General features: G+C 39.3%; 2 protein-coding genes across 3 annotated transcripts in view; both read right to left on the bottom strand.

Moving 5' to 3' along the window:
* Nucleotides 1-4994: 4994 nt before the first annotated feature.
* Nucleotides 4995-82032, bottom strand: Rab28 (RAB28, member RAS oncogene family). Of its 2 annotated transcripts, XM_052198754.1 has the most exons (8): nucleotides 81774-82032; nucleotides 77478-77574; nucleotides 72264-72352; nucleotides 58924-59053; nucleotides 17141-17244; nucleotides 12997-13074; nucleotides 7011-7105; nucleotides 5804-5887 (listed from the first exon to the last, which is right to left on the bottom strand). In XM_052198754.1, exons 1-7 carry the CDS (start codon nucleotides 81846-81848, stop codon nucleotides 7016-7018), a joined length of 663 nt encoding a protein of 220 aa, XP_052054714.1. In that variant the 5' UTR covers nucleotides 81849-82032; the 3' UTR covers nucleotides 5804-5887; nucleotides 7011-7015. The 2 variants fall into 2 exon arrangements, with proteins under 2 accessions (XP_052054713.1, XP_052054714.1); XM_052198753.1 differs by lacking the exon at nucleotides 7011-7105 and having other exon boundaries at nucleotides 4995-5887.
* A 44065-nt stretch (nucleotides 82033-126097) lies between these two features.
* Nucleotides 126098-126640, bottom strand: part of Nkx3-2 (NK3 homeobox 2) — a 6178-nt gene continuing 5635 nt past the window's right edge. Inside the window, exon 2 of the mRNA XM_052199121.1 lies at nucleotides 126098-126640. This exon is cut by the window's right edge and continues 3285 nt beyond it. The gene's annotated coding sequence lies outside the window, so the exon portion shown is untranslated.

Genomic DNA, 126640 nt, shown 5'->3' with positions numbered 1-126640 from the left:
AAAAATTCAGGAGACAGCAGGTGTTGGAGAGGGTGTGGAGAAAGAGGAACACTCCTCCACTGCTGGTGGGGTTGCAAATTGGTACAACCACTCTGGAAATCAGTCTGGCGGTTCCTCCGAAAACTGGGCACCTCACTTCCAGAAGATCCTGCTATACCACTCCTGGGCATATACCCAGAAGACTCCCCACCATGTAATAAGGATACATGTTCTACTATGTTCATAGCAGCCCTATTTGTAATTGCCAGATGTTGGAAAGAACCCAGGTATCCCTCAACAGAAGAGTGGATGCAAAAAATGTGGTATATCTACACAATGGAGTACTATTCAGCCATTAGAAACAACGAATTCATGAAATTCTTAGGCAAATGGATGGAGCTAGAGAATATCATACTAAGTGAGGTAACCCAGACTCAAAAGGTGAATCATGGTATGCACTCACTAATAAGTGGATATTAACCTAGAAAACTGGAATACCCAAAACATAATCCACACATCAAATGAGGTACAAGAAGAAAGGAGGAGTGGCCCCTGGTTCTGGAAAGACTCAGTGAAACAGTATTCAGCAAAACCAGAACGGGGAAGTGGGAAGGGGTGGGTGGGAGGACAGGGGAAGAGAAGGGGGCTTACGGGACTTTCGGGGAGTGGGGGGGCTAGAAAAGGGGAAATCATTTGAAATGTAAATAAATTATATCGAATAAAAAAAATTAAAAAAAAAAAAAAAAAAAAAGAAATGCAAAGCCTCATGTCCTGCCTACCTGCTGACTCCAGACTACAGAGGTGCTCAGGCTGTGAATGCAGCCTAAGATTACACTAATTCTTGGTGGGAATTGTGCTTTTGGCCCTGTTTGCTATTTAAAATCTGTTTTTAGCCACACTTCTCCTTGAGGGATATTCTATCATAACAAAGTATTTTGTGATGGTTTGTATATGCTCATCTCAGGGAGTGGCACTATTAGAAGGTGTGGCCTTGTTGGAGGAAGTGTGTTACTGTGGAGTTAGGCTTAGAGATCTTTCTCCTAGATACCTGATCATGCCCAGTCTGTTCCTGGCTTCCTTTGGATAAAGGAAGGCTTCCACCTTCCTTCCTGGGTCAGCCAGCCCCAATTAAATGTTGTCTTTTAAAAACTTGCATTGGTCATGGTGTCTGTTCACAGCAGTAAACCCTAACTAAGACAGATTTCTTATTTTGTAAAGATCTAGTTTGATGTTTGTCTGGGAGACCAAGCAAAGACCTCTAGTACAGACAACCATTTGTTTATACAAGAAGAAAACTGTTTTAAAAGAAATATACATTAGAAAAACAGGATAAAGGAGAATTGACAAATTCTACAGCACAGCTCAAGACACAACTTGATTCAGAAAGACATTATGGCTGACCCTTCTCGGTCCACGTCTACATGGTAAGCTCCACTCCTGGTCTTGTGCAGGGTTTCCCTTTGTGATCTCAAGATGGCTGCCAATGTCCCTCAGAGCAACAGCCGTTTTCATCCTACTCCACTGGATAAAGAATCTTCAATTAATTTAGAAAGGTTTTTTTTTATGTCTATCATTTTATCTGTATAATTTTCCATGAAATAGTGAATTGTAACGTGTTTTTCTATATATTTCTTGAATTTTACCAGAAATATTTTCTATGTAAATCTTCAATTTTACCTGAAAAATGTTTATAATTCCACTTTCAATCAACTTAGAATTATTTTCATGCCTACCATTTTATCTATATAATTTCCCATGATAATCTCCAATTTTAACACATTTTCTATATATTTCTTCAATTTTATCAGAAATATTTTCCATGTAAATCTTCAACTTCATCAGAAAATGTTTATAATTCTTTCAATCAACATAGTAATACTTTTAAGCCTACTATTATTTCTATATAAAATTTTCCATGATAATCTTCAATTTTAACATGTTTTCTATATTTTTTTACAATTCTATCAGAACTATTTTCCATGAAAATCTTCAATTATATCATAGAATATTTCTACTTCCTTTTTCAATTAATTTTGCAATGTTTTTATGTCTACTACTTTAATCTTCAATTTTCCATGAACATTGTCAATTTTAATGTGTTGTTCTATATTCTCTATTTTATCAGAAATATTTTCTATGTAAATCTTCAATTTTATCATAAAATGTTTTTACTTCATTTTCAATAAAAGAACACGCTATTCAAAAACAAAGAATCTTCTGACAAGCTTGAATGTTTTGTTTATTTGGTTGGTTGGTTGGTTGGTTGGTTTGAGTTTTTCTTTTCTTTTTTGGTTTGTTTGTTTCATTTTTTTTCTTGTTCTATTTCAGACAGCTCAGCACACATGCCAGTGTTTCATGAGTCCTGATGGACTTATCCACTTACCTCTGAGCCAACCACTGATACGAATGGAGTCTATGTCCTATCAGGTTTAAGCTAATGAAAATCCTAAAACTATGAGTGGCTGGAAATGTGGGGGACTTTCATCAAGAATGGAAGAACTGTGGCTGCGGATGGACAGACAACTACCATAACAGACCTGCATTTCTCTTTCCTTGAACCTTGAAACTTTTTAAAATATCTAGCATTACAGCCCACATTAGCATAGATTTTCTATTTTAAGCATGTCAAACATTTAAACATTCTATTTTATCTTATCACACTATCACTGCTTCAGTGATCAATTTTAAAGGGCCCAGGCTTACCTTCTCCTGGAATAATAAAGCAGTCCCAGGAGTTCTTCAGGGTGCTCCAAAACTACCCCAGAGCCACATGTAACAGAGAGTGCACTTGAGAGGCAGCATCCAATGACCAGTTATGGGTATAAAATTTTTTGTTTTTCAAACGTTCAGTGAAGTAACCACAGTATGTTTGCAATATTATAGCATGTGCTTTCAAAAGATGATGTGTCTAAAACTAGATGGGAAAAACTTGTAATTTCTTAAATTAAAAACTGTAGACAGGAGAGGCAACCGTCAAGGTAAAATGAGCATGGATTCATTTGACATTATCATTTCAAAAATAAACCTTGAGGTATAGGAAAAGTGGGTAATGTAGAATTCAGAAATGGCTTCCCCTATGTTGCTCTGCATGCAACTTGTGCTTGCTTTATGTGTACTGAGATTCTCAACACCTGGTCACACTTAGGCCAATAGGGCTGAAGATGCAGGGGGTAAGGGGACGAATTTATCTTCATCTTAGTGGTCAAGACATATGCTGATCATCAATGCTCTATCACCAGTGTTAAGAAAGTAGATGGCACCTCTCGGGCCAATCATTACCTCTCCAGAACTACTCACACCCTGACCTGCTCAGTTCCTAGGAACTCAGTTGAGTGTCAGCCAATTGTGTAGCCAGCAAGCATCAGCTCAAAGCAATTCTGTTCTAAATCAGAAGCATTTTGCATAGCTCTTGACCTTGCCACTTACCAAGGATACTCACTCCCGGCTCCAGCTTCCTTCACAATGGGATGATTCTTCACTCATCAGTTGGTATAAAAGTACAACAGGGCATGTGACAAGTCCTGGAATCCTCCATGACTAAAGGTAAGCCGACAGGGGCCAGTATCGCGCCCCCGCCCCCAGCTCAGGTGCAGTCAGTTCAAACTTTAACAACACACAGCCACACAATTTCCGCTGCCACCACAGCCCCTTCTGATTGATGCCCCTGGATTCTCATAGTGCTCAGCTTCTAACTTGTGTGTACATGAAAAATTGGAAACACCTAAATTCCTCAAGTTTGCATATTCATATAAAAGCCATCACAAAAGAGACAAAGGGTGTGCTTTACCCCTTAATGGAAGGAAAAGTCAAAGCAAAAGTAGTTTATCCATGTCCTGCAATCAAGTGAAGCATTTAGAACAGCACAACCAACAAATATCTCTTCCCTAAGATCTTGCCCAGGAGAGTCCTGGAGGGCTCAGCTCTCACTTGTTCAGCTTCCTCTTCTCCTTAATGCCCTTGTGTCTGCAAACATTAGGCACATGCTGACAGGAATAGCATGTGAACAAGGATGAAAAAGCTTATCACTGAATAGCTTTGAAGGGTGCTAAATTGTTATAAATTTTAAAATAGTAATAACATGGAAAAACTAACCCCAAATCCTCTGAGTACAGTCACATTTTTTTAATGTTAAACCTTGTAGCTCCTTGAGGCAGAGACAGCTGCTCCACTACATCTAATTCCTATATCCCATCATCTTGAGCAAATACTTTTTCTTTCCTCAGTTCACTTTCCTTTGACATATAGGACATGAACTTTTCTAAAATCTCTAACAGTTTTAAACCTGGATATACATATTTCCACACATACATGTAGCAAGTCTCCAGAGACTGCTTACATCGAAGGACATGAGAGAAAAGATACCAGATGCTGTCCTTCACTGAGTGTTCTCATGACTTCTAAAACTAATAGAACGCACAGAGAAAAGCTGTGCCTTGTATTCTAGGACAGCAAGGGGGAGGGAAGCATCCTAGAGGTACTGATGCTCATGCCATGGCTCTGAGAATAGCTGCATGTATGTGTGGACTGAGGGATGTAAGGCAGGGGGTCATTTCTACTTCAATAACAAGTATGTGCTGAGCACTACTGGGCCTTTGCATAAAACACAGAACAATTATGACCAAGACAGAGCAGGAAGAAGATAATGTGGGAGAAGGAAGAGGAAAAGAAGGGGATCTGGGAGAGGAGAGGACAAGAGGAGAGGATTCCTGGCTGTGGGACCTGTTCAGCTGGGACTGAAGGTAGAGAATCGGCCAACAGATAGGAATGAATTCACAGTTTTATGTGCCCAGAACCAAGAGTGGCATGAGCTAGGCAGAAAATGGGCTGTGGCTGACAGAGGCCCAGAAATGGCAGGTTACAGGCTCAACTATAAGCAAACCTGCAGAATGCCTGGGAGCTCTTAAGAAACTGGCTGCACATTAGACTTCACAGGATTTCTAGCCATGTGTTCAAATCTACTTTGTTTTCTGTAACAAAAAGGAAGATGAATGAATGAATGAAAATCCCAGAAAACATAATTTAAATAAATTTATTTATGTGAGAAAAACATCTGAACATCAGGTACAGTGTGATCGATCCACAATGATCCAAGGATATCATGACTCATCTGGAAGCACTCTCATACAGTCTGTAGGAGAAATTCCATGTGGAAGATCAGCTGGACCATTTATCAAAATTCATAAAGCCATCTAAGCCAAATATGATAAAATATGCAATGACCATGATACAGTAATAAAAATACAATATCAAATATTCACTACTTGTGAGTTATAAACTACAATATAAACACATTGGGCTCCTTTTAAAAATGAAAAAATATTTCTATTACAGCCTCATTTGAAGCACTTTCAATTAGATACAGCTTTGTATATTTTACTCCTAATAGCCAGCAAAGGAACACCTTCTTGAGTAACTTTCACCATCAGTGCTCTGAAGAACACTTTCACATACACAAGTTCAGATAGATAATGATGATCAACGCTTAGAGCATCTTCATATCTGTTTAAATTTTTTTTTATATCTAGGAAACAAAGAAGTGAAGAGATAAAGAAGCAACATGGTTCTTCTGGAGCAAGGAGGCAGTCTCAATCCAGAGAATGGACTCTCCATTCAGATTTCAAAACATGTGGTCCCAAATGTGAATTCCTTCCAGTCCAGGGAGCCGCCCAATACTCTGAGGCAACTAAAGGATGAAGGAGCAGAGCGGGGGGAAGTGTGAGCTGACAACAGAGACAGTCTCTGATAAAACGTGTTCCTAGGCAGCTTGGACCCAATCCAGGGGACGAGCAGCCAGAACTATCAACACAGTGTGTGCTCACTGAACCGCACACATGGAGCTCCGAGGCGGGTTAACAGTTCTTGACATGGGCTCCTGGTTGTAGTTTACAATATCTGCCTTCACCACTCTCTGCCATAAAAGAAAAGAGTTATTATCAAGACATCAGAAAAGTCCCATGAGCATCAATTGTTTTCTGAGCTCTGGTGAATGTCTAATGACAAACATCACCGATGAAACTGGAGTTGGTATTAAAAATAATTGGCCAAAATTAATAGTCAAGTTTGAGATTTTCTTGTTTCCCTTCCCTTTTTTTAAGGAAGCTATTCAGTTATAAATTTTATTACTTATTGGAGTTATCATAAGTTTTATTAAAAACTCAAAAATCAATATGAAGATTTATATCCTGGTTATAATTTTAGTACAAGTTAAATCATTCATGCATATTTAGTTGATAGAAAAACATCACCATTTTTAAATTTTTCATTATGTTTTTAGTCTTTTCATGATCATTACACTTGGCCATAACTTTGTGAATTAGAAAAAGAGGTGTGTTTTAAAGGACTCACATAGAAAACAGAAAAGTCCTGAGAAACTCCACTGTTAAAAATGTTTCCAGTTTTCAAAACATTCCTCTCAAAACCCTTATTTCAAATAGTTCACTATGGGTTATGCATAATGGTTCTAGTAAAACATGACATAATGAGGCATTTAAAAGTCACTTCATACCCATGCCTATAAATCAACTTAAACCAAAGGACACCTTCACACTTTCTTCCATCTTATGCTCAGTCTAAAACAGTGAATTTAGCAAAATGTCTAATACTCAATCTCTAAGTAAAAATTGAAATGAAAACAAACCCTCTTTTGGTTTTAGCTTTTACTAAGTCCATGCACACAGACAGAGAGAGAAGGGCAATTCAAGCCTTTCTTTAAAGTAATTTAAAATAACCTTTCAATTACCATCTATTTCAGAGGGGGTAAGTAATTACTAATGAAATAACTGCTTCAATCCTCTGTACTACATGTGTAATAAACACCCATAAAGATAAACATAATTGAAAGTAACTGAAATGGTATTTTAATTTACTCTCAATTTCTTGTTTAATTTATAATTTTCCTGGTAAAAGACCAACTTTTAAAAGTTCTAAACCAAGACATGTCATTTTAATTAAAAATATTCCTTCATAAGGAAGAACAAGATCATACAACTAGCCCTCCCCTCCCCAAATGGCAATAATTCTCCCATAAGTACCTGCACTACTGTACTGAACAGACTCTACTCTGAGCAGAGCTGGGGTGTTGATTATCTTCTTCCGGGTACTTGACTATTTCTGCCCTGACAATACGCTGTCAATTCCGTACAACATAAACAAGATGAAGGAGAAAGAAAAAAAGAGAGAAAGAGAAAGACAAAATGAAAAGCATGTTTAATGACTGACAATAGAAGGAAACACCAAAGCAGAAAAAGAAAATTAACACATGAATTCAAGCATGTCACAAAAGAATCAGCAGAATGTTCACACACAAAAGAAAGGAAAAGTAAGAGAGACCCAGTACACATCTTCTTCATGATTCCTTCCAGCCACTGAAACAGATGACTTTAACTTCTCTGCATTGCAGACAACTATGGAGGTATATGTTCATTTTCTTTGACAAACATCACTGATGATCTACTATGTCAGTCACTCTGTGCTGGGCAAGCATGACTAAACCACCTGAAAGATTTATTCCTATGTTACTATAGAGCTACTGGCAAAGAACAGATCCAGTTGTCTGGATCTGTTAGGTATTTTACAAGTGACTAGGATGCTGTGGAGACGCATGGAGGATGCAAGCCTGTTGTTTCAGCAATCAGAGGTAGAGCATGCCCTTTAGAGTTTTCATAATTGTAATTTTTACTTCCCTAGGGCTTCGTCTGCTGATTACTTCCCATACTCCTAACCACAACCTCCATATTTCCAAATTTCATATAGAAATCACTCCAAATACAATTGTGAGTCATGTAAAAAGAATAATGAAATACAATATTAAGGCACAATAGCCTTTTGCTTTCAAGAATTTTGCTAAATAAACAAAAGCACAGTACTACACATTAGACGTTCTCTCCTTGGGGCTAGGACTCCGGGAAAACCATGTATAAGAAGTAACAAGCTTCTCGCATCTTTGGATCTGAAGTGAGAAGTACTCTCTGCATGCCTGCACAGACTTGATTTCAGAAGCACCCCTTTCCTAACAACATATATTCATGTACTAAAATGGAAACACCTCAAAATGAGTAACTGTCTGTGAAGATATTTCTTAATAAAGATTTGATAAACACAGAGAATGAATGAGCAGGACTCTGTAGTATATAAATGTGGAAAGTTAGTTGGGTTTTGCATAAGTTCTCTAGTGGGTAGTATTAATTCTGGACAAGATTCCTCACTTATCAGACACTTGGCATGTTCCATCAACAGAAGCACTGCTGACTGACAGATGAGATGGGAGCAAAGCACATCAATAAACAGTACACCATAATCTAACTCCTCAACATAACTGTGTCATGCCAAATTACAGGTTACAATGAAGAACAGGGATTTTCACCTCCATAATAATGGTGTGAAAAAATAATTTATTCATCAAACACAGCATTGTTTTAAGCACTATTTATAAACATAGCCAGGTTACTGATCTATGTGTAAAACACTGGGGTCAAAGTGCTAACTAATGTAAATGACCAGCTCTCATTACTCTTTTTGTCAAATTAACAAATAATCCACAAGACAAATTTTGCCTTGGAGTCTTGACTGCTGGACATGAAGCCATATGCCATGTTTTCAAACCTGAAATTGCCTAGTTAGATTGTATCTGAGGTCTCTATGTTTGTTTACTTGCTTGCTTGCTTGTTTGTTAATTGTGATTCAATCTCATTGTTTTTTTAACTGAGATCTGATCTCACTATGTAGCCCAAGCAGGTCTGAGACTTGCTATATAGAATAGGTTGGCCTCAAATGCACAGACATCAGAGAGTCTCCACCTCTGGTGTGCTGGAATTAAAAGTGTCCACCACCAAACCCAGAAGTTTATAAGTATTTGAAAACATATATTTAAATTTTAAAAATGAATAGGAAAAAAAGGATATTTGGGAGAATATGGTCAGCATTGTTTAGTGTGTAAGGGGGTTAAGGTGTGGCAAACATGAGAGGTGTCTTCCACAGGGAAGGTGAGCAGCACGTAGAATGGCTTCAGAAGAGCAATATTTGGAAAAGACAACTCTGAACTCCCTAAGCTTTCCTTAAGACTGTGGGTGTGTGCTATTTGTATAATTTAATCCTCAATAAAAATCTAGAGCACCCTACTATTTGCAGGGTCATATTTCAGATAATAAAGAATATACATTTTAGCATGCCTATACATCTCAGACATTACAGGGATTTTTGTTTTGAAGAAACTAATATATATCTAAATCAAACTACATAAATTCATGGTTTATTAACTAATGTGTCGACATAAATCTTGTATTGAGAGCCTAAGTGCACACGGCAAAGGTCTCAGACTGAAGAATGTATGCTTTCTTCACAGACTGCCTATAGTAGGAGTGAAGAACTGAATGCTAGGCGTGCTAGAAATGGCTCAGGGAAACTTAATTCCTCTCCCAAAGTTTTAACTACTTCTCTGAACAACCTGAGAAACTAGAAACAATAGCCCTAATTTTTACATTGTGAATTCTGCTCAGGGAAAGGGGAATGGTTGGTGAGGATGGAGAAGGAGAATAAACAATACAAATAAAACTAGAATCTAAAATCAAAAGCTGGACTGCTTTCTGAATGACTATTGAAGTGTGTGCCTGCTCTCTTGTGAAGCATAGTCCTCTTTGTGCTTAGGCTGCAGTGTGGTCTCTTGACATTATGATGTCCTCAAAAAGGTCTGCTGTATCAAAAAACCTTTCTCCCATTTTCTTGCAAAAATTTACAAAATGTGCTGATAACTCAGTTGATTTTATTAGACACCCAAATGGAAGCAATCTACATTAGAACTAAAATAGTGGAGTATAAATACTCAGTACATAGAAGAAAAACAGAAACCTCATTATAAATATTTATGATACAAACCAAATTACTACAGCATCAAGCTGCCTATGGCTGGTGATTCTGACACTTCTTCATAAAATAATATGAAGGCATACTTAAAGCCACCATGATAAAAATTTGTTAAATATGCAATCTGAATATATATGCATCATATGTATATATATGCATGTTCATAGACATATATGTATATATATGATATATTATGTTTATCTGTATATACATATATATGTTATATTGTAGTGTTGTGGTTGTGATTTTCATCTGGAGTTTCTGGAAGAATTTTTAAATGGTTTCCACTGACAAATATTGACTGTGAAACTGATTAATGAACTGAAAAAGGTACCAATTCACCTTTCTATAAGATGTAATAATGAAACTTCCATCAAACACAAAATTCTGACAAACACAAAGGAGGGAATTTAGTACCTTAAATTCACCTTCAGATGAAAGAATTAAAATATGACCTATTCGACAAATGGTGCTGGGGGAACTGGATAAGTAAAAGAATGAAACTATCCTTATCCTATACAAGATATCCTCTACAAAGTCAATTCAAAATGGATTAAAGCCTTAATGTGGATCTTTTAAAATGTATGTGAAAAACAGAGAAGACACTTTAAGATGCAGACAGAGGCAAGGACTTTCTGCAAAGGACTCAGGAAATGACAGCAAGAATATCAAACAGCTTATACATGGTAAGTGAAACGACAGTCCACAGAATGGGAGTGAAGCTTTTCCAGATAGCTATATATCTAGAAGGGGGCTTTTATCTACAACGTTCTAAATACATAAATATATATATATGTACATATGTACATACATACATACATACACACACACACACACACACACACATACATACATACATACATACATACATACATAAAACAAGAAACACCGAACAATCTTATCAGTAAATGGGTAAAAATTATCAGTAAAAAGTAAAATTAACATGAAAAAATGGTCAACATCTTGTCATCAAATGCAAATCAAAACTATATTAAGATTCTATCTCACTGGTTGGTAGTGGCACATGCCTTTAATCCCAGCACTCAGAAGACAGAGGTATGAAGATCTTTGTGAGTTCAAAGCAAGCCTGGTCTACAGAGTCAGTCCAGGACAGTCAAGGCTACACAAAGAAATCCTGACTTAGAAAGAAAAAACCAACAAAAAATAAACAAGAATAAAAGAAAAAAGATTCTATCATCTCACCACAGTCAATATATCTACCATTAAGAAAATAAAAGACAGCCGGGCAATGGTGGCGCACGCCTGTAATCCCAGCACTCTGGGAGGCAGAGGCAGGTGGATTTCTGAGTTTGAGGCCAGCCTGATCTACAGAGTGAGTTTCAGGACAGCCAGGGCTACACAGAAAAACCCTGTCTCAAAAAAAAAAAAAAAAAAAAAAAAAAAAAAAAAAAAAAAAAAAAAAAAAAAACCTAAATCCAGAAAACCAAAAAGAAAAAAAAAAAGAAAAAGAAAAAGAAAGAAAATAAAGAAATAAAGGACAGTAAGTGCTTGTAAGCATCAGCAGGGGGTGGGGGAACCCATGCACTGTTGGTTTAAATATAAGATATCAGTTATGCCAAACAGTGTGACAATCAGTGTAGGGAATCTTCATTAGAGAACTAAAAAAGACCTACCATAGCGAGCTTCTCTTTAGTTCCTAAGGCACCATATTATAAAGATCCCTGCACATGCATGTGCGGCTCTATTCACGACACTCATCCTATGGAATTACATATACAGAGGTGTATACAGAAGTACAAGTCATCAGTAACTACATGAAAACATTTTCAATACCTTAACCATCAGGAAAATGCAACAAAACTACACTGAAATTCCTTCCCATCCAAGTCAGAATGGCTATTGGTTAAAAAAAATAAAATCATTCTGGCAAGGATGTGAATGTACCTCTGTAAACTGCTGGTGGGAATGGATACTAGAGGAGCCACTATGAAAATCAATCTGTTAACTGAAACTGAACCTACTATATGACCCAGCTATATCACTCTTTACATGCAAAGGAATCTAAGTCAGGACACTACACAGATACCTGCACACCCATGTTTACAGAAGAACTCTTCACAACACGCAATGCTCAGGATCAGGCTAGGTATCAAGCAATGAGTGAACATATAAAGAGATGGGATGCATATATACTGTGTAGTTCAGTTCAGCCAAAGAAAAGAATGAGTATGCCTTTTTCAGGAAAGCAGATAGTATTGGAGATCAATGTGTTAAGAGAAATAAAACAGAATCACAAAGATAAATACTACTTTCTCATATGCATATTATTTATATATAAAATATCTTGCAATATATATGTACATATATATATATACATATATATGATACAAAGTAAAGAAGAAACTATAAAGAAAAGGGAGCTAGTTCTAACTGCTTTAACACATATTCAATAGCAATAAGAGTACATCATGAAACTAATTTATAAAATAATCAAGTAAATATTGAAAGATGTGAAAAGATAACAATTGTTTTCAGTTGCAAGGAAAGGTGGACAGAGTATTTAGGAAAAATATTAGTTTGTTGCTTCGAACCCTATTGCTCTTGCTCAAGATTTTCATTCTATAAAATATGTGACTTACTGAGTAACCACAATGACATTTTTAAGCTTTGAACTGCTGATATTTGATTATTTACTTATAAGATTGTCTAGAAATAGTGAAGGAGCACAGAAATCTTCAGACTAATATTATTAAAGTAACAAAATAATATAAAGAAATAATATGACTGCATGTCGTTTAAAAGAGAACAGATATCCCTACAGAAACAGGAAATAAGCAGGGCCATGATGCCACACTTCTGAGGCGAAGGGAGGGAAGCCACCAGAGGTGACACAGTCAGGCTCTCTAATGAAAAAACAAAAGAAAACACAGAACAGGATTTTCTGAACCATAACCCATTAACTAAGAACTGATAAAATTTTATTCATTTTTTTCCACCAAAAGGGACAAAATTGCAAGACTACCATTGTTTTGTAAAAATTCATTTTTTATCTTCTGCAATAAATACTCATTTATACATATAATCTATTTCCAAGGTTTTGGGTGACACATACATAGAACAAATGGGGAAGAACTAATGACTAAAATATTGTCACAAGAAATTCATTAATTTTTAAAATATAAATTTTAAGATAATCACCTGTGACTGTTCTATTTCTGCTTTGTTCAATTTGATTCCCAGGATTTCTGCTGCCACTTTCTGAAAACACAGGAAGACCTACATAACAAAAATAAGTTTAAATGATTTAAAACAGGCATGCTTCAGTTACCTCCAAATATACTGATCTTTCTAAAGAAGCATAAACAATGAGTGTTCCAGAAACGGCTCCATTTGTCAAATATGGCAACACATAAGATGAAATCATTTTTAAAGAATTAAACCATAATTTGAAAATCCAAGCAATTCTTTGAATTAGTCTAAACATGCATTTATTAACAAAAACATTTTTAAAGATTTTTAGTGATTTATTTTTATTTTATGTGTTTGAGTTTTCTATCTACATGTATTTATGTACAGCACATGTGTACCTGGTGTCTGTGGAGGTAAAAGAAGGTGTCAGATCCTCTAGAAATGGAGTCGACAGATGGTTGTAAGCCACCATGTGGATGTTGGGAACCATACTAAGGTCCCTCTGTAAGAGCCACAAGTGTTCTTAATAGCTGAGCCATCTCTCCAGCCCCATTTTAAAGGATTTAACACAACAATTACAGTGACAAATGTAAAGAACACACCAACACATCTAATAGCATAATAAACTCCCCCAATTCCTGAAGAAAATGAAAATAAGTTCATCTCTACTTTACAGCTCTGGTATTTGACTGACAGCTCTACGCTGGTCTCCTGAGCTGGCTTTAGTCTGTTCTAACAGGTCTTGCTTCCCAAACCATTAATACTTTTGGTTCTCTTATCAATGTCCAAAGTCTCCATTATTCCCTAAGTAAAACAACTCGGTACTATTTACTGGTATTTTATCTGTTCAGGGTAAAGGAATGATAGAGTCCATTACAGCTATACATTATGAACATTTCTATAAACATCCTTTAATATGCAGTTGGCTTTTGCCAGGTCCTCTATAATCTCTGGAACTTCAGCCCTAACCATTTCTGCTGTATAACTTGCTTTTGCTCTATAACTATCCTACCAGGTTTCTAGCCCAATTTACCTCAAGATCACTTACTAAATATAAGTCACAAGTTTCCTAGGTTAATTATTCCTAGGGGACTGGAGAGAGGGCTCAGAAGTTATGAGTGCTTCCTGCTCCTCCAGAGGACTCGAGAGTTACTTCCCAGCACCCACATGGTGGCTTACAACCACCTCTACCTGCAGTTCCAGAGGATCCCATGTCCTCTTCTAGCCTCCATGGGGTCCTGCACTCATCTGGGGCACAAAAAGAACTCACACAAGCAAGCACATATACATAAATAAAAACATCTAAATGTTAAACAATTATTATTAGCCATAAGCAAGGCCCTAACCCTAGCACCAAATGAAAGGAAAAAAAAAAAAACAACAAAAAAACAAACCTAAGTTGAACAAACCACTGGACAGCAGCCAGGCATGGTGATTCATGTCTTTAATAGCAGCACTTGGGAGGCAGAAAGAGGTGGATCTCTGAGTTCAAGTCCAGCCCGATCTACAGAGCAAATCCTAGGACAGCCAGAGCTACACAGAAAAACCCTGTCTTAAAAAACAAACAAACAAACAAACAAATGAACACAAAACTGGACAGAAACAAATAATTGCAAGAGTGGTAACAATCAGTTATTGTCTCTAATATGAATGTGGATATAGTATTGTTTAACCAATAAAAATAGGCGTGGTTAAGTTGAAAATGAATAGTTAGTAAAATATAGTAACTTTCAACCGAAACTCTCATGAAAGAAATTCAAAATTAGTAAGGTTTTTATTGTTGTGTTCTTATTTGTACTGCTTTACCACGGGGGCAAAGGTTTAAAAACAATTAAGTCCTTATTACAAGAACCAGTGGAATAGCAATCTTACAATACTAGGAAAAGAATAGGTTAATTTAGTCTTTCTAGTGAACATCTGGTAACATGTTTCAATCTCCAGGCAAAGAATCTTTCTAAAGGAAATGAAGTATTAAAAGTTACAAAAATTTCATAATAAAATTAAAATTTGAAATTTAGAAAAAAACCTACATGTCCAAAAACCAATAGTGCATAATTAAATACATTTTTGAATACTTAATAAATGACTAAGTTTATTTTATAACATTAAATGACATGGGAAAATTTTTATAGATAAAACGTTAAATAAAAGAAACAATATAAAACAAGTAGACCATGATCTTAGTGTCTAAGGAACATTTGTTTTGGTTAAAATGGTAGGCCTGAAATATCCTTACTTGGGCTCACAGACCTATCTCTATCACTCCGCATCGGTGTAGCATGAGCCCTGTGACAGGAGCTTTAGAAGATGCTCCTGGACAACAGAGACAGACAGACGCAAACACACCGCACAAAGTAAGCAGCACAGTGAGGCCAGCCTTCGGTGGAAGAACACAGGAGAGCCCTCTGAGGGTCTAAGTGGGCATCCCTAAAGGCCAGAGTTATGGGTGACTTGGGTATTTTATAATTCTTGTTAAATCAACTATAAAATTAACTAACCAAAATAAGCATTCTCATATGTTCTATGTATGCCTTCCCTCCAAAAGCATCGCTGTGTTCCTTCTTAAAAGTAGAAGTGCACTTCTTATGGCAGGGAGGGGACATCCTCCTGGAGACAGAGGGGAGGAGGGATGGGATGACAAACTGGTAGGAAAGACCAGGAGGGGGTTAATGACTGGACTGTAATAAAAGAAAAGTAATCTTAAAAAAAGAAAAGAAGTAAAAGTGTACTTCCTGGGGGGTAGAGGGACAGCCTCTTTGAGACAGGGGCAGGATGGGATGAGGAACTGTGGGAGGGCAGACAGGGAGAGAGGTAACAACTGGACTGTAAAAAAATAAATAAATAAATAAAAGTAATTTAAAAAGAAAAAGAAAAGGAATGAAGAAGTAGAAGTGTACTTCCCAGGGACATTAGAATGATAAAGCATCTTGCAACCCCACCAGCAGTGGAGGAGTGTTCCTCTTTCTCCACATCCTCGCCAGCACCTGTTTTCTCCTGACTTTTTGATCTTAGCCATTCTGACTGGTGTGAGGTGAAATCTCAGGGTTGTTTTGATTTACATTTCCCTGATGACTAAGGATGTTGAACATTTCTTTAGGTGCTTCTCCGCCATTCAATATTTCTCAGGTGAAAATTCTTTGTTTAGCTCTGTACTCCATTTTTAATAGGGTTATTTGGATCTCTGGACTCTAACTTCTTGAATTCCTTGTATATCTTGGATATAAGCTCTCTGTCGACTGTATCTTTTCCCAATTTGTTCATTGCCATTTTGTCCTTTTGGCAATGTCCTTTGCCTTACAGAAACTTTGTAGTTTAATGAGGTCCCATTTGTCAATTCTTGATCTTAGAGCATAAGCTATTGGTGTTCTGTTCAGGAACTTTTCCCCTGTGCCCATGTCCTCAAGTTCTTCCCCAGTTTCTTTTCTATTAGTTTCAGTGTGTCTGGGTTTATGTGGAGGTCCTTGAATCACTTGGATTTGAGCTTAGTACAACCACTCTGGAAATCAGTCTGGTGGTTCCTCAGAAAACTGGGCGTGATACTACTGAGGACCCTGCTATACCACTCCTGGGCATATACCCAGAGGATTCCCTAGCATGCAATAAGGATACATGCTCCACTATGTTCATAGCAGCCCTATTTATAATAGCCAGCAGCTGGAAAGAACCCAGATGACCCTCAGTGGAGGAATGGATACAGAAAATGTGTTATATTTATACAATGGAATACTACTCAGCAATTAAAAACAATGAATTCATGAAATTTTTAGGCAAATGGTTGGAACTGGAAAATATCATCCTAAGTGAGGTAACCCAATCACAAAAGAACATACATGGTATGCACTCACTGATAAGTGGATATTAACCCAGAAGCTCTGAATACCCAAGAAACAATTCACATATCAAATGATGCCCAAGAAGAAGGAAGGAGAGGTCCCTGGTCCTGGAAAGGCTCAGTGCAGCAGTGTAGAGGAGTACTAGGATAGGGAAGCAGGAAAGGGCTGATTGGGGAACAGGGGGTGGGCAGAGGGCTTATGGGATTTTTGGGGAGGGGGGATCCAGGAAAGGGGAAATCATTTGAAATGTAAATAAAGAATATATCAAATAAAAAAAAAGATAAAGCATCACTTATAATACGCTCCGCTGTTTTACTTACAGAGTCTCCTGTCTTGGCTGAAACAAAGTGGCTACTAAAACCATTTTCCTGGCAAAAGCGTAAGTGTTTATCAGGTTTTACTGTTCGCATATGCTCCAAGTCAACTAGAAAATGATAAAGAGAGAACAAAAATCAACATTAGAATCAAAAAATTATATTTAATATGTTTAAAACTTAACTTTACAATGTCATTTCCTACTCTGTAATATTGAGTAATTTTTTAACTTCTTTGTGCTTCAGTTTCCACATTTATAAACTGTAATAATGAATATACCTATTTAAACGTATCATTCTTTCAGAATTAGCCAGAATTAGATAGTGAACAAGGACTGACAAGCAAGTGCACAAAAGTATGTGTTACTTTACTACAGCATCGCCTACATAAATTCGCACCCCATGACAAGGTTCAAACCCCCCTGGCTCGACGTGCTACATTTAAGCACAGTTACTAACTGAAGACAGGACATAAAGACACAAGTATATTTGGCTGAAAATAGTTTAATTACTTCTAAGATAATTTAATAATTATAACAATTCTGAAATCTTTAATAGTATATAGTGGCATTAATTTTTTCACACTACAGTTTACTTTCACAAAGACACAGCTCCTTTCCAAAGTGTTAACAGGATAGAGTTCAAGGATAGTGAGCAAGCTATATTTCCTGGGCTTTAAAGCACAGGATAGAATTCATATCTAATACTAATAGCACACTATTTTTTTTTTTCAGATAAAATCCTTCACTGAATGGTTTCTTGTGCACAACACTATAACCCTCTAAAGGTTTGTTTAATGATATCAAGTTGTCACAGGACCAATATAGTCGCAGGACTTAAAAGTTAATTAAGCTCTTTGAGTCAACAGAGAAAACTTTTTTAAAAATGTAAACTGATTTCCTGAGGAAGAGACCTAGCCAACTTGTAAAACTTAGAAATCTGCATGTCTAGCAATTGTTTATCACCTGAAAATGCTTTCTCATTTCATAAAAGGCTTCACTGAAAATCATGCTGAGCTTTTAGTTTGACAGCTCAAGCTTCTCCTGGAGAGTTCTGAACCAACACAGGAACCTGGCACCCCACTGACACTGCTGACCTTGGAAAATAGGGAGATGATTTTCTGTTTTGCTTTGTTTTATTTTTTCCTGGCTGAATGAAAAAACATACACATACCTAGGGGCAACACTAAATGAATTCAGCAAGTTATGTTTATAACTTTATATGACTATATGTGCAACAAAGAGTAAGAAGTTGTGAATTTGTGGTAACAGGAAATGATGAGGGGAGATGGAGGAGAAAAATGTTGTAAATACAGTACTTATATGGAGAGGAATGAACCTCATTTTGCATTCTCTTTCACTCAGTCTGAGACTCCAGCCCAGGGAGTGGTGCCATCCACAGTTAGCATGTTAATCAGCCGGATGTAAATAATCCCCTGAAGGCATCTCCAGAGACTGGTTTCCCAGGTAATTCTAGATCCCATCAAGATAAAGCAAGACTAACCATCACATGAGATATTAGAACTAATTATGTAGTATGTTAGGTTTTCTTATTTAGACTAAAGTAAAGATAGTTTAAGCAGGCCAGCTTGGGTTTTTTATTTCAATGTTGAAATCAAGAAAACTGACATTCTGCGGAGAACTAAAGAAAAAAAAAATAAGGTATGTTATCAACACAGAGAATTATTTGTCTACTTTGACTAGGATGAAAACAATTCTGAAAAGAAAGCAGAACTATTTCATGAATCCCAGAAAACGGTTTGTGATTTTTTAATGATATTTATTGTCTTTGCAACTCAAATTGTTTAAGAGGCTGATCCTTGCTTTTTCTCAAGTCAAATTAAGAACTTAACCCAAGAACTACTAACAATAGTTTTACACATTATGATTTTTGGTAAGGTCTATTTACAGTGCAGTGCTATTCTGGAGTCTGCTTCACCAAGTAAGAATTAGCCCAGGAATCAGATAAGCCTTCATATAGATGCTGAGAGTGCCATCACATTTGCTAAACAAGAAGCCTTCCAAAGGCAATACAGAAAGCCTAGAGCAAACCTCACATGTACACCAAGACAATGTCTAGCAAATGGGTCAAGCCATCAGTGTAGAAAGAACCACCTCTTCAAGAAATGATACTGGGAAAACTAGATATCCACTTGCAAATGAATGACCATGGAAAGTTATATGTTAAAACTTAACTCAAAATGGATTATAATACCTAAATGTAAGGTTCAAATCCCAAACTGTTGAAGGAAAGAGCTTCAAGGCATTGAAATTAATATAAATTTCTCAGATACCTAATTCATACCCCTGGCCTGCAGTGGGCACCAGTACTATGAGCAAATGTGTGATGAATGGAGATGACAGAGAGAGTACAGGGTAGAAAGATGTGAAAGTGAAACTGAGCAGTTGAGGAACTGTGGAGAGGGGCTAAACCAGAGACGCAATGGCAGTGAGGAACAGGCAGATATGAGGAGCCTATACAACTGCCTCTGGCCATGGAGAGGTCCTGGCTCGGGCTACTGTCAAGAACCACAGGGCCTCTGCAGCCAGGGTCTGTGCTGATGTTTGGTGGCCATCTGGATGTCAGTAGTCTGGGCTGCTGCCTGACATCAAGTTGATGTTCCGGACCATACTGTCACTAGCAGCCAAACTGATCTAAGTCCTGCCCCAGACTGCCACTGTGGGACATGTCTGAGCCCATAGTCCTGTTGTGCTGGGATCTGTGTCAATGTCTGAAGCCCGAATTACCACCAAAGGCCATGTAGATGTCAGTGGGCTGGGCTGGGCTGCCACCTGAAACTATGTCGATGTCTGGGGTACATACTAATCTTGAGTGACCTGTGCTACCACTCAAGGCTATGGTGACATCCAGGCCCATGCTGCTGCATACTTGAGTGTGTGTGTGTATCGGGGGAGGGGGGTCCCTGCTTCTACAGTCCTATCACAGCCAGAGTCTGAGTTGATGTCCAAGGCGCCTGTATTACCACCAAAGTCCATGTAGATGTCACTAGTCTGGGCTGACACCTGAGGTCATGTTGATAGTGATATGAGTGTCTCTGTGTCTCTCTGTGTCTCTGTCTCTGTCTCTGTCTCTGTCTCTCTCTCTCTCTCTCTCTCACATACACACACACACACACACACACACACACACACACACACACACCCTATAGCAAGCAGATGAGCTGGTCGAGGACCTCACCTGGGTAGCACTGTAGAGCTGTCCCTGGTGGTGGGGCCTGGGTGAGCCAGCTCTAAGGATGTGAGAGCAGAAAAGCTGACTCTGTGCCTGAGCAGAGTGGGAGAGCTTGCCCCAGTGGTGCTGCACAAGAATGCAGGTGGGCTAACCAAGTCAGCTTCTACCCAGGCCCAGATCCAGGGTTCTGAGCTGACCCACTCCAATCATGTTGATAGTGACATGAGTGAAGGAGAGAAACCCACCCACCCCCCCCACCCCTCCCCCACACACACACACACCGTAGATGGGCTGGATACTCCATCTATGAAATGCTGGAGTGCATGAAGGGTCCAGTCCTACAGATCCAAACCTGTAGGACCAACATAACACAGGTCAACAACAGGATATCCTAGATGAGTTCCTATGAGGATCCAGTATTGATAGAATAGCAAAAATCAGAACTCTCAAACCAGACCAATGACGCATTGTAATGAACATTTGCAAGTAAAGCTGTTTGGGCCAAAAAGTGTACTATGAGACACATTATGACAGACAGCAGCAGCTTACGTGGAGAGATGGTTTTCTTGGGTTTTGTTTTTTATTTCTATTTTTTGGGTTTTGTTTTGGAGGGAAGTTGCAAGGGCAGAGGGCAGATATGAATGGACAGGAAGATGAGTGGGATTGGAATACATGATGTGAAGTTCACAAAGAATCAATAAAACATTTAAAAACTAGCAGTAAGTGTTGGTAAGAATTTTCAAACTGAGACATCTGTGTGCTAAGGCAGAAATATTGAATGGCACAAGTGTTGTAGAAAACAATATGGAAGATACTCAAAAAAATCCAAGCTCTAACTACCATATGATCTATCCATCTCATTTCTGAAATTGAAAGTAGGGTATTGAAAAAGAATGTTTGCATACCTGCACTCACAACAGCACCAGAGACATGAGACAAGAAATGGAAATGAACCCAAATGTCTGTTAATAGAGGTATAAACCAAAGTGCTTAAGTACAAAATGGTTATTCAGCCTTTAAGATGAAGAAATCCTGTCTTAGACTTCAACTTGTAGTTATTGGGCCAAATGAAACAAGCCAGTCATTAAAAGAACAATATTGTTTAATTCCAGTTACAGCAAATATTTAATATCCAAACAGATGATCATTATTGTTGAACTTTACTGAGCAAGAAAGAAGATGAGATCATATATAAGAAGTCTCATTTAAGGAACAACTGTTTCTAGGGCTGGAGAGATGGCTCAGAAGTTAGTTAAACTTGCTGCTCTCTTAGAGAATCTGAGTCTGGTTCCTAGCATCTATATTGCGGCTCATAATTGCCTGTAACTCTAGCTGCATGACTTCCTCAGGCACTGGCCCATACATGGAAATATAAAGAGAAACATGCACATAAATAAAAACACAAGTAAACCTTTCAAAGAAAATAAATAAATAATCCCAACTACTTAATTGTCTATTAGAACAAATGTAAAGGATATATGGGATGCATGTAGCCATAGTTCTTTCCTGGACAAGAAGTAAACATTGGTAGTAAAGAATACATTTTGCAAGGCATGGTGGTATAAGCTTTAATCCCAGCACTTGGGACACACAGGCAGGAAGAACTCTTAAGTTTGAGGTCAGCCTAGTCTACAAAGCAACTTCCAGGACAGCCAGGGCTCCATAGTAAAACCCTATTTCAAACCATCAAACCATCATCCCTGAAAACATATAAATAATTAACATCATACAGACTGAATATGTTGTGCTTATATAGTTAGGAACACACACACACACACACATGTCCTTGTGGGTGAGATATATCAGAAAACCTTTAAATGTTCCAGGTTAATTCAAAACTTTCACTGGTCACAAAGATATTAACTGTTTCTAAACTCAAAGTATTTAAAAGAAAATTATACATGATAAAAATGTTACACTCTTACAGATATTATAAATATTTCTTTCTGTTCCCATGCTGCATACACAAATGATTATATATCTTATATATATATATATATACATATATATATATATATAAATCATCTTTAAATATCAAAATAGAAGACAGTACATGTTTACATAGGTAGTCAAGCTTTGTCTTCCTCCTTCAAGTCACAAGAATCCTACATATTTATCGCCATAATTATTCAGATTAACTGAAGGCTATAAAAATCACACAAAATAACAAAAATATGTAAGGTATTTCAATTACTTATTTAAAAATGGGTAACACGTGACTGGAGAGGTGGATCTGTAACAGCAGTATACCACTCTTACAGAGAACCCAGATTCAGTTACCACACTCAGTTTATAATTGACTATAACTCTAGTTCCACAGGATCTGTTATTCATGGGCATCAGGCCTGCATAGGTACATGCACATACATGCAGACAAAACCCTCATACATACAATCAATCAATCAATCAATCAATAAATAAATCTTTTTAAATGAACAAATAAAGCATATCTTAAATTGAGGAACTCAATAATAAACCTACTTTGCCCCATCCTACACTAATGAGCATAAATAACAAGTAGGTAAACACGCTAAGGATACCACCAATAGGACAAATCAGCAGTTGAAGGTGTGGGAAAAGATCTCCAACAACCCTACATCTGACAGGAAACTAATATCCAAAATATATTTAAAAATTCAGGAAATTAGATATCAATAACCAAATAACACAATTTAAAAATGAGGTACAAAGCTAAACAGAGAATTCCCAAGCACTTAAATTTTTTGACATCCTTAGTTATCAGGGAAGTGCAAATAGAAATGATTCTGAGATTCCGTCTTATACCGATCAGAATAGCTAAAATCATAAACTCAAGTGACCACATATGCTGGCAAGGGTGTGGAGCAAGAGGAACACTCCTCCATTGCTTGTGGGAGTATAAACTTGCACAGCTACTTTGAAAATCAATTTGGTTTCTCAGAAAATTGGGAATAGTTTTACCCCGAGACCCAGCTATGCCATTCCTGAGTATATAGACAAAAGATGTTCCATTATACCCCAAGGACACTTGCTTAATTATGTTCATGGCAGCTTTATTTGTAATAGCCAGAAACTAGAAATAAGCTAGATGTTCCTCAACTGAATAATGGATAAAGAAAATATGGTATACCATACACATTGAAATTCAGCTATTAAAAACAAAAACATAATGAAACTTACAGGCAAATGAATAAAACTTGAGACTATAATCCTGAGTGAGGTAACCCAGACTCAGAAAGACATGATAAGAGCTCACTTATAAGTGGATATACTGGAATATGCAAAACATAATCCACACTTCAAATGAGGTACAAGAAGAACGGAGGAGTGGCCCCTAGTTCTGGAAAGATCCAGTGTAGCAGTATAAGACAAAACTAGAACAGGGAAGCGGGAAGGGGTGGGTGGGAGAACAGAGGGAGGGAAGGGGGCTTATGTGACTTTTGGGGAGTGGGGAACCAGAAAAGGGGAAATCATCATTTGAAATGTAAATAAAAAATATATTGAATAAAATTAAAAAAAATAAGTGGATATCAGCCATAAAGTGCAGGATAACTATGTTGCAATCCACAGACTCAAAGAGACTGGGTAATAAGAATGGTCTAAGGGAGTATAGAAGAATCTCATTCAGAAGGGGAAACAAAATAGTTATCTGAGATGGATGGAGAGAGAGAACTGGGTGAAAGAGGGGGTGAGGCGGGATACAGGGATGGAGATCAGGTGGGGGTGCTGGAAGTGAAAATGAAGATTGGTAGGAGGTAGCTGAGACTAGCTGAAGACCTGGTACAGGGGTAGTGATGGGGAATCTATAGGGGTGACCCTAGCTGAGATTCCTAGCAGCTGGGGATATGGAGACTAAAGTGGTCATTTCCTGTAACCAGCTTAGACTTTCAGTAAGGGAAGAGGGCAACAACACACCTACAAAAACTTCAACCCAAATTTTGTCCTGCCTACAAGATATATAGGGATAAAGATGGAGCAGAGATTGCGGGAAGGGCCAACCAATGACTGGCCCAACTTGAGACCCATCCTATGGGAGACAGACAACCACTGACACTACTAATGATATTCTGCTACACTTCAAGTCAGGATCCTAGCATAACTATCTCCTGAAAGGCTACATCCAGCATCAGATGGAAATAGATGCAGAAACTCACAGTGTAACATCAGACAGAGCTCGAGGAATCCTGTAGAAGAATGGGGACTAGAATTGAGAGAGCCAGAGGAATCAAGGACACCACAAGAATACCTACAGAGTCAACTAACCTGGGCCCATGAGGGCTCACACAGACTGAATCGCCAACTGAAAAACATACAGGGCCTAGACCTACTCCCCTACACATTTGTAGCAGATGTATTGATTGGTCTTCATGTGCCCCCACCAATAATTGAAACAGGGGTTGTCTCTGACTCCCTTGCCTCTCATTGGGTCCCCTTCCCCTACCTGGACATCCTGGTTGGATGAGGGTGGGACAGGATGTATTTAGTCGTACTGGGACTAGATGTGCCAGGATGGGGTGGAATATGGGGGGAGGGGGAGGCTTCCCCTTCCCCTTCTCCTCAGAGAAGGGAAAAGGGCCAACGGGGAGAGATCAGTAATGGCAGGACAGAGAGGTGGGGCAGGGAAGCGGGGAGCTGTGATCTTGATGTAAAGTGAATAAAAAATAAGTTATTGAAGAAAAGAAATAGGTGAACACTTTAAACATTCCTCTTCACGACTGTGAGAGAGAAAAGAATGATAAACTAGCTGACATGTAAATAAATGAGTCTTCTGAGCATGGTGGCGCACATCTCAGATCCCTGTAGCAGGGATACTCAGAGCGCTGTAGCAGGACGATCAGGAGTTTAAGGCCAGCCTGAGCTATATCGTTGGCTTCATATGGAGACCTTCTCTCAATACCTACCCAAGAAAACAAATAAAGATATTACAACAATTATCACAATCCAAAATGAAGAGGCAAAAGGTAACCAGATAGACAACATCATAATGAAGAGAAGAATGAGGTAAGCGATTGCAATATATGGCAGAGCCATGAAGTAGAAGGCGTTCCTCCTTGATCTGAGACCTAAAGGATTAAAATAATGTATTAAAATGTATAAAATAAGGCAAGTCAGGAGGCTGAAAGAGAAAGGTATTTCATTCACCTTATTCAGAATTTCCACAGCAACTGCTTATACAGTTACACTGTGGTCAAAGAAATAAATAGACAATAGATTTTTAATGTCTTGTATAAAATGTAACCAAAGCTGATGAGGTTAAACGATATTCAATTTTAAAGCTTGAAACAGTTCATAGCGAACCTTATCTTTATGCTGGCCTTAAATTCAGCAGCTCACTGACTTCCCATGTACTTCTTTTCCAACATCCAATCATAATATACTCTACAATTAATGACTTTTTTCATTCAAATCAGTAACTATGCTATATAAAACAGTGAAGGCACTCTATGATGCTTATTAGTTACGCTATTAATGTCCAGTGCCTGTCAAAGAAAACAGCATTCAAAATATCAACTATTTTTGCTCTGACTCATACCACATATAACAGCAGCAACAATATTCTCTGTGAAATGATTATAAAGGCTGCCACAACTGAACATAAATAAGTAAAAGCAAAATATAAATATAGCACTTGTGTAGATTTTCACAGTAATTTTTGGGTTATCAAGGAAACATCTACAGTGTTGATCTGGTTATACTCAATTAAAACAAACTACTTGTCACATTAACTACCTCCAGGAAGTTACTCCAAACACAAAATAAACTGTTTATGCCCCTACTCAGATAGATAACATGACAGATTGTTATTAGTTGAAGACAGATGAGATACATTAATTTGATTGTGAGCATGTGTTTAATTTTACCCTGCCATCTACACGCTCTAATGCTGTCTTTCTATGATGCCATAGTAAATCATGCCATTTTCGAAAAATTGCTAATGCAAGAAAATAAAAAAGTGATCAGAACTCGACTTTAACTTTACAATTTCTTAAATTAACCTTTTTACCAGAGTAACTACCTTCATTATTACTGAGTTCCATGCACGCATATAAAAGAACACTGTGCCTTCAAAGAAGCTACTTTAGTTTTTAAAGTCAGTTTAAAGATGTGAAGGCAATTTAACGTTTTTCTATACATTTTTTTTTTAATGAGCTGTCTAGTCTTTCAAATTTCTATTGGCCTGTTTATCCACTAGAGGAAGCACATCTTACAATGATTACACTGTCCATATCTGTTGCAAACATTCTCCTCAGGTTAGGATCTTCCTTTCAGATCTTGCATAGTACTTTTGAAAAACAAAAATTTAGATTTTTGGCTAGAGAGATAGCTCAGTGTTTAAGAGCACCAACTGCCGGCCACCACCCAGATACCCCAGAACTCCCAGGGACTAAGCCATCAACCAAAGGGCACACATGGTTCCAGCCAAAAGAGTGGCAGAGGAATGCCTTGTCAGGCATCAGTGGGAGGTGAGGTCCTTGGTCCTGTGGAGGCTCAATAGAGGCCCCAACAAAGGAAAATTGAGGCAGGGAGAGGTAGGAGTGGGTCGGACGGAGGAGCATATACTTGGAGGCAGGGAGTGGGAGGAGGAGTTTTGGGGAAGGGGGAAATCAGGAAAGGTTTTAGCATTTGAAATGTAAATGAAGAGCATATTCAATTAAAAAAATGGGATACAGAGCTAAACAAAGAATTAAAAAAAAAAAAAAAAAAAGAGCATTGGCTGCTGTTCCAGATGTCCTAAGCTCAATTCCCAGCAACCACAGAGTGGCTCATAACCATCTGTAATGGGATCTAGTGTGTCTGATACAGCTATAGGTACTCATATACATAAAATAAATAATCTATAAAATATTTAGATTTCATAAGATTCAATATTCTTGAGATAATGAGGTTGTTAGTACTTCTGTGACGCTTATTGAGTTCTTGTTATATGCAGCTGAAAACAAAACAAGTAAACAGAACAATTCCCAAATATAGTAGCAACTTCAAAAGTATTGATTGAGTTGGAGAAAAAAAAGTTTTAGGGTTTTAAAATAAGGACAAAAGATTCCGTGGGAACCTGTAGTCCACCACAAGCAGGGAAGCAGACAGGCTAACTGCAGCTCTTCACTTACCCCTATCTTCCTCCAAATCTAATCCCCCAGGATTACTCCCAGCTCTAAAATAGTGCACTTCTGCAGCCTCCCTCTTCCTCGCCACTCTGGTGCAGTGGATCACAGATATTCCCCCCCAAACTGCTTACCCCACACTCATTATATTATCCAAGTCCTCAATTTCAACAGGCATTTCCCAGAAACCTGAAGGCCAGTTCAGGCAGGGAAAGAGGTAGTAGGCCAACTGTAGATCTTCATAGCCCCTCCACTCCTCCAAATCTAGCCCCAGGCTCATCTCCATCTCTTGACAAACCACCAGTTGCAGCCTCCCTTCAACTCCCCTGACTCACTCCCAGCAGCAGAACACTTCCTATGGTCTCTCTTTGCATTCTGACCCCTATTACCAAAGGAATACATATAATATCTTCTTCTTCTTTTTTTTTTTTTTTTTTTTTTTTTTTACTTTTTAAAAATGGGGATGTGTAGGGGAGCAAGGCAAAACAAATGAGAAGATCTGGGGAGAAACAGCATGGAAAGTGAATGGAAATGGGCATCAGGAGAGGGCCACAGGGAACCATCTCTAGGACATGCCAGAGACCTGGGATGGGGGAGACTCCAGTGAGCCTAGGGGGGTGACTCTAGCTGAGACTCCTAAGAGTGAGGGGATATGGAAACTGAAGTGGCCACTTCCTGTAGCCAGACAGGACACCCAGAGGAAGGATAAGGATTCTAACCAACCCACAACAAAATCATTGACCCAAAATTTGTCCTGCCTACAAGAAATGCAGGGACAAGGATATAGCAGAGTCTGAGGGAATGGCCAACCAATGACTGGCCCAACTGGAGACCCATCCTATGGGCAAGAACCAATCCCTGACACTATTAATGATACTGTTATGATTGCAGACAGGAACCTAGCATACCTGTTCTCTGAGAGGCTCCACAAATGCAGAGACGCACAGCCAAACATTAGATGGAGCTCTGGGAATCTGTGGAAGTGTTAAGGGAAAGACTGAGGTATCCAGAGGGCACAGACTCCACAGGAAGAACAGACTCAACTAATCTGGAGCCTTGAACGCTCCCAAAGACCGAACTACCAACCAAAGAGCATACATGGGCTAGACCTAGCCCCCGCCCCACACACATACACATATGTAGTAGATGTGCAGCGTGGTTTTCATACTGGTCCCCCAACAACTGCAGCTGGGGCTGTCCCTCAGTATGTTACCTGTCTGTGGATCCTCTTCATCTAAATGGACTACCTTGTCTGGCCTCAGTGGAAGAAGATGTGCCTAGTTCTACAGCAATTTGATGTGCCAGGGTGGGTTGGTACCCAAGGGGGTATTCCCCCCCACCCCACCTGAGAGATAAAGAAAAGTAAGGGGAAGGGGCTATGTGAAGGGGGAACTGGGAAGTGAGGAGAATTGAAAACAGCATGTACAGTGAATAAATAAATGTGAAATATTTATTTGCTTTACATACTGATTGTAGCCCCCCTTCCCCCAGTCCTACCCTCAAACCCACTCCCCCCACTCCTCCTGCTTCTTTCCTCAAAGAAGGAATGATGCTCACATGGGTATTAACCTGCACATTAACATGGCACATCAAGTCATAGCAGAACTAAGTGAATCCTCTCCCATTGAGGCCAGACAAGGTAGCCCAGGTAGAGGAAAGGGATTCCAAAGCAAGCAGCAGAGTCTTAAACAACCACTGCTTCAATCTATACGACCCACATGATGACCAAGCTGTACATCTGCTACATATGTAGAGGGTGCCTAGATCCAGCCTATTTGGTTGGTGGTCCAGTCTCTGGAAGCCCCCATGAGGGCAGGTTAGTTTACTTTGTAGGTCTTGTGGTGTCCTTGATCCCTCCAGCTCCCTCAGTACTTCTCCCAACTTTCTGCATCTCTAGTCAAGCTCCATCTATTACTTGGCTGTGATCCATTACATCTACCTCCATCAACTGCTTGATGAAGTCTTCCCAGAAGACAGCCATGCTAGGCTCCCATCTGCATACAGAGCAGAGTATCATTAATAGTAACTCAGGTTGGCTCTCTCCCATGATGTAGGTCTCAAGTTGTGCTTATCGTTGGTTGGCCATTCCCTTAGTAATGTAGGCAGGACAAATCTTAGGTGAAAGTTTTTTTTTTTGGTGAAAGCTTACAAACTCATGGAAACTGAACAATTGACTACTGAATGAAATATGGGTCAAGGCAGAAATTAATTCTAGAATTGAATGAAAATGAATACATAACATACCCAAACATTAGGACACAATGAAGATGGCTCTAAGAAGGAAGTTCATAGCACTAAGGCCTACATTAAAAAAATGAAGAGATCTCATATTAGTAACTTAATAGCACATCTAAAAGCTCTAGAACAAAAGGAAGAAATCATACGTAGAGCAGATGACAAAAACAATCAAACTTAGGGCTAAAATCAATAAAACAGAAATTAAATATATGTGTGTGTTTGTGTTTATGAATGTAATTGTGTGTGCAATATATGTGTGTATATATATATATATATATATATATATATATATATATATATATATATATATATAAGCAAAGAGGTTTTTGAGAAAATAATTAAGGCTAACAAACCTTTATCTAAATTAATTAAAAGGTAGAAAGGGAATATACAAAATAACAAAACTAGGAATGAAAAGTAGAACATAACAACAGACACTGGGGAAATCCAGAGAATTACACATGTTTTTGAATACCTGTACTCCACCAAATTGTAAAATCTAAAAGAAACTGAGAATTTTTGCTATATATTACTTCCCTATAGACCCTAGTAAAATAGAAGCAGTGATTTAAATGCTCTTCTCCAAAATAAGCTCAGTCAGATAGTTTAAACACAGAATTCTACCTGACTTTCAAAGAGTTAATATAAAAAAAGTGAAAAACAGTGTTTAAAATAATATTGATATTTTCATTTTATAGGAATACTATCTTTATATTTAAAAATTCATAGAGTTTCATATAAAAATAAATCTCATACATGTGATAAGAAAAATCAGAATGCAATTTACATAAAATTTTGAAATAATTGTGATCAATAGTAGATGGGTGATAAAGGCAAAAAAAGGAAAATAGCCGGGCGTGGTGGCGCACGCCTGTAATCCCAGCACTTGGAAGGCAGAGGCAGGTGGATTTCTGAATTCGAGGCTAGCCTAATCTACAGAGTGCATTCCAGGACAGCCAGGGCTACACAGAGAAACCCTGTCTCGGTGGGGGGGGGGGGGGGAAGGAAAATATACTAAGCAATGGATAAAACTACTATAAGAGTAGCAATGAGTGAGCAAGAAAGGTGCCTGATCAATACTGGTGTCTTAGTCAGGGTTTCTATTCCTGCACAAACATCGTGACCAAGAGGCAAGTTGGGGAGGAAAGGGTTTATTGGGCTTACACTTCCACGTTGCAGTTCATCACTAAAGGAAGTCAGGACTGGAACTCAAGCAGGTCAGGAAGCAGGAGCTGATGCAGAGGCCATGGAGGGATGTTTCTTACTGGCTTGTTTTCCCCTGGCTTGCTCAGCCTGCTCTCTTATAGAACCCAAGAGCACCAGCCCAAAGGTGGAACCACCCACAAGGGGCCCTCACCACTTGATCACTAATTGAGAAAATGCCCCACAGCTGGATCTCATGGAGGCACTTCCCCAACTGAAACTCCTTTCTCTGTGATAACTCCAGCCTGTGTCAAGTTGACACAGGAAACTAGCCAGTACAACTGGCAAAGAGCAACTCTCTAGCCTTGTAATAATTCCTTAAACTATATACACAGACGCTACAAAGATGGCTTAGTTATTAAGAGTAATTATTGCTCCTGCAGAGGACCCAAGTTTAGTTCCCAGAACCCATGTAGGGTTGCTCACATTGCCTGTAACTCCAATTTCAGGACATTCCATTACTCTGGCTTCCATGTGAACTAAAATGCACATGTCCCTACACACACACACACACACACACACACATACATACATACATACATACATACATATATATATATATATATATATATGCTTAAAAATAAATTATAATATATACATTCATGCACTTAAATCATGCTACAGGGATTCTGAGAGGATAACAATGACTCCTAAATATAAATATTAAATATATGTAGTGATCAGACAGAGACACCAACAGCAATCAATATAAAGAGAGTATAGAGGAGAGTATGTAAGAATTCCTACTACTTATTCAAATCATGTAGCATCATTAATCAGATTATTTAAATCCATTTTGGTCATGGATAGCACATAAAATCTTCTATAGTGGCAGCTGAAATAGAATAATGGATATAAATGGATGCATAGCATTTTCTAGTAACTCTGTATCTGTGGCTGGCTACTTTTGTTGCTTTCTTTAACATTTGTGCCTGAAGAGGTTTCTATGTACCTTGGAATGGGAGTCACAGACTGTTGTAAGCTGTCATATGGATGCTGAGAAACTCATGTCCTCTTTAAGACCAATAAATGCAGGCTGGAGAGATGGCTTAGTGATTAAGAACACTGATTGCTCTTCCAGAGGTCCTGAGTTCAATTCTCAGCAACCACATGGTGGCTTATAACTAAACATCTGTAGTGAGATCTTATGTCCTCTTCTTGTGTCTCTGAAGTCAGCTACAGTGTACTCATATACATAAAATAATTTTTTAAAAAAAGCAATATTTTGGTTGTAAGCTTAGCTTTTAAAGGCTGAGTCATCAGAGACCTGGGAGGTGAAAGACTCACAGGACTAAAAGAGAGGAACCTTAGATGAAATACAGTTGGGAGAGGGAATTTATAGAGCCTACCTCCACAGGAAGACAGGGCTTCAAGTGAGGGAGAGCAGGGCCATTCCACAGTCATAACTCTGACTCATAATTGTTCCTGTCTGAAAGAATTACAGGGAGGGAAGTGGAGAGGAGCCTGAGGAAAAGAAGGTCCAGTGACAGGCTCAAAGTAGGGAGGCCTCCATGCAAGGGGAGGCCCCAAGGCCTGACACTATTACTGAGGCTATGGAGCACTCACAAAAAGGGACCTAGCATGACTATACTCCAGACAACCCAACAAGCAGCTGAGTCAGATGCAGTATTTGCACCCAACCAATGGACAGAAGCAGCTAACCCCTACTGTTGAATTACGGAAGGCTGAAGGAAGCTGAGGGCAACCCTGTTGGAGGACCAGCAGTCTCAATTTATCTGGACAGCCGGGATCTCTCTAACACTGGACAGCATACACCAGCTGATATGAGGCATACATACGGTAGAGGACTGCTGGGTCTGTGTTCAGTCAGAGATGGTGCACCTAACACTCAAGAGACTGGAGGCCCCAGGGAGTTAGCGGTCAGTTGGGGTGGGGGGTAGGGACATCCACATGGAGACAGGAGGAGAGGAGGAGATATAGGATGTGGAACAGTCAGAGGGTGGATGTGGGTTAGAGGGATGGAGAATAAAATATAGAGTGTATAAAAATAATTAAAAAAATACTTTTTAAAAAAGAGCAACAACTGCTCTTAACCACTAAGCCATTGCTCCAGCCACATATATGATTTAAAAAAAAAAAAAAAAAAACCTGAAGGATTCCGGGATTATTAGGCCTGAATAGCAACTACTTTTATTTGCTTAGCCATCTGGCTAGCCCCTGTGGTCTTGTTTTTATAGTTTTTGTCAATGTAATATGTTTCTGTAGATAATAATAGTAGTAGTAGTAGTAGTAGTAGTAGTAGTAGTAGTAGTAGTAGTATTTATATGAGATTCCAGAAATTTGTTTCTCCGTTTTCAACGTAAGGCCTATACACATTTTCTTATGGTTTTACAAGGACTAAAATCTTCACAATGGTAGTGAAGAATTAAAGTCAATAAATACCCTTGCCTGGTATGTAATCTTAGTAGGAAGCATTCATTCTTTCACCACTGACTATGGTACTAAACTATAGGTTTTACTAGATGCTAATTAAGTTGAATTTCTTTGCCATTCCTAGTGTGTTGACAGATTTTTATAAAAATCAAAAGTGGGTGTTTAATTTTATCAAAAGGATTTTGAGCATCTATTGAACTCATCCTATGACTTTTCTACATTAGCCTGAGTGCACTTATTATTTTATGTCATATATGAAACAAGACTTTCATTTCCAGGATACAAAGATAAAGCCCACTTGGTTACAATGTAGTTCCCTCTTTAAATACTACTGGATCCAATTTATTAATGTTGTATTTAAAGAACTGTGTCTATGAGCATGAGGGCTACTGGATACAGTCTATCTGATTTAAATATCAGATTATCAGGTCAATGCTATAAAAGTGAGTTTAGGACAATGTTCTACTATCTTTGACTATCTAAAAAGAGTTTGCATATAGTTGCTAAAATTTTTCCTAATACATCTGGTACAACTGGCCAGAAAAAGCCATCCAGAACTATAGTTTTCCTTGGGAAAAGATTTCAAATTATAAAACATTTTCATTAATATGGCAGATATTACCATTCATAATCTACTTCAGTGGATTCCAGTAGTCTATAACTGTAGTAGAATCTGTCATTTCACCTCAACTGTTGAACAACGAATGTAAGCCTTTCATACTAGTCCTTTATACAACTCCTAATATCTGAAGATAATGGCTGAAGATATGACTTCCATCGTTTATTACTGATACCCGTAGCTCTAATCTTCTTTAAATTCAGGCCACCATGGTTGTTGCAGTAAAAGTTTTATGACTCTAAGCCTCTTTGCCTCTTTTTTCTTGTTCTCTCCTTCTCTCTCTCTCTCCTCTCTCTCTCTCTCTCTCTCTCTCTCTCTCTCTCTCTCTCTCTCTCTCTCTCTCGCTCTCTCTCTCTCTCTCTCCTCCCCTCTCTCTCCCTCCCTCCCTCCCTCACCCTCTCTTTCTCTCCTGCCCCCCTCTCTCTCCTTTCTTTCTTTCTTCCTTCCTTGTCTTTCTTTTTCTTTTCTTAAAGATTTATTTATTTCATGTATCTGAGTACACCGTCGCTCTCTTCAGACACACCAGAAAAAGCCATCAGAGTTCATTACAGTGGTTGTAAGCCACCATGTGGCTATCAGAAATTGAACTCAGGACCTCTGAAAGAGCAATCAGTGCTCTTATCTGCTGAGCCATCTCTCCAGCCCCAATTCTTTTTTCTTTTTTTTTTCTTTTTTGAACTTCTGCTCTTAACTTTCACTTTTCTCTGCCTTATGCTTTTACTTTTTCTTTTATTAAAGTAAAAAAATCATTCATCTGCAAAGCCTTTATTTCCTTAAACAAAAGACTTAATAATGTTAATACTTCTTTTAATATTGCTTTAGCTGCAGACACCAAACCTTGGTACAATGTTTTCATTTTTTGGTTAATCAAAGTATTTTTATCTATTTATTTACCTATTATATTTACCTATTCCTCAATAGCCTGTTTTGAAGTGAACTACTCAATTTCTGAATGCTTTGGTGCACTACATATATTTTTCTACTGATTCATACTTTAATTACATTACTGTCACAGAACAAATTCAGCATTTTCCACATTTGAGTCTTTTACTATATATCCTCCTTTTTTTTTTTTGGAAATAAGAATCATTCTAGCCAGCTTATATAAAATATGAATAATCATTAACATGATTTGTAAAGTGCCAAAAAAGAGATTTCATTGTTAATTCTTTATAGGTGAGAACATTTCCTATAATGATAAATACCTTGTGTGAATTTGAAAGCAGCATCTATAAAGTTGTGATGTACAAAGTTCTTTTCCTTCATTCATTGTTTATTAGTTTGTCTTTTGTTTTGAAGACAGGGTCAGTCTTGTTCTGTAGCCCAGACTGAACTCAACCTCTAATCCTTTTGCCTCAGTCTCTCTCAAGTATAGAGAATATAGGGATGAGTAATCACATCCAGTTTAGAATGTACTATAAAAAACCGGGCCCAGATGACTGGTGTTATTCAGGCCATCACCATGTCTGCTGACTGTCATTTCTGACAGTCTATGCAAAGATGGCGGTGATCAAATACAATGGTGGATTTGTTTTGTTCTACCTGTTCTATCAGCTTTAATTTGTAATTCTCAGGTTTTTGAGGGGTTTTAGCCCTAAGTACTTGGATTAAAGGCATTTACTACCATTGCTCAGTTTATTTTTATGTTTATAAAAGTAATTATTTTACCTGCATGTATCTGTGCTCCACATGCATACCTGCTAAGGTCAGAAGGTGGTATTAGATATCCTGGAACTGGAGTTACCTGCAGCATCTGTAACCCAAATATGTGGTTGCTAGGAACTGAACCTGCCTCCTCTCTGCCACAGAGTACCCTATGCTCTTAACTACTGAACTATCTCTCCATCCTTCATTCCTTACTTTTTAAAACCTATTTATATCTGCATTAATGTTTAAGTGGGTTCTTATAGACAATATAAAGTTGAGACTACTTTCTATCTGGTATCAATCTCTCCAAAATTTTATAATTACATTTAGGCCAGGTCTCTGCAGACATTTTCCTGTAAAGGGCCAGATTATAAATAATTTAGGTTTTGTGGATCGTATAGTCTTTGGAGTAACTATTCTATTCTTTTAGTGAAAAAGCAATCTTATGAGCAGACTAAGTGTGGATTTCTTCCAATATCACTCTTTATGAGTATTAACATTTGATATTTTTTATCATTCAGGTACCATAATTTGTATCCTACTAAGTTTTTTCTAAATACTTTAACATGTAAAAATATTCCTAGTGGATTATAAAAAAAATTAATAAACCAAAATGAGTCACAGGTCATAGTTTATTGACTTTTGGTTTACACTACTGCTGAAAATACCTTTAATGGCTTTCAATAGTTCTCATAATAAAATACAAATTCTTCCTGCCTTAAACCTCATATTCTAGCTGTGACACAATGTTATATGTTCCTCTTATAATCCAGCTGGTTTCCACAGTTCAGCAGGTTTAATCATCCTGTACTTCTTCGCTGTGTGTATGACGTACATCACACTAATTCTGGTTTACTGTCTCTCCTATCATTATGCTATGTGTGAGGCACTCATGAATAAATAAATAAGTGAAGGAGTAATTTTTAAAAAAAACAAGAGAAAACAATGTGTGGAGATGTCTACATATACAACAACTAAATTTTAGTACACAATTATGTTTCTAAATAATTAAAATGTTTTTTAATCAAGTCAATTTTAAATTCTAATAAAGCTGAGCTCTGATACAAATGTCCTTAGGTTGAATGGTAATATGTGGTTCCATGAATAAATAAAACAAATGTCAAAAACATGACTCTTCTAAAGAAAACAATGCATTTATTTATGGAAAAGGCAAAAGGTAATTTCAAACAAGAACAATTATTTTGAAAAAGAAAAATTAATTCCTGAATAAACCTAAGAGTAAGTACAAAAATTAATTTTTACTAATTCATAAAGCAAATAGAATATTGTTCAGTGATTTCAGTGCTTAAAAAGAAGAAATCCTGAAGAAACAGGCAACTCAATTTCAATCCATAAATATACTCTCCTCTGCAAAACCTTCAGTTCATAGTCCCAGTATATTAGCATATCAAATTATAACTCTGGTTATAAATGGCATTGTGGGGAAGAAGTTTGTATAAAGACAGAAGCAAAATTATACTAACCATCTTTGATGTTGTTCAGTTTTAAATCAAAAAGGTTTTTTTAGAAAATAAAATGGGCAGAGGCCAGAGAGACAGTTCAGCATGCAAGAGCATGTGTTTCATGTGGTCCCTCAACAACTGGGGTGGGGGCTGTCTCCTACTCAGACTCTGTCGCCTGTCTTTGCATCCCTTAGCTAGGCTGTCCTGTCTCGCCTCAGTGGGAGAGGAGGCATTTAGTCCTGATGGGACATGATGTGTCATTGTGGGATGTACTTTGGGTGGAGGGAGACAGAAGATAGAGGGGGTGCAATTGAGATGTAAAGTGAATAGATAGATAAATAGATAAGTAAACACATAAATAAAATACTTATGAATAAATTCAACAAACAACTGGAAAGAAAAAGAGCATGTGTTGTTTTTATGGAGGTCCCAGGTTCAATGCCCATTACCATGGTGACTCATAATTGTCCAGAACTTCAGTTCCAGAAAATGTAGTACCTTCTTTTGACCTCCACAATCACCACGGATGTACATGATACATATACACACATGAAAGCAAAACACTCATGCATATAAAATAAAATAAATATAAACCATTTTAAGAAAATAAAATGTACAATTTTACTTAATATGTTTTAACAATTACAACTTCTTTTTGCTCAGTCACCTGCCACATTATTACATTTTTCTTAAAACCAAGTAGCCTCTTTATGTTTTGGATAATACCAAATTATAGATCATTTTAAGCATGTATTTGAGTCATTACCAAGAATTTTATAAACTCCCCATTGAAGTGTTCATTTTTAAAAGTTAGTGTTTTGCATAGAACTTACTTGACTGGGAATAGCAATTTGAACTCTTGTTGAAAAGAAAAGATTGTTTGCTAAAAAGATTTTAAATGTTCTTACTCAGAAGACACACAGAGGCAAAATCTCAGTTCAAGAATATCTGACTTAACATCAGCAGTCTTTCTCTTACTGAGATGTCTTCTAGGAAATTACATACTCTGAGAAATAGATTCAAATATAGCACACGATGTTCCTCGCTCTGCATGAAACCCCAGTGGTCTAGCTCATAAATGCAATATGCTCTCTAAAGCTGAAATAATAAACATGTGGGTTTGCACCAAAAAGAAGCTAAAGAAAGCTGTCAGCTTATTTTGAATAGACAGGAAGTTAAAGAAACTTCTGAAAACCACAGTTCTTTTAGTCAGTAGCTTTCTTAATGTGTAATCCTGTTCTGAAATTGTCTTATAATAGACATCCTTTACTGGGTAGCACAAAAAAAAAATACTCAGAACAGCTGACAAGCTTCTATTAAGTCAGAAATTCAATCAGTACTTATGGACAGCACTTAGAAATTTCATAGTGAAGGCTGTATTTATGGGGAGGCAATTAAAGGGGAAATACTCAATTGTGATTCACATTTTTCCTAATTAGTACCTATCTGAGGAAGATTACACTATGGGAATTTACAAGAAGTAAGTATGATAGCTTTTCAGGTACCAATAGTAATGAGAATTTTTCACTAAATAGACAATTTTTTCACTTCCACACTTTCCAGAAGTCTAATACTCACTGAAGCTCATTTTTCTTTTATAACACATTGTAAATATTTTAATTAAGAAGTAATCATAAACACAAAGATAAGTAAATTATAGGAAATCCAATCAACAAAAATCTTGGGTAGCTCTTCAAAACAATTTCTTAATTCTCCATGATAATATGCTGGACAGAGGTGGTACACACCCTGAAGGTTGAGGCAGGTGGATTTGTGAGACCAAGGCCAACCTGATCTACAGATTGAGTTCTAGGAAACTATCTTTTAAAGAAATAGCAAAAAAAAGAAAATTCTACATGATAATATGGGATAAAAACATTGAATGAAAACAATAACACCAGGGAAAACAGATTAAAAACAAGTTAGTTCTATGCAAAAAAAATATGAGGGATTTTTTTTCTTTATTGATATTTGCAGTCACAAAAGCCTCTGTCCCAAAAAAGCCATCAATGAGGAGACAGGTCCCTCCTTCCCACCTCACCCGTAGCAGTAAATGTCCCACAGGAACCGTACAGAATGGGGGCTCCTGTCAAAATGGCAGCACCACATCTCAGACTGCAGCCCCCACATGAGCTGTCTACAGTGGCAGACTGCCTCATCTGCCCTCAGGAGCTGTCAACAGTGGCAATACCTTTCCTACCTCAGAATACAGCCAGAGTGAGGAACTGTCCACGGTGGCCACACTTCTTTCCTGCCTCAGCCTACAGCATTAGTGAACCACCACTGCAGGAGCTGACCCACAGAAGCTGTTCACAGTGGCAGCAGTTCCTCTCCAGCTCCTCTCTCAAGCTCTCCAGAAGTCCCACAGAGATGACACCTTAGCAAAAGCTAGCTACAACAGGGAATGACTCCCCAGCATAATCCATGGGCCCAATGCGGGAAATGGCAGTGATAAAAAAAAGGCCATCAAAACCCAGGGATCCCTGAGCAGGAAATCCACCAATTTCTAAACAGGAAAACATACCAGTCCTAAGCGCCCCACTCCCACTCCTTACCCCACCACACCCGACCCCACTCCCACCCCTACCCTAACCCCGCCTCAAGCTCAGGGCTTGGAATTTCACCAATCCTCACTCTGGAAATCTCTGCCTGAGAAGCTCCACCCTCTCAGAAATCCTATCTAAGCACTGCCCCTTAGTCCAAGTCCCTGCTGTCTGCTCCCAGTAGCAAAGGACAGCCATCCCTGGATTCATCCCTCTACACCCTGGATCCTCCAATAAATCTCTTTCATGATGTTGCTGTCTGGTGTGACTCTCTCATTGGAAGAAGCCAAGAAGGAAAGAAGCAATGAAGAGAAGAGATAAAAGAGAAGAAGTGGAGCTGAAGCTCCTGAGCTGCTGAGCTCAGCTGGGAAGACCCTTTCCTGGGAGCCACAATGCCCCTGCTGAGGAGGCTTCCTCTCAGAGCTGTGTGCCTCCTGAGCTCCCTTATTTCAAGATGCCCTTCCGCTAAGTTACTTTCTCCCCTCAGAGCTGTGTCTTCCTAGTCCCAGGACACCCTTCCATCCAAGTAGAAATACTTCCAATATCTATATGTTTTAGACTTTATAAGCATGTGTGGACTGTTTTCTACTTTAAAAGCTACATACAGTCCTCAGAGCCAACCTTAAACCTCCTGCGTTTTTTGCTTCATGGGGTGGCCCCAGGGCTCCCTTAGTTCTCCCCAAATGTACCTCTCAGCCATTCCATTTCTACCTCCATTCCATTGTGTCTCACACTCAACCCTCAGAATGCTCTCTATTAGGACCTTACAATGGCCACAACTTGGCTAGAATCCAGGCTAGGCAACAGAAATCAAAGAACAGAACAACCACCCAACAAAGGCAGGACCAGATACCAGAAAATACCATGTCTATATGATATCACCAGATGCCTAGATCAAAGTGGAAAAACCAAGTAGGCAGCCAAGAAAATATGTCTCCTGCATGAGCCAGCAACCTTATTATCATAAACCCACAAAAAGCACAAGGACTTCAAAACAGCAATTATGAATGACTGTAGTGGCTATTCCTAGTTGTCAAATTGACTATATCTGGAATATCTACAATCCAGAACTTGAAGGTTCACCTGTGACCCTAATCTGGAGGCTGGAGATACAAGTTTCTGATCTGGATCTCAGCACGGAGATCTTGAGGCATAGTCACTATGAATCCCAGAAGACAGGGAGATCTCTGAGTTCAAGGTCATCTGGGGCAAATCAAGTCCCTGATCTGGGCAGGGTGGCACACACCTTTAATCTGGGCCACACCTTCTGCTGGTGACCTACATAAGGAGATTGGAAGAAGGAAGATTTGCTCCCTCTTCTTTGCCTGGTTGCCTTGTAGGACTGAGCAACTGCTAGTTCCTTGGACTTTCATTCATAGCTATTGCTGACCATTATTGAGGAGCTGGAATACAGACTGCAAATTCTCTTACTATATATAGAGACTACCCATAAGTTCTGTGGCTCTAGAGAACCTGACTAATACACAAGTTGGTACTGGGAGTGATTTTAGAGGGGCAGAAGTATAAGGATGACTCTTTCAAGAATCTGGAGTTAGTTTAATATCTCACCAGCACCTTCAACTACTAAAACCTCTCCAGATACTCTCTCTCCTGGGAGCTCAGAGAATATTGAAGACACATGGTTCAAACTATATTTCAAACTTAAAGAAGCTAATGCCTTTGATTATCTTGATGAATTAGGTGATTCAATGTATAAAACTCTCTACAAGCTAGGGAAAAAATGGAAAATGATTTTGCTGGCTTGTTGCTCTTAGTATCTCTGGAAAAAACAATGTAGGAAAAGGAGTTGTATGATAAAATTCAATGGCTCCAAATGCAAGCAAACAATCTAAAAGTTGCTAAGTGTGTCTGTCCTTGAAGAGAATCTTCTCTCCAGCAGCCACAGAGCTCAATTTGCAGAAAATCAAACTGAAGCCCTCATTATCAGGTTGGCTGAATTATAGTGAAAGTTCAAGTTTCAGCCTCAGAGGGTGTCAGCAGTTAAAGTAAGGGCATTAATTGGCAACAAATGGGATCCTATAACTTGGGATAGAGATGTGTGGGAGGACCCTGGTGAAGCTGCAAATTTTGAGTCCAGATTCTCAAGGGTTTGCCCCACCTGAGGAAGTAGTACCTTCAGCCCCACCCCTTGAAATAATGCCTTCTCCACATGAAGAAATTAATCCCTCAGAGTCTGATAAACCAGCAGTGACTTTTGCTGAAGAAAATGCCAGACAAAACAATATTGATGTTTCTCAAGGCCAACCAATAGTTTCTTCTGGACCTATAACCATACTCAAGGCAAAACAGGCCCCTAGAGGTAAGGTGGAAAGTGTAGTCCATGAGGAAATGCTATACACTACTAAGGAGCTTAATGAGTTTACTAATTCATTCAAGCAAAAGTCTGGGGAATATGTGTGGGATTGAATTTTAAGGGTGTGGTATAATGGTGGAAGAAACATAAAACTAGATCAGGATGAATTTATTGACATGGGCCCTCTGAGTGTCTATTCCAGGTTTAATATGGAAGCTTGCACAGTTGAAAAGGTATCAGAACTTTGTTTGAATGGTTGGCTGAAGTCTTTATCAAAAGATAGCCTACTGAAAAAAAGTTGGAGATGCCTGATATTGCTTGGCTTAGTGTTGACAAAGGAATTTTAAGGCTCAGGGAAATTGCAATGCTAGAGTGGATATGCTGAGTAAAACCTAACCCTCCACAACGGGAAGGCACAGAAGATATGCCCTTCATCAGTCCTCTGGTGAGAGGGGCACCAGCACATTTCAGGAGTTTTGTTCTTGCCCTTTTCCTTGTGTCAGACCTTAAGGTTGGAGATGCTGCTGCCCAATTAGATGGATTAAATTCAATGGGTTTAATTGGACCCCAAGGTAACATGGGCCAGGTGACAGCATTGAATCGGCAGAGACAAAGTGATCTTAGTTATTACAATGGACAGCATAGACAAAACAATGTTTATAATGACATACCCCATAATGGTCAGCACAGGAGGGGTGAAATTTATAATGGCATGACTCGTTTGGACCTTTGTTACTGACAGTCATGATGTTTCCAGGCATGAAAGATAGAAAGCATACTGCATATTTGTTTGATCTGTATAAGCAGAAAAATCCTCAAACAAATGAAAGAAAGGCTACATTGGATTGTGGCAAAAGGCAATCTCGGCCAGTGAATCAATTTCCAGACTTGAGCCAGTTTGCAGACCCAGAATCCCTTGAATGAAGGTGTGGCCAGGTTCCCCTGAGGAAGGATCTTGATAAGACACTTAAAAGTTTTGCTGTTAGCCTTTTTCCGGTTCTTCCCCAGAGGGACCTACAGCCTTTTACAAGGGTAACTGTACACTGGGGGGAAAGAAATAATCAGACTTTCTGGGGTCTACTGGATAATGGTTCTGAATTGATGCTGATCCCAGAAGATCCCAAGAAACATTGTGGCCCTCCAGCTAAAGTAGGGGTTTAAGGAGGGCAGGAGATTAATGGAGTTTTGACTGATGTCCAACTTACAGTAGGTCCCCGAACACATCCTGTGGTCATTTCTCCAGTTAGAGAATGTATAATTTGGATAGATATACTTAGAAATTGACAGAATTCTTACATTGGTTCCCTGACCTGTGGAGTGAGAACTATTATGGTGGGGAAGGCTAAATGGAAGCCTTTAGAACTGCCTCTGCCAAAGAAAATAGTGAATCAAAAACAGTATCGTATTCCTGGAGGAACTGCAGAAATTACTGCCACTGTCAAGGACTTGAAAGATGCAGGGGTGGTGGTTCCCACCACATCTCCCTTTTTGGCCAGTGGAGAATAGTTGTCCGCAGATGGTAGAGCTTTGCTCCAAAATCCTGAAGGTCTCTTCTGTAATTCACCTACAGGGGCCTGCCAAAGGCTCCAAACAGCATCTCTGTCTGCCACTGACACCTCACGTACCATGGGATCTGCTAGATCATATGGTCCAAGTGTTAGAGCGGCCTGCACAGCAGCCAGGACCTGTTGAAGAGCCTTTTCCTGTTCCAAGCCCCCCCCCGCCCCCGACCCCCACAAGCTAGCAGCTTTCTGAGTTACTTGGTAAATGGGCCTGAGTAACGCACCCAAGTGAGGATGTGCTGTCTCCAGAATCCAAATAGACCTACTAAACATTGTGCTTCTTTCTTGGTGGTGGGAAGGGCCTGGTGCAATAATTTATCTGTCACTTTAGAAGGAATCTCTCTCCATGCCCCCACACCACTGGACTCCTACAGATTTCACTGATGTAGATGGCCCTTGAATTTTGGTTAGATTTATTTCCCATCCTCTGATATCTATATATGTTACCAATGAGTCCAAAGTAGTTGCTACTTCCTGCTCACTTGGTCCAGTCAGCATAATGTCATCAATATAGTGCACCAATGTAATATTCTCCCTTTGAAAAACAGCTCTTGGCCTGCTATTGGGCCTCAGTGGAAACTGAACATTTGACAACAGGGCACCAAGTTACCATGTGACCTAAACTGCCCGTCATGAGCTGGGTGCTATCAGACCCTCCAAGTCATAAAGTAGGAGGTGCACAGCAGCAGTCTATTATCAAATGGGAAATGGTATATACGTGATCAGGCCAGAGCAGGTCCTGAAGGTACAAGCAAGTTACATAAAGAAGTTGCTCAGATGCCTATGGTTTCTACTCCTGTTACAATGTCATCTGCTGCCAAGCATGTGCCTATAGCCTCATGGGGTGTTTCCTATGACTGGCTGACTGAAGGAGAAAAGAGGGGTTTACTGATGGCTCTGCATAGTATGCAGGCACCACCCAGAAGTGCATAGCTGCAGCATTACAATCCCTTTCTGGGAAGACCCTGAAAGATACAGGTAAAGGAAAATCTTCACAGAAGAAAGGCAGAACTTCAGGTAGTACACATGTTATTATAGTTTGTTTGGAAGAAGAAATTGGAAAATTGGTGAGAAAGACATCTGAGGAAGAAGAATGTGGATAGATCTCTCCAAATGGGCAAAGGATGTGAAGATATTTGTATCCCATGTAAATGCTCACCAAAAGGTGACTTCAGCTGAGGGGTTCAATAATCAAGTGGATAGGATGACCCATTTTGTAGACAGTCAGCCTTTTTCCCCAGCCATCCCTGTCATTGCCCAATGGGCACATGAACAAAGTGGCCATGGTGGCCGAGATGGAGGTTATGCTTGGGCTCAGCAACACAGATTTCCACTCACCAAGGTTGACCTGGCTACAGCTGCTGCTGAATGACATATCTGCCAACAGCAGAAACCAACACTGAGCCCCAGATGTGGCACCATTGCTTGAGGTGACCAGGCAGCAAGCTGGTGGCAGGTTGACTACATTGAACCTCTTCCGCTGTAGAAAGAACAATGTCTTGTTCTTAATGGAGTAAATACTTATTCCGGTTTTGGATTTGCCTTTCCCGCACGTAATGCTTCTGCCAAAACCATCATCCATGGACTCACAGAATGCCTTATCCATCACCATGGTATTCCACACAGTATTGCTTCTGACCAAGGAACTCATTTCACAGCCAGAGAAGTGCAGCAGTGGGTCCACGATCATGGAATCCACTGGTCTTACCATGTTCCCTACCATCCTGAAGCAGCTGGTCTGATAGAAAGATGGAATGGCCTTTGAAGACACAGTTACAGTGCCAATTAGGTGGCAGCATCATGGAGGGCTGAGGCAGAGTTCCTCAAAGGCAGTATATGCTTTGAATCAGCATCAGATATATGGTACAGCTTCTCCTATAGCCAGGATCCACGAGTCAAGGAATCAAGGGGTGGAAAAGGGAATAGTTCTACTCACTATCACTCCTAGTGACCCTCTAGGAAAATTTTTGCTTCCTGTCCCCACAACTCTAGGTTCTGCTGGCCTAGGTTTGGTTCCAGAGGGGGAAATGCTCTCTCCTTCCAGGAGACACAACAAAAGCTCAGACTTCCGCCTGGTCATTTGCGGCCTTGATGCCCTTAAACCAACAGGATACAAAAAGAGTAACAGTGTTAGGAAGGGTGACAGATCCAAATTACTATGAGGAAATTGGATTGCCTCTCCACAATGGAAGCAAGCATTATGTCTGCAGTGCAAGAGATCCCTTGGAGCATCTCTTAGTGCTACCATGTCCTGTGATTAAAGTCAATGGGAAACTACAACAGCCTAATCCAAGCAGGATGACAAAAGATGCAGACCTATCAGGAATAAAGGTATGCACTCCTCCAGGAAAAGAGCCAAGACATGCTGAGGTGCTTGCAGAGGGTAAAGGAAATACAGAATGGGTAGCAGAGGAAGGTAGTTATAAATACCAGCTAAGGCCATGTAACCAGTTGCAGAAACAAGGATTATAAAGTAATATGAATGCTTCTGTTTTATTTTGTTAAGAACATATTTGTCTTTCTTCCAATTTCTTTAACATCAATTGGTATTTAAGTTGAGATACTAAAAGAATGTTCCCAAGGGACATTGCTCCATTGTAAACTTACAAATGAGCTTGCAATTGTATGAGGAATAGTTACATCATGTTAGGTGTGTTTATGACCTTGTTACTGTTCCATGTGAACATGAGATATTATTTGTGTAAACCACTTTTATTTTATTTTATTTTATTTCATTTTATTTTATTTGGATTTAAAGTTTAAAGATGAAAAGAAAAAGAAGGAGACGTTATGGGATCAATATAGTCAAAACATATGATACACTTGAAGGAAACTCCCTTCATGAAATGCAGCACTATGTACAATGAGTATACATAAAAAATAATAAACATATACCTATTTAAATGCATAAATCCCACCTGAAAAAATCATTTTGGGGTATTGTTAAAGATAAGAAAATTAGAACCAAATCTTGAGTATAAAGTCAGAAATCTTTAAGACATGCTCTTTGTATTAAAAATGGGCCTAAGTGCTAGGTGTGCACACAGCTAATTTCAGCACTGAGAAGAAATGACTTTGATGTCAATTTGACTTTGCATTGAGAGACAGTCTCATTGAGTTGGGGATAACCCTATTCTCAACAATGAAAATATCCACATGAGATTGCAAAGCATTCTTACTCCCAACTGAAGACTGTTGGCTTCCTAGAACTGTCATATCACAGTAACACAAACTACTGTCTCAAACAACAGAAACTCTGTCATAGTCCCCAAAAGTCAAGGAGATGACAGAATCAAGCTTCCTTCAAGGACTTCAAGAAAGAGTCCTTCCTTGCTCTTTTCCAAAGCACTAACTAGCCAACAGAATAAATAAAAACAAAATATAGTAATATTTATGTATGAAATGTCATGAAGCCCATTTATCACTCACTAAAATCATTAATTAAAAAGAATAATAAAACTAAGAATGATGATATATGGTTATAATTCCTATACTTGAGAGGTGATGGAGATCAAAGGTTTAGAAGTGCTTCTCAGCCTGTGGCTTAAGTCTCCTTTGGAGTTGCATATCAGATATCCCGCATATCAGATATTTACATTATGATTTATAATAATAGCAAAATTACCATTATGAAGTAACAACAAAACAATTTTATGGTTGGGGGTCACCACAACATGAGTAACTATATTAAAGGATTGCAATATCAGGAAAGTTTTAAAAAAAACCTAGCTCTGAGCTCTACTATTCTCTTAAGCCTTAAGTTTTTCCCTTAACTTTTTCAGATTTTTCTTCTTCCCAGTAATACAATACAACTAAATTAAATGTTGTCTTCTTTTGTAGATTGAAAATCTTTCTGGGAAAGTATTTCACTAACATTAAAAGACTTACTTTCACAAGACTTTAAGTTTCCTAAGTGCAGGTTTCATGACCTGCTGTATTGAATAGCCAAGTTATCAACCCTGAAATTATATGCTTACAATCACATTATAGAGACTGAGCAAGTTATATTTATATATTTAGGAATATCCATTAAACATAAAATATATTTTTAATTTAACAATAAAGGACATGGATTTGAGGGACCATATATGGGAAGGACTGGAGAGAAGAAAGGGAAGGGAGAAATAATATAATTATAAGTACTTAAAAGAATTTAAATTGTATTCAGAAGTAGTGCTTCATGCATTGGCTTTACTAAATAATTACACAAATCTTCCTACTTCTTTTCTATGATGCTTAATTTAAAGGTGTTTTAAATTATGTATATTTTAGAACATGTTCTTAACACACATATAGCATCAAAAAAGCTGAACACATTTTAGAACATCAGCTCATGTAGCATACTTAATTCCTTAATTATTAAACAAAATGAGACTACAATTAGTTACATTTTTCCATTGTCAATAACATAGTTTTATTATTAACAGTAGACTATCATTCTCTACTCTTCTCTAAATAATAATGAGAATATATGTTCATAGTAGCAGTTTGTGACATTGCTATAAATCAGTATGCTACAGTGATAATTAAAGAAAAGTTTATTTCACTATAATGATGCTTCCAGGCATCCCTCAAGTCAGGAGGTTACTTGCAGTTAATGATCTGTAACGTACCACACAAGAAGTCCTAAAAAGACTTATTATCCATTGCATGTGGAACAATATTTGCTTTATGGATGACTAAATGAATGAAGACATTCAATGTAACTGTAAAGGTAAAATCAAAAGAAAACTTACAAGTAACATGTTTCCTTTAAGTAAAAGGACTGTGACCATTTTCCATTAATACTTAACCTTTCACTGGAGACCATACTACATCAAATACTCAGACCCACAAAGCCCAAGAGCTGTTCTAGGTTAATGCTAACTGTTCTCAATCAAGGAGCAGTCACTTTACAGAAATGCGAGATCATCTGCCTTTCTTGTTAGAATCAGAGACACATCTCAAAGCATAACAGCACAAAATAGACATGAACTATGCATAACTGTGGAGACCATTTTTAACCAGGCTATACACTCACACTCACACTCACTCACACACACACACACACACACACACATACACACACATACACACACATCATAAATATGCCTAAAGAGTATTTGTTCTACACACAAAACTTGCTAAACTCAAATGCATGATCTGTCATAACTGCCTGACTTTGTAGGTACTTACATCTTTACCATTTATAATTTTATTCCATTTACTAGAGTCAGCTTTTGTCCACCATATGTCCACTGTGCAGTAACTATTCCCTTAGGTACAATTAAAGACTTTCCATTTGTTGTAAGAAGAACTAAGAATGAAGGACACAGCCAGAAATAACATTTATAACTCAACCAAACACAGAAGCACATTCAGGCTCAAGTAGTGGTTTGTGCAGCATCTTTTTTTTCATTAGACACATGTCTGAATAGCAAAATAAACTTGAGATAAAAATCCATAGCAAAAGTACAACATCTCTCACAATTCAGAGTTGTATCATCTCTACAACTTAATTTTTTAAAATTAAAAAAATCCTCTATAATGGAAAAGGCTTTAATTTCCAAATATTAATTATAGCCAACATTTTAATCATTACATTTTTCAAAGATATTCAACAACTATCAGCTTGGGTTTTTTTAATCCTTAAATTATAACTATATATACACTGCCTAGATGAATAATGCAGGTGGAGTGTTTATCTAGCATGCATCAGATTTTGAGGTCAAGCCTTAGCATTGCTCAGAAAGACAAGAAAAAGAAGAAACATATAAATTTAGCAGAATTGCCTGTTACTGCCTATAAATGTGTCCTTTATTTCCCAAAAAGAAGACCTGGACTAACAGAATGGATACAAACACAGGCTCCATGCTGACGCTGCATCCAAGAAACAGACCTTAACATTAACGATAAATAGTACATCAAAGTAAACAGAGAAAAATAATCTAAGCAATGAACCTAAGAAGCAAGCTGGTGTTTGAGATCTTAATATATAACAAAATAAACTTCAAACTAAAACAATTGAAAGAGTTAAAGATACCATATACTCATCCAAAAAAAAAAAAAAACACCAAAAATATCATTTCAACTCTTAATATCTATGTCCCAAGTACAAGGGCACCCAGATTTGTAAAAGAAATACTAGTACAGCTTAAATCAGATATTGACTCTCACAAACACATTGTGAGAGACTTTAATATCCAACTCTCACCAATGGACAAGTCAATCAGACAAAAAGTAAACAGAGAAAACTAAACTGGAGCTAACAGCTATTATAAACCAAATGGACCTAATAGATAATTACAGAATATTTCACCTACCCCAACTCAAAAGAATATACCTTCTTCTCAGTACCTCATGAAACTTTCTCCAAAATTAATTATTTACTCAGACACAAAACAAGTCTCACTACTGAATGAATAATGGGTCAAGACAGAAAAAGACTTTTTTAGAATTGAGTAAAAATAAATAGACAAAAGAAAAAAATATAACTTATGGGACACAATAAAGATGGTTCTAAGAGGCAAGTTCACAATAAATGCCTATATAGAAAATTTGGAAATATGAAATCTCGTATTAGTAACAGGAAATATGAAATCTCATATTAGTAACTTAACAGCACACCTGAAGATTCTGGAACAAATAGTAGAAATTGCAAAGGACTAGATGGCAAGAAATAATCAAACTCTGGGCTGCAATCAATAAAATAGGAGGAAATTGCAAGCAATGAAACAAAGACACCACTCCACCTAGTGATCCATCCCATATTCAGTTACAAAACTCAAATGCCCACAAGTACTTGCTGACATCTGTTTTTAGTATTTCTTTATCCTTCTCTCACATATTACATCAGAACCAGTTTCACCTCCCTCTACTCCTCCCAGTCCCTCCTTTTCCTACCTCCCCTCTCCACCAGATCCACCCTCCTATGTTTCCCTTCAGAAAACAGCAGTGATCTCAGGGATATTTACTGAACACAGCATACTAATCTAATATTTAATAATTTCTTCTAAAATTCAAATCAGTGGCATATAAGAAACAGAAAGAGAATAGGTGCTGACTGCAGTTAAGAGCCCTTGCTGCTCTTCCAGAAGACAGTTCAGCCTAACACCCACATCAGACAGCTCACAACTGCCTTTAGTTCAGCCCCCAGGGGATCCAAAGGGCTCTTGGGCTTCCATGGGCCCATAAAGGCATAGACCATTTTTTCAAATGATTACACAATTCCCCAAAACAAAGAAAATAAAACTAACACATATAATTTCTTCAGTTAGGTAATTTGTCACACAGTCAAAATGATTTGAAGCAAGGTATCTAAAACCACTACAAAATAACAAAACATCATCACTGAAGTAGGTATCAGGTCAAAAAGAAATTTTGGTTATGGCTATAAAGCAGTAGTCATTTGATATTCTCACACCAATCTGAAGGCATGTTTACACACTAAATTTGGAAAGACAACTAATCCAAGTAAATTGAAATGAGGCCAACACTCCCTGAAGTGTTGTATACATGTAAAGACCTGGGACAGAGAGCTGTTTCTCATCTAGACTCATGTACTTTCTTCCAGTAGCTTCTACTGAGCAAATAATCATAACTGTGCTTTAAAACTACACATGTAAAGAAAAACAGCAATGAGAGTAGAAGCAGCGGGTCTACCTAAACAACACCTGGGTCTGGTGTTCTGGAATTGTTATATTTAAAATATAAAAAATTAAAAAGATGCAAAGTAATAACAAATGAGCAAAGAGGCTGAAGGCTTCAGTTTATAAGTATAAACAATGAATTTCACAAATCCTTAAAAGAGTTATTTATGCTTTATAAATTACAGCTCTCTGAAATAAATGTCCTTGCTATAATACTGTAGCTGCTAAATTTTATAGGAGTTGATATGAATCATTAAGGGTAAGAATCAAATGCTATTTAATAGTCTCACCTATTTACTGTCCAGATAAAAGAATTTCAAAGCCTCAAAGAATTTACAGTGTAAGTAAACATGTTTCTATAATTCTACACAGCCATTTCTCACAGTTTATTAACAACAAGAAAAGGCTTTTAAAAGTCTTGCGATAATTTTATGGAGAGCATGACTACAATTTTCAACTTCAAATGCACTTATTTTTCTAATTCATGTCCATTGAGTACAGAGAACAACTTATAGGGTATGTTAAAATGTAACCTTTCAACTTCCCAGTGTAAAACATCACTTCCTGGGCAGATAGTACTCCAGGAATAATCAATCACTGTTAGGAAGAATATACACTCAACATTGTTAAATAGTCCTGATGCACTCTTCTCTATGCCCTCATCTGTCATGAAGATTGTTTAAAATTCTGAGTTATTAGTCTTTATTTGGGAAAGGATCTGGTTAATATCTTTAAGAGCAGAAATCATTCATCCATCCACTCTACGCTGGTGCATGGTAATTCCTGCCCCCAATACATGTTCCTGATAACCACCCTACCACCACTAACCGAGAAGCTATAAATCAGGTTCAGGGCAGCTCCCATGTAACCCCTGTTAACTCTGTTTACAATCTGTCCACCTCAGAATGTGAGCTAGCTGGGGAAGAAGCAAGCTGATGGATCAGATGGTAAGAAAACGTAACAGATTAAAGAGAGAAAATGACAAATTAAGATGGTACATAATTATAAAGCATGGACTGAGTTTTAAATCAATCTTTAAAAAGTTAACATTATTATAATCTTCCCTAAAGCACTGAAGAGAAATTAAAACTATATTTCAATACAAACAAAAATTAAAATCTTAGAAATTAAACCAAAGTACATGTTTCTAACAAAAAAAATCAAATTAGGAAACAGTAAACATTCTAAATTTTTCATATTTATGTAATCAAAAAATTACATGAAATCTATATTTTGTTTCAAATATGACCAAGCATAATATAACTATGATGCAGTTTCTAAGAAACTCCCACTGGCAATATTTCCTAAGGTGAAATCTAGAGGACAAATTGGCCTTTAGGATATCTAATGATACCTTTTCTGTATTGAGGAAAACCATTTTCTCTTATTTTTTTTTTAGATACATTCTTTATTTACATTTCAAATGTCGTCCCCTTTCCTGGTTCCCCCCCACACCAGAAAATCCCCTAACGCATCACCCCTCCCCCTGCTCACCAACCCACCCACTCCCTCTTCCTGTCCTGGCATTCCCCTATACTGGGGCATCTAGCCTTCTCAGGACCAAGGACCTCTCCTTCCTTTGATGTCCAACAAGGCCATCCTCTGCTACATATGCATCTGGAGCCATGGGTCCCTCCAAGTGTACTCTTTGGTTGGTGGTTTAGTCCCTAGGGGTCTGAGGGTACTGGGTGGTTCAAATTGTTGTTCCTCCTATGATGCTGCAGACCCCTTCAGCAAACTAAAGGGTCTTTTTGTTTGTTTGTCTTTTTGCTTTGTTTTTTTTTTTAAGACACTCAAGAAGAGGGAGTCAGATCTTGTTACGAATGGTAGTGAGCCACTATGTGGTTGCTGGGATTTGAACTCAGGACCTTTGGAAGAAGAGTCAGTTCTTAATTGCTGAGCCATCTCTCCAACCCTGAGGAAAACCATCTTCATGTTGTATGCATGTAGGAAGTTCTCAGTTTTTTAGAAGAAAGAATGAAAATCATTTCCCTGACTAACATTCTGGGCCACAACACTTCTTTCTAGTTTCAACCATCTTCATGAATAGGCTTTTATCTATCATGCAGGTAATGATGTCCTTAATTTTTATAGTTTAGTTTTAGTGTAGAATGACATACAAGAAACAGTATTAGATGACAATAAGACCACACAAACGACTGAACATAGTGACCACACAAAAGCCTCAGCGGCTCCTTGAGACTGAGTTGCCAAAAGCAGTAACTTTAAGATGTCTATTAGGACAAGAGTGACAGAATAGAGCTAACAGAAAGCAAGGACCAAGGAGAGAAGCATGTCCTGCAGAAGACACAACCTTGGATGGCGTATAAAAAGGAAGGTGGGGAGGGTGCAGAAATGCAGAACAAGCCTTGAGCATAGGAACACAGATGATGAAATCTGTAAGGCAGGCCAGAGTAAATCACCTAGACCTTGTAAACTTGGAGACTGGATTTCACTCAGAACAATGAGAAAGGATTCAAAATTTTAACTAGGAGAAGTCTATAATTTTTCTTTTGTCAACTAACTGAGCAAAACAAGGAGCAGGAACACCAGTCAGAAGGCTATCTGTATGAGAGGCACGGCCAGACCCACCAAGGTGTCTATAAGTGAACATAATAAATCAAATACGCCTAAGCTCTGCAACATGGCCTCTTCAAGCTAGAGTTCCCCAAAGCTGGCAAAGCAAGACTTTCAACAGCAGAGAAACAGGGATTAACCCAGGTGGATTCAGTTCCCTGCCTTTTATGCATGTAATTGTTTCCAGATGTAACATGGCCAAGATCGTAACAGAATCACTAACCACTTCTTGAGCACTGCCTCTGGCTCAGTCTTTGAGAAAATTAACAATAGCCAGCTTAATATGCCGTAGCTATCATTTTAAAGTTTGTTGAATAAATGCCCCTCCTCGCCCTCCCCCCCCACACACATAGGAAGGGGGAGAGTAAGATAGTGAGTAAGGATTTCCTAAATATCATTCTCTCCCTGACAATTTCATAGGATATCTACTTTGGATCTAATGGACTATAATTTGTGATAATCCAGATGGAAGCTATGCATATTTCATGCTTTTAAAAAACTACGATTAACACTGAAATAAAAATTGAGTGCTTCATACATATTAAAAACATTCATTACTTTTCATACAATATAGGATTTCATTTAATCTTTAAACTTATCAAACAGAAACTATTATACTCATTTACAGGTGTTAGGAATCAAGACTTAAAGATGTGAAGACACTCATTTTTATTAAATGTAGAAATTGTATTTGTAAAGTAAGTCTCTCTATATTCAAAGCCCTATGATATTAAACAACACTCTATATTTCAGGTACTATCTTAGGTTATACAAAGAAATATCACTAAACTAATGTCTGGCAGACTTTTAGAAAAGAATACAGGCTAAAAAAATGTTCTATTTTTCTAAAAATGTTTTCATTTTTAGTAAAAGCAAGCAATTACATACTCTATTAATGATAAGCTCACAATATGTTATGAATATGTCCTCCTACTAACTTTAACTAAGATTTAACAATGGCTGTTAATATTCCTGCAAGCTGTATTCCTGTTCAACATATTCTTTCTCTTTAAGTTGTAAGAAGTAAAACAGAACAGTTAGTTTATCTCAAGATCCTGCTACACCGCTCTAGGGCATATAACCAAAAGATACTTCATTCTCTGTAGAGATACGTGCTCAACCATGCCTATTGCTGATCTACTCATAATAGTTAGAAATTGGAAATAATCTACATGTCCATCAACAGATATTGTGGTACATTTGCATATAGTAGAATATTACTTAGCCTTTAAAAATGAAATTATAAAATTCAGAGATAAATAGATAGAGGTAAAAAAAAAAATCACTGAGTGAGTTAACCCAGACCCACAAAGACAAATATGGTATGTATTCACTTAGATGTAGATATTGTAAGCCCTTAAAGAAGGCCAGGCCCTGCCCCTGAGGACTTCCAACCATCAGGCTCTGCCCACAGAAAACTCTAATGGCCATAAAGGTTGGCTCTAACCCCTCCAGATGAAAGAACCAACCTCCACCCTACAGAGTAAAAAGCCTGCTTGAAATCCCACCAATCCCTGAGCTCACCCCAAGCTCAGGAATTGAAATCCCACCAATCTTTACCCTGGAAAGCTCTGCCCCCAAGAAATCTATATGAAGCCTACTTCCACAAGATAGAAACCACACCCAACACTGCTTGGGTGATCAAGAACTGGAAACTAAGTAGCCCAGGGACCTAGGGTAAAACCAAATACTACTGTTCTACCAAAAGTACATAGCAATAAAATGACTCCTACATTCTGCTATACTCATTGGTCAGTGCTTTGCTTAACAGTCATCAGGGAAGCTTCCTCCTACAACAGATGGGAAGAAATACAGAGATCCACAGCAGACAATGTGCAGAGTGAAAGACCTTGAAACACTCAGCCCTAAACAGGATGTATTTAGATATGCTTGCTTTGTGTTACACACACACACACACACACACACACACACACACAAAAAAAAAAAAAAAAAAAAAAAACATCCTGTCAGGGCTCAGGGAACCCTACAGAAGAGGAAGCAGAAAGAATGTTAAGAGCTAGAGTGGTCAGAAGACATCAAAAAAACAAGACCTTCTAAAACAGCACAACTAATGTATAATGTGAACTTATGAACTCAAGAGACTCTAACAGCATGCACAGGATTTGCACGGGTCTACACCTCATGGTATCCCAGAACTGAAAGGAGATGTGGGCACATGCCTACCAAAACAACCTAACCAAAAAGCCAGCTCCAACTGATAATCTCTTGCACATGAAAAGCCTCCTCCAAGGGAGTCTGACTGGGGGAAAAACACACTTAATGGTAGACTCCATGCCCAGCAGCAGATGGCGAACACAGAATGAAATCAATAACTTTACAGGTCCTTTGTGTATATATTATGGCCCCTGTTTTGTGCTTTTATGGAATTTCTGTGTTTGCAAAGTGTGTAGCTTATGTTATTATTATTCCTTAGGAACCTGTTTGTTTGTTTTCTAAAAAAAGACAGAGGAGCTGAGGAGCTGGATGGGGAAGAACTGAGAGGGGACAGGAGAGGGGAAACCATCATCAGAATATACTGTATGAAAAAAATCTATTTTCAATAAAGAAAACAATAAATAAAATAAAAATAAAACACATTTCAGCCAAAGGTATCCATTTTTAAACAAAAGTATAACAAACCAGTTTGTATTCTTAATCCATTGTTTCTCTTGCCTTGATAATGTACTGTCTTTTGTGAATTTTGTTACTTTTAAATAAAATTGTAGTGTGTAGTGTACACACTTTATATTAATTAATGCACCACAATTTAGAAACACAAATTGTAAAATATTCAGGAGACTCAGTTAAAGACCTAACAGGCAACTGTGGAATAATCCTTCACTCTATTAACACATGAAATTGGGCTAATGAAAGATTATGCACTAAGTAACATCCAGGAAACAGTCACCTGTAACCTGTGTCACATATCAAACAGTCTTTGTGACTATATTCTCTGCTGTATCATTCTGAAGGGGCATATTATAAATAATTTTTTAAGAAAGGTGTTATCACTAACTCAAAAATGAAAAGCATGAATTTTTATAACAGTAAACCTCAAATACAGCAATCTATTAATTTCCTGAAAAATTTATATAACTTACAGAAGATCTTATTTATAACGCCTAGGCATAACACCACCAGTCTAGACCAGTATTTCATCTAGTCTAATATTCTGTTGTTGACATCAATGACCAGTGGATGTGTCACAGGATACCCTATACACACAGCATACTGCATATAATTATACACTACTATGCCATTATCTCAGATGATGGTTAGTTATATCCCGAAAGAAACGAAAACAAATCCCAATTTCCCTCTCTCCTCTGCAGCTTCCCATATGGTTATGGGAACCCTCCAACAAAAGTATAAGTAGAATATATGTTAATGCTTTGGTAACATGACAACTGACCAAGAAATTACCATCTGAAATGAAAAGTTGCACACAGAAATAGAATCCAAAATGACTAAAACCTATTATTTGGAAGGGAGATTTCAATGAACTACAAATCGTAATCCACTCCAAAAGAATTATTTATAAAACAGATGTGCAATTTTTAGTTAAAACTAAAGAAAAACCACTACAATTTCTGCTACAGGCCATGCCATTTTGTGACATATAATACTGTTTTCTAGACAGCTGACAGTATTATTTTAAACTCTGCAGAAAAATGGCTTCACACCTGTCCTATAATGGTTTTAAATTAGGGATTAGGTTTATCAAATGCTCATCTTGGTATATAAAACTAAAATGCAGAAATCTAGGTTACCCTTTAGGAAATACTATTCCCTAAGTAATTACAGAGAAAAATGTATTGCATATTTCAGACATTTAGAGAAGCTAATTCTCTTTCTTGGTGATAAAGACAGGCATTGATTTAATAGCTCTTATACTCAAGAAAACAGTTCCCAACTATATCCTCCATGGTATAATTTAAGTTCATTTTCTCTTTCTCTGACCTCAAACAAATTGGCGAATATCAGATTATACCATAATACCAAATGTATCTAAAAATCTCTTATTAATATTATCTTTTCAAAAGTAGCACAGGTCAATGAACCAAATAGTAGTTGAATCCCTGGTTCAGTTTTATAATTTCAAGATGCTATATATCACAGTTCAAGAAACTGATCTCAAAAAATTACTTACTTATACTTTTTACCAAGTAGTTCTCCCTAACACAATACACTCTCCCCAACATACACACACACACACACACACACACACACACACACACACACACACACCCTTATCTGCATTTCAGAAATAAACTTTTAACATTTCAGGAAAAAGTGTATACATGATGGGAAGGGGAATAACGAAGTGCTACCCAGGCACTATTCCGTCTTTAGAATAGGTCATAAAGTGAGAAGTCACAGAGCCCCTGGAACAGAGCTGAAGCTATAGTGTCGTGTCATACAATCTCCAGCCATTCATAACAGTCCATGCGGTGTCCTGAAGATCGCAGGAAGCCAGAACATACACTATCAATCTTGAACTTACCTTTACAAAAGCAGCCAAAAGCCACGGAACAATTATGACAGAGCAAGCCTCAAAACAGTTACTGAACAGTAGGTCTTACTCTCACTGACTGTTCACAGGGTTGAAAGTTATTCTCTCAACGTGAGTGCAATGTGAGCTATTCTACAAAGTTCAAAGATTTACTTAGATGTCACTTATGGAAAAAAAAATGTTGTTGACTGGTTATTCATATGTTAAAATTTTTTCTATTCAAACTCCCAAAAATCTATTTCCAGATATCAAATATATTTAAAGAATAAAATGATCAACAATATAAGCAAACACTAGTCAGACACTTGGAAGGCAGAGGCAGGCAGATCACTGACTTTGAGGCCAGCCTGTTCTACAGAGTGAAGTAATAGGACAGACGGGACTATACACAAAGAAAGAAACCCCGTCTTTAAAAAGGAAAAAAAGGAAGGTAAACGGCTCTGCAAGGTCTCAGCTTGGACCATCATAATGAACTACCAAAGACCAATAAACAGACTTTATTACTTTTAGTTCCAGGGACTGGTATGTTCAACATCAAGATACCAGCAGATATTGATGTGAGCCCTCTTCCTAGTTTGATGGCCACCTTCTTTCTAAGGAAAAGAATCATGCTGTGTTTCTTCTTATAAGGGTCACTAATCCCATTTATGAAGGCTCTACTATCATGACTCAATGACTTTGTAAAAGCTATACCTCTACTTACCACCATATTGGAAATTCGAGTCTCAATATATCAGTTGGTGGGAAAACACAAACATTCAGTCCACAGAAGCAAAAAAAATTTACTATGCATAAATAAGTAGTAACAACTTACTTTTATTGCCCACTAAAGCAACCAGGGGCTGAGTTTCTGACTCTTCACTTACTGTCTTCACCACCGAATACCAATCTTCCAAATTCTCAAAGCTTTGGTAGTTTGTAATATCGTATACCAGGAGGATTCCCTGTCACAAAAGAATTATAGAATATTTATAACATACTTTTGAAATATTAATAATACTCTTCAGAGTTTCAGATACATCAGATATATAAAATGCAGTTGCTTTTATGTATAAATTGATTTCCACTTAAATGAGTTATAAGTAGAAACAATAACAAATAATACCATTTACAATAAATTCTGAAACAAAGATGCTAAGCTAAGGTATAATTTTTTCAAAATTGTAAGTAACATTCCAATAAGATACCTAAAGAATTCTTAGTGAGTCCAGGATAAGAAAATTCTATCACAGTAAAGCTTAAGGACTACATACTGCCTCTCACTTTCACAAAGTCAAGCATTCAAACTTTTCAATAAGTAACCATCTGCTGCTGCTGCAATTTTAAATGTCTTCAAAAATGAAGATTCCATGCTGTCCCTTGATAGGCAATTTCAGTGTTTAACACAATTTTCTTTAAATGAATTGTGGATTTCCTCTTTTAGTCCTCTGTGCATTTAGAGAACAACTGGAAAGTATCCTCCTTATAATAACCCCTTATACTTGAAGACAGTTAAGTAACTCCTTACCAGTCTGCTTTCCAGAGTAAATAAACGCTGTTCCTTAAGGCTGCCTCAAAGGGCCTATTTTCTGTCCCTTTAATCACGGCTATTGAGTCTTCCCAGGACACACTACATAGAGTTTTTTGACATTCTCTTTAAAATGAGCAATGTAAAACTGGACATGATACTATAATAAGAGTCCAAGAAAAGCTAAATAGAAGAGAGGGGTTGCTTCCTGCCTCTTATATATCATATTCCTTTTTAATTTATCCCCATTATATTAAGTATATACATACACAAAAATAACAGAACTACATTCTTGATTCTCATCCAGCTTGTGGTCAAACACTTAATACAAATCTCTGCTTACAGGATAAGTCACTCATGGTATTCATGTCTACTTCCTATGTTATCATAAAATAACTATTTTGCATCTGCTACATATCAAAAACAGATTGAGATTTCTACACAAATCCTCACATCTCCTAAAGAGATAGGCATTATCCCTATTTTACTGATAAGTAGTTATAATAACCAAGATGACCCAGATAGATAACTGAAGGAACCAGGACTGCAGCCAAGGACTAAATAACTAAATACGTTTGTCTGCAGACACTACACCATGCATTATGCAGACCGCTGGGGAGTTGAATGCTAAAGTACAAGTATGCTAAAGTTCAAGAAAGTCTTCCAGGAATCTAGACATATAAACAGGCTGGTATACAACACAGTAGTCACAGCAAGTAATAAATTGGTAGTAAGGGTGGAGTTCCACTGCAGCTGCTATCAATGTGACATTATTGAATATAGACACTACTAAACACAGCATTTCTTTTCTTTCTTTCTTTCTTTCTTTCTTTTTTTTTTTTTTTTTTTGATTTTTGGATTTTGGGGTTTTTTTGAGACAGGGTTTCTCTGATTAGCCCTAGCTGTACTGGAACTCACTCTGTAGACCAGACTAGTCTCAAACTCAGAAATCCGCCTGCCTCTGCCTCTGCCTCCCAGAGTGCTGGGATTACAGGCGTGCACCACTACCACCCAGCTTACACAACATTTCTACCCAACACATAAACTATAAATGTGAACAACCTTGGGAGCCCAGACAACAGTTTTGACCACACAGCATTTCTTATTTTTTTATTTTAAAAAAATATATATATTTATTATTATATCTAAATACACTGTAGCTGTCTTCAGACACACCAGAAGAGGGCATCAGATCTAATTATGGATGGTTGTGAGCCACCATGTGGTTGCTGGGATTTGAACTCAGGACCTTCAGAAGAACAGTCAATGTTCTTAACAGCTGAGCCATCTCTCCAGCCCACACATAGCATTTCTAACAACATTTTTGAGTTTATATGAAAAATTTAATCATGAGTGTATTTAACAACTCACTCACAAAAACTGCCAAAAATTAAGAGTTGAGTTTCTAAAATTAGAACAAACTAGATGCTAATATGATCTTCCAGTACTGAGCTTTTATTAAGCCACACTGGCCCTTAAGTCACCTATTTCTTGTCTTTAAAAGTAGATTTCTAGGGAGTAAAGAGATGGTTCAAGGGTTAAGGGCATTGGCTTTTCTTCTAGAGGGCCTGGGTCAGTTTCCAGCATCCATATGACAGTTGCTATCAGTCTAGTTTCAGAGGACCCAACATTTTATTCTGGCCTATGGGGGAATTGCAAATGTGTGATACACTGATGAACACGCAGGCAAAATACTTACACACACTGAAAAAAACTGAATCTTAAAGTAAGATTCCTGGAGTCTCTAAGATCCTTTCAATTTCATTATTCTATAATTTTTTTCTTTTTTTTATTTATTTGATATATTTTTATTATTTTTTATATATTTTTATTTTCTATATTCTTTGTTTACAATCCAAATTTTAAAGTCAGATGTGGTGTCTCATGACTATATTCCCAAAACTAAAGAAGCTAAGGCAGGATTGTTGAGTCTAGTCTCTACTATATAGTGAACTCTAGAACGGTCAAGACTATAGAGTAAGACCCAGTCTCAAAAACCTTTTTGATCATTGACCAAAATAAAATTATGGTCAAATAAAAAATAAAAAGTACAATTTCAATTTGTTGAAGACTATAGTTCCAAAGCTGAACTCTAGAGACAGCCACTCCCCAATTTACTGACTCTACCTCCCTCTGTAGGAGGTGATGGTATTTATTTTTTTTTATTTATTTTTTTTTTAATTTTTATTTACATTTCAAATGATTTCCCCTTTTCTAGCCCCCCACTCCCCGAAAGTCCCATAAGCCCCCTTCTCTTCCCCTGTCCTCCCACCCACCCCTTCCCACTTCCCCGTTCTGGTTTTGCCGAATACTGCTTCACTGAGTCTTTCCAGAACAAGGGGCCACTCCTCCTTTCTTCTTGTACCTCATTTGATGTGTGGATTATGTTTTGGGTATTCCAGTTTTCTAGGTTAATATCCACTTATTAGTGAGTGCATACCATGATTCACCTTTTGAGTCTGGGTTACCTCACTGAGTATGATGTTCTCTAGCTCCATCCATTTGCTTAAGAATTTCATGAATTCATTGTTTCTAATGGCTGAATAGTACTCCATTGTGTAGATATACCACATTTTTTGCATCCACTGTTCTGTTGAGGGATACCTGGGTTCTTTCAAGCATCTGGCAATTATAAATAGGGCTGCTATGAACATAGTAGAGCATGCATCCTTATTACATGGTGGGGAATCCTCTGGGTATATGCCCAGGAGTGGTATAGCAGGATCTTCTAGAAGTGAGGTGCCCAGTTTTCAGAGGAACCGCCAGACTGATTTCCAGAGTCTGGCTTGTACCAATTTGCAACCCCACCAGCAGTGGAGGAGTGTTCCTCTTTCTCCACACCCTCTCCAACACCTGCTGTCTCCTGAATTTTTAATCTTAGCCATTCTGACTGGTGTAAGATGAAATCTCAGGGTTGTTTTGATTTGCATTTCCCTAATGACTAATGAAGTTGAGCATTTTTTAAGATGCTTCTCCGCCATCCGAAGTTCTTCAGGTGAGAATTCTTTGTTTAACTCTGTACCCCATTTTTAATAGGGTTGTTCGGTTTTCTGGAGTGTAACTTCTTGAGTTCTTTATATATATTAGATATTAGCCCTCTATCTGATGTAGGATTGATGAAGATCTTTTCCCAATTTGTTGGTTGCCGATTTGTCCTCTTGATGGTGTCCTTTGCCTTACAGAAACAGGTATTTATATTTTGCTGAAAGAGTTTTACCCTTAGATTCCAGGCCTGGACACACCTTTAATTATTCTTTGTGATCTCACTTTAAAAATGCTTAATACAGCTATATATGACTAAGCAACTAAGAACACACACCAAATAGATAATGTGAAATCAGCAGTTTGCATAATTGTACATGACTTTTTAGTAAGTTTTATTTTTATGTACAGCAATGCTTTATGTATGTGTGTATGAGGATGTCACATCCCTGGAACAGAAGTTACAGAGTTGTGAGCTTCCCTGTGGGTGTTGGAAATTGAAGCCAGGTTCTCTGGAAGTATATCCAGTGCTTTTAATTGCTAAGTCTTCTCTCCTCTAGTTCCACTGTACATGATTTTTATTATTCAACATCAATCACATTCTCATGGTAACTTTGAGGTGTTTAATAATAATTAAATAAAGGTCAACATGTGGTAACTAATCCTTGAGATTGTGGAACCTTTTAATTAATTCATGAAAATCTTTACTCAAGGTAGAACAATAGGTGAATTAGTTAAAAACCATGCAAGTAGAACAAATATGCCACCATGTACTGACGGCTAGCACAGTACCTTTAAGCCTAGGATTCAGAAGGTATAATAGGCATGTGACTCTCCAATAAGGTTCCAATCCATATATATTTCATAAGCTTCTATTTAATGTAATTTTACTTAAGAATTATCAGTGGTTGCTTTATCATTACAACTACAGACCTGATTCACTGCAAAAGAGATAATAGCCTGCAAGTCTTTCCTGAAATATTTACATTTTCCTCTTTATAGGAATGTCTGCCAATCTCTACTTTAGACCAATGTGTCCTCATAGCTCTCAATCAAAAGATTCTTTTGAATCTTTTTAGACTCATAAAAAATAAATAAACTTCATTCACTAACCTAGCTATCCTCTAACCCAAATATTCTCGACACAATTAAACATAAAAACAACTACTTCATCTTTGTTCTTACAATCATAATTATTACTAGATTTTACTTTCAGTGTTATACAGAAATATCTGAAAAGCTGATATGAAAGAAACAAAACAACAAAATGCAAAAGAAACTTTACAAGTTTTGGTTTCTAACATATAAAGAACTTTGATCATCATCTCTGTCCTTACAACATAAAGATTAGATTTTTTTCAGGGCTCATTAAAGAACTGAGATTGGAGCACATCAAGGAAAGCACAGTAAATTAAGGCAGTCACAGACAAGACCTAGTTCCTGGGTCAGAAGGTGCTGGAGGTGGTAATGTAGGATTATCTACACGGTAATGCTGACAACCTGCAGTGAACTGTGGACCGACTGAAGCATGAGGGACTCTCAGCAGCCCAGTCTGCAGGCCACACCATACTTTCATGAGATTTACCTACAAGAACTTGCAGAACAAAATAAAAGGTCCACTCCTGGTTCTGACAAGGAGAAAGAAACCACTGCAAAACTCTGCAAAACATTGTATCCCTTGAGTGAAAGAAAGCTTCCGGCTTCTGGTTCCTCTAGCCACCCTCTCACCGAACTGAAGCCCACTAAAAAGACTGATATGTTTTCATTAAAATAAAGGACTTTCCCCTTCTTCCATATTTTAGCACAGTATCAGCAGAGCTCCAGAAGAGCAACTACAGGCACACAATTCTACTGAAGAGAGTTCTTTGAAACTAAAACACACTGGTGGGATGAAACAGACACTAGAGGAAGAGATATCTCTGGCACCTAGAACTGTATGTTAAAGGTACAATACATCCAGAGCCAAAGCAACATAAAGCTTCATATCAAAGGCTCATTTTCCTAAATTCTTGTTTTTCACTCACTTTATCCATAATTCTGTAGAAAATTATTAGGCATTTACTACTACAGGAACTCTTTCCTGGGTGGGGGGGTGGGGGCGGGGGGAGATGTACAAAAGGATCCACACATCAGTATAAGGCACCAAAGACAAAAGAAAGTGCATTCCACTGAAATGCAACTTAAGGAACTCATAAGTTTCTAGGGCTTGCTTACATAGCATAGATGAGGCATTACTTACAGGAGCACTGGTAGCCCTGAATCGGCCATATTTGCACAGAAGGTCTCGCTCCAGCCTAGACGATGACTTCCCATAGCTACAGATATGGAGCAACTCTTCAATTAACACTACATACTCCAGTACCTTCCAAGACCAAGAGGCTAAGTGCAGCTAGGACAGAACTGCATACACATGGAAGACAGGTGTGGGAAGGAGCTGCTGGAATCTCAGTCGAGGATCCAATAATCCTTCTCTTATCCCATTCTTATAAGAGAGCTCCAACATCAACAGTCAAAAGCCTCCTCTTAAGGAGCTAGTCCAAGGAATCACCAGCACTCTGATGAGGATGCTTTGTATCTGCAGCTGAAGATATGATTTATCAGATTCCTATGTTCCTAACTATGCCTGTCACCTGCTGCCATGCCTCCCCACTGTGATTGACACTTAACTCTCTGGAACCATAAGACAAAATAAACTCTCATATAAGTTGCCTTGGTCCCAATGGTTTATCACAGCAACAGAAAAGAAACTAATAAAGTGGTTTGGATTGAATGTATTTATTAGAAAAGAAGAAAGACCAATAATCTAAGTTCCTATGATAGGAAACCAAAATAAAGACAATTTCAGACAAAGCAAGTAAAAAAGAGTAGAAATAAAAAGTAAAGCACTAATCAACAAAATAGTACAAAGAAAAAATTCCTTTAAAAATCAATTACAGGGAAGTGACAGAGGGAGCAGTTATCAGACTGAATAAAAACGTCTTAAGTGCTGACATCACAGACATGAAATGGATATAAAATCAACTTTATAGTTACAAACTTGGCAATACAGGTGAAATGAACCAAATATTGAACATTCATTACCAAAACCTTTGCTCCCAGGGCATTTACTACCAGCTCCAGCCCCTAGAACCTTCTTGGGTTGTCAGCTCCTCAGAATGTCTCTTAAAGCTGAGTCTCTTGCTATAATCAGTCAATCCAGGCCTTTTCTGACTCCTTCCAAAAGCTATAACAAACAAATACAACTTTCTCCAATGTGAAGAACATTTTAACTTCAACTCCAGTCCCAGAACAATCCTGGCAACTGTGGACCCTAATTACCTTTGCAGTGCTGGGGGCATGTCTCCTGTCACAGACACCTTTGACACCCACAGTCCAACATCTGTCTCCTTTCTTTACGTCCATGCCACCCTCTGTTTTCCGCCCTAACTCAGCCTCTGGTTGTTCCTCTCCTTCCCAAACATTTTCAAACAATCTTTGGAGCACATACTTCAACCTTAAGAAATGCTTCTTTTAGCATCTTAAAAAATGCTCAACTTCATTAGTCATTAGGGAAATGCAAATCAAAACAACCCTAAGATTTCATCTTACACCAGTCAGAATGGCTAAGATTAAAAATTCAGGAGACAGCAGGTGTTGGAGAGGGTGTGGAGAAAGAGGAACACTCCTCCACTGCTGGTGGGGTTGCAAATTGGTACAACCACTCTGGAAAGCAGTCTGGCGGTTCCTCCGAAAACTGGGTACCTCACTTCCAGAAGATCCTGCTATACCACTCCTGGGCATATACCCAGAGGATTCCCCACCATGTAATAAGGATACATGCTCTACTATGTTCATAGCAGCCCTATTTATAATTGCCAGATGCTGGAAAGAACCCAGGTATCCCTCAACAGAAGAGTGGATACAAAAAATGTGGTATATCTACACAATGGAGTACTATTCAGCCATTAGAAACAATGAATTCATGAAATTCTTAGGCAAATGGATGGAGCTAGAGAACATCATACTAAGTGAGGTAACCCAGACTCAAAAGGTGAATCATGGTATGCACTCACTAATAAGTGGTTATTAACCTAGAAAACTGGAATACCCAAAACATAATCCACACATCAAATGAGGTACAAGAAGAAAGCAGGAGTGGTCCCTGGTTCTGGAAAGACTCAGTGAAACAGTATTTGGCAAAACCAGAACGGGGAAGTGGGAAGGGGTGGGAGGGAGGACAGGGGAAGAGAAGGGGGCTTACGGGACTTTCGGGGAGTGGGGGGGGGCTAGAAAAGGGGAAATCATTTGAAATGTAAATAAATTATATCGAATAAAAAAAAAGAATGAAAAAAAAAAAAAAAAGAAATGCTTCTTTTGGGCTGGAGAGATGGCTCAGCGGTTAAGAGCACTGACTGCTCTTCTAAAGGTCCTGAGTACAAATCCCAGCAACCACATGGTGGCTCACAATAATCCGTAAGGAGATCTGACGCCCTCTTCTAGAGTGTCTGAAGACAGCTACAGTGTACTTATATAAATAAAATAAATAGATCTTTAAAAAAAGAAAGAAAGAAAAGAAAAGAAAGAACAGAAAAGAGCAGAAAAGAAAAAAGAAACGCTTCTCCCAATCCTCCAGTGCCTTTGCCATACTAGACCTTCCATTTCAGTTTCAAGAAGACAGGACTACTTCTCTATGCAATGTGCAAGACTCTTCTACATGAATGCAAGGTTACTTTATGGAGTACTTTGTCTGCATTAGTCATTAAAACAACTACACAGCATTCTCAAGGTAAATAACTGATTGCTGTTTGTAAGTAACACATATTGATAGCAATACTTCATGCCCTTAATAAGTTTTCCTCATTTTTATTATAATTGGCAAATGATACCTTAATTTTAACATTTCACATTCTTAATAATTTTCTTAGTGACTGCATTTATTATAATTTTATTTAAATTAGAGTAGAGTAATCTTAGTCTTAATAATTATAAAATATTGAATACATCATAATCTCAAAAATGAAAGGTTCAGGGCTGAAAAGATGGCTCAGAGGTTAAGAGCACTTGTTTCTCTTGCAGAAGACCTGGGTCCAATTCCCAGAACCTACATGGTGGTTTACAACCATCTTTAGCAATAAAGCACAAATTATTAAAAAAAAAAAAAAAAAAAAAAAAAAGAGTTCACTGACTGATTCGGGTTTTTTTTTCCTCTAACCTTCAAGAAAATTATTTATTTTGTTTCTTAATTATACAGAGAAGTTAATTAAATCATAGATACTATACAATGGCTATAACATAGTACACTTAAAATATAGAAAATACTAGTACAAATAGACTCAGCCATTTGTATTTATATATTTATGCATTTATAGATACCTAAGAATAATAATTAAATAAAAAGAGGCCATCAATTTGAGAGGACCCAAAGGAAGGGGTAATAGTAATGACTGAAGGGAGGTAAAAGAAGACAGGAATAATATAATTAGATTTAATTTTTAAAACTTCAAATAAAATGTTTAAAGAAATACTAGTGCAAGAATGCTATAAATATAGCTATATTTGGCAATTTTTCAATAAAAAAACATCATAGTAAATGGTCTCAAGAGTCAAGCTCTTAGATATAATCTGTCTCTCTAGCTGTCATGCTGGCACCAAGTCATTTTCTTGGTGGTTAACAAGCAGGCTCCTCTGTGTGGGGCACTGATGTACAATAGTAGTTGTGTTCTATCTCACAAATGACTACACTTCATTGAGTTTATGCTCAGTAGAGCAGTGTTTGCAAACCACTTAGATTCCAGGATGGAAAGAGCTACAAAAATGAAACATCCAGTCCTTCCCTGAGGTTTGCTTTTAGCCTCTGTTAGCCACAGGTTACATGGCACTAAACACTATGTGCTGTGTATTTGCTCCTAACCGCTAGGAGAAATAGCCTATAACATCCTACTGAAGACTTCTAGAAATGTTTAAGTTAATTTGAAATCTAGGTGTTTAACTAGAACTTATTTTAATTCTTAAAACTAGTTCTTGTCAAATATCTTCATTCTGAAGGTCAGTTCACTGGGTTTTAGCCTACACCATTCCGTAGGACTTTTTGCTAAAGTTTAATGTTGCTAGGAGAAAAGGGGAAGAAGGTAAAATAATTAATTTTATCTAAAGCCTAGTAAACTTCCATCTTTCAAATAAATTTCTTCCTGAATACTAATGCTTTAAAACAAAACATTCACATGCACACAAGAAACAATACTCTATACTTATATAAGACCCAGACTTATATAATTCTTCTACAATACTGAAGAAAAATAAGTAAGATAATTCTATAAACAAAGCAGAAGTCAGAAAACCTCAACCAGAAGTTTTCTAAGTAGCATATTAAGCTATTATCCTCAAAACATACTCCCGAAACACTATGTATGAAGCATTTATGTCCTGTTAAAAAGTAACTCCCCAAAATGTTGGTGTCCTTGGCTGAGGTATATAATTGACATATATTTCAACAGAAATGCCTACTTGTAAATTTACTTTTGCATATTTGACATACCTTTTAGGTTTAGAATTTCTGGAGAGCACAAAAAAGGTTATTACATTATCATTAACTTATGATAATTTATTTCATCTTCTCAGAATTTCAAGTTTTTAGAATGAATTTCTCAGAAACACTGCATTCTGCTGTTACTTAGCATAGCAGAGAACACGTTTGGTAACAAAGTTGTGACTAAGAAGTCAACATGTACATCAAGGTAGAGCCATGCATAACACATTCTAAGAAGACACATAACACTCACTTTCTTCTAGGAAATGGAAGTTCATTTCAACGACCCCAAGTGTTCTCAAAAAGTAAAAAGTAAATACAAGAATTCTAGGTACCAGATGTAGGAATACATGCCTTTAATCCCTGCACTTGGGAAGCAGACAGATCTCTTAGTTCAAGGCCAGCCTGGTGAAAAGAGTGAGTTCCAGGACAACCAAATTATACCAAAAAATAAATAAATAAATAAATAACCAAAAGCAAACAAACAAACAAAAACCTGAAAGATCTATACAACTCCACATGTTAAGCACTTATGTAACAATATAAAATATACACTGACTTAAGGATATAGTTGCATAATATTATGAATATGGTAAATCACATGTGACTTTCACCACAATACTTACTTTATATAAAAGTAATAAATTTTTAAACAATTTAAATGATACATTTTATATGATTTAAAGGCAAAAGTAACAAAATCCAATTCATACAGTATATTATACAATTTTAAAGCAAAGAAGAAACAACTTTTATATTACCTGTCCAATGATGCATAAATTACTTCTCTTTGTCTACCAACAAAACTATTCTGGGCTGACAAGATAGCTCAACAAATAAACCTACACAAAGGTGAGAAGCAAAAACAGACCCCACGAAGTTGTTCTCAGACTCTACAAGTGCACCGTAGCATATGTTTTACAAACATAAACACGATTAATTTAAAAAAAAAAAAAAAGCTACTCTCTGTAACACAGAGTGTCATATATCACTAGAAGAGAGACCATCTCAATTTTTATTTAAAAACAAAAAAACCCAAAACAGGTATGTGGCCTGTAGATATATTTTATGTGACAAGGAGAAAAAGATGTGTGATTTTCCAATCCAATTTATTCACTCTCATAGGTAAAACAAGGCCTGTGGCTCCATCTTTCTGCCCAGCTGCTTCTCTTCTGCCTAATATCTATTTTAAACATAATCAGTTTAATGAGAGACAAGGGTTGGGGATGTAGCTCAGTGGTATAGCTTTAGCCCGGTATGTATGAAGCTGTGGGATTAATGCTCCCATAGAGGAAAAAGCTCTAAACAACTGCAAGTGGACCAAAAAAGCATGAGCTCCAGCTTTAGACAGATAATGCATATAAGCTATCAGACCATATAATCACAAGTACAAATGTGAACAATAAGCACAAAGACTTTGCAAAAGAAACAAGATAATGCACAAAAGATAAAGAAGAAAGTTTTAAGAGTCAAACCTAAGTGAAAACAACTGCCTCTGGGGCCATCACAAATGATCCAGAACCCTGACATCTCATTTATATTTCTCAGTATTTTGTAGAATAAAATAGATTCCATTTTCCATGGTTACTGATAAGAGCAAAATTGTGAAAAGTTCTGTCTTTATCCTACAGATTCATTTTTCATAAGAAGCACAGTTTCACTAAAGCAAATTATATATTTAAAACACCAAACCCTAATAAAGCACTGTGAACACTTAGAGATTGCCCTCATATCTCATGATGATGGAGAAACCGCACACTAAAACTAGAAACAAACACAAACATGCAGAGTACATGCACAAGCCCTGTGGAAGAGTGCAGTGAGTGTCACGCTACACTTGTCTACAAGCAGGCTACTTCAGCAGACAAAATGAATGACATAAAGAAACAGTATTACTGCATCCTTAACATCTGTCAAAAAGAAAAAGCAATCTGCCAAAGCATTGCAATTATTCTTCACTGCGTATTTTTAAAATAAAGTAATTCCTAAAGAGTTTTGCTAATGCACACTTTCTATTGTATAATTTTATTTAAAACATAAATTATAGCCAGGCATATAGTAGTTCACACGTGTAATTTCAACTCTTGGTGGCTAAGGCAGAAGGGGACTGCCATGTGTTTAAAGCTAGCCTAGGCTACAAGTGAATTCCAGGCCGGCCTGGACCATAGAATTAGATTTGGTCTTAAAAAAAAAGAAAAAGACACAAACATAAATTATATCTATTACAAGGTTAAATTGCCAAAAAAAAAAATTTAGGCAAATATTCAAATGTTATTTATACATACTTTCCTCTGAAAACATTCTGTTATTATTATTAAAGTATTGTATTATTTCATATATAAAACCATATCTACTTGTCTGGTACAGAAAAAGGTTACATATATTAGTCTGAATTATAATTATTTAATAAGTCAATACACAGTTCAAAAAGACAGATATGTAGATATATATTTTGTTCCTTTCAACTTAAAATGAAATAGCCCTTTAAATATGTCATTCAGTCTATGGATAGTAGTCATGAAACCAAATTACTATATTTATTCAACCCACAATAGTAGTATTTAGTAAAATAAGTACAAGAGAGTTTTAAAGCATTTACCAATTCCCACAAAACTATTGCAAATGTAGTCTGGAAATAATGAAACCAAAGGACTAGCACATATAAAATCTACATATCAGATAAAAATCAAAATAGCAAGCCAAACATGGTGGCCTTTTAATAACAGTATTCAGGAGGCAGAAGCAGGAAGACCTCTGAGTCACAGGCAAGCCTGCTCCAGCCAGAGCTTCACACTGACACCCGGTCTCAAAACAAACCAAAACCTGAGATTAGCCAGCTGGAGACACGGCCCTGGCTGGCTGGTGGTTTCTCTAGAGAATGTAATTTTAACAGCCCCACCCAGCAGCTTTTGAATTGTCTGTAACTCCAGTCCCAGAGAATCTGATGCCCTCTTCTGGCCTCCTTAGGTACCACATGTATGTGGTGCCCAGACATATGTGCAAGCAAAATAAATTAAAAATTAATTAATTTTAAAAACCCATACATATTAAAGTACAATTATAATTAAAATTCTGTTATATATATATATGATGTGTATTTGCATGCTTTTGTAAGGGAAGTATTCAAAATATTAACATAATCATTGAATTTACATCCTACCTGTGCTCCGTAGATGTATTTATCCAACATCTTGCCACCTATTGTCTGCCCTCCTATATCCCAAACTTGAAGAGTAACATTCAAATTTCCTAGAATATAAAAATAATATAAAATAGGAATACAAAAGACTAACAATCTAACAGCTAAGCACAGTATCACAGAGAACTAAGTAACAATAAACTCTGAAATCTATTTGCATTTTGTTCTGCACATTTAAATGGTCAGATATTTAAAACAGAAAACACTGTTGTCAAACAAATTGTACTGGGAAAACTTTATCTTATATTTCTATGGAAACCTGCTGGTGAGCAACCTAATCCAGAGTTCTAGGACAGCCAGGTCTACAAGGTGAGACCCATCTCACAAAACAAAAATAAAATACTATATACATTCATTTACAAAATTTAAGCCTTAACAAAATGAAATAGTTTCAAAGAATGAATCAATATAAAACACGTTTACAGAGAAAGGAAAATATTTTCAATATAAAGATAAAAGTTTTTTAAAAGATTTATTTATTTATTATTATATGTAAGTACACTGTAGCTGCCTTCAGACACTGCAGAAAAGGGCGTCAGATATCGTTATGGATGGTTGTGAGCCACCATGTGGTTGCTGGGATTTGAACTTAGGACCTTTAGAAGAGTAGTCAGTGCTCTTAACCACTGAGCCATCTCTCCAGTCCAAGATAAAAGTTTTATACCTCAACCTACCCAATCACTCATAAACTATGCTGTCAGTTCTAAACTCTGTGTGTTCTACACACACTGTATAAATGTACCCATAATTTCAATTCAAATGAAGTTTTTATTTGAATGTCAGCTATTATATGTAAAGGTAAACATAATAATTATGTTTTCATATTTAATCTCTAAAATATAAATATTAAAGAGCTCTATTAAGAGCCCAAACAGTAATTATAGGCAAAGTGTAAACTCTATGATTCATGCCTGTACAAAGCATGATGACTGAAACAAATTATTATAATAGTGTCCTTCAAAGCCTTCATAATAATCTAATGTTCTATCCCATACAAGCATTATAAAAGCCACCAAGAACACCAAAAGGCAATCTTTGAGTTCATATATGCATTTTACAAAATATTGACATGAACAAAAATTAAATAAATTAACTTTTATCTCTTAACAATATAACTAATAATTAAACAAAAGTCAAAGACTACATACATAATTATTAAACTACAAAAGTCAAAGACTAGGTACAAGTTGAAAATTCCAAACTTTTTTTCTCATAAAACTATACTATTTTTCTCCAATGTCTGTTCTGGTACCTTTGGAATGATTGACAAATTGGATTTTTTTTTTTAAATAAAAATTTAGAAACTAAAGAAAATGAACTCTATTCAAAAATAAAACAGATTTTAAAACCATGAATTTTTAAATCAATGAAAAACACTAAAATCTGAGAATGTCCACTCCAACATTTAACTATACTTCTAAAAAGAAAGCACAACAGTAAATTAATCTCCAGAGTTTTACACTTCAGCTTCATTTCTGTGGACTTGTATGACAAGATTTCCATTATTTCTCTGCAGATCTGTCCCATCTGCTAAGTGCAGCGATACCCGGGAGGAGCCTCCATCAGCAGCACTGCGAGCTACTGAAGTGGTCATTGCATGCATGCAGCTCCAGTGCTGAGTAATGACCAACATGTTCTTAAAGCTCTATCAACCTGAAACCCACATATCACAGACCATTAACAAATAGACTGTATAAACCCAATTTCTTAAAAATTCTAATTTTTATGAAAACCAAAGCTAAACTCATCTTTTCTGATGCCACCTCACACCAGGTGGGAACAAGCTAACCTTCACTAGAGAGGTATGAAGAGGCTCTGAAGCCTGCAGCCAACAGGCAGCAGTCTATTCATTTCACTTGCAAAATTGAAGTCCTCAATTTACAGCAAAGACAGCACTCTCCAATAGTAATGCACACAGAGCAAAATTTCAGGCCACACATTAACAATTACTAAGTATTTAATCCCATTTCCTCAAGGCCCAATAATCCCTACTGCTTAAATTAGCCTCCAGATATGATATGCTTTTTCCCCTCGCCCTCTTCTTTTTCATTCTGCTATCCAGAGTCTCTGAATTATACATTGTTTAAGTAGTCCTGCTCTGACTTCAGAGACACTCTACCTGTAAGCTTCCAAATTCCGGTGAGAGTCGCTTAAGCAGTCAGCTCAGATCTCAATTGCCATCTACATCTACAAGATTTACATTTGTGCAAGGTCATTTTAAAATCTTTATCTTTCTGAATAAATACTTTTTGTTATTTGCTTACACTTTATTTTCTTAAGATATAGATTCCAATCACTAAGAAGTAAAATTCCCCTAAAAATATTAGTAACACATAACTTTAATTACAAAAAAACTAGCAAGAAAAATTACTATGAATTTTACCTTCAATGGGTAATATTATCATCATAGTTTTTCATATTCTTAGAAAATTACTTTAACATCTACATTTTAATTTTAGACTTATTAGTGCACAAAACTAAAAATAAAATGGATATTATCTACCTGAAGACTAAAAATAACATAAAACTATGGCTCAAACTTGTTTACATTTAAGTTTTTGCTGGCACAACATGCAATAGCTATTATATTTTCAATAAGATATAGCTATAAAAAGATGCTCAGTTAATCAATGTAATATTTTCTAAAATCAAAAATCCAACAAATAAAGTACATTAAAGAATCTGTCAGCAGTCTAATCTCAAATGCAAACTGCTATAAAATCCCTGTCTTCTGTAAGAAATGACATGTGATTAGGGAAAAAGATTAAATGAAGTGACATTTATATTAAAAGATAAAATACAGGTAAGCTGTATTTGTCATGAGTCAAAGCCACCACCACAGTTCGACAGTGAGCTTGTGTAAGTATACCTGGTGCCTTGGCTAACCTTACTTAAAGTGTGGCATAGTCACGATGGAACTCAGAATCACAGGACTGCCCACTTCTTGTGCCAAAGACTCAGAAATCCTTTTCACAGCAGAACGAGCGCTGTTTACGGGACCGTGCCACAGGCTTCCTGAAGGTATTTTGACTAAGGCTCTTAAGAAGCTCTATCAGCAGAATCTCTGACTAACAGATACACTATTTTAAGCAGCAAAATCTGCACAGTGGTTGCATCCAGACTATACAGCATACCAGCTCGTGAATACACGGAAATGGATGAGTGTCCCAAAGCAATGAGCTTGAAAAGATGCATGAAGGAAATGTGAGTCGATAGACAGGGAGTTTACAGCTCTAACAATGTGACTAAACTCATAACAAATATTACATTCACATGCTATGCTACATTACTCTAAATTCAAAGAATGTTTCCTGTGATGTTTTAGTTAACAAACAATATAAACACTAATCATCATACCTTAGACATTACAATGACTTGAAACTGGAGTCAGAGTATGTAGAGTATATATTTAATATTATATAAAAATCTTATAATTTTATATTAAATCAAAATATACTAAAATAATTTTTAACTGAAATACCTGTGATAATTTTGAATCTATTAAGTAACTAAAATTATCTTCTAAAAATATGTTTTTTTTCTGGAATTCTACTCATCAAATTTCATTAGGAAAATTGAAACATATATTTATTAAAAGCATACATTTCCTAATGCCATTTTAACCTAAAATCTTTCTAAATCTAAACATGTTATAAATTTGTATTTCAAAAATATCAACAATATTTTACAAAGTAGTCAGGAATTTTTAACTCATAACATTGTACAACACTTCAGAAATCATCAGAAATATCATATATATAAAATATCCAAAACTATCTTTTGTTTATAATATTAATATTTGGGTAGATTTTTGTTCTTTTATTTCAGCCTTTCAACTAAAATATTAGAAATTTTAAACAAAACTAACAAGGTGACTTGGTGTTTTGACTAATTAATCACCCAGGAAAATAACTGATAACAAAGCACTGTATGTTTTCAGTATGCATGCTGTAGAACCTATGCATGCGTCTATCCTGTTAGCAAATACTCACTCAGTATAAGCAAGTAAAATGATATTTCAATCTTAAATACAGGAAAAGAAAATATAAATGAAATAATGAACAAACTACACATACGATTCTCATTAAATCTCTGAACAATAATTGGGTAATGGAAAAATTAGAATTTAGATTTTTTTTTCTCGTACTGTATCACCTAACCTATTGTAGACTGAGATCCAATCATAGACCATCAAAAAATATATTAGGAGCTAGTAGTAATGAGATATAAACAATATCTCCAATTGCCAAAAGCTTTCCTTAACTGCTCTATAATTTTTATAGGAAGTTACCAATAGATGAGGCATTTGAAAGGGAAACTAATTCTAATAATACTGAAACTTATTCACATTTCACTATAGGACTCTGATATTACAGTTGTAACCACTTAATTCACAGAAGAGACAGTAATGTTTTTTAAAAAAATCAATCAAAATAATACTTTTAATAAAGTATTTGAAATGTCATTTAATCACTGAAATTAAATGGATACATTTTAAAGCTCCAATTGTTCAGAAACTAACATGAAACATGAACCACTCTCTGTGTTATTATTTCCTTGTATTTCCCACAAAATGTGCTGCAACTGGCATCTAAATAGTTTCTTTGCATGGTGAACTGAAACATCGTGAATGCTCAAACTGTACTTTTATGAGTGCCTAGGGACCCTAAATTTTAGTGGTCTATTAAATGCCAGCAATTTCATGCTGCCTTGCATAAAACAGCATTCACATATTAGAGCACAGAAGTTCTATAGCTACATTATACTTCTGTTCCAACTTCCAAACAAAAAACTGAACAGAACCTAATCAAAATAATCTTTTTAAATCCTTCCCAGTATTTTTACATTTAATTAATACAATAGCAGTCAACAAAAGTATAACATTTGATTTTTTTTAAAGCTTTCTGGAATTTTATAAGCAACTATTGTTTATTCTCAAAAAAGAAAAGCTCAGAGTTACTAGTAACAGCAGTAGACTAGGGAAATATATAAACGTTCTCTTATCCCAATAGACAGTACACTCTCATACTAGTTGTTAATGATAGATAATTTCTTGTACATATTCCTGTGAGATCCTATGTAACCTCACACAGGTGAGGTTCTATAGTCTCTTACCTAGTAAGGTTGTCCTGTGAGTGAGACTTAAATAATATCGTAGGTTTTATAGTCTCTCACCTGGTAGGGTAATCCTTCTCAAAAAGAAATCCAGTCCTATAGTCTGTTTGTACTGCTTCCCAAATGTCTCTTGAGCAAAACACGTAGCTAAGGAGGTCTAAAAAAAAAAAAAATGGATGCACAGAATAGCAAAATTAATTTGTTTAAAAAACTGTAAACAAAAGAACCCCTCTAAACATATTAAGTAACATGTGTACTTTAATGAGTCCAACAAGAAACCTTTAGCAGCTCTAATCAGCCGCTGCACTTGCAGGAATACTAACGCACTTGCCTATAACCAGCAGTGGAAACAGCAGCCTAATCTAATCAGAGTTCATTAGGTATTCTGATTTTCAAGGTCTTTCTCCTTGATGGGAACTAGACTCTGAGAATTGTAAATTGGAACTAAAGCAACAATAAGATTAAGATCTCAGTTTTACATATTGCTTTAATAAATTTTCAGAACTCCTTTAAGTATCCTTCTAAGGTTACATGCTCTGAGGATAGCTGTACTATTGGCTAATAACAAGAAACACTAATTAAGGAAGAGAAAGATACTTGTAGAATTTTGGGGGGGGGGGGGTTCTACAAGAAACATTGTGTTCGTCTTTCTCTATACCTAAGACAGCAAAAATAATCATACAGAATTGTCATGATAATTTGTACCATTTAAATAAAAGGGCTAGTATTCTGAGGTTAGAAGGAAACAGGCAAAGTAACCATTATTTATCTGAAGACAGTGCTAACAAGTCACAGATATTATAAACAAAATATTCATGTACATTTTAAATAAAAACTCTAAATTTCACTAAAGGACTCCAGGGCTTTCCTTTAGAAAATCATTTATTAAAGCAAAAGATATTCCTAGTAACAACTGAAATGACTGTAAACTCAGACTGAGGAATTTCAAATGCACTGCCTATCCAAAGGTAGAGGAAGGGAGCAACACTAAGCCTCAGGACAGGATGTCAGGGCTTTTTTTTGTTTTTTCTCTCTTTTTTTTTTTTCTTCTTTTAATCTTGTTTTATTTTAAAAGTCAGCTCTTTAGAAAAGAAACTAGGATAAATAGTTAATTATGATATTAGGCCAGAAGTTTTAAGAAACCCTTGGCCATATTTCAAGTCTTTTTAGCAAGGTGACTTACATTTCTTTTGCACAAGGGCCATATTTTTCCCACAAAGGACAATTTGCACACTCTAACTCCAAACTCTTTAACATTCCTATAATGTAATTATAATAAATGCCTAAGATTTTTGCATCAAGTATTCATTGAGCACTCCCATATGAAAGATGTTCAACCAAACACTCAGAAATTAACTCACTGCATGGATTATATCATTGAAGCTTGTAACAGTATCAAGATGAGAAACCAGAACTGAAGACAGAGCTATACAGTTTTTAAAGACCTTTTGGGCTTCCATCAGTGATAATTATTTCATTGAGTCTGGCAAACATAAAGCTCCACAGTATCTGCAAAGAGGCTCAGTAGGCTAGAGGAAAATGCCTGCAAATATCCTAAATGTTTCACACGTGAATGGTTAAAATAACTAAAAGTCAAGGAAATAAGGCACATGTACAGCTATTGTTAGTTGGGGTATTTTTCTCTTTCATTTAAGATTCTATAATGTATTTTTTATATTCAATAATATTCAGAAATAGATATGAGTGGGAGTGGGAGAGCACAAAGCCAGGGAAGAAAAACAACAAAACAAATTTTATTTGGAAAATGCAATAATGAAACCTAATAAATACTTCATTTACCTAAAAAAAAAATTATATATTTGGAAAGATTCTGAGTAAAGTTCTTTCCTTGAAAACAAGATTTCCAGATTTTTAAAACCCGGCCCTCAAAACTCTGAGGCAAACACAAAGCCTCAAAATCACAGGACTTCCAAATTCAAAGTAATAAGCTGCCAAATGTCTAGGTCACAAGCTACATACAATAATAATCTAGGTCCTAAAATCATCTGACATTTTGCTTTGAAAATGAGAGAACCAATGGCGTCTATGTGAGGTACTTCCTCTTCAGTTCTTTCTCCTTAGTGTCATTTTCATATTCAATAATTTCTCACAAGTTTCTGTATAAATGCCCTTCTTAGCGTGAACAACCAGCTACCATATCTGAAATATTTCTATTTTGCTTACTGATGTGTGTATATACAGGGTGTTTGTGTTGGTTTGGGAAACACTCTTTATCCAATCTATACATTGAGATACAAAGAGGTATCATTGTATTTATTATGATAACAAAAAGAATATCTTGCTTCAAAAAATCTTAAGAAAATGGGTAATTAAATTGAAAATCTGAAACAGAAAGGGAAGACATAATAAACACATGACTCTAGAGGATGAATGAAGCATCTTCTCCAGAAACTGCTACTGGCCTTCCCAGTGCTGTTCGTTATTGCTTCTGCCTGTGGGGAGAAATGCTGAGAGCTCAACTACTACAGAAATGGCTAAGAGTTGTTAGGATCCATGAACGAATGAAAGTGAGGCTGAGTTCACAAAAGGGAGTAAAAGTGAGGCCTGGCAATAGTGCTGTCAGTAATTTGAGAGCTGAACACAGTTAGAAAATCAAATTTATTGTGGTAAGAATGGAACACGGTTAAGGTTCAGAGGCTCATTTCAGAAGGTATAGAGAAAGAAATGTTATGACATTTTAAAATATATTACTTAAGAAGATAAATACTGAATCTGGGTACCATAAAAAGATCACTCATTCTTCAATGCAGAATGACAACCCTAACTCAACCATACAGAAGAGAAAAAATTATACATTGTTCAACACTGGACAGAACTTTTAATGGAGGTGAAAACTAATTATACTAAACTGGCAACAAAGGCAAAAATAATGTAGGACTTCTACACTTTTAACATGTAGAACATTCATAACTATGAATAAATTTCAGCATGTATTAAATATTCGCAGACAAACGAGTGAAGCTTTAAAGAAAATATAATATCAAATATTTTAAATGCTGGATGAGATACATTTAAATTTTAAATATAAAAATAATAGAACCTAACAGGCAATCTGGTAGTCTTTTAGATAATAGTATTATGATGAGTCATGGTTTTAAATGGAAAGCAAGTTCACTTGTTCAGTAAATGCCAATGAATAGATGAAGCAAAAACAATGTGAGGTTCAAAAGAAAATCTAAGTAATGAAACCTATAAAATAATTTAGCTTTCTGTTGAATTAAAGTTTAGAAATAATGCTGATGTGCAACAATTTGCTTCTTCGAAACGTTTAAGTGCACGATGTTTCATGCACTTCCTAAACAAAAGCAGGCAAGCTCTGTTCTCTGTTCAAAAAAACAAAAAGAAAACGAAAAGAAAAAAAGTAGAATCACATTAAACTGTTTTCTTCGGGACAGTGCTCCATAGCCAAGTATCCTGGGAACACAAGGAATGGATTAACAGAAGACTCCAAATTTTGCAGAAGAATGAAACCTTCTGTAGCGGCCCTAGGAACCCAAATCTCAGAACCAAAGCACGAAAGCATGTGCAAAGCTTCCTTCCGGGAATGATGCAAAAGCTGTCACCACAGAAACCAGGTCCAACTCCAGCAGTTCCCAGATGCAGGAGAACGGTTTCCCCAGGAAGGCGGGACGCTGGCAGGGCAGGGCAAGGCAAGGCAGGGCAGGGCAGGGCAGGAGCGCTGCGACAGGTGTGAGGGCATCACTTTATTGGGAAGGTAGGCCGTAGTCCCTCGAAGGCGCTAGCGACCCTCTCCCTAGAGCGAGCACCAGGCACTGGGGCAATGGCGATCCCCTTTCAGTTCACAACTTGGGGTCCAGAACTCCGGCCCAGGAGGCAGGGGACTAACTGCCTGCGGGTCCTCTCCCGCACGCGCCCATTCATTCCTGCAACCAACGGTCACGGAAGGCCAGGTTTTAAGGCAGAGGTCCCTGTGTCCCCCACCCCGACGTCCTGAGCACCCCCGGAGCGCCATAAATACCTACTGAATGAACCCTCGCACTGACTGGGGCTAAGAATGGAACTCAAGTGAGAGGGGACCCTAAAAAGGCAGCTAGGGTGTAGGGAGCGCACTCGGCTCGGCCGTGCGGCATCACGATTCGGGTGGGTCCGGGGTAAGAGGTCCACCCCTGGAGCTGGCCTGGTCCGGCGGGCGGCGGGCACGCGCACGGGGCGCAGGCGCGAGGAAGGCCGCGGCCTGAGGCGAGCCAGGCCAAGGCTGAGGGACGGCCGAGGAGGACGCAGTGCTGGACAGCGCTCCGCTCCCCGAGGGCCCGAGAGGCCTGACCGGACCACGGTTTCTGCAGCCCGGGGAGCCGCGCCCGCCGGAGGACTGACCTTCCCGGAGGTGCCGTCCCCCAGCACGACGATTTTCAGTTGCCGGTCCTGACTCTCCTCCTCAGAGTCTGACATGGTGTCCGAGGATGCTGGCCCGCCCCCGAGGTGGAGGACGGGAAAGAGGAGGCCTCCGGGGGCGGGGGTGAGAAAGCCAGCCGGCTGCACGAGCGGGTCCCCCGCCCCGGCGTCTCCTCGGCCCTGAAGGAAGCCAGGGAGAATCACTCACCGGCCGCCATCTTGCCCTCCTCCCCTCCCCCCCCCAGCAGGGCTCCGCCCCCGGAGAGCCCCGCCCCCGTACGTCACTCAAAAGACACCCCGCCCCCGCTCCAACCATCACGCTGCAAAGTGGGGGGGAAGTACGTAGATGCAAACCAGGCGTCCTGGTTTGCTCGCGGGGAACAATGGCTAGGAGACAAAAGCAAGTGTGTTTTTATAGTGAAGTGAAACCACGTTAGAGAAGAGTAGCTCTCGGGCGTTCTGTCCTTCTTTCTTCTTTCCTTGAGATCTGAGAACATAACTCAGATGAGTGATTTAATCCAAGGGGGCGGGGGCATGGTGAAGTTTGGTTGCCATAGAAGCCTGGAGCCTAGAAGAGGCTCAGGGGCGGGGTCTGTCTCTGGGCAGCTGGAGACGCTTCCGGCAGTGTGTGCACAGGATCCTTCTGACTAGTGAAGGTGAGCACCCACCGGGAGGTTGGCGTGCCTGAGGAAGCTAGAAACTGCTAAGGCCTCAGCGGAGGGGGTTTGTAGCCTTGGGGTGTTGTAGCCTTGGGGTGTCCTGGGGCTCTGGTGCTGGGTCCTCTTTTACCCTCTTTAAACTCTTCGCGTTCTAAATACCCAGACTCCAAATATCAAGAACCTTACCTCCAAGCAGCAAGCCTCAGAGAGGCCCGAGAACCCTTAGGTCCCCATAAAGTTAAAACAACCTTCCGTAGCAGGATCAGGGCTTCCTTTGCCTTTTCTGCCTTCAGGAGCTCACAAGTGTTTGCTGAAGGAAAACTGTTGTGTATGAAATTCCATAGAACGATGCTGCTGCTATATAAAATGAAATCAGTTGTGTTTCAACAGTATTTTAAATATCTGTGACAAGTTAGAGGGTTTGAATGAGAGTTTAAAACCTTAAAGCCATTTTTTATAAAGTAAAAAATCTTGTGTGTAAGACTTGAACACTTCCAAGAAATAATCTAAAGGAAAATAGAACTAATCGACAAAATACAACATGTCATTGGATTCTCAGGTACAGGACTCATGACAGGATCAGGTACTAGACCCCTTCAAAGAATAAACAAAGTTGTGAGAAGAATCCCAGGCATTTTACAAAATCAGGGATCTTTGCGAGTACAACACTGACTTTAACATAGCTTTTCAGGCTTATACAAACTTTATTTTAATACCTCCACATTCAAGGAGTGTGTTTATTCTTGAAACACCTAGACTATAGATGGGTAACATCTAGTCCTTAGAATAATCTCTCCTTGATTCTCACTGCAAATTCCAACTAACTACATCCTAATACCATTGTTCTACCATGCATGACTCTCAAGTCAAACCACTTCTCCCCACACTAAAGATGTTTAAGGTGACTCAACAATGCTTAATCTTTCAAGTATTAGTGACTGTTGCTTTTTTCACAACACTTCTGAGCATTGAGGACTTAGAAGTGAACAAACCTATGGGACTTAAGTCTGAAGGAAGAGTGTGGTGTTGCTGCCAGCAGCTACTGCAAACTGGATTCTGGAAGAGAAGCTGAGAGAGAGAGATGGGGAAGCAGCGAAAAGAATGAGGTCCAAGATGACAGTTTACCGGCCCCAGGTTTAATGGAGGTCACACCATATAACAGCTTGGGCGAGCCTCCCCTTCCACCCCCCTGACTCCAGCCTGAGTTCAGGGGAAGTGGTCCAGCGGTTCTTGGCTCCACTGCTCTGGCAGCTGGGCGGGTCACCTACTTAATTCAGGAATTCGTAAACCTGGAGGAACAAAGGACTTCACTTTACTCTGAGCTCTCCACCCTAGGTGGAGCAGGATCCTGAATAGCTTGGGAATCCCTACTCGACAAAGGCTGGGAGAGGAAGTTCATCTCGATCAATGTCAAGTTCCTACCTTGTGGCATGACACCCCAATATGGCTCTGTACAGTGTGGTAATGTGGTAGATACATCACATAAAGATATCAAGGCCTACTTAGCAAATATTAGCCTATGTAAAAGACCTAATTTCCAGATGTAATTAAAGTTCTAGTGACAAGAAGACTGTCTAGTAAGACTTCAATTCACTCACATTTATCCTTATAAGGAAAAAGTGGAATCTTAGTTGGATCAGACAAAAAAAAAAAAAAAGGCAATATAACTGTGAAAACAGAGATGGCAGTGATGGAGCCACAAACCAAGGAATGCTGGTGGCCAGGAGAAACTGGCAAGGATAGAGAACAAATTCTCTTCTGGAGCTTTCAGAGGGACCACATTCCCCATACCTGAGTTCAGTCCAGTGGCACTGATTTAGAACCTCTGTCCCCACAATTTCAAACAAATGTGTTAGTTTCAACTAGCAAGTTTATGGTAATTTGCTATAGCAGTCGCAAGCTAGTACAAAAAGAGACACTTGATAGATGAACAAAAGTTTTCAGATAGGTTAAAAATATTAAAACAACTCAGATGGGAATAATATTTAAATATTATTACTCATCATTAATGAAGGTAAGATCATTTCAGAAAACATTCTGCTATAATCTTTTTTTTTTTTCTTTAGACAAGACCTCACTATGCAACCCTTGGTTTGCCTAGAACCCACTGTTATAGACCAGGCTGACCTTAAACTTACAGGCTCCTACATTCTAGCTGCCTGCTTAGTGTCCTCTCTCACTTTAGTTCCATTCTTAGCACCAGTCAGCTGGCTCCCTTTGTTATATTAACAATCTAATAGTTACTGTTGCAATTTGAAGTTTAAATGGCTCCCAGAGGAGAAAAATAACCATCAGTTTCACACAGGTACAAACTCTGTGGCCTACAATAGCAACTTGCCTACAAGATATGATGCTGTAGTTTCACAATTATTATGGAAGGTACCAACCTTCACACACACACACATACTGGATTTAATGTCCACTCTATCTGATAGGAGCCATGCTTGATACTGTTAATAGAGCCAAGAACCTAAAACTAAATAGATCATGGACCTTAGGAGTAAACCTACTACTGTTATTCTGTTAACACAACATAGTAATAAAATGACTCCAAATAGTGTACTACTATACCCATGTATCAATGCACCACTCAACTTCTATCAGAGAAGCTAGTTCTTGCTTGGAAAGTAATTAACACTGAGACCACAAATGGGTAATATACAGAAAGTGAAACATCTTGGAGCACTTAACCCTAAATAGATGTCTTTATCAAACCCACCCCTCCAGCCTCTAGCATCAATGCAGAAGAGGAGGCAGAATGATTATAAGAGCCTGAGTTAGGGGATGACTCTAAAGAACAGTGCCTTCCAGAAAGAATATGCCTGATATACATGTGAACTCAGAGAGACTGTGGCATCACAAGACCTACAGAGATTCAAACTAGACAAAAATCCCAGCATTGAGAAGAGGAAGTGGGCACAAAGTTCCACCCCTAACTGGAAAGCTATCTGCAATGGATTCATGCTGAAAGACTGAAAATTTTCTCCAAGTGTCACTGAGTATATCAAACATACTTCATGGCTTACTCCATGTCCAGAGATAGCTGCCCAACATAAAACAGACTCCAGTGTGTATGTGTGTGTGTGTGTATACACTTTGTCTTATTTTTTGTCATTGGTTTTCATTTGTTCTGATCTTTGGTTTTATGTTCATTTGAGAGAAAGACAGAGAGAGAGAGGGAGAGAGAGAGAGAGGGGAGAGAGAGAGAGAGAGAGAGAGAGAGAGAGAGAGAGAGAGAGAGAGAGAGAGAGAATTTGAGACCAGAGGGATGACTTAATGAGTAAGCCTGATAGCCTGAGTTCAACCCTCAGAACCTAAGTAAAAGTAGAAAAAAAAAAACTAGGTCCACAAAGTGCTTCTATGACATCCACACATGTCTCTGACCCACACACATAGTTATTGTATTGGCTTGCATGCATATTAATATTACACACAATCATGCACACACAGAGAACAGTTTTTAAACCATTTTAAAGTTCTGCTCATCAAAAGACACCTTTAGGCTAAGGATATTTTTAAGCAGTAGAGTACTTACCTGCAATGTACAAAACCCTGATTTTGACCTACAGCACCATAAAGTAATAGTAAACGGATAAAACTGAAAACAGAAAGAAGAGGTTTCATCGTATATAACTCATAGGTGACTTATAGCTAGTTCTGGAAATCATACCCATATTACTAAAAGTTCACAGGAACACAAATAGAATACTAAGTGTGAGCTTCGATAAGCATATCACAGAAGAGTTACTAACATGAAGAGGTTCTGAACTTCATTAACAGTAGGAGAAATGCAAACCGTAATGAGCTATGACTTCACTGTCCCTATGCAGCACACTAAACTCGCAAAGGCAGACATTGTGGAATAATGTCGATGTGGAGCCTTTCATCTCTCCAAACACCGTAACAGCAATGTAAATCTCTGTAAACCCTTTAGAAGCCCATTTGATATCATCTACTGAAGCCAAATTCACATATCCTAGAAACCAATCTCTCTTCTGTGGGGCCCCTGGCCTGCCCAGGGTGTGTGCGCCTCGCTCAGGACCGCCAGCACACTTCACCGAGGTAACTTTTCTCATCTTGAAAATCGCCCTCTTGGCCAAGGTGAAGGTGCAGCTGCGTGACATGGATCTGGTAAGAACAGAAAGCAGAATTATAGAATTATTCTACCAGTTTTCTTTTGTAATCACAGATCAAATGATCTAAAATGAAATGCCATGCATAGAGCAAAACAATGGAAATGGCCATCAGTAAACTGATGTCCATGGGTCAGCCTGGCCTTATAAAGAGTGATACAGTATCAGCAGAAAGAATCTAAACAGGCAACCTCAGAAGGTTGCAGTGGGGGCACCCTCCAGAATATACCAGAATAGACCTGGGAGAGGAGATACTCTCAGGACTCCAAGGGAGGGACCTTAGATGAAATGCCTGACAATTGGGAGAGAGGACTTGTAGAGCCCATCTCCCATAGAAAGGACATCGAGAGAGAGATGGGGTTGCCGTCCAACAGTCAGAAACTCTGACCCAGAACTGTTCCTGTCTGAAAGAACTGCAGGAACAAAAATTGAAGAGCCAGAGGAAAAAGAGGTCCAGTGACAGGCCCTAAATGAGATCCAGCTCAGGGGGAGGCCCCAAGGCCTAGTACTATTACTGATGCTTGGGTGTACTTATAAACAGGAGCCTATCATGGCTGCCGTCTGAAAGATCCAACAAGCAGTTGAAGGAGTCAGATGCAAATATTTACACCCAACAAATGGACAGAAGCTGATGACCCCTGTGATTAAATTAGGGAAAATCTGGAAGAAGCTGAGGTGGAGGACGACCCTATAGGAAGACCAGAAGTCTCAACTAACTTGGATCCTGGCGATCTCTCAGACATTGAGCCACCAAGCATACACCAGCTGATATGAGGCCCCAACATACAAACAGCAGAGAACTGCTAGGTCTGGACTCAGTCAGAGAAGCTATACCTAAGCCTTGAGAGACTGGGGGTGCAGGGAGTGGGGAGCTGGTGGGGTTAGGGGGTGGCATCTTAGAGATGGGGGTGCAAGGAGAGAAGGTGTGGGACATGGAACAGTAGGAGGATGGACAGGGAGGGGAATAAAGTCTGGACTGTAAAAAAAGATTAAAGAATAATTTTTTTAAAAAGTAATACAGGCCTCTATGTAGAATGAAGGATTCTCAGAATGCTGACAAAATAAAGGAGTCTGACAACCAGGAAAAGCTAGTCTATCAAATCGTTCTGTAACTGTTGCTGCAGACTGGTACACTGACAGGGTATTTTAAAACTGAATTTGGCCAGGCAGTAGTGGCACATGCCTTTAATCCCAGCACTTGGGAAGCACAGGCAGGCAGATTTCTGAGTTCGAGGCCAGCCTGGTCTACAGAGTGAGTTCCAGGACAGCCAGGGCTACACAGAGAAACCCTGTCTAGAAAAAAGCCTAAATAAATAAATAAATAAATAAATAAATAAATAAATAAATAAATAAATAAAATGAATAAAACTGAATTTGTTAAAGTGCTTAAACAGCAATGTTTCAGTTCCTACAGATCAAAGGAGAAACATCCGATAAAAAGTCCAATGATAGAGACAGTTGATTAGCTTCAGCACAGGCACTGTGGAAGTGCATCTGTGAACTGAGTATAAACACAGGAAGTGTGGTGGTGCATCTGTGAATTGAGCATCAGCAAGATAGAGTTGCGTTAGAGGACACTGGAACCATCTCGAACATGTTTATGAAGGGAAAGTGGAGATGACTCTCATCGCTGTGTGAAATATAGCACTGTAAGCAAATGGACACATGAAACTTTACAGGACAGACAGTCAACTCAGTCCTCCCACCTATGGGCTTGGTCCGGGCACCATGTGAACTATTTATTATTTATTTATTTTATTCGTTTTTTTATTGGATATTTTTTTTATTTACATTTCAAATGTTTTCCCCTTTCCAGGTCTCCCCTTCAGAAACTCCCTATCCCATTTCCCCCTCCCTCTGCCTCTATGAGGGTGCTCCCCCAACACATTCCTGGTCCCCACCACCACCCCCTGCAGCATTGATGACTGCCATGAAGGTAGTGAGCTTTTACCATCTAATTGAGTTTACATAACAGAGTGGTTCAAGCTTTAATAGAGAACTGTGGACTTTACTTACAGTTGGCAAATTAATTACTTGGAGAGCAAATAATTCATGATGGAGCATCAAATCTCTTTGAAAGCATTCTTCATGATAATGGATACTGTCTTGCTGCTATGAAAACATTTATTTGTGAAAACAAAACACAGCCGGGCGGTGGTGGCACAGGCCTTTAATCCCAGCACTTGGGAGGCAGAGGCAGGCAGATTCTGTTTTTTTTTTTTTATTCGATATAATTTTTTATTTACATTTCAAATGATTTCCCCTTTCCTAGCCCCCCACTCCCCAAAAGTCCCATAAGCCCCTTTCTCTTCCCCTGTCCTCCCACCCACCCCTTCCCACTTCCCCGTTCTGGTTTTGCCAAATACTGCTTCACTGAGTCTTTCCAGAACAAGGGGCCACTCCTCCTTTCTTCTTGTACCTCATTTGATGTGTGGATTATGTTTTGGGTGTTCCAGTTTTCTAGGTTAATATCCACTTATTAGTGAGTGCATACCATGATTCACCTTTTGAGTCTGGGTTACCTCACTTAGTATGATGTTCTCTAGCTCCATCCATTTGCTTAAGAATTTCATGAATTCATTGTTTCTAATGGCTGAATAGTACTCCATTGTGTAGATATACCACATTTTTTGCATCCACTGTTCTGTTGAGGGATACCTAGGTTCTTTCCAGCATCTGGCAATTATAAATAGGGCTGCTATGAACATAGTAGAGCATGTATCCTTATTACATGGTGGGGAATCCTCTGGGTATATGCCCAGGAGTGGTATAGCAGGATCTTCTGGAAGTGAGGTGCCCAGTTTTCAGAGGAACCGCCAGACTGATTTCCAGAGTGGTTGTACCAATTTGCAACCCCACCAGCAGTGGAGGAGTGTTCCTCTTTCTCCACACCCTCTCCAACACCTGCTGTCTCCTGAATTTTTAATCTTAGCCATTCTGACTGGTGTAAGGTGAAATCTCAGGGTTGTTTTGATTTGCATTTCCCTAATGACTAATGAAGTTGAGCATTTTTTAAGATGCTTCTCCGCCATCCGAAGTTCTTCAGGTGAGAATTCTTTGTTTAACTCTGTACCCCATTTTTTAATAGGGTTGTTTGGTTTTCTGGAGTCTAACTTCTTGAGTTCTTTATATATATTGGATATTAGCCCTCTATCTGATGTAGGATTGGTGAAGATCTTTTCCCAATTTGTTGGTTGCCGATTTGTCTTCTTGATGGTGTCCTTTGCCTTACAGAAACTTTGTAATTTTATGAGGTCCCATTTGTCAATTCTTGATCTTAGAGCATATGCTATTGGTGTTCTGTTCATAAACTTTCTCCCTGTACCGATGTCCTCAAGGGTCTTCCCCAGTTTCTTTTCTATTAGCTTCAGAGTGTCTGGCTTTATGTGGAGGTACTTGATCCATTTGGATTTGAGCTTAGTACAAGGAGACAAGGATGGATCAATTCGCATTCTTCTGCATGCTGACCTCCAGTTGGTTGGTTAGTTGGTTGGTTTTTTGGATTTGGCTTTTTCGAGACAGGATTTCTCTGTGTAGTCCTAGCTGTCCTGGAACTCACTCCTAGACCAGGCTGGCCTCGAACTCAGAAATCCACCTGCCTCTGCCTCCCAAGAGTGCTGTGATTACAGGTGTGTGCCACCACTGCCCGGCTTTTCTTTTTTCTATTCTTTCTTTTTTTTTTTTTTTTTTTTTAGGTTTATTCATTATATGTAAGTACACTGTACCTGTCTTCAGACACCTGAGAAGAGGGTGGCGGATCATATTATGGATGGTTGTGAGCCACCATGTGGTTGCTGAGATTTGAACTCGGGACCTTCAGAAGAGTAGATAGTGCCCTTAACTGCTGAGCCATCTCTCCAGCTGAGTACAGAATTCTTATGAGTGGAATTAGGGCCTGTACTGGCTGGTTTTGTGTGTCAACTTGACACAGGCTGGAGTTATTACAGAGAAAGAAGCTTCAGTTGGGGAAGTGCCCCCATTGAGTTTCTCAATTAGTGATCAAGGCGGGAGGGTCCCTTGTGGGTGGTGCCCTCCCTGGGCTGGTAGTCTTGGGTTCTATAAGAGAGCAGGCCGAGCAAGCCAGGGGAAGCAAGCCAGTAAGAAACATCCCTCCATGGCCTCTGCATCAGCTCCAGCTTCCTGACCTGCTTGAGTTCCAGTCCTGACTTCCTTTGGTGTTCAACAGCAGGGTGGAAGTGTAAGCTGAATAAACCCTTTCCTCCCCAACTTGCTTCTTGGTCATGATGTTTGTGCAGGAATAGAAACCCTGACTAAGACAGGGCCTGTATAGAAGAGACCCAAAGTGTCTTACAACAGAATATTATGCAGCAATGGAGATTAATGGATTGCTATATGCTACAAAATGAAAGAATCACAGGTGTTTTTTGTTTGATAGTTTCATGCACTTACTTACCAAGCCTTATTTAGGATGTATATTGTTGTGAAGAGACCCAATGACCACAGCTCTAATAAAGGAAAGCCTTTAATTGGGGTTTGTTTACAGTTCAGAGGTTTAATCCATTATTATCATAGCAGGAAGCACACAGACAAGCATGGTGCTAGAGAAGTACCTTAGAATTCTACACCCAGAGCCACAGGCAGCAGAAAGAGACACTAAACCTGGCTTGAGCATTTGAATCCTCAAAGCGCACACCCAGTGACATGCTATCTCCATCAAGGCCACACCTCTCATAATATCATTCCTACAGGCCCGTGGAGGCCATGTTCATTCAAACCACCACACAGATCTTTTCAGCCCCTACTCCCTTCCCTCCCCCTTGCTAGAAACTTCCTTCCTAATAGGTCTTCCTCCAACTTTAGGGTCTTCTTAAGTATGACCCTTTGATTTTAATGAGTGGTCCTTGCTTGAGTATGAGTAAGAGGATATTTACTGGAGCGAGAGAAGTCAGCGGCTACACTATTGAGGAAAATGACAGCCTCTCCCTCAAAAACCTTCAACTGCCAATAGTCCCTCAAAGATGGTGTCTCATAGACCATCCCCCATTCATGGTAAAATAATGGTAGGTCTAATTGTGTACATATCCTGTGCAGATAACCATGGCTGCTATGAGTTCATGAGTACAATAGCTATGTCATGTTATCTAAGAAGTTATCTTTTTGTTGTCTGTCACCCCAGCCTCTGGCTCTAAAATTCTTCCCATGCCCTTTTTGGTGATATTCCCTGAGCCTAGTAGTGATAGAGCCATCCCATTTAGGGACACACACTTCACCATCACTTAATTCTTATCTCTTTTGTCGCTTATTTAATATAATATTGAATAAAAGAATTTGGACACAAATGAGAACATCTTCTATGATTATTTTCATGCAAGGTTTAAAAATCTGCTGCCACAGGAAGTGGGGAGCCAGAAAAGGGGAAATCATTTGAAATGTAAATAAAAAATTTAATGAATAAAAAAAAATCTACCATTAGAAGTCAAAACAGCCATTGCCTCTGGGAAAGAAGTTTTTGGAGTAGGAGGAATGTCCTTTCTTGATCTGATCCACAGTCATATAGACAAGTGCACTTTTGGGTGATTCAAGATTTATACCTAATTGTGTAAATATGTATATGTATTTATTGTGACCCTTCTTGCCCCCAGAGACCATCAGCCAATATCCATCCACAAGGGCAAAGTGAGCAGAGGTGACAGACAGGGAGTTCAGAAACCCTATGAGAACATACAGAAATGATGACACAGGGACCAGATGCAGGAGGCAAATGGTGTGACTAAGACTTATATAGTTTTGGGAATGTGAGTTGGAATACCCAAGATGGTAAATGTCATTGGGTAAAGGTTTAAGGTACTGAGATGTTTTACTAGCAGAGAAGCATTCCAGGAATCTCAGGAGAAAGGAAGTTGAACCTGTAATCTTAACCAAGGCTACATGAAATTCTTCAAGTAGGAAGAGTTTTTGAACTACTCAGACAAGGTCAGAGAAAGGGAAGTCCTGCCAGTGCAGGAAGTTCTCCATTTTGCATCGAGCCCAGAAGGCTACCTGGACAATGGTAGACTCGATCTTAATTATCAGGGCAGCAATGCATTACTGAAAATTATATATGTGCATATGTGTGATTGTAAATGCATAGTAAAATGAAAAATAGAGTAATATAGATCCCTATAATATATAAATCCCTATTAATAAATTACAAAGAATTATGACTTCCCATGGGATATACTTTAGAATAATTTCCAGTCAACATAAATGTTACTTGAAATTGGTAAAGAAAAGATGAAAAACTAAAACACTAAAAGACAAATAATTAAAACTAACCCTACCTGTGGAACAAATGAGAAATGTGTTGTGTGGTCACTCTATTCTCCTAGTACATAGAAAAATTGTTGGCAATTATAAAGGAGATCTCATGAGACTAAAAAGCTTCTGTACTGCAAAGGACACCATCAGATAAAGAAGCAGGTTACAGAATTGAAAAATAAGTTTACCAGTCATTCATCCAAAAGAGAGTTAATGCCTAAAGTATATAAGGAAAACAACTAGACACCAATACAACAAATAACTGAATTAAAAATGGAATGCATATCTCAACAGAGTGATCTCCAAAGAGGAAATACAATTGGCTGAGAAAAGGCACAAGAAATGTATAGTATCCTTAGATAGCAGGGAAATGCAAATCAAAATTACTTTGAAATTTCATCTTACACCAGTCAAAATGGCAAAGATAAATCAAACAAATGACAACTCACAGTGGTGATATCTAGGTAAAGGGGGAACACTCACCCAGTGCTGTGAGGATTCAAACTTGCACAGCCACTAGGGAAAGTAGTGTGGTGGTTCCTCGGGAAGCTGGGAATAGATTGACTTCAAATCTACCTATATCACTCTTAGGCACATGGCCAAAGACATTTCCTCATCCATGTTCATTGACACTCTAATCACCATAACCAGGATCTAGAAACAACTTACATGCCCATCAAGAGATGAATGGATAATATGCCCATGTACATAATGGAATATTATTCAGCTGTTAAGAGTAAATGAAAATTGCAGGTAAATTTGATGGAACTAGAAAAAAAATCATTCTGAATGAGGCAAACCAGACTTTGGAAAACAAATTAGGATATGTAGTATCTTGTGTGTGGATGTTAGTTTTTAAGCTTCCTATAGACATAATATAATCTGAACAGCCACAGAGATTAGCTATGGAGTAAAGGACTAGTGGGGAGGAAGGACCTCTGGAGGAAGGGGAAGTAGAATAGTTATGGAGAGATAAGAGGCAGACTGGAACAGGTGGATTAAACAGAGGAAGAAGAAAGACGGGAGTCTCACTAGGTGTGCAAGCCATACTTAAGAGGCCCCAACATCAGTGGGAGGCTTGATGCCCCAGAGAAGGCGGTGCTGGAGCGGTGAGGTGGGAATGGATTGGGAGGTGGGAGAGCATCCTCATAGAGGCAAAGGGGAGGGGTGAGGTAGGGTGTTCTTGGAGGGGAGACAGGGAAGGGAGACAACATTTGAAATGTAAACAAATAAAATTATTAATGAATTAAAAATATGAAAGACTAGGCCCTAAGCCCAGCACTAAATGACAAACACACAACAAACTCAATAGTGTGGTTTATAGGTTGTTGATGAAATTTTCTGTTTGTTTCATATTGCTTTATCTGGGCATTTTCTTTTAATCTTACTATTCTTCTGCTTGAATACTATGGTTTCTGATTTTGTGTTTGTTTTGTGTGTGTGTGTGTGTGTGTGTGTGTATTTCTCCTATTTTTGCTGTTTTCTTTTTTAACTGCCTATTTGTTTTCTAAAGAGGTGGAGAAGGAGACCTGGCATCAAATGGATTAAAAGGTGGGAGAATCTGGGAGGAGGTGGGTGAGGGGAACCTTGATCAGAATAAAACATATGAACATTAATTTACAAGAAAAATAATGTTTCAATAAAGGCAGAAATATAGGAAAGGAACCCACGGGGAGGAGGAGGGGAGGGAGATAAGAGGAGGCGGTTGAAAGTAAACATCATATACAAGTATGAAAATTGTCAAAGAACAAAAGAAAAAGACAATCTATTGACTTCACAACTATCTAAACGCTTTTGTCAGAAAAGAAAAACTCATGTTTGACAGACCTCGGGTGGTTTGTGAGCTCCAGCTTCCCAGCTGTCCACAGTTCTGCCTCATTGCTAGGGGGATGTGCTTCAGTGCTTCCCAAAGCAGAGCCCCAGACAAAACCAAAAACGCACAGAGCTGGAGACGTCTCAAATCAACTCTACAGCTGTGAAAACCAGACCTGTCACAACCCAACAGCCAGGCCAGCATGTTCAAATCTGGTAATGTGTGTGCAAGCGTTTTAAAAATAGGCGTTGGGGTATACATACAGTAAAATTCAAGCTCGGTTGTGGGGGCTGTTAGGATGTGTAGTTTCTCTGGCTGTCAAGAACCAACAGAAAGGACTGAGTGACATCTTGGGCATTTCCAGATTCTACGGGATGGTGGTGTGTTCCCGAGACAAAACATCCTTTCCTTTGATCCTACCGAAGCCTTGTTTTATAGACCTCCCTTATCCATGAAGGTGTCTCCCTTGGTGGCCTCTAGCTATGTCATCTGGACTTCCAGTTTATCCACGTTGTTAAATTTAACTGTAAGACATTCACATATGTATGATGCCTTAGGATACTGTCTCCTAAATGAGGGATCGTTTGGATACTTGCACCATGAATTCCTTTCCAAATAAAGTTCAAAAGAAAGCACAAGCTATTACTACACCACTTTTGAAAAGTGACAGTGTGCTGGAGAATACCATTCTCTGAGATGCTACAATCTCTTTGGACCTTTTTAAACCTGCTGATATCTAGTGCTTAAACCCTCATTTCTTTGTTTCTTTGTTTCCTCTCTCTCTCTCTCTCTCTCTCTCTCTCTCTCTCTCTCTCTCTCTCTCTCTCTCTCTCTCTCTCTCTCTCTCTTTCCCTCCCTCCCTCCCTTCCTCCCTCCCTCGCTCCCTCCCTTCCTTCCTCCTTCCCTCTCTCTTTCCCTCCCTCCCTCCCTCTTCCCCTCTCTCCTCTCAGTCTTTCTATGTAGCTCTTGCTTGTCTGGAACTTACTTTGTAGACTGGACTGGTCTCCAGTTCACAGAGATCAGAGTGTGTGTCTGCTTTACTGGTGCTAGAATGAAAGTCACGTACCACAATGCCCATCTTAAAGCCCTCATTTCTAAAAGGTTCACATGTCAAAGGTTTTAGTTTCTCCTAAGTCTGTAGGGAGTTCCATCATATGATCCACAAATATTGGTGTCACAGAAAGATGAAGGACCATCGAGGCACAGTGATAAAATAGCAGCTTAGACCTGAGTGACCTCTGCTTTTCGTCTGCAGTCGTCTTTATGAACTTGAACCACTCACACCACCTTTGTGAGTCTCCTTGTCAAATGTAGAACAGAAACTACAGTGATGGAGCTTATTCCACTGTGGTGGTTTCCATGGGAATGGCATCAAGCAAGCACATCAGAGCCTGCATGCACAGAGAAGCTGGGCTACAAGACAGCCAGAGCAAACCAGCAAGGCCAGTACTGTGGCTTGCACCAGCAGCAGCAGAACTGAAGAAAGAAACTGAGGCAGAAGGGAGTTTGAAGACAGCCTGAGCTACATAATAAGTTCCATGTCAACCCTGGGGGGTGAGGAAATTGGGGGGGGGGGGGCTCTGTTTTTTTTTTCTTTTTTTTTTTTTTATAGCATAGAATAGAGTTTATTCAAGGCATGGGAGGGGAGTTAAGAGTGTAGTAAAGGTAGAGAAAGGCAGAGAGAAGGAGAGAATAGAGAAGGTAGAGGTCAGCCATGACCACATAGAGAGAGGGAGGAAAGGGAAGGGGGAAGGGAAGAGCCCAAAAGGGTAAGAGAGAATAAGAGAGCAAGAGGACAAGCGATTTCTGTTTTTCTAGAGAACTCTGGTGCCTGCTGTGAAGGACACAAAGATGAACTAAACTATTTGATTAGCATTCTAATGAGAGAATTTAGAAATCTACTTCTTTAATCGAGTAGTATGCAGCAGCAGACTCCTCAATGAGAACTGCTATGTATTACCAAATTTCCTCATCAGTGTATTTAAACAAAAGTATGAATCAGATCTTCAGGTGTCACAAGTCACAGTTTCCAAGTTGCTTTGCAGAACACAAGATCTTAAATAAGGGGAATGAGGGCTGGAGAGATGGCTCAGCAGTTATGAGCACTGACTGCTTTCCCAGAGGTCCTGAGTTCAGCTTCCAGCAACCACATGGTGGCTCACAACCATCTGTAATGGGATTCGATACCCTCTTCTGGTGTGTCTGAAGAGAGTTGCAGTGTACTCATAAAAATAAAAAAATAATTAAATCTTTAAAAAATATATGGTAAATGAGGGGAGGCAATTAAGGAAATAGGTGAACGTGAGGAAGAGTGGTAGGAAAGAAATTATTTTGAAAATTCCACGTCATTTTCGGTCCAGGAAACACTGAGTCTGGAGTTAAACCTAATTAGCTTTTCAAAAAAAAAGTCTATTTCTATGTAATAAAACACAACTTTTCCTAATTATCAGCTTTCCACTCCCCCATGTTTGTAAAAGTTACTATATGAATACCATGAAATCAATAACACACGGGGTTCTTTTCAGTTCTTACTACTTACTAACCTGGTGGCCCTAGGCAGGCCTATTGGCCTCAGTCTTGTTAGATAAATGGAAATACACATTACCTCATGAAAGCACAAAGAGACCCAAATCAGATTTAATTATTTGAAACAACTCTGAAAGCTATTTAAGAATATTCAACTATTCCTTCTTTATTAAGTGCCTATCTGTGACATTTTGTTTATTCCTAAGTTGACATATAACAAGAGGTTTGGGAAGAAAACAATACATGCTTTTAATCACACACACACACACACACACACACACATACACATACACAAAATTCCTGTTTCTCATATATTTAGCAAATTATAAACTCTATAAAGTCCCTCTACCCCAAAACTAAACTTTGGGTTATTTTAATGGAACTTTTAGAAATACAAACTACAATCACTGACATTAAAGTCTCTATGAATGCATTAAATGGCCCATTTGGAAGAGCTCAGTGACTGGGAAATATAATGAAGTCGCCCAGGACCTAACACAAATATAACAGTGTATCAAAAGTGTCCAAGAAAGACTGAGAAATGGGGTAAAATAAGAAGGTACAACACATAACTATAGTTCAAAACAGGACAAAGGGAACCAAGGAAGCCAATATTAACACCTTTCTCAAAACTAATAGGAGATATTAAAATGTGTATATAGAAGACAGCATATACTGGGCCGGAGAGAGAGCTCAGGGATACAGTGCTTGCTTAGCACATTTGAGACTCTGGGTTCAATCCCCAACATTGCAAGCAAACATACACATGCTCATGCGCACAGGATGCCCACATTCATTGTGGGAATACTTCACAGCTTACCAAAGACCAGTACATTTTATCGTATTCTGTGTATGCTAATCATAGACTCTACTTTCCAGCAACCAAGAAAATACAAACTAAATTATATTTGCAGGATACTTTCAAGTGGTAGGTTGAAAACACTGCTGTTTTTCTGGTGTTTTGCTTTTTTCTTTATCAGGTCAGTGATTTGCTAGAAGTCACACCCCAGAGCATTTTTGCCAACTATTTATGTTCCTTCCTTACTTAGGTAAAGCAAATCCCATACTTTCTCCATGGGGTTAAGGTCAAGACACTGAGGGGAGCCACTCCTTCCTAATTAGTTCCCCAGACTCCTCTTTCACCCCCTCCCTTTAAATGGCCACAACAGTCTAGAAAAATGTTTGGAGTCATAATCCCCCTGATAAATGAATCCTGGATCAAGCAGCTGGTTTCCAGAAGGGGCCCCTTGCTGTGCTGCAATTATGTTAAAGGTGAACTCCAGTAGTTGGGGTCACAGCTGAAGGAGTCAGGGGAAAATACCTATCTCTAAGCTCCATTCTGCCATTCACAGAGCTGAGAGCCTTCTGCTTCTCCCCCACAGTGCACTGTCCCCACAAGATGAGGAGCCTTGTAAAGGAGAAAAACATGTAATGAAGTGAATGCAGAAGAAGGTCCCCTACTGGTGACTCGTGGCCAGAAAAGACTCCCATGTTCAGGCAGTACTGACCTCTTAAAAGCAACCTCTTCCGGTTTCTTAGACATCACACTTATTTCTGAGCTAAGAAACAGTAATCTAGTAATGGCTGGTGGGGCAACATTATTTCTTTTTTATTGAATTTTTTGTGGTTTCTCTTTTTAGTATTTTTATTAATACTTTTGAGAATTCCTTACCATGTATTTTGATTATATTCATCCCTTTCTTTCCCCAGTTCCTCTCAGATATACCTGTACCTCTCCTCTCTCCTTCCTATAGCTTTGTGTCCTTGAGAGGGTTTTGTCTTATATACTAGAAATCACAGCAATGTAAAATACCAGTATATTACAGAGCTCAACTGCCTTCTCATAATCCTGTAGACTTTGATATCATGCCTGATTATTCTAGTATAATTAAAATACTGTGCTCTAGTCTTTCATCACGTAATTCTGTCAATAATAATGGTTTATGGCAAGAGGTGTAACTTCCTCACTAAAATCGGTCCTACTTTAAGCACCTTTCTTATTTTGAGATTGCAGTAACTCCACCTTTATCTTAAAAAAAAAATTATAAGTTCAAGTCTTCCTGGGGAAAATATAATAGATATTTCAAAAAGCAATGGGCTATGTGAAAACTGTCAAACACTTCTATTCAACTTTCTGTTAAAAGATAAAGAAACCGACAAAGCCCCTCGTAACATAAAAAACAGAAGTAGAATAAAGAATATCAACCCTACTTGTGGTCTATTAGGATTTCTCAGAGCTTCAATAATAAGTTCCCATAAACATTGTGCTCAAAATGGTAGAGCTGTATTCTTTTTTTGTCTCGAGCACACGAAATTAACAAGACAACTGCTCTAGCATCTCTAGGACGATATCATCCCTCTCTTCTCAAGCTCCTGGGAGTCAGTGTGTAATTCCTCATCAGCCTTGATCACCTAATAATCTCTCCCTTCTCCAAACACATTCTTCCTTTGCGAGTGACTACATTCAGAGACCATCTAAATAATTTAAGGTGATCTCCCATAAATTCTACCCTCAAAGAGGGAGTTACAAATAACTCACAGGTGTACAGGGAAGTATGTGGACACACCCCTCAGGCATCTCCCATGTGACCACTCCACCTGTAAACAGACTCATAGCCAAAATGGCTCCACACCGGTTTGATTTGAGGCAGTCTTTCTTTGACCATGCAATGTTAAATATAAGAAATATAAAAAGAGAGAACACAAGACAAACCATAGTGAGTCAGGAAAAAATGAGGCAGTAAATGACATTAACTCTGTGGCTGTAGATGACTTAAATTCTTACAATAGTAAAGGAATTCAATTATTTTATAGCCATAGAGACTACCAAAGCCCATAGCACAACGCAGTGTTCAAAGTAAGTATCCTCTTTGCATCCCAAGATCAGAGGAAAACCCTTTAAACTGAAATTTTCTTTACAGTCATAATTTTTAGTAAGTGTTATATTTTAATAATCTTTTTGTTCATTGATGGTTTTTTGCACTAATGTCTATGTTATACACAGAAGTGATCACTTCTGAAATAAATCAGCCTGGTTCTTTTAAAAGATGGCAGAAACTCTAAGCTGGAGTGAAGACAGAACATTCAAGAGCACATACTACTTTTTGCGGAGGACCTGAGTTTGGTCCTCACCACCCTTGTCAAATGAGTCACAACCACCTGTTACTGCTGCCTCAGGGATACCTGAGGCCTCTGGCCTCTTTGAGCACTGCACTGGTGTGTACATACCACCACCAGTGTCTCCTACACACACACACACACACACACACACACACACTCACAAAACTAAAAAGTTACAAAAGCCAAAGTACATTCACTAAAAGTTTATATTCAAGTATGATGTCTTTTAAAGCCTTTAAATGAGAAATAGAAGGAAACCTCTCCAATCTGACTTGCAAACTAGCTCTTGAGAAGTCCCAAAGGCTTCTGAAGCATTATTTTTTTCTATGCATCATCAGAAGAGCCAGAAAGAACAAGACAAAACTGTCTCTGTAGGTGGTATGATGATCTATGTAGAAAATACTAGAAAATCAGACTCATAAACCTATATATACTTTGTTTAAGTTCTATACATTTACTTGTGTGTTTGTATGCATATTTGTGTGTGTGTGTGTGTGTTCCACAGCATGCCATGCAAGTCAGAGAACAATTTGAAGAAGTATAGCCCCTGGGCTGGAGAGATGGCTCAGTGATTAAGAGCCCTTGATTGTTCTTCCAGAGGTCCTGAGTTCAAATCCCAGCAACCACATGGTGGCTCACAACCATCTGTAATGAGATCTGATGCCCTCTTCTGGTGTATTTGAAGACAACTACAGTGTACTCACATATAATAAATAAATAATTCTAAGAAGGAGGAGGAGGAGGAGGAGGAGGAGGAGGAGGAGGAGGAGGAGGAGGAAGAAGGGGAAGAAGAAGTATATCCCTAAATGCACTTATTTGGTTTTTTGGTTTTGTTTGCTTGTTTTTTTTGTTTTTTTTTTGTTTTTGTTGTTGTTTTTTTTTGGGTTTTTTTTTGTTTGTTTGTTTTTTTGCTGGCTAATGCTTGCTTGCTTGTTTTTAGTGAAGGTCTATGCTTTGCCTGCATTCATGTCTACACAACCCTTGAATGCAGTAAGCACAGAGGCTGGAAGAGGGCATCAGACACCCTAGAACTGGAGTTATGAGTGGTTGAGCCACCTGAACAGAGGGTACTGAGAACTAAATCAGATTCCTCTGCCATAGTAACAAACGCTCTTAATTGCTGAGGCATCTTGTCAGCTCCCTAAAAAGACTTTATAAAACTGTTAAGTGTAAGATCTATCTATAGAAACCAATCATATTTATCTGATCAACACTGGTAAAGCAACTAGGAAGTTGTACTAGTAATATTAGGAAGATTACTAGTAAATCAACTAGAAAGAAGGGGGAAGAAACTAGACAAGATGAGATGAGGCAGAAGCATTCCAAATGAGGACAAGAAAGGAATTCAGCATCACAAGGGACTTTGGACAGGATCTAGGGAAGGCAGTCAGTAAACATTTTATCGCTTATACTATTTTTCTCTGTATACGTTACTTATCCCATTCTCCCTACTTAGCCTGGCAGTCTATACTTCTCTCTTCTGTTTTAGTTATGTGTTCCATTCAGAAAACAGTTCTCTATAGCTCAAGCTCATCATGAGCCACTGTGCCAAATGACTGACCGAAAGCATCAGACTCTCTGGTCCACAGATCTACCCCAGCTCTAGTTAACTCTGCGGCAGAGGACAGAGTCACCAGACAGGATCTTGGGAAATGGAGAACACTGGCCTGTGAAAGGATGACAAGAAGATTGTTTAAATTGTACGATCAATTGGAAACAACATGACAAATCAATGCTTTTTTTGCCCTTCAAAAATTATGTTTTGGGACCACAGAGATGATTCAGCAAGTGAGAGCTCTTGCCACGCAAATCTTACATTAGTTAAGTCCTGGGAATCTACAATGAAAGGAGAAAATAGCTGCTGAGAGCTGTTCCCTGTGTAGGTAGTGAACAGAAGTCCAGGTTGGGTGTCTTCCTCAGTGACCACATTGCTTTGCCTTCTTTTCTCCATTCTTCTTTCTTTCTTTCTTTCCTTCCTTCCTTCCTTCCTTCCTTCCTTCCTTCCTTCCTTCCTTCCTTCTTTCTTTCTTTCTCCTCTTTTTTAGTCTTACAAAATAGTTTATTACAAAGTAGTAGCCACATATGGAGATGAATAGTGAGTGTCTGATCCACCTCGAATTTGATCAAATTCCATCAGCTTTTAACCACCACAGCCCACATGCCAGAGGACTTATTGATGTGGCCAACTATGTAAGAAAAATTGAGACGAAGTTAAGTTTAAGACCAGGTAAGCTTTAGAGCAGGCTTGTTCAGGCTCCAGCCTGACTTTGAAATGGGTCTTCCAAGCACTTAGAGCTCACTGATTTGGCTAGACTGGCTGTCCAGAGGGATCTGAGGATTCCTGACAGTGACCAGTGCATAAAACAGAATGTTCACTAAACTTGAGAGAAAACAGGAAACATCATAGTTCTGTCCAAAATGTGTGTCCTGAGAAAGATAGTCTCATCTTGGCCTCCAAGGGTGTTTACTGCTCCTCTAGCAGAGGAACAGAGCTTGGTTCCCAGTACCCACATCAGGTGGCTCACAACTGCCTGCACTCCCAGTGTACACAGAATCACAAAAGCATGTGTACACATAAAATAACATTTAAAAATCTTTAAAATTCAAAAGAAGAGAGATCATCTCTCTAGACCAGGGTTGCCTCAATTACAACAGGACAACTTCAGCCCCAACAGCAAGTATTCATTCTAAAACAACCAGCCTATCTATACAGAAAGGGGTGTTTGGGGGGATATGGTTATAATAATACAACATTCAGCAGTGGGGGTATTGACTAGCAATATAGTTTGTGTGCTCTAAATTTAGAGCATTCAGTCCCATGTCTATATGTACCAATAGAGAAAGTGAATACTGTCTGCATCCTAATGTGGAGGGTTTATAAAAATACCAGACAAAATCAAAACCAAAGTGCATAACAAGCATGGGATGATTTCATTTTGTGAAGTAAATCACACAAAACAAAAACTATGTATTAAAAAGTGTTTCTGTCTGGAAGATCAAATACCAAAGCACTATCAACAACTACTACTGAGAAGTGTCTGGAATGGACACAGGGGCAGGGGGAGAAAGACTTTATTATTTTATGCTATATAGTTTATGATTTGTATTAACCACATGTGTAAATTGGGGCAAAGGGCAGTCAAATAGATAATTTAGATGATGAAATATAAACTCTAAAATTCCAGCTCTAAGAAAAATCATGATATTAAGAACTACCTTCTGTTTTTACTCTGGCTCCATTCTTCCCACAGTGCTTGCCAAGAGACAGTTGCCTCTGTGGGTTCTAGAGTTTGTTTCCCAACCTTTGAAGGATATAAAAATCTGAAGATGCTTGCTGAGTGGTGGGAACACACACACACCTTGAATCCCAGTACTCAGGAAGCAGAGACAGGCAGATCTCTGAGTTCAAAGCCACCCTGGGTCTATTCTAGGAAAGCCAGACTGCACAGAGAAGCTCTGTCTTGAAAACATAAAATCTGAGGGTGCTCAAATGCCTTATATACAATGCCTCAGCATTTGCGCGTAACCTGCACACATACTCCTGAATACTTTAAGCCATCTCTAGATGGTTTCTAAGACCTAATTCAAGGTAAAGACTGTGCAGTTAGTCGGCATAAAGCTTCTGAAATGAGAGCAGAATACCTGTTTAGTACAGAGGCAATTGCAACTTTCCCTTTGTCCAGGTAGATAAGTCTGCAGGAGTGGAGTGCACACATGAGGAAGGCTGCCGGGGCAGAGAGGCAGGGAGATGACTCAGCAAATCCCTGGGACAATTACAATTGTCCTCTCACCTACATGCATGCACTGCAGTACTGCAAACATGCACTCACGCACACGTGTGAGTGCGCTAGGGACACACACATACTAAGTTTTTTTTTTTTTTATTGTTTGTTTTTCCAAGGCTGGAGACATGGATCAGCAAATAAGAATACTTGATGCTCTTCCAGAAGAACAAAGTTTGATTCCCAGCACCCACTTAGCTGGTTATCATTATCTGTAACTCCAGTTTAATTTTACAAAAAGAAATTAGCTAAGAATAGTGATGCACCCTTTAATCCCAGCACTTGGGAAACAGAGGTAGGCAAGTCCAAGGTCAGTTTGGTGTATAGATAGTTATAGGCCAATTAGGGCCACACACTACACTAAGACCTTGTCTCAAAATAAAAAAATTTAAATGAAGGAATCCGACTGTATTGAAAATTCCCATCAGACCAATAATTGATCTTAGCAGCAGATTCAACTAGAAGAGACACCAGAAAATAAAACTAGAAATAAAAACTAGAAATAAAGCTAGAAATAAAAAAAATGATCTTAAAAGTGGCTATCTTTTTAAAAAATATTGTAACTCATATTCTTTATATTTAACCTGCGTTTCAGTTGTCAAACTATAGCAATATAAAGAAGTACTAAGTTTGTAATAGCTTCAAGTTAGTGCTAGCTAATCCAGACAGGTTTTTGAACAAGGGTTTGAACTTTCAATATGAAAAGAAAAGCTGGCCCCTTAAAAATGTAATTGCTGGCTTGGTAGTTATATTCTTTAAATATATATAAATTATTATTACACATTCTTGATTTATACCTTTTAAACATAGGGTATGGAATTAAATATAGGCTAAAATACTCAAAACCTAAAGCCATTTGAAGAAAGAGTCTATGTACGTCTCAAAGGGTATTTTTAATTGTAAATAGAACACTCTGATGAGAGCGCATGTGCTGGGTTTAAATTCACTTTGATAATGCACAGCACACTGTAATACTCTCCAGAAGCTTGGTCAAAGAAAGGAGGATTGTCTCCTCTCTTTCTGCCAGAATGGGACTGTTTCAGGGGCAGGCTCCTAAAAGTGAAGAAAAGGGTCAAATCCAATTAAAACGGCAAAGAAAACTTTGAGAGGGCGAACGCCATTAGCACAAACTGGAATGTGGCCAAAACACAGGGTAATACTTCAACTCTTAGAAAAAAAGTGCCAGGGGGATATTTAACAACTGCAGGTGGCCAAATTCTTTCTCCCAAGTCTCATCAGGGAAGTCATTTACAGCAACAAGGTTCACCACAGCAAAGTAATAATACTTGACAAACTGCGTATTCAATTATCATGTTTAAACTTTTACTTTGGTCAGGTATCAGTTAAAACTGTTCCTCTACAGGATGATAAATACAGAAATTAAACACTTCTGTTATTAAGCAGGGACAGGGAATAGGAAATGGTTGCTATTTGTGACTTATGTTGGTCTTTCTTTACTTGAAAAACCAATTATCTTTTTGGCCTGTGAACTGAGCCTTGATGTATGCATATTTTAATTTCCTTTCTATATTTTGGAAATCTTTATAAAATTTTAACCAGGGGTTCGTTCCTCACAATAATTTCTCACTAAAGGCTTACTTTATGTGAATTCAGACAGTTGGCTATTTTCTATAACTTACATAAGACTGCCTGAACTTTTTTTAGTATACAATTTTTTTTCCATGTTGGCAATTACCACATGATACTATTTCCTATTCCTTTATTAATTTGCTTTAAATTTCTTTAACATTTATTTCCATTTATCACTCCACACCCACGCCTCCACCAGGGTTGCACGAGAAACATTTTGTTAACCCAGATGGAGCAAAGCAATGGAAATTTCAGGCCTGTCAGTGACATGACCCATCCATCTTGGATTCTGCAAAGGATATTATGTGAGCAAAAGCATACACAGAATCTGAGAATGGTCCCCGGCTTTTAAACGCTGAGTGCATGAGAGTTCTGCTTCTGCCTGCTGTGATTTAAAAGGCTAAAGGCCTCATTTCGAGCCACTAAAATTCAAAGTGACAGAAACCTACAAATTTTTACTGCTGTGCATTTAATAAAATTTACATTTACAAGCTGTCAGTTTGAAATGTTGAATAACTGGTACTTTTGCATGCAGACAAGCAGATTGGCTTGTGCTGTGGGTTCATTACTACCTACTTACACGTTCCTTAAATACTCAGAATAATCCTTCAATCTATGACTTTTGATATCTCTTAATTCAACACTGCACAAAAACACCATTGAATTTGCAGCAAGGTCAACAAAAGGAATTTATTGTGCTCCCATAAAGCAAAGCGTAATTAAGAGCCCCTTTCTGCTTGTTTTAATGTGCTAATACGAGAACATTAGAACCAAGGTACAGCCTATTGCTAGGTGTCTGTGGCAGCTGCCTAGGTTTTTGGTAATTTACTTACTCAATTATGTTGACTCTCTTAAACCCACAGCACGGGTGGGTGGTAAGGTAGAAGGATAATAAAAAACATAGAGTAGGAAACTCCTTTAATGCATCTTTTATGTGCATCTTGGGTAAATTTTCTCTTTTTCTTTCTTTTTTTCTTGTTTGCTTTTGAGAATCAGAATTAAAGGTTGTAATTTTGAGAAACTCTCAGGACAGGAATAAACAAGCATGAAACTAAAACAGCTCTCCACATTAGGAGATGTGTAATAATCTGGTGATGCCATGCTCTGTGCTGAGAAAGAATACTAAACTGAGTATTTGACTCAGGGGTACAGAAACAAATTATCTAATGGCTTCCAAGGGGGAAATATGAGAAAGACCATTCAGAACATTACTACATAGTAAATTATACACACTTCCTTATTCTGCATGAGAACCGAAAGACAAAGAGAAACTCTGAAGAGGATGTGATGTCACAGGTCCCTAAGGACACCATTAGCATAATCTCTCAGAATTGTTTGCAAGCAAAGTAGATTCTTTCAGATGGACTTCAAATGGAAATACACACTCCTTCCACCTAAAACAACACCTAATTCTCCCTAATAGGAAAGAAATTTTTAAATGCCAACCTCAAAGTTATAAGGTTGTATTTTCTATATATGTTTTATATTGACGTCAAAATGCAAACTCAGGAAGAAGGCCCAAAGAAAGAGGTTCTACCTGATTTACCCAGACATCACTTCTACTTTGAAAGTTGTAATTGCACCAAATAGTGACTTAGCCTTGCAAATCCAATAGTCTTGTTTTAGATTTTATTTAAACTGTCTCTAAAATGTGGCCTTCATGTAACAGGGCAAGTCACAACCTGTCAATATGAATTAAAATATTGGAAAGTGCTTAAGTAATTTATTTCAAAATGTAACAGTATTAATCTGATTTTTCAATATGTTAAGACTTAAAATGTCATTTATAAATGAGTAATTTTTATTTTATAGCTCAAAAATTGCAAAAGGATTTGCACATATCAACTTATTAATGTTGACTGTAAATTTGATATGCTTAAATTTTCCTCATTAAGACATGGATTCTGCTGGATGAAGTGGCATAATTTTTAAAAAGAGAAAGAAAGCAAATAATCTAATTTGCATGATTGCTTTGAGTCATTTGCATCGTTGCTTTGAAATAATTTATATGAATATATTTCACTCCTAAGACTAGTTCATTTCATTTTGATCGCAAGGAAATTGAGAATATAAAATATTATATTGGGCTAAATTAAATCCCATACAATATAAGCTCGATAATAAAGGTTATTTAGCTTCTGGAAGAATGTGTCATATTTCACTTTCTTTTGTAAACTGTCAAAAGTGAATTCAAACAAATAAGCCTGTGAAATCTCATTTTTAAAATGGAAAGTGAAACTAGCTGAGAGGCTCCAGGCTGCTGGGAAAACGTGTAAAAAGTCATCTCCTTTCCAAAATATATGAGCTCAGTGAGTGGAAGGGGGGACCCAAATGAGCTTTTCCTGAACAGAGACCACTGAACCAGCTTCTGACTGTATGATCATTGCCTATACTGTGAGTTCATCGATTTGCCTCTTCTTTCGTCCTTCTGAGACAGATATCCTAAGAGATGTGGTCAAAACAAAATCTATTATTTCACCTCTCCACAAACTAAGACAAACAAACAAAACGTAATTGTCCACATAAACATGTCAGTGACTTTACCTAAGATAGTCGATTCTAACAACTCCTTTTTTTCAGAGTACAAGGTCAACCGTGGTCCTTCTCTGGCAGCTGGGAGCAAGCTCGGGCTACACACCCTGCATAGTTTAACTGTCTGGTAAAATGCTAGGCTTACTGGGGTACTGTATGCATCAAATGCGTCGGGTCCGTATTAATGTGGCCGCCTGTAAGATAGCTGAGTACTAAGTAAGTTAAATAACATCAATATTAATATAATTGTATTTACTAACCTCTAGCTACTCACTCCTGCCTGGCATAAATGTTGGAATTATAATTCAGACAGGGCTGAACGGCAATCTTCAAGAAAATTGCTTTAAATTGGCCTTCATTAGCTCCCTGAAAAACAACCCCGAGTGCCTGACCGTGGAAGGCAAGCCAGTAGCAGAACCCCTCCCTATTAAAAAGACAGCAGATTGACCTGCTCGGCCAGCACTCATCACATTCAATCAATAGTATTAAATAATCTTCAACCACAAAAGAATTCTGCTGCTCCTAAGTATTGGGACTATTAAGACTATATTTAAAACCCAGCCCAAATGCCACATGTGTTATTGCAGTTTGTCTGTTTTTTACAACTATAGAGAATTGGAGGCGATGGCTGATGTTTTTAAATCTTTTGCTTAACATTGCTTAGTTATAACTAATCATCATTACACTGTAACCAAGAGCAAAGAGACTGAAACTTTTATAGGAAAGAAAGAGGTAATTTAGATACCAAATACCAAGTGGGAAATCTATTTCAAAGAGAAGAAAAAATGTCTACCGTTCCAGGGCTCCGCTTTGAAGGGCATGTTCTTCCTTGACATCTGCATAGTGAAGGGAGTCCAGTTTCTTTGGTCAACTATCCTTCTGAAAAACCCTGCATTGGCAGACTTGCAAAATGGAAGGAATTTCTGAAGGATTAATTCGCAGCTCTTCTTAACACTCAAAATGCTGAATATCTTCAGTATAGGAGCCAGGGAACCTGGTCCTTAGAGCTACAAGGTTTAGCAAACAAATGTTTTTAAATACTTTCTCAACATGAAATCTATCGGACTTACGCATTATCTGATATGAAAGTAATATGCATATTGCCCTCCCCCCTGAGCTCCCTCTTTGCTTTACAGCTTGAAAATGTGCCAGCACTTTCTCTTTCATACTGGCATTTCCATTTCTGAGCCCAACCACTGGTTTTGTTTCCCACCCCCCCCCAAAAAAAATTCAAAACAGAACAGTAAAGTAAAACATTTCAGACCTAGCAAGGAAGACCACCTTCTTGAAAGGCAGGTAATGTTTCTTAGAGTCTAATATCATGGCAAAATCCATTTTGGCTTGGACAATTTTAACTTAGTAAACATTTCTCTTTTTAAGTACAACGTTCTGTGAATTTGTGTCTGTTCAGGGAAGCATGGCTATTCATGTCAGTGGAGAGATTGCAGCTTCAAGTGGGAGCTAAAAATGGACACCCGGAAGTCACACATTCCCACATTAAGCATTTTCTATCTGTATAATGGGAAGCAATCTATTAGTACACTCTTAATTTTATGTGTTCGCAAATGCATAAATAATGTATTTATAAATATAATGCCAAAGACTTTCAAAGGCAGACATGGAATGCCATTTGTAAGGGCACTGACTATGGTACCTGGCATGCAGCTAGCAGTTAGCCATGTGGCTGCTGTTTTCATATTTAATTTGCTATGCCTTCCATTTAATACATTTTTGAGATCAGAAATGAAAAGTCTCATCTTCTAAACCTATCAATATTCCATTTAGGTATCAATTGATCTGTCACAGACTGCTTGTTCTCACAGCAGTTAAAATGTAGACTCTTGACTCATATGATCTCTCCTCCCTCCTTCTCCCCCTCTCTCCCTCTCTCTCTCTCTCTCCCTCTCTCTCTCCCCCTCTCTTCTCTCCCTCAGAACAAAAGCCAACAATTTTCCTCTCAAATACCTGGTGATCTGTCCTCATAACCAGATGGGACATGCCAGCCACAGTCTTCCAATTGTCTCCAATGTCATTTCTGCTGTGAAAACAACTTTAGTCTTCCCTTCTTTGTTGCTTCCATCAAATCATATTTTATAATTTGCTTCAAGGTTTGTCTTGAAGATGGCTTTAACTTCTTACATCATCCATTGTCAAGTACAGTTCAAAATATTGCATATTCTAGTTTCAGATTCAAACAAACTACTTTGCTATTTTTAAAAAAGTAAAAATAATGTGCTGTGGAAGATGAGCATACACACTGTCTCTACAGCTCTCTTGAAGACATGGAAACATTTTTAAGATTATTTCTTTCTTTGTCAGGCTATGTGTTCTTTGCTCCATGAACCAGTTCTATGGCTATAGCTAACCTCTTTAAATATCTTCCTTTGGGGACAGAGACTAAAGAGGAATAATCATTTAAGAAGCCACAGTGGCTCATTCTGTGGGGATGTGACAAAAATTATGTCAAACTCACTTGACCAGAGACAAAGGACTAGATCACCTGTTAAAAGAAGCAGGGAAGATTCCATTTAACAATTTAATTATAGCAAAAGTGGCCCAAGCAAGTCAATATGGAGGCTACCAAACTAACAACGGACTTGCTATGTGGCCTTCTCAAAGGGGTTGGAATGAAGAAACAGACCCAAGGCCAAATCCATACAGAGCAAGAGCTCCCTCCCGTCCTTCTGTACTAGAGCCAAGGCCACTGTGTTCGGTTAACGTTAGGCATATAGAGACAGTCTCTACTGCCCAGTGTGTGCTTAGTCTTTTTTCTCCTTGCCTCCCTCCATGTGTGGAGGCAGGCTTCTAGAAGTCAATAGGAGTTCAGGGCACAGGAACGGGTATAAAGAATGCCCACACAGCTCACCCAAGCCCATAAAAGCCAGGAAATGAACAAGTTCAAGTTCTCATGGTGTGTTAATGTGCCCACAAATGTACCTCCTTCATATATTTAACAGCTCATGTAGTAATGAAAAATATGGTGTAGAACCCATAGCTGCATGTGCAAGGTGGGCTAATTAATATGCCTATTTATGTTCCTTAATTGTTTCATTCCTCGTATTTTTTTGGTTAATATAACACAGAAAACTTTTATAGAAATAGTTTATATTATATATGGAATTTCATGTAAAGGGATCCAAGGTGGAGGAGCGGGGGAGGGAGTTCTAATGGCATCCTTACTGGATTTCATGGGCTGACACAAACAGCCCATCTAGAACAAGAGAAAGAAGGGAAGGATCAATGTGACATGACCTCTCCGTAAGCTGGTATAGACAGTTGAGACCCGGAGCTCTGAGGGGTGGAAGCTGTGCTTTTCATCCTGTCACTCCAGACAGGCCACCTCTGATTACAGCCTGACATTTGTCTGTCCTAATATATTTGTCAGTTTCCAAACTAGGGGAGTTTGGAATGAAGACTTGAAATTTTTAAGTTCTCACTATTGCTAGTGAGGTCTGGGTTGGGTTGTTTTTCTAGGAGAAGTCAAACACCATGGAAGATGTTTTTCCATCTTTTTTTTTTTTTTTCATCACTATTTAAGCTAAAGGGGAGGAGGGGAGGATGGAAAGATGGGGGTACATGGTTTTCTTTGGGGAAGGAAATTAAAAGTCACCACAAATAATTCACCTGGATAGGTAAGGGCTTGCAAACACTGTCTGCTTGTGACTCCCTGATGACACTGACTTGTATTCAAGGCAGGGGTGCAGTCTCTAGCTCCATTACAGACCTTGAAAGGAAAGGGAGAGCAAAGGGGCATGGTCCAGGTGTGGGTTCACATCAGCGCTTGCCAGAGGGTATCTGCAGGTGGCTCTCACTGGTTGCCAAGTGCTGTACAAACCAAAGCCTGTTGTGACCCCTAACCAGGCTGTCTGAAGCAATGGCCCAGTTCTCTGAAAGAAAAAAGTTGGCCTCTGCCTAAAAGTTGGCTTCTCAGGAGGCAGGCTAGACTTGGAGTAAACTGTTGCATGATTCAAGACAGGCAAACTTAAACCTCACACTCCTCAGCCTCCTCAGGCTTCACCCAGACTGGTGGCTACAAGGGTGCTCTCCAAACTGCGTGAAGCCAGGCTGCTGTACTGTGCTGAGCCCAGTATAGCTTAAGCCTCAAGATTTCAGGTCGGAAAAGCTACTCCCGGGCCTCCCGGGCCTCCCGGGCCTCCCGGGCCTCCCGGGCCAAGAGAGGTCGCTAGGGCCAGGACACACTGGCCCCTTAGCAGCTTTTCAGATGCTAAATGGATTAAAGGTGACAGACCCAGTCACCTCGCTGCTAAACCTAAGAGCAGACCTTTAGCCACAGCTTATAGACTCCCTACCACGTGGAGTTGAGGCCACAGTCCACTTATCCTCCCTGCGAGGTGCAGAACCCCTGCACCTCTGGGAGGTGTTCTGGGAGCTCTGGGATGTTCTGGGAGCATCCTGGGGGTAAAAATGCAGATGTCTGCATCGTCCATTAATGCCCACCTCGTCCATTAAAATCAAGCGCCTTAGGCTGAATTTCCCCACCTGCTGAAGCTAGGCCAAGACAAGGTCTCCCTCCCCTTATCTCCCACTTCATCCCCTTCTTCTGCCTCTTTCGTGCCTCTAGGTCTAAGGGGTCTCTTTCTCTCTCTCTCTCTCTCTCTCTCTCTCTCTCTCTCTCTCTCTCTCTCTCTCTGTCTTCCTCCCTCAGTCTCCCTCTCCCCCTCTCCCTCTCCCTCTCCCTCCCCCTCTCTTCTCTCTCTCCCTCCTTCCCTTCATCTGTCTCCCTCCCCCTCTCTTTCCTTTCTCTTCTCTCTCTCTCTCTCTCTCTCTCTCTCTCTCTCTCTCTCTCTCTCTCTCTCTCTCTCTCTCTACCTTCATCTCCCTGTCTCCCTCCCTCTCTCCCTCTCCCCCCCTCTCTCTCTCTCCCTCTCCCTCCCTCTCTCTTCCCCCCCTCTCTCTCTCCCTCTCTCTCTCTTTCCCCCCCTTCCCCACTCCTCTCTTTCTCTTCAAGGAGACAGACATTACCAGTTCCACCTGACATACGGACCTGTGACACAGAGGACACTGAGGAATAAGTAAAACCAAGCCAGGAACCCATGCTGGTGAGGGGCTCCGCCTCCACTAGAACAGAGCAAAAAGAAACAAGTGTGAGAAGCCACACCACCATGCCTTGGCCACCTTCACCTCACAACCTCTAGTTTTCAGACCTAGGACTTCCTACCGTTGTTAGAGGAAAGGAAGGAGGGAGCGACCCGACCCGTGCGGAAGGTTAAATACAACCAGCATCCCCTTGGGCTCTCCGGTCCCTGGTAAAGGGAGGGAGGAAAGAAAAAAGAAGAGGGGAAAGAAACACAGGCCGGGTTCTTTGGCCAGATAGCGACAACAGTCCGAGCCTACAGTTCCCAATTCCACCAAACTTCCACCCAACTGGCCTCTTGCCAGCCCGGACCTGGACCCCCAGCAGGGTTAGACTTGCTTCCCCTGCTGCCTCCGCCGCCGCCGCCTCCTCTGCAGGTTCTGTCTCTCACGCACCCACTCCTTCTGTTCTGTTCTACTTGCTGTCCAAACCAAGCCAAATTGCAGTTCCTTGCTAAGTCAAGTCGTTTCTGCAGGCACTGTGGGATGCTGGTAAGATCGTGGTCACCGCTGAGAACTCACTCTAAGGCAGAGTGCAGGGTGGGGAGAGGGGATGGTGCTGCACTACGGAATGGACCACAGTTTATTGAAAGGAAAAGATAAATTGTGAGTAATTGGATGGCCATGACCAGCATACATCCAAAGTAAGCTCAAAGGCCCTCTTGGACATTTTTTTGAAGATGCTAAAGATGCTAAAGATGACACTGTACCTCAGAGCACATAAGTTCAGTGTCACGCCCCTCCGCTTCGGCAAATATTCAGAGAAGACTGCCTAACATGTGCCTGTTACTGGGCCCTAGTAACACAGAAGGGGGCAGCGTATAGTCATGGTTAGGGTTTCCAGCTCAAGCCTGAGGTTCAAATTCCTGCCCTATCTGACTAGGTGGAGAGCCACAGAGGAATTCTGAACTTTATAGCTTGGCGCCGCAACTGTAAAACCTCATAGGGTGAACGTGATAATTCGTTTAATGGGAATAAATTACCACTGAGAACCGCTTCAGTAAATTTAACAATTGCCACCATTTGTTTGTTTGTTTGTTTGTTTGTTTGTTTGTTTTCCAGACCTTTCCACCAACCTGCTCTTGTGATGGGCTCAAAGAGAACGGGTGCCAGGGGAACAAGGCATGCTAGGGATGCCTTGTCCCCATTCATCCCAGGTCGCAACTCCAAAGGTTTAGCTCTGAGTTCTGACCCTATGCAGAGCAGAGAAGTCCCGAGTTCTCAAGAATTAGTAACAATAGGGCACAGACTCAAAAGGGAGAGAGAGAGGCGAAGAGCGGGGCAGCCTGACAGCGCGTTCCTCCACGCTGTACTGGATACCTCAGCTAAGCACTGGAAGTTTTTTTCAGCTACCTTCTGAAATTTTAGTAGCAAAGGCCTTATGGTATCGTCCACTGAAATGGATCAAAATTGTCTCACTGGTGCTTCCGAGACTTTCTGGGAAAGGCTTACAAATGCACACGTGATTTTTTTCCCCTCAGAAATACCCCCAAAAGGTTCTGATCAGCTTTTCAGTTTCAAGCGTTTGGAATTTGACTTTATCATGGGGGCTCCCGGTTTTTTCAGTACGGTGTGCCAGATATGTGCGCTGTAAGCCTAAGGCTCTAAACAGAGCAGCGAGCGGAGCGCGGTGAACTCTTCCTAAGATGAAGACAGTGACCCTGAGTCCGCCTCGGGATACCGGTGTCAGAAGGCAGGCGCCTTTGTGAACCACAGAATTCTAGCCTTTCTTCTACAGGCACGTTAACAAAAAAAAAAAGCGTCAAATGTTCCCACTTAACTGTTTTTATTTTTTAAAAGACCATTCTCGACCTGAACTCCCTACACACTTGCGAGAAGCCTTTCTGTCCCACCCAAAGACCTAGGGTGAATTTGCTTAGCATTTGGATTTTCTCTCAGGTGCACAAGGGCAGTATCAGTAGCTGAAACACCTCTTGGGACATATCCAGTGGGATTCCAGATCCTGGGCTCTCTCCAGGACAGCTTGAAGATGAGTTTCTGACTGCTCTTTATGCTCCAGAAGCCAGGCTGCAGAGACATTGGTAACTAGGTCAGAGAGGCTATGGGTGGTGACAGCCCACCTGCCAAGTGAGTCTTGAACTCTAATAATCCTTAAAGGCCTTGGCTCTTGGTAATGGAACCAGGTACCAGAGATGACCTATATCTTCCTATAAACTGTCAATGCCTGCAAAAGGCAGTTCATATACTAAAAAGGGATAAAAGCCAATAATACTGAGTTCTTCTGGAAAATGATTCTCCCAGTATGTCTTTTTTTTAAAAGCAAGCACAAAGCACTCTGTGCCATTCTGTATGGTTTTAAAAGTTTCGCATAATGACTGGGAAGGGCTTTGTGAGCTCACATACCTCACTGGGGAGTTATGGACAGTTGATGGCTTGGGGGAGGGGGTAGTCAGTTTTCTTAAAGGTGTGGTTTCCTATACTCAGAAAGATATGGGAAGCACAAATTGGAGTTGAAGGGCTATTAAATAAAATTTTGAAAAGAATACAAATCTGGGCTGGGCAGAGGAAGGACAGAGCTGGGAGGCAGTGCTGGAAGATGTTGGGATGGAGATGTTGAAAATACAGTGAATGAAATTCTCAAAGAATAAATAACCTAGTTTTAAATCTTTGCATTTATTAAACTTCAGAATACCCTTCCTCTGCAGGTATGCTATTCTTATTTTATGCAGAAAAACGGGGGCAAAAAGGAATTCTGTAAGTGAGAGGTTACCTGGCTAGTATGGTGCAGAACTGAAACTGACTGACATCCAGACATCTGGCTAGGGCTCCCTTCAAGCTGTCATCCCCCGGGGGTGGCCCAAAGGGTGGCTCTCTGCCAGATCCCTTCAGCCTCCATTGGTCCATGATGGTTTCTGTATTTGTTTGCATATTTGACTCTAGTCAAAGATTTGATTTTCCTTTTCAGGATAATTGTGCTATCTTCCAAGGATAGTAAATATACCTTGAGTGCTTTCTATATGCCAGGCCTCAATAACAAGTACTTATTGGATATTGGGTACTATCATATATGTCAAGCTACTTGACATTTTAATTTATTTAAAACAATAACCAGTACCTTATGAAATAAATTTTATGGCCACTCCAGATTTACAGATAAGCAAGATGATAACCCAGTCCTGTAAAAGATACAGTTGGTGCTGGTACCCAGGCTGAATGGCTGCAAGTGGCTCCACACCAATAAAAACAGAGGCCTCCTTTGCTCCCAAAACCTGTGAACTGATACCCCACCTTCTTTTATCTTCACAACTTATTGAAATAAATGCCTTTGATAGAATTTCCATTCTAAGCTAAAGCATCAAGCAACCTAAAGAACCCACTGCCCCCAACCCTGGCCTCAGATTCTACCTTGGTGACTTGAGCAGCCAGATCAACTCTTTGCTGGTTTGAGGCTTAAGGCTTGTGTCTGATAACTATCTCTGTGGCTTCTGGTCAGTAGTTTGGCTACATCCATAGTTTTGTGCATATGGCCTCTTAGCCAATTACAAAGATCCTTCCACTGTCACTTTCCATTCTGGAGAGTGGCTGGGAAACCCCCTCTATGTTCACTAAAGGAACGAACCGAAACCCAGAAACACCAAGGCATCATGAATTTCTGCTGGTCAACCAAAAGAAGCCAAAAGGGCTCCCATTTTGTATCAATAGTTAAATGTCTTCTACTTCCCTTCATGGAAACCTCAAAATATTTGCACCTAAAAATACATCCAATATCTTTTTAAACAGCAAGACGCATTTTGGAGGTGGGTCGTTAGGTGCTTGCCTTCTCACCAGCTGATACACCTCCCCTTCCCCTTCCAGGAGTTCCATGGAGTCAGTTAGAAATAACTACTGAGGTTGTGGAGTGAGAATATGTAGAACCCGAAGGAGAAGGCGGAAGAATTATCCTTCCTGTCAAGGTCTAGGAACCAACCAGCACGGGAGACAGAATACAGTACAATGTAGCAGGCAGGCAGGCAGGTACACACGCGGTGACCAACCAACCAGAGCGGGAGCAGAGAGCCACTTGGCAGATCGTTACTCTCCAGTTTATGTACCCGGTGCCTGGTGTCATTGACCTACTACTAAGTGGACCGTGCTTCAGGGCTAGGAAAGAGGCTTCGGATTTGGCGGTTTGTGGGTGGGGGTGGGAGGGTGGGAAACAGGGCACATCCGGGAGCAGTAGCCTGACTGGGACTCACTCCCCAGACTCAAGGCCTGGATGCTGGTCACTGCTTCCCCCAATTTATCTGGCTCTAGCTCTGCAACGCTATTGAATCTCACCTTTACTCTGAGGAAGCCTCTGGCCTCTCAGGCGGGTGGGTCCCTTGACACCTGCAACTTTCTTACACCAACCCTTGCCCCTTGCTTCACTTCTCCTAATGGCTGGGGTCAATCGATAAACACGGAGGTCCCCTGTTACCTGGACTATCAATTTCTTAACCTCCTTTATAAGTGAGAGTTTTAGACCCATTTTACTGGGGAAGGACCTGAAGCTCTGTGATGTGTGTCTAAAACCATCGGACATGCCTTAAGAGATGAACTTCATCAGTTAATAATGGGACATTCTAATCTGCAGTGGGCAGGTAGAAGCCTCTTATAGCCTGAAAGTGAGGAGGTAGGAAAGGGAAGGCACTTCCCATAAACCAGATACTGAGGGCCCCTAAAGCTCAGGCCTCTTAAGTGGGTAAAAGTTGAGGACACCTCACAACGGTCTTGGATTTGGCTTTCCACCAAGTAGCCTTAGCCTCCTCACACCTAAAGTGGCAATAATTATACCTGGCTCATGTCAGCCCTTGAAAGTCAGAGGTCACCTAGGAAGTCTTTAAGGGCTGGCACTTGGACTCCACTCGCCCTGGAACAGGGCTGTGTAAGGGTTTGAGCTCTCCAGGTTTCTGGTTTGCCACCTTGGCTTTAGCCCAGGTAGGCTGTCAAGGCTTTCACAAAGCTTTGCGGCAAGGATGGTTTTGAGACTTTCAAATGAAGGAGCTTGCTTGTTCTTCATTCCCTGGCTGAGGGACACAAAGGAGAGAAGGCCTCAGAGCCTCACACCTCAGACCAGCAGAAATCACTCAGAACAATAGGTTCGAAGGACCGCCAGGAGCTCCCGCAGAAACTGCCCTCTCTCAGTCTTCCTTAGTTAACTAGATCCCCAAAGTTCGTCAGATTCTGAGGCTTCTGAGCACTGGGATTTCCTTGGAGGTAAAGGGACCTTGCTCTTGAGAGAGGTGAGGAATCTGAGAAGCCTGCAAAACCAAGCCCATCCGCATCCGCATCCGCATCGCAGCAAGCCCCATCACTCCACCTCTCTGGGCACAGTTCTGGACTCCAGACCTCTCTAGGCTTTGGGATAGTCAGGCCCAGAGTCCCCCCACCCCATCCCCTTGCCACATATGGTCTGTGTATTTAGGTGTCAAAAACCAGAGAATTAGAAATGGTAATTTTCCGTCATTATGGCTGAAACGCGATCTGTCACAACAACTGGAACATGTCTCCTCGCTAGCGAAAATAATGTTCGTGATTAGGAATCATTACGGACGTCAAGCCGAGTCCATTAAGTTGTAGGTAGAAATTAGGCTTGACGGGTGGAATCAAACTACAAATATACAGGCCTCGCCTTCAGGAGGCTGGGCAGCAGCCCTGGGAAGGAGGCAGTCACAGTTGGGTGTTTTCTTAATAGGAAACTGTCCAAAGAATTAATACCTCCTTCCCACCCCCTTAGGAGTCACCCTTCCTCTCACAAGTGCCAAGTCCCCACCCTAGAAGTCGGAGTGGAGCTCAGCTGTATTTGGTCAAATACACTAGTTAGAGACTTTGAAGTCCCAAAGCCCTCTGGCCAGTTCTTTGCCACCACTTCCAAACTCTATGACCTTGCCCAAGTCACTTGACTCTGCTGAACTTTGCTCTCCATCTGTAAAAGGATAATCCCCACCCACTTCACAGAATTCTTATGAGGACTAAGCAAAGACAGGTATGGGATAGGAACCTTTGAAACCCTTGGTCCCTTCCTCAGCATGTCCTTCTTGGCACTGGGGACAAGATGGCAGAGTTTAGCCCAGAGGACAAGAGTCCTCTATGCTGTCTCCCTCCACCTGCCCCAGCTGCCAGCCCACTAGGATCCAGGATGCTACCTCTCAGTATCCACACCCCTGCCAAGAAGCAGCAAGTGAGACAAACTTAAAATGAATCCTTTTCAGGCTGCAGCCTCTGTGTTCTGACTGCAAAGTGCAATTTACGATGCCATCTGAGCGAGCGCTGAGTCTGAGAAAGAGTCTCCCTTTTTGGCAGGTGAGAAGAAAAAGGGGGAAAGGGAACAAGAAACCCAAAAACTCTATGCTTGTAATTCTAATAACCTTTAGAGAGCGGCTTCTATGCCAGTCATCAACTCTACAGGATGATACCTCCTTTCATTTTCAAGGAAAACTATGTGTCTCACTTGTTCCATGAGTGACAGAGCCAGAAATTAGAGAATTCACCAGGACCAGAACCACGGGGCTGAGAAGAGCCAAGCTTGATCTCACCCTCAAAGCCTCTGTGCTCCCATTTGGAGAGACGCACAGCTTTAGTTAACATCCCTTTCCTCCTTTTTTTTTTTTTTTTTTTTTTTTAACCAATCAGGTTATCTGCCTCTCAGGCTGTGAAATGTGAGCTAATGTACTAAACCGAGCAGCCAGCACAGTGCTGGATGTAGCAAGACACTCATTTAATCCCTAGCTGTACCTACCTGCCTGTTTTTGTTTGTTTGCTTACTTGCTTTAATATCTGCCACAAATGCTATCCTTGTCCCAGAACCTGTATGATGGAAAGCTGAAGACAAATGTGGAGAGCCCTGTGACCAGTCATGAGCATAGATTTGTACCCACTCCACCAGAAACCAGCTCTGTGAAAGAGCACTGAGAAAAAGGTGGACTGGGGAAGGGGCAGCTAGCACTTGGAACTCCAGGGCAGTCTGCCATTGCTCTAATGGCTACTGTCCTCAATGATGTAAGAGGAAAGTCCCATTGAAGACCAAGCATTAGTTTGCAGAAACTTGTGTTTGATCTTCCCTGTAGCAATCCACCCTGCTCTCATCAATCTACAGTATATCTTCTTTTTCTTTTAGCAGCATCCTCTGTGTCTCCAGCTAGATAGTAAAGTTCTCCAGCAAGGGACTTTCCTCTTCCATATCACTGGCACAGAGGAGGAGATCAACAAATATTCATGCATACCTAAACAAATATATGAACTAGGAATGAATGAGACAAGACATAATAATTCTACAGCAAAGGTTTGTCTCATTAAAAACACTCAAAAGCCCTCTATGCAGCATGGTGACATAAGCCTATAATCTCATAATCCCAGAACTCAGAAGATAAAAACAGGAAGATGGAAAGATCTCAGCCCATTTGAGGTAGGGACTCTTACACGTGTTCACAGGAGCAGGGACACACACACACACACACACACACACACTACATATTCCAAACCAGAGTGGTGTGTGTGGTGTGTGTGTGTGTGTTGTATGTATGCGCACTGTGCACCCGCTTTGAGTCTCCACACAATTTATTTTGAAACCACAGCTGTGATGATCAAGGATAAAGGGAACTTGCTGCTTTGAAGATTTCTGATGAAGGCTGAATGATCTTACTGTTTGGACTGTGTCAGTCACTATTGCTTTCTGCCCATTTTTTTTCCTGCCCATAAAATAATTTTAAATGACACATATCCTTGTTTAACTTTGCAAACTTATCAGACAGTATGCAAGCATTTAGTGACACCAACTGCTCCGGAAGCATGTGGTTCAGTGACCATCCCATCTTTGCTGAGGTGGTGGGGCCATTCCAGCCGAACAGGGCTCATTAGGACTCTAGGACTCTAGGACTCACTGTGCGCTGAGGGTCTTTCAGAATGACAGGATGATGGTGTTTCTACCTTAATTCTTGTAGCATTAAGAATATAACCTTGCCTGAGTCTCTGTGACCTCTCACAGAACCAGCATTGCCTAAAGAGAAAGTATCACAGAGAATTCATTCGGAAGACTCTGCAGAGTCAGTCTTCCATTTCACATGTACATGTCAGACACTGGGCTGGAAATCTACAGAACAAGAAAAGTTACTGGAAAGTAACTATCCCTCCATTTTTTATGCTAAATCCCTGCCACACTGGGGTATTTAGCTATTACTCACACCAACTAAGCACCCAGCATGGATACTCTGCAAAATGCTGAAGTCTGTATTTCTTTGAGGTTAGTTCTGCCAAGCCACTGTACCTAACCAAGGGTGTCTCTACCCATTCCACTTGGATCTCAGAAGTGCTCACTCAACTCTATAGCATCTGTCCAACTTTGAAATTTAGTTCATTTTCAATATGATGCAGAAATGAAGAGTATATTGTCAGAGCACTGGTTTCTCAGCCCCTTGGGTGAAGGAAGGAGTTATTGTCTACATTTATGCATTCAAGAGTGAGGTGGTAAGGCCCTTAGGGAAGAATCCACAGTACTGGAAAATGAGAGCAGAGCGTGACCTCTAGCTAAGACCAGCCTAGGTCTTGCCTGAGTCTTTTGTCCCAGAATTCATGCTTAGCTACTTGGAAGACCACAAGCTTGGGTCCACAGATCTCTACAGAGCATCACCTGCCTCTGCACACCTGCTTTGCAGCTTTGTTCTGGGCTCCACAGAGTCAGAGTCTGAATCTGAAATGCTTTTAGGCTTTTTTTTTTTTTTTTTTTATTTTGGTTTTTGTTTGTTTGGTTTTGTTTGTTTGGTTTGGTTTGGTTTTTTACCAAGACAGCTGGAAGATCTCAACTCTTATTCATCAATCTTTCCGGCACATGTTGTCTGCCAAAGAATGTCAGATACAGTGGTTGGTAGGCATTGCAGCCACCATAAGGTGCTTGTGTATCTAGCTGGGACACTCATCAGAGAACTAGGCATCACCAGCTCAACCAGTGAACCTGGTATCTCCCAACCACTATGCTCAGATAATAAGTACCCGGATGGTGTGACCTACTCAGAACAGACTTTAAAATTCAATGTTTGTGTATGAGGTGACTCAAGAGCTAGCTGAGACCTCACTGTGGAGAACTGAAAGATTCCTGAGAGAAGGGAAAGTCTTTGTCTCTGCATCAGTATGTCTCTACTGCTCTGTCTCATGGCCCGGGAGCCAAGTCGGAATGGAATGTCGAAAAGTGCCAGAGACCTTCCTTCCTTTAGCAAAACTGGTCCCTGAGGTCAGTCACCCTGTTGGAAGCTATTCAGCCCATCTGAGATACCAGGGCACAGCCAAAGTGGAGGTGCCTCCACCAGCTGTCAGAAAGAGGTGCTCCAGAACCAAGATTTAATAGGGCTCAGTTTTTAAATCCTCGTGCAGGTCAAATCTCTAGAATCTTTTCCAAAACCAATAGTGAAACAGAGAACAGAACAAAGTCCAGGCCGGTGAAGCTTTTTCCTTACCTAGGGTCCTCCATGACCTCTGAGCATAGGTTCATAACCTATGCTATAGGTTCATAAATCTTACGACTGCACGTAAGACTCTGGGGTGTGGAGGTCCGGTGTTGGCTCTGTGGGCGCTTCCCAGCTTCTATAGCCTGGCACCGTCCTCTGAAGAGAAGGCCCTAAAGCCAAGCAGTTTTTGTGGGTGCCAGGCACAAAAATCCCAGCGACACAGTAGGCGGCCCCTCTCAGGGAGGCCCTCATACGCACAAGGGAAGCCTTTCAAAAACATTAATAAGCTTATTAAAATGAGCAGTTTTATTGGCTCTCGTTTTACAATGAGCCGCCCACCCTCGCTTTCTGATGGAAGGTGGAGGGAACGCATATGTGACCGTTGTTAACCCTTAATGTTTTTACTAGCCAAGAATGGGGACTCTTTTTAGTGTCCAGCACGCTGTCCAAGTGGGAATCCCCTCGGGGTCCTCCCTTTTTAGTGTAGTGAATGGATATAGGACGTCCTCAAGGAAAAGCTGAATTCTACAAAACAGTTTCCTAATCCTGCGCAGGAGGGAGGGAAGGAGGGAGGGAGGGAGGGAGGGAGGGAGGGAGGGAGGGAGGGAGGGAGGGAGGGAGGGAGGGAAAGGGAGGGCGGAGAGGGCTTGGGTAAAGGCTTTCTGGTGAAGGCCTGAGGAAGCTCCTTGGAGGAGACCCCAAATCCTTAAAAAAGAAACAATGCTCCTCCCCTAAACTAAAATTGCTCAGTAAGGACTGGAGGTTATTTTTTGGTTTTGTTTGTTTGTTTGTTAATAGATACGTAGAAAAGAGTAGTCGGTTACTTAGGTAAGGTTTACCAACTTACTTGGCAAAGCTACCTTTAGGTTTGTGGATTCCCAGACCTCAGGCAGCCTGTGACCTGAGGGGTTGTGGGGGAGAGGGCTGTGGGGGGAGGGGGAGTGGAAGGATACTGGACACAAGTCGACTACTCAGTGCGCACGCACGATGGGTGGGGGGAAATTGTCCCATCTGGAGCATCCTCACGCGCCCCGCGTCCTAGGAAGAGAGCCCTGGTGCTAGAGATCACAGGAGGAGACAAGAAGCTATCACCGGAAGCACGCGCAGAATTCTTGGTGCTAGATCCTCACTAAAGAATTGTAGCCGAACGCACGATCTGCGCAGAGATTAATGTTGAGATCCTTAGGTGTATGAACTGCAGGGTGACTCGTGGCAACTGTCCTACCAGCAAGGGCACAACCAGGGTGCCTGAACGAGGCAGAGAAACTAGAGAGCATCTTAGGCCAACTGTTCCCTCAGGCGCGCACCCTCTCCCACCTTAGCTTCGGAGAAAGTAGTTGAATGCAGCAGCTAGACAGTCTCAAGCAGAGACTCCGGGGCCGGGGGTGGGGTGGGGGGAGTGGCCGCCTGCACGCTCCCTGCTACGTCGAATCTGCCTTTGAACTATCAGCCGGGAACTATTCAGTGCTATCCGAGATGGCCAAATTAATCCGGTTAACTCTGGGTGCGGCCAGTTCCTACATCTCTTGAATTATCCCAAAACTAGATGTTTAGCATTTCCATCACAGGAGAGGGAGCTGCAGGCATACACTCCACAAGTCTGAGAAAAAAATTTTATCATTCAACTTAAACTTGTACTTTATTTTGGACCACCCCTGCTAGCGGGGCCTTCACAGTCAGTGTCTTGTAAATGTATTTTTAAGGACTCGAACAACCCTATGTGTTCAACAGGAGGAAAAACAATTTATTACATGATGTAACTGTAATAAATATGATTTTTTTTTCTTTCCTGCTTTGGCCTTGCCCACCCCTTTTATTGGTCAGGGCTTTAAAAAAAAATTCTAGTAAGTCGACCTCTAAACTGTGTGGGCTTCCCTACGGGTAAAGGCAATCAAGTCGGATTATCTGGGGTCAACAACGATGCCAACAACACATAAGTAACCATACCCAGTTGTTCACACCTTAATAGTTTTCAAAATCCATCTACACTTTTGTGATTCAGTTCCTTCCAAGCCCTGGAGTCCAACCTGCTGAGCACAGAACTTCACGATAACCCTTTCTGCAACCTCTAGATTTTGAAAAGCTGGCGAGTCCACTTGTGTGACTGTGGGAAAGCCCCCTTTCCTCCTAGAGTCTCCAACTCATCAGCCAGAGGACCTAGCCACTAGTAGCCACCAGACCACAGACAGTGCCAGTAACCCCAGCTGGAAGGGATTGGAGTGCTTCTTCCTGTGGTAAAGAATGTTTGGTAACTGCTGTTGTAATAATTATCAAAGCTATTGTTGACTATTGTTTCAGTTGCCTTGGTTGGTCTGGGATTAGAAGCCCCTGCTGGTGCTGCTGCTGCTGCTTCCCTGGAAAGCAGATGTTTGCTGAGTCCTCCCACTCTCTTGCACCTCGGTGCCATTCTGGGTTAGGAAAGTTGCCTAGGATAAAACCCCAGGGCTCCTGGGAGTAGCTGGGCTCACAAACTACTCCACTTTCGTGTAAGATGGTGGGAATCTTACTCCTTCTTTGGGGCCCAAGAGTTCCTTTAGGGCCAGTTCTGAGGTTGAGGGACATGCCCTCTGACTCTCCTCACATTTTATACTCATGCAGTTGTTCTAATGTGACGTGATGAGGCAGGAGTCTTTGTGCAAACAAGTTGAAGTCTGCAGACCTTACAGGACCTTACAGTGTCCTGGGACACATACAGAAACTTGGGTTGAGGACAGCGAATTGCCAGTATTACCCCTGCAGGCCTCTCAGCTCTGGCAATGGCTGCTTAGAATGTTAGAAACACTGTGTCATGGCCTGGTAGGATGTCTGCAAGCCTGAGCTGAGGTTTGTCTCTCCGAGGTTCTTGGACTTTTTCTACCAAGCTGTATTCACAGCTTGACGTAAGTATACATAGGGCCCCCTCCCCCTCCTCCAAGAGAATGAATCAGGGCAATTCCTGTAAGCAAGACTACAAGCCATGCCCCACTCCTCAGAAATCCCAGAAACCACTCTTCAATCAGCCTTTAGCATTTCTTCTGATTCTGGCTCCTGGCCTTGCTGGCTGCTGTGCAGAGGGATTAGGACGTTGCATTTGAGATAATTTTGAGCTGTCTCCCAGGAAGTCATATTCTCCATCCTCTGCCTAACTTTCTCAGCACCGGGAGCTGTGTATGAAGGAGTCTCCACTGCAGAAAGTTATCTATCTTTTGAAAATGGAGCCAAACCTCAACTTTCCCAGCTCTATCACTACTCGGCCAAGATACTCCCCAGAAACCTAAGCTCATGGAACAGGTCACACCTTGATATAAGTAAAGCTTATCTCAACACACACACACACACACACACACACACACACACACACACACACAGAGAGAGAGAGAGAGAGAGAGAGAGAGAGAGAGAGAGAGAGAGCAAAATTTTTATTGCTGGCCAGACTGATTTCAGGGCAGATCAAAGCACATTCCAAACTGGTTCCTAACCTAATTTCCCTCTCCTCTCCATGGTTTAATCATCTGTGAGAGGCAGAGTGCCTCTAAGCTCACCTTTATGTGAACGAAAGGCCAAACATACTATAGGACTAAGTGATAAAGGACCCTGGACTCAGGCTACATTTGTGACTGCTCTAGGAGAGGGGACCCAGGCAGCAAAGACAATAAGAAGGATCACATCAAGAGTCCTTTGATCAGGGATCAAGGTGTGTGTGTGTGTGTGTGTGTGTGTGTGTAGAAGGTTTTAAGTTTTATTTTTAAAAGGAAAGAAAAACAAAAGGAGGAAAAAAGGAAAGTAGATTATAGAGAGAAAAAAGCAGATGAGTGACTATAGTAATATTGTGTATTTCCAACCGCGTGTAAGTCCATGATCATATTTTTCGGTGTGGAATCCTGGTAAGCTGGGCCAGATCCGAAGGTTCTATTCTATAGCCCACGGTTCATTCTACAGCCCGGGGA

This window comes from Apodemus sylvaticus, chromosome 11, assembly GCF_947179515.1.
Source record: "Apodemus sylvaticus chromosome 11, mApoSyl1.1, whole genome shotgun sequence".
Taxonomy (NCBI): Eukaryota; Metazoa; Chordata; class Mammalia; order Rodentia; family Muridae; genus Apodemus; species Apodemus sylvaticus.
The sequence above is the reverse complement of the archived record's forward strand: the minus strand, read 5'-3'. Positions and strand labels throughout refer to the sequence as shown.

Excerpts from the sequence above, each read along its gene's own strand:
- Rab28 (XM_052198753.1), bottom strand. The coding sequence starts at position 81,848 with ATGTCAGACTCTGAGGAGGAGAGTCAGGACCGGCAACTGAAAATCGTC. Across the intron at positions 59,054-72,263 it reads AATACATCTACGGAGCACAG|GGAATCCTCCTGGTATACGA; the intron begins GTAGGATGTAAA and ends CTTTTGTGACAG. Across the intron at positions 5,888-12,996 it reads CAGAAATAGAACAGTCACAG|AGAGTGGTGAAGGCAGATAT; the intron begins GTGATTATCTTA and ends CTTTTATGGCAG.